The sequence below is a fragment of the Nicotiana sylvestris genome, chromosome 7 (genome assembly GCF_000393655.2).
Source record: "Nicotiana sylvestris chromosome 7, ASM39365v2, whole genome shotgun sequence".
NCBI classification, from domain to species: domain Eukaryota; kingdom Viridiplantae; phylum Streptophyta; class Magnoliopsida; order Solanales; family Solanaceae; genus Nicotiana; species Nicotiana sylvestris.
This window is the reverse complement of record NC_091063.1, coordinates 167,696,725-167,840,903: the sequence shown is the minus strand read 5'-3', so window position 1 is coordinate 167,840,903 and position 144,179 is coordinate 167,696,725. Positions and strand designations below refer to the sequence as shown.

Here is a 144,179-nt window from a genome sequence, read left to right as displayed (position 1 = left end):
ATAACCATATCACAACCCACCCCATTTTATTTTGTCCCCCATGCTTCAAATAAACAATTACAAAATGTACAATTCCTAAACTACCCCTCACGACCTTACTGAAATTACCAAACTACCCCTGAACGTACTACAAATTACCAAACTACCCATCAGCTATAACACATCATTTAATCAAACATAACCAAAATATAGACAATATGATTAATTTCTAACAATGTTCAAACAACAAATTTCATGAACATGATTTCTTCAACATTTCAACAACAAAGCACATGAACATGATTTCAACAACATTTCAACAACAAATCACATGAACACAAATTGAACAACAAAGAACAACTAAAATTTGATTGAACAATATTTTAGCAACAAACAATCCTATTTTCGGATTCAACAACAACAACAAACAAGTATATTTAGATTTCTAAATTCAATAATATTGAACTTAAAATCAACTACTCTAACAACATTACAACAAACAATTCCTATAAACAAGATTATGAGACAAATTCAAGAAATAATCATAAATGATAAACAAAAAATCAAACTATACACATTTCGGATTCAAGATCAAACAAACATAATATGAACATGAATTAAATCTAAAAATAAAAACGATGGATTCAAATGATTAAAACCAACATACTTCCCTTATTACAACTAAATTCTTTTAGGCAAATGACAAAACAAAACCTAAGAAGAAACAATTATGAACTTAAACTTGAACTTAACAATATTAACAATTTCCGAAAAATACATAAAATACATGAAACAAATTGAAGAAACAATTAATTAAACTTCAATTTGTATCTAACTAATATTAAACTAACAAATATTCACTTAAACAATAATACAAACGTGAAATAAACATGAAAAATAACTAATTAATCTTCTATTATGAAATCTGAAAATTAATTTAACAAACAACATGAACAAACTAGAAAATTATTTTAACGACGAACAAACCAAACAAGAATTAAATCACTTATTGATTTTGGATCCGAAAATAACGAACAAAAATTACGGACAATAAATGAGATTCAAAAACCAACTAACCGGAAATGAATCAACGACGAACTTCGATTGTAAACAAATCTGTCCAAGCCTCGACCAAAGCTCGAACGAAGGACGACGAAGACGAAGAAGAAGTAGAAGCAGTCATGCAACTACTGCCGCGACGAGCAGCAGCAGCAGTCCGTCCAACACCTGCTGTGACGAGCAGCAGCAGCACTACGTAGGAAGCAGAAGCAACGGCGGAGGAAGGAGGAGAAGCAACGGCGATAGGCATGTTTGGATGACGGCGTGTTTGCTGAAACGCAGTAGGGGAAGCCATGGATGAGCTCAAACTCGACGATGACGAAGCTTGACGGAGGAGGGCAACTATGGAGTTGTTGGTGCGTGTGTGCGTGAGTGACGGGGTGAGGGGGCGTTCGTGGGGGAGGCTGGTCGACGTTGCAGGCTGAGGTTTGTGGGGGGGGGGGGCAGCCATGGGAGCTTGAGAAACTTGGAGAAGAAGAAGAAGATAGGAAAGGGGGGTGGCGGATTGGTTAGGTCTTTTTAGGGGTTTCTTCTCTTTTTTTTTTTTTGTGTTGTTTGTAAGATAATAGGATGTTGGGTTATGGACTGGGTCGACCCAGTTCGAAATGGACTGGGTCGTAGGGAAGATTGGGCCATTTTTTGGGCCTATGGCTTGAAATCGAAGAAGAGGCCCAATTCCGACTTTCTTTATATTTTCGCTCTCTTTTCTTCTTTTATTTCTCTAAAACTAAATTATAAAAATACTTAAACTATTATTAAGAACTAAATTAAGTTATAAAAGTGCAAATTAACTCCAAATAACAATTAACGCACAATTAAGTAATAATTAAGCATAAAATTGTATATTTGGACATTAAATGCTAAAAATGCAAAAGATGCCTATTTTTGTAATTTTCATTTTTTGTAAACAAATTTAATTAGTAACAATTATAGAATTAAATCCTACATGCAAAATGCGACATATTTTTGTATTTTTTATTAATTTAGCAAATAAACACGCACAGACAAATACAAATAATTATTCAAAATATCACAAAATTGCACACCAAAGAAAAATCATTTTATTTTTGAATTTTTTGGGAGTAATTCTCATATTGGGCAAAAATCACGTGCTTACAGTTGGTCTCCGCATAACCAATACGTTGAAAGCACTTGATGGCATGTGAACAAGGCATGTGGTAGATTGATCATTTCCCACATGAGCATAACCTTGTAGATTCATTTACAGTATGTACATTATTACCCCGATTATTATGGATAGCGGTGCGAACTTCAAAAATACCCCGTTCGTTATCATATTGCAAAAGGAATGCCAATGTGCTCGCCGTCTGTATTTCTCTAATCTCTTCATAGGCACTGGCATAAATTCAACACCCCTTTCCATCAATTCCGTTGCAGCTGCAGACCGTTGCATAAACCTCTCCGCTATCTGCTTGAACGACATACGCACCATGGCTGTGACGGGCAATCCTCTTGCCGACTTTAATAACCCGTTGAAGGATTCTGACACGTTTGTAGTAAGAATTCCCCAGCGTCTGCCACCATCTGCATGCAACGTCCACTTTTCAGGATCATGTCGCATTAACCAACGATATGCTGCATCGTCTTCTTGCCTGATAGAATCCATATGCCTCCGGAATTTATGTTGTTGGTGGTCTGTTGCTGCCATCCACATCAAATCATGTAGATCTTTTTTGGGATGTGCCTTCTTGAAATTGGCCTTAAAGTGCCTCACACAGTAACGGTGGTATGCATAAGGTTCTTGCCAGGCAGGAAGGTTCTCCACAGAACTTAATATACCCCCGTGCCGATCAGATATTAGACAAATACCTGAACGTTGTTTGACAATGTGCTCTTTCAGGTGGTTCAAAAATATTGTCCACGTCTCTGTGCTTTCATTGGCACAAATAGCAAAGGCTAGAGGAAATATCTGTCCATTAGCATCCACTGCCACGACTATCAATAGCTTGATATCGTACTTTCCATAGACATGAGTTCCGTCTATGGATATTACGGGCCGACAATACGGAAACCCATCAATTGCTGGCTTAAACGCCCAGAACACGTAATTGAATATATATTCTGGTTTACCCGGACTCCGCTCAAGCTTCCATTCAACAACTGTTCCGGGGTTAAAGTGCTGCAGTGCAGCCATGTACCTAGGCAGATCCGCAAATGACTTATCCCAGTTACCATAGACTATTTCAAACGCTCTTTTGCGCCCAAGATATGCCTTTCTTTTAGTAACTGTGTGGCCATATTCCTGGTGGACTGCTGTAATGCACTATTTGATTTTATACCTTATGGATGCTTCGATGTGCGGAATAAGTACAAGAGATATCAAGTCAATATCCAAGTTGAAGTGATTCCCGTTGAAGGTGTCCATTTCGCATGTGTGGATGGGAATGTATTTACCCACTTTCCACATACCTGTCTTCTTCTTCGACGCACGCAACATCCAATTACATGGCCAAAACCACCTGCGGCAAATAGCCTTGTATACCGTCGGACTTGACTCCGATACCTGCATCTCACGACACTCTTTAACATTGTGCATTTTACAAGCCCTGCTTACGCGTGCTTTATCAGGAAAAAGCATCCCCTTTGCAAGCACCGTTGGTCTAGACTCATCCCACATTGCTGTCCGGATTTCATCAAAATCCCTTGTGAGAGCTTCCACATCCGGCACGGCTGGCAAGTTATCAATATAAGGAATCTCCCTTGAATGAAACGGCACTTCAGAATCGTACACTTTTCGTCTATGGGGGGCTCTCTTCAAATCGGGTCCTTCCTCCTCGTCCTCTTTATCACCATCCTCACGAGCAAATGGTGTCTCGTCTCCCGATTCATCGACATTGTTATCGTAATCGCTGTTCTCTTCCTCACTCTGTGCATCTGCCAGATCCTGATGTAATACGTCATTTTCGGGCAATTGAGTGAGTACGGGTAGTTCAACTTGCTCGTTTTCACTGCACATTTCAACAAAAATATAAGCTACTAAATTAATAAATGCTTTATATATGGCTATATCATTTCACTTACAAGTCGTAATGTGATGACATTCCATGATGGACGTTTTCAGTTAGGTGATGACTATCGGATGGGCTACTTGTAAAATTCATATTCGGCCGGTACCCCCTATTAAATAAATGAGCGTTAAAATTAATTCAATACGCCAAAAACATACATAATTAACACAAATGAAAATTGAAGTTTACCACTCTTCTTGTGAATTATGGAAAGCAGGGTATAAATTATTTTCTCGCTGCTCATTCGCCGACGGTGATAAATTTAAATCAAGAAAAAATCTTTCATCCGGAACATGTCCGGCAAAAACTGATCCAGAATAACCACCCGATGACTGGGGGTTATCTCTACTACGCACAACCTCGTTTTTTGGAACATCTTCGACCTTCACGTACATCTCCAACATTGTGATTACAAGAAATTCCCGGCATTCGTCCGGAGTCCTCAGGAAATCACTCAAAGTGTCATCATCGTCGATGTTAAACTCTGAGTAAAAAGCAACCCCTTGCGGCGTAACGGAATACGGATATCTTCCGGTTACTTTGAGTATCACTGAACGTTTTCTCACACTCATTTTTTTGCATAACAACGATATCAATGTTTCGTACTCCATTGAAAGTGGCAATTTAACATTACACTTAGCAGGTAAACTGTAGCCCACAGAGTTATTCTCCATCACAACCTCACCCCCCCCCCCCAATATAATGATACTCTTATTCTACGTTCTTCAGACATAATGAAAAAATGCTGGAGAATTTAACAACAATAGAAACCAACAAGAGTTAAAAAAAATTTGAATGAAGTTGTGGCGATTCTACGATGTTTATATAGGAAATGGCTAGCCGGGGATGTTTTTTTTTTTTTTGTATATAGCGCCACAAAAAGTGGCTTTATACGCTTTTGAATTATTGAACCCAAAAATTATTGGTGGGATCAGGTAATAAGGGGTATAGCGCCATTAATAGTGGCTCTATGTAAGATGTGTCAGTTTTACTATATATAACGCCACAAAAAGTGGCGCTATATAGTAACGGTGCAGTTACCGTTACTATATAGCGCCACTTTTTGTGGCGTTATATATAGTTTGGTAACTTTTTTTAACACTTATTTGCGTATTTTGAGTAAAAAAAAATCACATTTTGGTTCCGAACTCGATCTTTTAGTCTTAGGAATCTTAGGCGTTAGGTCTCCTGATTTTTAGGAGTTAGTATTATTTTACAAGGATAGGAATTATGTTACGTCAAATGGGAAATAGGTATGGGCTCAATGTTTTGGGCTTGAAGTGATTTGAGTCATGAATTTGTGCTAATTAACTCTGGGGTAGGAAAACTAAATCAAAACCTTTTTTTTCTTTGATTTTAAAATCTAATAAAATCCTAAATCAATCTAATTTGTAAAAATTAAAATTGTTTATCTATTAAAACAACTAATTAACTTAAAACTAAATAAAAACACTACTTTCTAAAGACTAAAAGCTAAATATGTAAAAATGATCATTTTTGTGATTTTTCTTAATAAAATTAATGCATGCATGCAAATTAGACCTAAGATGACATAGAATTAAAACGTGATATTTTTCTATGATTTTAAAATATTAAAAATACATAAAATGCAACTAAATAAAAAAAACTTTTAAAATCCCTTAAAATTATTTTTAATTTATTTTTAGAAGTTATTTTCATGTAGGACAAAAATTAGGTGCTCACGTCATATACTCTCTTATAGATCTTTAAGCAATACAATGGCAATAGAATATATTGATATTTAGCTAAACTACAGAGAATACCATCATTTACTAAGATTTTAACTTTCATTTTGGGCATACCACCAAATGCTTCAAGTTTTAGCCTCGTATAAGTTTACACTATTTGTTCAACCAACAACTATAAATTATCATTATAGTAAATCGTTGTAATTATATCTCCTACTAGAATACCGTGTGATTCTTTCTAACATAATTAATAAATTGGTTCCTATTATTTGCAATTCTAAATTTGAATTATGCTAATCAACTTTCATTATTTAATTGGAAATAGTCTCTCTACCTGCACAAAGTAAAGTAAGATCTATGTATATATTATCCTTCTCAGATTACATTTGTAGAATTATATCGAGTTTGTTATTATAAATTTCATTATTTATTGCCAACCTCGTAATAATATTTAATTTGAATACAGTTGGGATAATAAGTCAAAAATTAGATGTTTAAAATTATGGCACAAGTAATCTTTGTTCACTCCAATTTTTGTTCACTTCATGTTTGTCAAAACTTATACTCAAACTATGGACAATGTTTTGGAAAATATGTGTTAATTTGTTTTGAATCCACATATGTTACATGGAAGTATAGTGAATGTATAAGTCTTTTTTTGTTTTTAATTCCTTCCAAATATTTCTGTGTTTGATTAATTTATATATTTAATGAAAATACAATCATTGTACTTTAAAAAGAAGTTGGAATTTGTAAAAAGCGACAAAATTTAGATTTGGTAGTTCTCGTTTGGCAATAGATTTTGGCTATCTTTCAAAAAAAAAAAATATTGTGTGTTCGTGGAATATGATAAGTTTTTTTAAAAAAAATGAAAAAATATTTCAAGTTTCCAAAAATTGTTGAATTTTTTTCCCCCACTCATAAAACTTCAACTTTTTTTTTCCAAATAAAATGCATGTTCAAACCTCCATGAGAATTTTTTTCACAAAATGCATGTCCAAACATAACTTTAAAAACTCTTTTTTCAAATTTAAACCAAATCTCTATTCAAACGCTAGCTTAGCCCATAAAAATTTTATATTACAAATATTAGACACGCGTTTCCTTATATTACAATGATTCTGTAACACTTTAGCGATGCACTCATAAAATATTCACGATGATAAAATGAATAAAAAAACTTTAAAAATATTTCTACAACTTTGAAAGATTAAATAATAAATAAGTACAATTTAAAACGTGGGAAAAAAAGAATTGCAAAACTTAAAAATATTATAGCAGGTGTTATAAAATAAAAACTGTAAAGTAAAGACAAGTATAGAGAGAAACTGATATATTATTCGAATTCAAACTGATGTACATAATGAACGGAAATCTCTTCTATTTATAGAAGAAAGGAAGCTGTTGTGTAAGCTGCTACTACAAGCTGTTTTGTAAGCTGCTACTATACCAGATATGGATAATCTTCTATTGAGAATAATGTTTATCCATAACGGAGTACTGAAAGGATAAGCTCATTGTACTAGGTATAAATAATCTTCTACTGGGGGTAATGTTTATCCATAACGGAGTACTGAAAGGATAAGCTCATTGTACTAGGTATAAATAATCTTCTATTGGGGGTAATGTTTATCCATAATGGAGTACTGAAAGGATAAGCTCATTATACCCGATATGGATAATCTTCTACCGGGGGTAATGTTTATTCATAACCGAGTATCGAAAGGATAAGCTTATTATACCCGGTATGTATCTTCTACCGGGGATAATATTTATCCATAATCGGGTACCGAAGTGATAAGCTTCTTTAGGAGGCTTATTTCCAATAGAGTACTAAATAGATAAACATATTTACGGCGGAGTCTCATATGGATAAGCTTCTTCAGGAAGTTTATTTACAACGGAGTAGTAAATGAACATCCATAATATAATATATTTATAACACTCCCCCTTGGATGTTCATTAAAAGATAATGTGCCTCATTAAAACCTTACTAAGAAAAACTCCGTGGGAAAAAATCCTAGTGAAGGAAAAAGAGTACACATATTTGGTAATACGCATTGCGAGGTGCTTCATTAAAAACCTTATAAGGAAAACCCTGTGGGAAAAAACCTTAGTAAGAAAAAAGAGTTCATCGTGTATTTTACTCCCCCTGATGAAAACCTTGTTTCAAATATTTGAGTCTCTGCATTCCAATCTTGTATACCATCTTCTCAAAAGTTGAAGTTGGCAAAGATTTAGTGAATAAATCTGCTGGATTATCACTTGAACGGATTTGTTGCACATCAATGTCATCATTTTTCTGAAGGTCGTGTGCGTAGAATAATTTTGGTGAAATGTGCTTTGTTCTATTTCCTTTTATAAATCCTCCCTTCAATTGGGCTATGCATGCAGCATTGTTTTCGTATAAATTTTTGGGTCTTTTCTCACATTCCAAACCACATTTTTCTCGAATAAATTGAATTTTTTATCTCAACCATATGCATTCCCTACTTGTTTCATGAATAGCTATTATCTCAGCATGATTTGAAGAAGTAGCAACACTAGATTGTTTTGTGGAGCACCATGATATGACAGTACCTCCATATGTAAACACGTACCCGGTTTGAGATCGAGCTTTATGAGGATCAGATAAATAACCTGCATCTGTATAACCAACAAGATCTGCACTATCTTTGTTAGCATAAAACAAACTCATATCAAGAGTTCCCTTTAAATATCGCAATATATGCTTAATCATGTTCTAATGTCTTCGTGTAGGTGAAGAACTGTATCTTGCTAGTAAATTAACAGAAAATGCTATGTCAGGCCTTGTAGCATTATCAAGATACATTAGTACACCAATTGCACTGAGATAGGGTACTTCGGGACCAAGGAGTTCCTCATCTTCTTCTGGAGGTCGGAGCAAATCCTTATTCACTTCAAGTGATCGAACAACCATTGGTGTATTCAATGGGTGCGCTTTGTCCGTGTAAAAGTATTTTAAGACCCTTTCTGTATAGGCAGATTGATGGATAAAGATCCCGTTTGCTAAATGTTCAATTTGCAGACCAAGACAAAGTTTTGTCTTTCCAAGATCTTTCATCTCAAATTCTTTCTTAGGATATTCAATTGCCTTTTGGAGCTCTTCTAGAGTTCCAATAAGATTTATGTCATCAACATAAACAATAAGTATAACAAATTTTGATGCTATTTTCTTTATAAAAATACATGGACAAATAGCATCATTTATGTAACCTTCTTTCAGCAAATATTCATTAAGGCAATTATACCACATGCGCCCAGATTGATTTAAACTGTACAAAGATCTTTGTAATCTGATTGAATACATTTCTTGAGATTTTGAATTCGCTTCAGGCATTTTAAATCCTTCAGGGATTTTCATATAAATTTACATTCGATATAGTACAAAGCTCTGAACTGAGGACTTTCATTCAATTGAAAGTCAAAAATAGGTCCGGAGATCCAGCGGATGTGATTCTTGGGTGATCCGAATCTAAATGCAAAAATCTAAAAAAACAGGTCCGAGCAAAGAGATACGAAATTTTCTTCACGGGCTGAAAAAGATCCGGATCTACCCAAACAGGTGAGGAATTACCTTGCTAAATTGTAAAATTTCACAGGAGAAGAATGAAGATTAGGAGGAACATGGGTAAAACAGCCACGAGATTGCTTACAAAGATACCACACCTAACAACTGAAAAAGAAGAGATAACTGCGGGATGGAATAGACCACGAGGAAGGAAGGTTCATTAATAACTTTGGACAATTATACAAATATTTTCGGAAGCAATCATTGAACCGAAGGCATCAGAAGTCACGAGGTCAAATGTTGAAGAACTAGAAATTATCATTGACTTCCCAAATAGGAAGGTTAACGTTGGTCGAGACTCGACACCGAATTTAAAGGTAAGTTGATTAAACTTTTACGTGCTAATAAAAATTGCTTTGCTTGCCTCTATGCTAACATAGCAGGTGTACCACCGGAGGTAAAGGTTTATATACTCAATATTGACCCGCGGTATAATCTGGTCAAGCAAAAGAAGAAACTAGAGTCAAATAATAAGAGATAAAGTTACAGAACTTCGAAAGATCGGTTTAGTCCGAAAAGTCGAATCATTCGAACTTGCTAGCTAACAACAATGCATCATTACTTTCAAAATTCCGAGGAGAAAGATGATTGCTGGTACACCAAATTATCTCGAATGTCTCGGTAAATACAATTTTAATTCAAGAAGATAAAGGTACACATTCTCCTATCTATATTTTCACTACGCAATATTTTGCATAAACATAAACTGTCAGGAAGGCTAGCTAAATGAGTAGTCGAACTAAGTGAATATGATATTATTTATCAGCCACGTACGACTATAAAATCACAAATTTAGCACTTCTTATGATTAATCTTAGCTCGAACATGTTATTTCTAGGATAATTCTTTGGATCTGGACCTTCTACACAATTAGGTCCACAAGTACTAAACTTCCCAAGTTTGGGACAATGTTTAATGCCTATCAGAGAAAGTAGTTAGATAATTCATAAAAGTTATTTTATTACTAACAACAAAGCTGAGTATGAAGCATATGCTATAGGGCTTGAATTAGCTGGGGGACTTAGAGCAAAAATATTGATTTAACGATTGATCAAATTCATGAAAACTATGTAACCCAAGAAACTCGAGTCGGATTTGCTAGTCTCGGATCTACTGCTGATATCACTGACTCAGAAAGCAACTCCGGGCACTTATTGAGAAATATCGTTTCTGGATCAAACAGTCTCGGGATCGAGCCATCTCTTATTTAGGCGATCCTATATCTATCATCAATTAGAATGAAAATGAGGTAAGCCTGACTAATTTAATTTGGAATTGGTATAATAAATTCATTTATTACTTGCAGAATGGGACTTTACCCAAAGACAAGCATGCTCTCGATAACTCTGAGTGCGTCTCATCCCGTACTGCCTGCCTTGATGAAGGAGAATTATATTTGAGAATATTCAAGGCGCCCAAAAGCTAAAACGCCATATGGACCAAACAAACAAAATATATGATGCGAGAAATTTATAAAGAAAGAAGTGAAAATTACTCCGGTAATAAGGCTTTAAATCAAAAACTCATCAAAGTCAGTATGAATAGCTCAAATCAAGATATGGCATGATCCTCGACAACATTTTAGAACCTCCGTAGTTCCCCATCAGAATACAAAATATTTGATAAAAAGAGCTTCGGTACCATCCCTATGTTGAAACTGGACCATTTGAAAGTCCATCAATATCGAAACTAACTATCCTACTGGGGACTATTAGACCGCGGATTGTCAAATTATGATTCCAATGTTTGAGTTATCATACCTCAAAACTCAAACACTAGGGAGATTATTTATACTTGAAGATTAGTCAATTTGACCTGACATTATTTACCATCTCAACTCAGTTAATTGTATTACTCATATCAAGCATAAACACTTCAAACAATGTTGAATGAGTTCTTCAAAAATACATATACTACACGTACACAAAAAGAATCGAGAACTCCATGTCAGAGTCAAGAGTCCCACAATAAAAAACAAGAGTTTTACATCTAAGTCAAGATAAAGGTACGCAAATATGCCACCAGAATAAAGTTCACCTTGAACAAATACGTGACTTATATTCGGTCCAACAACGACCATTCAAGTTAAATATATAAGCCTTTCTTAATGGCTAATTGTATTATGACTCGGATCGATTATCCCGTATATAAAAATGAAAATCTCAAATATTGTTTCGGACATGTGTCCCTCTCTATGTTCATATACTCCAATTTAGATTCAAAATCCAATTAGATTAAATGTCTCTTCAGGACAAATCTATTAAGATATATATTTATTTGGGATCAATGCTCCCTCAAACTCAATGTCTTATCGGGATCAATACTCCCATAAATTTTAATGGGGTCAATACTCTTGTAAATCCTACCGGGATTAATAATCCCTCAGACAAAAATCTACTCGGATCAATCGATCCTGTTTTATGCCCGAATGAAAAGGAGACGTCCTATTCATAGCGTTTAAAGTATATAAAAGGGCGTTCTTTTATTTAAAAGTTAGACACCCAAAGGTGCAACTTTTAGATATCGTACAAGTAACGATGCATCCAAACATATATTTTAAGCCTAGAAGACTAAGTATGAGTACTCAAATAATTTACTAAAGTGCCAAGAAAAATTAGTACTCGGATAAATTCCTCAAAAATGCCAAATGATGATATTAGACCCGAAAGACACGCGGAACACTGTATTATTCCCGGTCTAGGTTACAACCCTTTTGATAAAAAAAGGGTTAAGCAGTCATCATCTAAATATATACCTCCGAGTCCTGATGTTTTTCCTTTTCAGGAAATGGACCACATGGAAGGAATAATCAAATGCTCGAGATTTCATTCTTCAAAGCTCTAACACTTGGGGGACTATATGTATGGAAGGCAAAGAAGACTAGAAAAATCAGAATTCAAGTCAAGCCTAAGGTATACCCAACAAATCAAAAGTTAAGAGCAAAGTTACGAGCCAAAAACGCAAGCCTGATTCAAAAACCTATAAAGAATACACTCGTAGATGTAAATTTCAAAATCTTACGAATGTTTAGGTTAAAGGCAATATTTAATCATGGGTTGCAAGATATACCCTTGAATTTTTTACGAATCTGTTGTAAAGAAAACAGTTACGAAAGAGTTATAGATGATACTTAAATACATGTAAACTATTATATAAGTCGAAAGGTAGAATGATACAAAACTTTCCTCAAAGTTGTTCAAAGAAACATGTGTGTTCCTATTTCTTCTTTCGTATGTTTACACCATTATGAAGTTGAGACGTCTTCTTCATTAAGTGTCGTTCGTAAAAGGGCCCTCTTTTATAATTCCTGCTTATTCAAAAAAGTCACGGAGCATTGAAGCTTTTTCAATACAAAGTTAAAGGGTGAAACAAAAACCCAAACATTAAAATAGGCAGAAAATAAAGCCGAAATTTATATATCAAATTTTGCAAACATAAGGCAAAAATTTGTCTTCAAACCCCGAAACAAGACAAGGGTAAACCAACCGATTATTGACGAAAGGAACATAAGCGGTGGAGTTATCATGTGAATCTCTAAGTTCTGCACTCTTTTTTCCTTCGTCCTATTTTTGTCTCTATTGGTTTTTTCTGGCAAGTTTTTTAATGAGGTAGAGGCAAGGATGAAAAGGATAAAGTCTTCCACTTCCGGGTCACATCATAGTGAGTAACCGAAAAGTGGGGGGACTATCTGTATTAGTAAAAATTAGACTCGTCATGTGGTTCTATTAACTGGCGACACGTGTCAGCAAAGTTTGAAGAAAAGTAAAGAATGACATGTAAAGATGATATGTGAAACACCTCTGGGACCGACCATACTCGTACCATGCATGTTAGCCTCGGAACTAATCATCATGAAATAACCCGGATCTGGTGCGGGAGAATATCTCATAATTACAAATGAGGAAGGAATCAATTAATCCCGGATTATATGGGATTTACCATCATTACACCATCAGTTACAAATCAATTATTAATAAATGCAATAAATGAATGTAACGGTCAGAACAAGGCAATCAATTACAAGATTGACTCAACAGGCACGAGATTGACTCAACAGGCACGGGATTGACACATCAGTTATGGAATTAACTCATCAGTTACAGAATTCCAGCATTTACACACCTGTTACAAGTCTTCCAAAAGTAATGGATAGATTGACTAAATGCTGATAATGGACCCATAATTCAAGGAGACTAGTTACTTAGATTTAGCCCTATAAATAGACATACTTTTACCACCATTAGGGGAATCTAATTTTCTTCTCTACAATTCTATACATTGTAATATATAGCTTATCGCACTCAAGTTAGCCATAGTTCGGCCATTTAAGCTCTGTTCGGCTCATTATCCTATCAAGGATCATTTAATAAGAATTCTTTCTTCTCTGCTTTATTTTTATTATATTATCTATCATTGAATTTATTTTCCACTTCTTTATCACGTTGTATTAACGAAATTTTATATCTTTCGGATTGAATCGGTTGCTTGTGGCCCGTCATATAAAATTATTGCTTTGACCTTGAAAACTATTTTTGTTTTAAACAATGGCCCCAAACAGTAGTGGACAATTTTGTTTTCATAAGTAGTGATCTTGCTATCAATTGCACGCGTTTAATAAATGACTCTACATGGCCATTTTGAGTATGAACATAAGCTACAGGTTGTTAAACCTTTATCCCAACTGATAGACAATAATCATCAAAAGATTGAGATGAGAATTCTCCAGCATTATCAAGGCGAATATGTGATGACCTGGACAATTGTCTCATGAATTATCGCTCTATTTTTTCCATTTTAGCTTCTTTACGCTTCGTTATCTGTGTTTTATGTGATCGGGTTGATTAATTTGAGTTCGGGGAGGATTCTGGTAAGAAATGAGACACTTAGTCTCTTTTAAGAAGGCTTAAGTTGGAAAAGTCTCTTTTAAGAAGGCGTATGCTGACTTATGTGTTATAGGGCTCGGATGTGAGTTCCGATGGTTCGGTTGGCTTCGGGAGGTGATTTGTGATTTAGGAGCGTGATCTGAATGGGTTTTGGAGTTGTAGAGAAGATTTAGGCTTGAATTGGCGAAATTGATATTTTGGCAAATTCCGGTTGATTGGCGAAATTTTGATATAGGGGTTGGAATGGAATTTCGAGAGTTGCAGTAACTTCGTTGTGTCATTTGGGATGTGTGTGCAAGATTTCAGGTCATTCGGACGAGATTTGATAGACTTTTTATTCGAAAGCATAATTTAAGAGTTTTTGGAGTTCTTAGGCTTGAATCATATGTTAAATTGGTGATTTGGTGTTGTTGTGAGTGTTCTGAAGTTTTGAGCAAGTTTGAACGTTGTCGTGGAATGTGTTGGTATGATTGGTTTTAAGTTCCGGGGGTTTCGGGATGTTTTAGTGCGAAAATCATAGCCATAGCAAGTTCAGAAGGGTTGTAGGCCCCGGAACTCACCCACGCGGTTTGCACAAAAATGAGTGCAACCGCGGTGAGTGTTGTGCGGACCACACAAAAGAGGGCGCAACCGCGGTAGGTGTCGCGCGGACCGCATAAAAGGGGCCGCGGCCGCGGTGAAGAACCTTCCCGCTGGTCCAACTTCGGAAGATCATATCTTTTGATTTACGAGGAATTTTGAGATGATTCAAAAATGAAAGTTGTAGCCCTTCGTGTCTAGTTTCCAAAAATGTAAAGATATTTCAATTTGGAGATCTGTAGAAAAAGGTTATTGCCAAAATACTAAAGCCAGTCACTGCAGAGGAAGGGCCTCTGCGGCCGCGGTTGTTTTTGCGCGGACCGCACTGGCTTGTGCGGCCCGCGGAGGCTGAAATCTGAGGGGTACTCTATAAATACGATGTTTTGGGTTTTATTTAATATTTTGACCTAGAGAGCTCGGATTTTGGCGATTTTTCGAAGGTTTTTCAAGAAATTCATCGGGGTATTTTAACTCAGATTTGGCTAGAATACATGAATCTATCACTGAATTCATCATTTAATTCGTGATTTGGGATGAAATTTGGGAAGAAATATTGTGAAACCTTGCAAAAATGTTAAATGATGATTTGAAGGACCAAATGGTATCAGAATTGGATAATTTTGGTATGGTTAGACTCGTGAGGGTATGAGGATTCTGAAAATGTAAATTTTACCTGATTTCGAGACATGGGCCCGGGGCTCCGGTTTTGCTAATTTCGAGATTTTTGATATTTTTCGAATGTTTTCGCTTGGGCTTTGTTCCCTTGGCATATTGTGACGTATTCGTTCTGATTTTGGATAGATTCGACGCACGTGGAGGCCAATTCGAGCGGCAAAGGCGTCGCGAGCTAGAGAATTAGCCGGTTCGAGGTGAGTAATGATTGTAAATGATGTCCTGAGGGTTTGAAACCCCGGATTTGCACATCATAGTGCTATAGTGAGGTGAGACATGCGATGGATGATGAGCGTGAGGTTTTTTACTACTGGGGATTGTGACTTGGTCTGTCCTGATTGATAATTTTACCGCGTATTTGACTGAAATTCATTTGTTATCATCATGAGTTGGGCTGATTGCCATATTTGGGTTTCGTGTCAACTATTTGAACCCTTTGGGGATTTTTATCACTATTTCCTCACTGCTTGACTTATTATTTGAACTCAGTCCTGTTGATATCTATTGTTTTACAAGCTCAGCCACTTTTACTCAGATTTGAAACTTAAATGATATTTCTACATCATGTTTTTGGCTGAGAACTACTATTTTAATAATGCCCAAGGGGCTTGTGATGATTTTTGGACTGAGTGAGGTTGAGGGCCATATGTGAGGATATGTTTAGTGATATGAGGTCGAGGGCCTGAGATACTTTATATGCCACGAGGTGGATTGAGTGATGTGAGGCCAAGTGCCGAGTGATGTGAGGCCGAGTGCCGAGTGATGATGCCACGAGGTGGCTTGATATAGCGTTTGGGCCGTAAGGGGCCACTCCGGAGTCTACACACCCACAGTGAGCGCAGATACCCATTGTTCTGAGTGATTGTGAGGTAGCCCGAGGGGCTGATATGAGTGATTGTGAGGTAGCCCGAGGGGCTGATACTATTCTGAGAGTGAGCCCGAGGGGCTAGCACTGTTCTGATATTGAGCCTGAGGGGTTGGTTCTGTTGATATTATGCCCGAGGGGCAGTTTGTTGTACATGTTTTGTCCGAGGGGCTGTTTACATTTATATCATTTTTGTTACTCACTTGTAAACTACTTGCTTTACTTGTTGAAAAAAGGGATTTTCACTTGATTTCTCACTGTTTTACTGTTTAAAGTGATTTTTACTGCTTCAGTATGGAATGCCTTGTGTTTTTACATGATTTCTTGCCTTCAGTCTTTATTTATTATTATTACTCACTGAGTCGGAGTACTCATATTACTCCATGCATCGTGTGTGCAGATTCAGGCATAGCAGAGTCCGCACTTGAGCGCTGATTCCTTCCAAGCTAGGCAGTGATTTGGAGTTACGAGGTAGTTGTTGACGTCCGCAGCCCTTTGTCTCTCTTATCCTCTATCATTTATGTTTTCTTCAGACTGTTGTATCGGATTTCGTACTTTGTAGACCTATAGCAGATTCTGTAGTAGCTCATGACTTGTGACAACCCGTTTTGGGCTGTGTCGGGATGGTTTCCACTGTTGTTATCATTAAAGGTTTCGCAATTTATGAATATTATATTATATGTTATTACTGTTTATGATGATTAACTGTTTAAAGGAGGTGTTTCGTTTTGGTCTGGCTGACCTTGTCTTCACGAGAGGCGCCATCATGACCGGGTTCGAGGATTGGGTCGTGACAGAATAGCCTTTATAGGATAATCTGGGAATTGTGCCCTTAATCGAATTATTTGGGATAATATCTTTGCAAACACCAGTTTGTGAGATGATAGTAGGCATACATGAGATCATCTTGAAGATGCATATATTAGGACCATAAAATATCTGAACAACTCACTTGGTGGGTGAATAGGTCCACATATATCCCCATGTATACGCTCTAAAAAGGCAGGGGATTCATTGCCAACCTTCATTAGTGATGGTCTAGTGATCCTTTTGCCTTGATAACAAGCATCATAAGAAAATTCGTCATTTGTAAGAATCTTCAGGTTCTTTAATGGATGCCCACTCGAATTTCAATAATTCGTCTCATCATTATTAATCCAGGATGGAATAAACGACCGTGCCAAAGTACAAAAGTATTTGAATCCGTAAACTTCTGGTTTACGATAGAGTGTGGTTCAGTTGTACTAATTTTTGAATAATATAAGCCAGAAGATAAAGTCGATAACTTTTCTCCAATGCATTTTTGGCCAGAAATATTCTTTGTAATGCAAAGATATTCCATGTTCATTTCATCTATTGTCTCAACATGATACCCATTTCGGCGGATATCTATAAAACTCAACAAGTTTCTTCGGGACTTGGAGGGGAACAATGCATTATCTATAATAAGTTTTGTTCTCTTAGACAGAAATATAATGACTCTTCCGGAGCCTTCAATTAAACTTATATTACTAGAAATTGTTGAAACATTTGCTTTTTCCTTATGCAAATAAGAAAAGTATTTCTGATCCTTGAATATGGCATGAGTTTCCACTATCAATAATACAAATATCTTCATGATTTGCCTTTGATCCAAACATAATTTGAGGATTATCCATATTCTCTAATACTTTCAAAGTATTTGCTCGAGATGGCAAAGTCTCGTGCTGATAACGTGTTATAAAATAAAGACTGTAAAGTAAAGACAAGTATATAGAGAAACTGATATATTATTCGAATTCAAACTGATATACATAATGAACTGAAATCTCTTCTATTTATAGAAGAAAGGAAGTTGTTGTGTAAGCTGCTACTACAAGCTGCTGTGTAAGCTGCTACTATACCAGATATGGATAATCTTCTACTGAGAATAATGTACAAGCTCATTATACCTGGTATGAATAATCTTCTACCGGGGGTAATATTTATCCATAACCGAGTATCGAAAGGATAAGCTTATTATATCCGGTATGGATAATCTTCTACCGGGGTAATGTTTATCCATAACCGGGTACCGAAGTGATAAGCTTCTTCAGGAGACTTATTTCCAATAGAGTACTAAACAAATAAACATATTTACAGCGGAGTCCCAAATGGACAAGCTTCTTCAGAAAGCTTATTTACAACGGAGTACTAAATGAACATCCATAATATAATATATTTATAACAGCAGGAAAATAGAATAATACATAAAAGACTCATACTCCAAGGGTGTGTTTGGTATGAAGGAAAATATTTTCCTATTTTCCCATGTTTGGTTGGCTTAAATATTTTGGAAAATATTTTCCTTATGAACTCATTTTCCTCCAATTGGAGGAAAACGTTTTCCTTATCAAAAGAAGGGAAAACATTTTCAAAAATTCCTTCCCAACCTTCCCCACCCTCACCAACTCACCCCACCCCCTCTCTCCAAAAAGGACTTTTCTTTTCAAATTTCAATTTTTCCTTTACCACCTACCCTATTACCCCTCCACCCCACCCCACCCACCCCCTTTATAACGATCCGATCAGTCATTTTGAACTTTTGCACTTTGCTCGCCAGTTCTCGGGCATGACTTGCCCTGTGTGATTTATGTAGATCATTGGTTTTGGTTTTCAGGGGAATCAGAATGAATTTGGAAGAACAGTTCTCAGTTTGAAGCTTGAAATTTGAAAGGTTTGACCAAGATTTGACTTATTTGTATATGATCTCGGATCAGAATTTTTATGATTTGGTTAGATCCTTTAGGTGATTTGGGACTTAGGAGCGTGATCGGAATGCATTTTGGAAGTCCGTGGAAGGTTTAAGCTTGAATTGACGAAATTGAGATTTTAGTGTTTTCCGGTTGATAGGCGAGATTTTGATATAGAGGTCGGAATGGAATTCCGAAAGTTGCAGTAGTTCCGTTCATTTGGGATGTGTGTACAAAATTTTAGGTCATACGGACATGGTTTGGTTGGGTTTTTGATCAAAAGTGGAATTCGGAAGATTTTGGAAACTTAGGCTTGAATCCCATGTATTTTGGTTGATTCGATGTTGTTTGAGGTATTTTGAAGATTGATACAAATTTGAATAAGGTTATGGGTTATGTTTGTGTTGTTGGTTGAGGTCCTGGGGGCCTCGGGGTGATTTCGGATGGTTGAAGGAAGAATTTGGAATTGAGTTTGTAGCTGAAATATTTGGTTCTGTCATAACCACACCTGCGGTTGGGAGGCCGCAGGTGCAATGATCGCAGAAGCATAAGGCAACCGCAGATGCGGCCAATGTGAAGTCCTTCAGGAATCGCAGAAGCGGTGTCGTGGGCTGCAAGTGCGAGTTTTTAACCGCAAATGCAGAGATTGTCATTTTAATGAAAACCGCAGATGCAGTGAAATAGTCGCAAAAGCGGGACTGCAGAAGCGGTAATACCTGGGTCAGAAAGTATATAATGTTCCTTCGCGAATTTTTGCTAAGTTATCCATTTTTGAAGACGAGAAACGAGTTATGGCAGTGAATTCAAGGGAAAATCGAAGAGAATTAGTTGGGTAAGTTCCCTAAGCCTCATTACTCATGTTTATGATCATTTTTTTTATTGTTTAATCATAGTATTAGTGGAAATTAAGGAAGAAAATTGAGGGATTGGGGCTTGAGAGTAAGAGACCTTTGAGTGGGGATTTGAGGGGCCATCGAGGTCCGATTTTGATGTTCTTGATATGTATAGACTCGTGGGAGGATGAGTATTCTATTGATGTCAATTTTGTTGGATTTCGAGACGTGGGCCCGGGGGCCGGGTTTGAGCAATTTTAGGATTTTTGATGTAAATTGGATATTTTCGAGTGGGCTTTGTTCCCTTAGCATATTTTAATGGTTATGTACTGATTGAGGCTAGATTTGGAGCATCCAGAGGTCGGTTTGTAAGGGCAAAGGCATCGCGGGCTAGAGTTTGAATCGGATTGAGGTGAGTAATGATTATAAATGATGTTTTGAGGGTTCGAAACCACGGATTGCACATCGTAGTGTTATATTGAGGTGACCCACACGCTTGATGACGAGCGTGGGGTCTTGCACTGTTAGGGATTGTGACTTAGTCCATCCCAAATGACTATTTTACCGCGTATTTAACTGAAATCTATTTGTTATCATCATGTTTTGGGTTGAATGCCATAATTGGGCCTCGTGCCAACTATTTGAACCCTTTGGGGATTTTTATTGATATTTCCTCACTTTTTGACTTCAAACTTGTACTCAGTCATGTTATATTCTACTATTTTCAAAACCCAACCATGTTTACTCTACTTTAATAGTTGAAATGATATTTTAAATAATATTTTGGGCTGAACATCATGTTTTACTATTGCCCGAGTGGCTTATGTGATTTTTGACTAAGTAAGGCCGATGGCCTGTGTTGTGAGGATACTTTTGGGTCAGGCTGCACGGCGCAACGGTGATACATTGATTATGATTATGAGGCCGAGGGCTTGAGATTTGTACGCCACAAGGTGGATTGTTTATATGAGGCCGAGAGCCTAGTGATGATGCCATGAGATGGCTTGATATAGCGCTTGGACCGTAAGGGGCCCCTCCAGGAGTCTGCACATCCCCAGTGAGCGCGGGTACCCATTGTGATTTGAGATATTGCCCGATAGGCTGGTATTGTTCTGAGACATTGCCCGAGGGATGGATTTGTTGACATTGTGCTCGAGGGGCGAACCTTTATGTGTTCATCTTTGGTACTTACCTGTCATTTACCTGTTTAACTGTGTATTTGTGCCCGAGGGGCGAATTTTCTGTGCTTATCTGTTCTAATTGCTTTGCATTCAATTGCTTAACTGATAAAAAGTCATTTTCAAAGAGGTTTAAATTGAGCTAAGGTGCTTAAGAGATTTCACAGCTTCATTTCTTTCTTACTCGTTTTGTACTACTCAATACAACATGTTGATGTATTTTTCATGATTTCCTATTACTCAATCTTTAGTTATGATTATTATGCACTGAGTCGGAGTACTCACTTTACTCCCTACACCTTGTGTGTAGATTCAGGTATTTCTGAACCCGGTAGCGGGTATTAATTGATCGGAGACAGAGTCATCGGAGTTTAGCAAGGTAGTTGCCGGCGTTCGCAGCACTGCTTTTCTTCCTCTTGATTTCATTAGACTGTATTTAGTACATTTCAGATTTTTTTATTGTATTTAGACCCTAGTAGATGCTCGTGATTTGTGACACCCCGATGTCGGGCTGTATTCATTTCCGCACTTGTTTTATTTCGCTAAATCTATACTTGTTAGGGATTTATCCTTATAAATAACTTAAATTGACCTATTAAACTATTAATACTGAATTTTGGGAATTTTGTCGGCTGGCCTTATCTTCACGAGAAGCGCCATCACGACCGGGTTCGGTTTGGGGTCATGACAAGTTGGTATCAAAGCCTAGGTTACATAGGTCTCACGAGTCATGAGCAGGTTTAGTAGAGTTTCGCGGATCAGTACAGAGACGTCTGTATTTATCCTCGAGAGGCTGCAGAACCTTTAGGAAAAACTTCACATTCTTATATTCTTATTGTGCGTCCTTGATTCAGCTTGAAATATAACTTATTCCTTCCAGGCGTTCGTATGCGCGCATGAGCGCTCAGTAGATATGCATCGATGGCTTGTGATTCCCTGATCGAGGGGCGAGACGTGATCTTTGTGTGTTGATGTTGGGCTAGTCTGGAAGACTTGACCGGATTTTTACCTATAGCTTGATCCCTGAGTCGTTGATTGCGTGAGCGCGTGTTTCTGAATCTATATGTGTTGTTGTGTCCCTATTAAGGGAAGTAATGACTGGATAGTTACATGATGAGTGTGTTGTGACTGCAAGATGTATTCATATGATTTAGAAGCGACAAGAAGGGTCTGGTAGAGGATAGAATAACTATTAGGTGTTTGAATTCCATCTTGATTCGAGGTATAGCCCCGAGTTATGGGTGTGTGAAGAATCTTTTCATGTTTCCTAGTTGGGAGTGAAGTAAATTTCATATTGCGGTATGAGTTCAGACTAAGTGACTGCGTAGTGTTTATAACGGTTGAAGGTATACATAAATGTTAGTTGGAGGCAAAACAGGTGGGTTATCTCTTGCGGAATGTTCTGAGGTTGTGTGATCCTTATGTGTCTATTAGAAGATCTCATTTACAAATGAAATATAAGTGTTGAAATTTTAATTTGGGTCACCTAAGAGGGTGGGCTTGACTGTTGCGAGGATGAATGCGAGATTTGCAGAAGATTTAATGTACCAAATGGTCGGTGTTTCACGAGCTTATGAAGGATTGAGTTTAATCTCACTATGGTATTATGACAGCAATAGAGTATATGCATTATGAGTTATTGTGTGTGTTTTGGTCTATAGCTTCGAGCCGAGTAGGGGAGTCTGCTATTGATTAGGTGATTACACGGTTAGATGCTATGTTGGTTCCAGTTTGAGGCGTACTGGTGAATCAGTTACGACCTACGGAGATTGAGACCGAGGATGGCTCGAGTAAAGAAAAATTCTTGACAAAAGTTGTAGTATGCTTCAAAGGTGTGTGAGAATCACGGAATGTCTTGATTTGTTGTGGTAAAGGATGCTCGGTGCATTGAGCAGGAAGTTGCTTGGTTGTATTGGGATGAGGTTGCATTCTGCAGTGTCAGAAGTGCTAATGAGGCACAGGTTGTTCGGTTCTTTTGATCGGGCTAATTGTGGTTTGAGATGACTCTAGGAAATGGTTCTATATGCTCAAGATTTTGCATGTAATAATTGGAGATTTTTCAGGTCTTATTTTTGGCCAGAAACTGAGGTTTGCATTTGGAGGGTGTCGAGATTCGTGGTATTTCTATATGAAATATGGGCTTCTATACGTCGGTATCAGGAAGGTAAAGGTAATGGCTTGGAATTCGTAGGAAGTCTCTTCAGGGTAACTATTTTGAACGTGGTGCTTTTGGGGATATCTAAAAAAGTATTCAGCGACTTATGAGCCTTAGACAATGTGGCTTTATGCTTGAGTCTCATGTGGCGAGTCTGGGTTGAAGAATGGTGGTGTTATAGCAAGAAAAAGTGTCTAGTTGAAGGTAAATCAGAAAGAACTTGGATAGATGGTATAGCTTGGTAGCAGGCTGGATCAATAGGGTAAGGATATGATTATTTCCTTGGGTGCTTACGAGGTAATGAGTTCTTATAGGTGTTTCGCGGCAATGCCCTTAGGTTTTAGTGGTCGACGTAGCTTGGTTGAGTTAGAAGGATTCAGTCATGTCAGGTTTGGTTTTGTGCAACAGGGAGTCAGAGAGTTCTTGATGATTTCTACCGCGGTTAAAGATGCGTATTTTCTGCGAGTGTGAGAAGAATGGGGATGTGTAGTGATTTTCTTCTAAACGAGATCAATAGAAAGTTCTTGGTTGGTTGAGTACATAGTTGCTTGTGGCTCGGAAGGAATATGAAGTTCTCATGTCATCCTAGGATGGTATGGTATATGCGGTATGTTGTGGAGGATTGAGATTGCATATGTAAGGTTACGATTTAGTCCCGAAAGGAAGGTTATAAAACTCTTAGGCAGCGGACAACTATAGACAATTAGAGAAATGAGCTTCAAATGATTAAGGAAGTGGCATTTCTAATTGAGGTTATTTGACGAGGGTATATGTTTCAGAAAAAGGCAATGTGATTAGGTTGATGGTACTTCGGTAGTATTGCGGCACTTTCATGTTAGATCGACTGCTGATATTCGAGTTTGCTTGGCGGCATAGATAAATTTTAGAGTATCTCTCGTGGAATGATTGGGTATTTGAGGTGTGGTATGTATTCGGACGGCGGAACTGGGATTAGGTATGGTGATTCGTGAGCTATATGGAGTTGGAGACTAGGGGTTCGCATGTTCAGGCTATGTTGTGGTTGTGGGTTGCATGTATCAGCACTATTTAGTGACTATCGCGGTTTGGAGACTCGAGCGGATCTTTTGTTGCTTGGTATGTTAGATTTTGGATGTGATATTGGGTACAGACTGGTTGTCTCTGTGTTGTGTTATTCTAGACTATTGCGCTAAGGCGGCACTGTTAGCTATGCCGGGAATGCCACGGATTGAGTGGCGAGGTTCGACGGATTATGTTCTAGTAGAGTGGTTTTATATTTCGAAGATCCAGCGGATAGTTGGGAAGGATCGTCTTTCTTACTTGGGTTTCGTGATAGATGTTAGTGTAGAGACTCCTACCATTGATTCAGTTCCGGTGTTGAAAGACTTTTCGGACGTGTTCTTATGGACGGGCATGTCACCAGGCAAGGTTGTTGATTTCGGTATTGATTTGATACCTGGCACCGTATCGTATGTCACCGGCAGAGTTAAAGGAGTTAAAGGATCAACTTCAGGAACTCCGTGATAAGGGTTCATTGGTAGACCTATATGGATGTATGTTCTGCATCGAGACAACTTTGTTGACTTCGAGTTGCCATGAGTGAGGGATGTGTTGATTCGGTTGTTGTTGAGCTATTAGCGTTCTGAGTTGACCTATGAGTTACTTTTCTGTGTTGCGAGGCGTTATGATTTGCTGGTTATAGGCACATGTGGTGCGGATTCCATTGGGGTTTCATGGTGGAAGTCGAGCGGGAAGAGTACTGGGTATTGTGCGGTGGATGGCGTATCGATTATGTCCTTTTGGGATTGTATAATGCTATGTCAATGGCTTCGCAGTGGTTTTGAGGATTTCTTTGGTCTTAGACATCATATTGCGCGTGTTTGTCGATTTTGAGCATAGTGACTTAAGGTGTTTCATATGGACCAGGGTTTGGATGAGGTCGCGCAGTGGAGTGAAGCTATGTGGAAGTATGATCCTTGCGGGTTAGATTCGTGTGTTCTATTTCTATTATGTGAGGCGGGTCCTCAGCCTTGTGTTGTGGTGGTACTGGTGAGCTTACTGTACATCTCTTTCATTTGAGTCATTTTCATGATTCGAGTATGTTCGAATTTTTGCTTATTGGTGCGCGGATTGCACAAGTTGCGGCTTTAGCATGTATTGATGTGTCATGTCACCAGAGTAGTTGTGTGGGATTAGATGAGATCGTTGGGATCTTTAATGAATACAAACAGATTCGATTTCAGCATGTTGGAAGGATAATATCGAGTTTCGACTCAGAAATTTGCTATGGTCTTTGCCAAAGGAGAAGTGGCTTCATGAATGGTTGATCTGAGAAATGGTTATGGCTTACTACGTGTTTTATTTATCCTTGGCAGTATATGAAAGTGTTGGAATAAGACTTTAGTTGATAAGAGGTTTCCTACCGGTATTCGGTTATTGGGTGCAACTGCAGTGATTTGAAGTTATCGCTACAAGTGTTGGAGTTATGTAGTATATCATGTAATTACACTCGAGGTTGCAGGTATGAGTTATTAAGCCTGGTTCGAACTTATTCAGAGTATAGATGTGAGATTCTGATCTTGTGGATGATTTCAGAAGTGGAAATGTGGTTCCAAGGTTAACGAGCTACATTGGATTGTAAAATTTTAGTCACATTGTATTATCGGACCTATATGAGATAGGGCGACATGGGATCACCCCAGGGTATATGCATGGTAAGGTTACTCAGCGATTGGTTGGCTTTTGGAACAACACTGGGCACGTTCGAGGACAAACGTATGTTTAAGTGAGGGGAGGATGTAACGACCCGACTGATCGTTTCGAGCTTTTAGACTTTACTCGCCAGTTATCGGGCATGACTTGCCCTATGTGATTTATGTAGATCGTTGGTTTTGGTTTTCAGGGGAATCAGAATGAATTTGGAAGAACAATTCTCAGTTTGAAGCTTGAAATTTGAAAGGTTTGACCAAGATTTGACTTGTTTGTATATGATCTCGGATCGGAATTTTTATGATTTGGTTAGATCTGTTAGGTGATTTGGGACTTAGGAGCGTGATCGGAATGCATTTTGGAAGTCCATAGAAGGTTTAGGCTTGAATTGGCGAAATTGAGATTTCGTCGTTTTCCAGTTGATAGGCGAGATTTTGATATAGAGGTTGGAATGGAATCCCGGAAGTTGCAGTAGTTCCGTTGTGTCATTTGGGATGTGTGTGCAAAATTTCAGGACATTCGGACGTGGTTTGGTTGGATTTTTGATCAAAAGCAGAATTCGGAAGATTTTGGAAACTTAGGCTTGAATCCGATGTGTTTTGGTTGATTCGATGTTGTTTGAGGTGTTTTGAAGATTGGTACAAGTTTGAATTAGGTTATGGGTTATGTTTGTGTTGTTGGTTAAGGTCCCGGGGGCCTCGGAGTGATTTCGGATGGTTGGCGGAAGAATTTGGAATTGAGTTTGCAGCTGAAGCATTTGGTTCTGTCATAACTGCACCTGCGGTTAGGAGGCCACAGGTGCGATGATCGCAGAAGCTAAGGCAGCCACAGATGCGGCCAACATGAAGTCCTTTAGGAACCGCAGAAACGGTGTCATGGGCGCACCTGTGCTACCGCAGGTACGAAGTTTTAACCGCAGATGCGGAGATTGTCATTTTAATGAAAACCGCAGATGCGGTGGAATAGTCGCAGAAGTGGTAATAGGACCACAAGTGCGAAAATACCTGGGTCAGAAAGTATATAATGTTCCTTCGCGAATTTTTGCTAAGTTCTCCATTTTTGAAGACGGGAAGCGAGTTAGGGCAGTGAATTCAAGGGAAAATCGAAGAGAATCAGTTGGGTAAGGAGCCTCATTACTCATGTTTATGATCATTTTTCCATTGTTTAATCATGGTATTAGTGGAAATTAAGGAAGAAAATTGAGGGATTAGGGCTTGAGATTAAGAGACTTTTGAGTGGGTATTTGAGGGGCCATTCGAGGTCCAATTTTGATGTTCTTGATATGTATAGACTCGTGGGAGGATGAGGATTCTATTGATGTCAATTTTGTCAGATTCGAGACGTGGGCCTGGGGGCCGGGTTTGAGCAATTTCAGGATTTTTGATGTAAATTGAATATTTTCGGGTTGCTTTGATGGTAAGCAACCCCCACTTCCAACCGAGAGGTTGTGAGTTCGAGTCTCCCCAAGAGCAAGGTGGGAAGTTCTTGGAGGGAAGGATGTCGGGGGTCTATTTGGAAACAGCCTCTCTACCCTAGGGTAGGGGTAAGGTCTGCGTACACACTATCCTTCCCAGACCCCACTAAGTGGGATTATACTGGGTTGTTGTTGTTGTTGTTGCTTTATTCCCTTAGCATATTTTAATGGTTATGTACTGATTGTGGCTAGATTTGGAGCATCCGGAGGTCGGTTCGTGAGGGCAAAGACATCGCGGGCTAGAGTTTGGACCAGATCGAGGTGAGTAATGATTGTAAATGATGTTCTGAGGGTTCGAAACTCCGAATTGCACATCGTAGTGCTATATTGAGGTGACACACACGCTTGATGACGAGCGTGGGGTCGTGCACTGTTGGGGATTGTGACTTAGTCTGTCCCAAATGACTATTTTATCGTGTATTTGACTGAAATCTATTTGTTATCATCATGTTTTGGGCTGCATACCATATTTGGGCCTCGTGCCAACTATTTGAACCCTTCGGGGATTTTTATTGATATTTTCTCACTGTTTGACTTCAAACTTGTACTCATTCATTCTATATTCTACTGTTTTCAAAACTCAGCCACGTTTACTCTGCTTTAACACTTGAAATGATATTTTAAATAATATTTTGGGCTGAGCATCATGTTTTACTGTTGCCCGAGTGACTTATGTGATTTTTGACTGAGTAAGGCCAATGGCCTGTGTTGTGAGGATACTTTTAGGACAGGTTGCACGGCGCAGTGGTGATACATTGATTATGATTATGAGGCCTTGACCTGAGATTTGTACGCCACGAGGTGGGTTGTTGATATGAGGCCGAGAGCCTAGTGATGATGCCACGAGATGGCTTGATATTGCGCTTGGGCCGTAAGGGGCTCCTCCAGGAGTCTGCACACCCCCAGTGAGCGCGGGTACCCATTGTGATGTGAGATATAGCCCGGGGGCTGGTATTGTTCTGATACATTGCTCGAGGGGTGGATTTATTGACATTGTCCTGAGGGGCGGACCTTTATGTGTTTATCTTTCTTACTTGCCTGTTATTTACCTGTTTAATTGTGTATTTGTGCCCGAGGGGCGGATTTTTTGTGCTTACATGTTCTAATTGCTTTGCATTCAATTGCTTAACTGATAAAAAGTCATTTTTAAAGAGGTTTAAACTGAGCTAAAGTGCTTAAGAGATTTCACAGCTTCATTGCTTTCTTACTGGTTTTGTACTATTCAACACAACATGTTGATGTATTTTTCGTGATTTCCTATCACTCAGTCTTTAGTTATGATTATTACTCACTGAGTCGGAGTACTCACTTTACTCCCTGCACCTTGTGTGCATATTCAGGTGTTTCTGAACCCAGTAGTGGGTATTGGTTGATCAGAGGCAGAGTCATCGGAGCAAGGTAGCTGCCGGTGTTCGCAGCACTGCTTTTCTCCCTTTTGATTTCATTATACTGTATTTAGTACATTTCAGATTTTTCCGTTGTATTTAGACTCTAGTAGATGCTCGTGACTTGTGACATCCCGATGTCGGGCTGTATTCATTTCCGCACTTATTTTATTTCGCTAAATCTATACTTGTTAGGGATTTATCCTTATAAATAACTTAAATTGACCTATTAAACTGTTAAAACTGAATTTTGGAAATTTTGTAGGCTGACCTTGTCTTCACGAGAGGCACCATCATGACCGGCTCCGATTTGGGGTCGTGACACCCTCCCCCGCAAAAAAATTAATTTTTTTTTGGCAATTTCAAATATCTATTTTTTCGTTTTTCTGCACCACCCACCCCAACCCCCTTCACCCCCACCCGCACAATTCCCCCCAAAAAAAATTTACTTTTTATTCGTAATTTCAAATTCTGTTTTTTCATTTTTCTGCCCCTCACCCACCACCCACCCCCCGAATTTTTTTTTAAATATATTTTTCAGTTTTAATTTTTTTATTTATCGGTTTAAAAGTTCAAAATTTTACAAGTTCCAAATTTGAGTTCGGAGGTTTATGTATTTGGAAGTTTACGGGTTTAGATATTATAAAGTTTACGGATTCGAAATTCCACGCTTTCGAAAGTTTAGCTGTTCGAAAGTTTATGAAATTTGTGGGTCCGGAAGGTTGTTGGTTTGAAAGTTTATGGCTTTATGTTTATTATATCTAAATTATTTATGAATACTCTTGAGAAGTTATTTTCCTTAATTTGGGTACCAAACACCGAAAAATATATAAAATTACTACTTGTTTTCCAAGAAAATATTTTCTTGAAAATTTTTTTTCACGAAAAACATTTTCCGTTATACCAAAGTCCAAACACACTCCAAGTCTGAACCTTGAATGTACTGAATTCTGAAAATGTTGGTCTATGCCTTCGCATAAATGTTTAAAAGAGAAAAGAATCCAGTTCTACAACTTTTGAATATAAAAAATCACAAAAATATTTGTAGATCGTGGAAAAATAATTTAATTCTGAATGTTGGTCTTTGCCTTCTCATAAATGAGTCAACTGTCAACATTGTGTCTGCTGCCAATTATTTTTTTATTTTATTTTTTCATAGCATATTTTTCTGTAAGCAGTTAAATGAGATCTGACAATTAAACATTTTCAATTATTACTGATGAATGTCCAAATCCAACTAGATTGTAGAGTCAAAATTACCTCCTTACTGTTTTGTACATGTCCTCGTGCCTATTGTTATCTGTCCTCTTAGACATCATATTTACATATCACAATATTTATCACTCAGCTCAAACTAGTTAGATCGGTTATACAAATCATTCATATCTAATTTTGCCGTTTCATTTCTTAACAAATTAATCATAATACTAAATAATGTATCTTTAATGTAATTAAGGGGTTGTATTATCTCGGGATTATTATCTCACCCTTCCATAGGGATAAAAATAATACTACAAACCCATGATAACTAATTCCGAGATTAGTTATACCGCAATTTTATCCCAATCAAACGTAAGATAAACTCATCTCAAATTTAATCCTGAAATTAATTATCTCTTATCTCTCGTATCAAACGAGCGCTAAGAGTTCTCTAAATAAACTAAGCTTACGTTTTCATTCACATATAGATCTCTATCAAACATAAAATGCTCTTCGCCAAGCAATTAATCACGAGAAACAAAGTCTTAGGGTTTATTGTTTGGTACGAGAGATAAGGGATAATAATCTCGGGAATAGGTGCGAGATTATTTATCGTGCGTTTGGTTGGACTTTTGAATCCGAAATAGCAATATCGGGATTAATTAATCCCCCAATTGGGTATTATTATATCCGACATTGACAGTGGAATAATAATTTTCGGATCAATTAATCCCGAGATAAATACTAAACTGACAAAGGTGCCCTTCTCCAAAGCTCTTCAGCAAAGTCTTTTGAATAATTTTAACTTATATTCTATTTTTAGTCCAATGAACCAAACATCTTTTAAAGAAAATATATTCAATAAATAATCTCGTTATTATTTAATCTCAATATTATAATTTCATCATTATAGTTTCGAGATAACTTATTTCCCTACCGACCGCTTGAAGCAAACAGTATTCCGCAAATCACTGATTCACAAAAAGAAAATGGACCCAAAAAAAAAAAAGAGAAAAAAGTTTCATTTACTTGTAAAATTAGAACTCAAATAATTTTGACCTTTTCCCATGTAAAAAGCGTGTGAACTACGCACTTATCTTTTGACATTGATCCCACTCGACTTACTCCATCTATCCCCAGTGCCTTGCTACTTCACTCAAGACTATTTAGTCCACTTTTATTTAATTCTTTTTATCCTTTTAAATTATATTTACAATAATAATAATAAATTCAGAGTAATATGTACTTAATTTTACCCTTATCTTACGTAGATAGAAAAATTATTTTCGATAGATATATTCTCGGCACAGTCCAATATAATCGTAGCATTAAAAGGAGCAGATATATATTAATGAAAAGAGTTATGGAAAAGCAACAACAACAACAAAATAGTAACTTTTAATTATTTTAATTTTCATTAATTAATCCTATCAGTTAAGACCAAATACAAATTAAGAAAAGAACAAAAATTTCTTTTCCCGAAAATACCCTTGTAACAACTCTCCAATTTAGCATGTACCACAAGCCCATTTTTGACAGTTCATTAGCGCCACCATTTGATTACTCACTTGCTTAAGCTTTCTGTCTTAAAAACACACACTATAACTGTTCAATGTTCCTGTATTTTCTATTTTCATATACTCACATAAACAAATAAACCAATAAAAAAAAGTTAAAATCCACTGCCTCTTCTCTCTCTTGAAAGCAGAAACCAAATAAGAGATTACTGTTCTTGTTCTTGTTCATCTATTTTGTTGAGAAAAATCCAGTCTTTTTATTGTTTCTCCGACTGGGTTGTACTTATATTTATATAATTTGTGTATTTTGATACATATTTTAGCTTTTTCTAAACCTGTATTTTCTTGATAAAAAAAATAAAAATCCATTTTTTTAATTGTTTCTTGAGCTGGGTTGTACTCATAATTATATAATTTGTGTATTTTGATACATATTTTAGCATTTTTAAGAACCTGTTTCTTATGGGATGCCGCATGAAATTCTTGAATATGGTGTTGGTGGTGGCGGCGGTGATGGCTGCTGCCGCCGCCGTGGCCGTCGGAGCTGAGAAACTGCCAGCGGGAGTGCTTAATTTGGAAAGGATTTTTCCTTTGAACGGGAAGGTGGAGCTGGAGGAGGTTAGAGCAAGGGACAGAGCTAGACATGCTCGAATGTTGCAGAGTTTTGCTGGTGGGATTGTTAATTTTCCTGTTGTCGGTTCATCTGACCCTTATCTTGTCGGGTAATTATTTTGTCACACCATTTTGATAGATTATGTTGTTATATTTGTGATGTTTTTAGTGTTTTCTTCCTTTGTCTAATGTGGAGTTATATTGCAATATTGGTATGATGATGATATGAGTTGAGCTTAAATGAAGAAGTGATGATTCGTATAGCCGACCCCCTCTTGTTTGGGACTGAAGTGTTGTTGAGTTTTGTTCGGTTAATTTAGTCACCTTTGGGGAAAGTTTGATTCTTTATGATGTTAAAACTTGGAACTTTTGGTGAATGTATGGAAGCTATGGAAAATTTGATGTGTTATTAATGTCTTATGAATTTGGTCTCACAGATTCTGAGGTAAATTTTGTGTTTTTTTAGTTTGAAGGTAATTGATTTTAGTTGGACTTGTGGGCTTGGGATTTTAGATTACATTCCCGTGAAGTCTCTTTTAAATATTGATTTTCAGTGTATTAAAGTAGTTGTAAGGCAATGAATTTTGATATGCTGTTTTCCTTTTCTAGGTGCTTTCTTGTTAATTATCGGTTGGTTGGTGATTTTGACGTTAGTGATAATTCTGTTTGCTTTAATTTGTATGGTTTCTTGTTCTGGTGCAAAATATTTAGGTAGGATCGAATGATGAGTTTCACGTTGCTCTAAAGATGACCATTTGCTATATCAGTTTGGCATTTGCTTTCTGTTGTTTGAGGATGACTGATATTCTTATTGATTTGAATATCGACTTTGTTGACCATTGTCTTTCTTTCTCTCTCTCTTTCTTCTATGCTTACTTTTGTAGCCTTTATTTTACAAAAGTAAGACTGGGAACTCCACCAAGAGAATACAATGTGCAGATTGACACGGGCAGTGATATCCTGTGGGTAACATGTAGTTCCTGCGATGATTGTCCTCGGACAAGTGGACTTGGGGTAACTCATCTTCCTTTCATCTTGTTATTGCTTTTTTAGTTTCTTGTATAAAGTGTTGTGAAGGAATAAACTTCTGTTGGAAGCTGCTGACACTGTTACGTGTGTGCAGGTTGAGCTCAACTTCTATGACGCTACCATCTCGTCAACTGCTTCTCCCATTTCTTGTGCAGACCAAGTGTGCGCTTCTATAGTTCAAACTTCCTCAGCTGAGTGCTCTACGGAAACCAATCAGTGTGGTTACTCCTTTCAGTATGGAGATGGGAGTGGCACAACTGGTCATTACGTAGCCGATTTATTATATTTCGACACAGTCCTGGGAACCTCATTGATTGCCAACTCTTCAGCACCGATTATTTTTGGGTGAGTTGTTATTTCTTAAATATCCTTACACCTTTACTTAAATTTTCATTAGAAACAGTTGTGGGTCATTTGAACCAGAAATATCTTTGGCCAAATTTATGAAAAAACCATGTTTGTTTACCCAAAGCTTATACTTGGATATGAATTAAAACAGGTGCAGCACCTCTCAGTCTGGGGACTTGACCAAAACGGACAGAGCAATTGATGGGATATTTGGGTTTGGTCAACAGGGTCTTTCAGTAATATCTCAACTGTCTTCTCATCGGATTACTCCTAAAGTATTTTCACATTGCTTGAAAGGAGAGGGAAATGGTGGAGGTATACTAGTCCTTGGTGAGATTTTGGATCCGAGAATCGTATATAGTCCCCTTGTTCCGTCACAGTACGTATTGTTACAGTACAACAAAGTTCCTTTTCTTGCTTATGACGAATATATAGATTTAATAGTTTTCATCTTTAGTGTGACTTGTGCTAATAGTTGCCATATGTCCATCAATTATAGCTTTTAATCCATGGGTATTTTTGCTTTGCACGTACATAATAAGCTGTACTGAATACATATCCTGGTTGTGTTTATTTTTTATGCTTTTCGACATTATTTGTTTTCCAACTATAAGCACGGGGATGAACTGGGCACTAGGGAAGAAAATGGTTTTTTAGCGAGCTTGATTATATCCGCTCTCCACTTTTGCAGGGCACATTACAATGTATATCTGCAGAGCATTGCTGTTAATGGACAGTTGGTGCCTGTTGATCCATCAGTGTTTGCGACATCTGGCAATCGAGGAACTATTGTGGATTCTGGTACAACTTTGGCTTATATTGCCGCAGAAGCTTATGATCCCTTTGTCAATGCTGTAAGTTCCTACATTTGGCCAATTTGTTGGCTCCCTCCGTCTCAACTTGAATGTCCAATTGCTCTCTTTGTCTGTACCAAAATTATATCCGCATCTTCTAAATATAAAAACTAACAACAACAACAACTACGCCCAAGTCCCAAGCAAGTTGGGGTTGGCGAAAAAGGGCAGATAACTGTTGATCAAAACCCCTGAAAATTGTTTTACCATTCATCTGCAGATAACTGCTGCTGTTTCACCATCAGTTAGGCCAATCATCTCACGAGGAAAACCGTGCTTTTTAGTCTCCTCAAGGTTCGTCCTTGTATAATTCAATAGATATTTAATTTGAGCTCTTAACGACAAAAATGTCTTTACCCAGCTGTTTTGGTGACTCAAATATGACACCCTGTTTCGTTCTGAAAACAGCATCGCAGAGATATTTCCCCCAGTTTCTCTGAACTTTGACGGCGGTGCATCGATGGCTTTAAGACCAGCAGACTACCTTGTGCATATGGGCTTTGTTGTGAGTACCGGAATCTCATTGTGTTTAAATGTCTTCTTGAAGTCTCATCTTAGACTATATAAGCAATGCTATATTCAGCCCTGTTGTCTTTTTGATGAACTACAAAGCTAAGCGACTCAATTGAATGTTTCTAACAGGAAGGTGCTGCTATGTGGTGCATCGGCTTTGAAAAACAGGATCAAGGTGTAACAATTTTAGGAGGTTGGTTCCTTGTTTACTAGACATGCCTCAACCCCAATTTTCTATTAGAATATTAGGTCATTGATTTGCAATTTGAAAATCGTAGCTTGAAGATTGCAGTCCCTTTGTCTTTTCTAATTTTGCATCCGTTCTTTTATTGTGATTGACCAGAGGATAGGTATACTTGTACTACCAGTAATTCGGTTAGATATGTTCCGGGGCGTGCCAAGAAATTTATATTTCCGATTTTGCCTAGTTTTTCAATGTTTGTCTTATATATCTTGTAGAGGCAGTAGTGATTGTTACTTTGATGTTGAAATACAGCGTAGGGTGGACTTCATAGAAAGTTAATCCGTGGTAAGTGGTGTTAGACTGGATACATGACTGCACTCCTAAATTAAGGTTGGAGCTGCATTTAATAGGTCTATTCCTTGCGTGTGTATGTGTAAAACCAAGCACAATGTTATGACCAACAGTAATCTTCCTTTTTGGGGGGTGGGTGGGTGGGTGGGGTGTGGGGAGGGGGGGGGGCAGTGTATTCTATGTGCATTGATGTGTGAGCACGTTGTACTTTTTTTATCCTAGTTATGGGTGAGTTAACCAGTACCATACATGGTGAGGTTTCAGGATGCATGCTAGTTGATGATAGTATTAATTAACGAAATTAATCAAAAGCTCCATGGGGAAACACTCTAGGGAGTAGGGAGCAAGGTTTTAGAATAAGTAGAAGCAAGACACTATCTAGGCAATGCAAGTTTACTCCGCCTAAAAAGTATTAAGGTGAAGCGATAGTAGATATAATTATGGTGCCTTGTAAGTAGTTTAAGGATTAATATCTTTCTGTAGTCTGTACCACCTTTTGTAATTATGGACGACTGCACTAGCTTTGGTGTAGTTAATATATATACAACAAATGTTACCTTCTCAAAAAAAAGAAGTATGGTGCCTAAATGCAGACAATCAAGTTATTTAAGCTCAAATCTTCCAGGAGAATAGAGAATGCCGTGGTAGATGAGGAAGAAACACAGAGAACTGAAATATGCCGGTTGTGACATGAAAGAGTGTTGCATGAGTGTTTTACGATAGAAAGATTCCAAGCAAATTGAAAAATAAGTTAGTATAATGGTAATGGGACCAACAACAATATGTAAGAGTTAACATTACATGTCCACTAACTGACAACAACAACAACAACCCAGTAAAATCCCACATAGTGGGGTCTGGGGAGGGTAATGTGTACGCAGACCTTACCCCTGCCCCTATAGGGGCCGAGAGGGTGTTTCCGATAGACCCTCGGCTCAGAATACATGTCCACTAACTGAATATCGTAAAAATGCGGATGTTAAGATAGTTGCGCAATTATACAAGATTGGACAAGATTAGAAACAATCACTTTTGTCAAAGGGTGCAAGGCACACATAAAGGATGAAAAAGAGGTCACATGAGATGGTTTGTCCATATCCTATGTAGACCGCCATATGAACCGGTTATTAAGTGCCGCAACATGGTGTTGAAAGTGCAACGGGAACAAGGTATAACTGATGAATACATTCAAGAACATTGTCCCAAATGACTTACAATTTCATGGAATCAATACGGCTTGGGTGCAAATTTATTTTAGTCATGCCTGTGCCCTCGGGCTCCTTCCTCTTCCCTCCTAAACATTCTAGCTATTCAATTAGTTCTGCTGGTTTTTGGTATACAATCCTGTGTTAGCTAAAGTTAAGAGATTTAACCTTTTAACACCACTAGCCCAAGGTGAATCATTTCCACGAATCAACTTTTATGGATAATTTGAAGTAGAAATGCTCAAAAATTGTCTGACTGTGCCCTCGGGCTCCTTCCTCTTCCCTCCTAAACATTCTAGCTATTCAATTAGTTCTGCTGGTTTTTGGTATACAATCCTGTGTTAGCTAAAGTTAAGAGATTTAACCTTTTAACACCACTAGCCCAAGGTGAATCATTTCCTCGAATCAACTTTTATGGATAATTTGAAGTAGAAATGCTCAAAAATTGTCTGACTATGATTTTGGCATTTGAACCATGTATTCCTTGTCAATTGATGCATCTTCATTTGTCGAGTAATCCAGATCCATAGATAAACAAGAATCTAGGTTGGTCTAACTGTATTTTTCTTGATTTTCAGATCTTGTTTTGAAAGATAAGATCTTTGTGTATGACTTGGCTCGGCAGAGGATTGGATGGGCAGATTATGATTGTAAGTACCTCTTTTTAGAAATGAAGTCAGCATTTGCTTTTATCTCCATTTTGCCCCTTTATTTTCTTATTTCTTTTTATTTTTTGGGTTTTTGGGGTGGGGGTGGGGGTGGGGGGTGGGTGGGGGGGTTTGTGACATGACTTGCTTCTTCCCTCCGATTTGGTTCTCTATTTTTAAAGGTTTTCATGATTAATGTTTTTGTTATAGGTTCATCATCTGTGAATGTGTCTATAACCTCTGGCAAGGATGAATTTATCAATGCTGGACAGTTGAGCGTGAACCATGCATCAAGCAGTTTGCTGTTCAATCTGTGGCACACTAGAACTATAATTCATCTGCTATCATTGGTTCTGATGATTGGTTCCCCATTTTTAACTTAATTCAGTTTTGACTTGCCATTTTTCGTTTGGAAATATGCTTTGCCGATTAATATTACTCTAGTTGACTAGCAATTGTGTCATTCTCATTCCCTTACTAGGTTTTCCACTGAGCTGATTGAGGCCTCTACCTTTCTTCTGACCTCGAAAAGATTTGTACTTAAATGTCTCTCTCGCACGTGACTAGGAGAGGCCTTTACCTTCCTTCTGACCTCGAAAAGATTTTCCCTTTGGATGTGTCTCTACAGTGACATGCCATGTAAATAACCTCTTAGTTAAGGATGGCGAAGTGAAGACGCGTAACTAGAGGCAAGATGAAAGCAATTTGTGCTCTTGTTTCGAGTTGGTCAAGCTGTTGTAGAAGGTAAAATTTTTGAAGGCCCGGGCTTCTTGTAAAGCACTAGTTTCTGTATGCACATTGCATCATTGTAAAAGCAATTAGCCGTTGTAAGCATTGCTGCTTGTTAAATTTTCATCCTTATTTCTTGTCAGATTCTTTTCCTGTCTGTCTTATTGGCAGTGTAACACATTTTACAATGTTTCAGTATAATGAAAAGTGTGTACTATATGAATGTCCTCTCTCCACCCCCACAAACATGAATAGATACTTTTTCATTAAACTATTAGTTGATCTGGTACATGTTCTTATGAGGATCCCAATCTTATATAACTTAAGTGACTCTTAACTGATATCTTTTTTCTTCTTGAAACACTTCTTCCGATCCAATCTTTCTGCAGATTCCCCTCAACGGTGTCTGTGTATATATACATTTAGGTTGGGTGGGTGTATGTGTGCATATTTTTATTTGCATTACTCGCTTGTAACTTATAGTACTTTTTGTATATGCATGGCCCTCTGGCTAGGTATTGTTTGTGGAAATTCGGCTTCTTCATTAGCTTCTGTTGGTGTCTTTTGAAAGCTACCGTTGTCCATCTTGATGCTCATCAAGTAGAGGCGTATCCATGATTTTAATACCATGGGTGCACTATTATCTTTAATATAGATGGTTGGTTCCATTATATAAAATTTTATGATGGCGGCAAATTAACGAGCAAACTGCTTTAAGATAGATGTTTGGTTCCATTATATAAAATTTTATGATGGTGGCAAGTTAACAGGCAAATTATATTAATACTATATTCGCAAAAAATATCATTCACTTTACAATTGTCCTCGACGAGTTTTTATTGAAAACAGTCAATAATAACATCATTACTTACAGTTTTAAATATCTCACACTCTATATAATAAATTAAACAATCATTCAAAAAAGTTTTTAAAAGCGACGCTTAATATTGAGCAGGGTTTTCCTGCTTTGAATCTGTTGAGAGCCTCAGAGCCGAGAGAGACGAGTCATGAGTACTTTGCTATTAGGGATTTCAAAGTGTTTGTACTCAAAAGAATGATTAGGAGAAGAAAATAAAAAAGACGTAGACAAAAAGGAATTTTTTTTAAAAAGTAAAAAAATGTATTTGTTTGTTAATTGAAATGAAAGAAAGGACGTAGGGATAAGTTATTAATTGAAAAGGGTGTGGAAAATTGGGAATTTATTTATTGTAATTAATTATACAAGGAATTAATCAAAAAGAATTGTATGGGGATCGATCATATGACCTTGGGGACAAAAAGGAGATAAGAGGGGGCACTTAGTCACCAATGCACCAAACCAATTACTTGAGCATGGGTGGCCACAAATATATTTAATCACATAATTAAAAAAATTAGTATTTTATACATAGCCTAGGGAGGGGAGCATGGGTGCATGTACCCCACCCCCTCCACGTAAATCCGTCTCTGTCATCAAGTGAATAATGACTAGGGAAAGAAGAAGGAAAGTTGGGGCAAAAATAAAGAAGGAAAGTTAAAAGACCAAGATGTGATGACCTGCCATGTCATCATGCCACATAGGTGCCATTTTGCATATATTAATGCCATGTGGAAGCTTACATAAGAAGAAGACTAGCATTTAATTCTAGAGAGGTATGGGCATTTCCTTAGGAAGAACCTAGATCCTTATGGATTTGCTAGGAAAGTCCTTGGAATCTTTTAGACTTGTAGAGAATTCTAGAAAAAGCCCTTATCTTGTAAATATCAAGGACTTGTATAATAATTAATATTTATACACTAGCCCCTAGGAGACTAGTATATAAAGGGGGTCATTCATTTGTAATTCACCAAGCAAACAATTCAAGTTCTCTCTAATACAATGTTTCCTTTAACAATTCTCTTGTGTTCTTTCTTCCATTCTCTTAGCGATCTTGAGTGTAGTAAGGCTGACTTGACATAACAAGAACGTGAGCAAGTTGTGCAAGATCGTGAGCGAGTTGTCAAGTGCCGCACGTGTACTTAGTTAACAACTAAGGACGTGACAACGTGGTATTAGAGCGAAGGTTTCAACTAAGGGAATGACGAACGACAGAGAAATTAACGCTGCCAACACCCAAGCCAACTTCATCCAGGATGCTGCTGGCAAAAGCAGCCGTAGCAAAAAGAGGAATGTCACCAACAAGAGCCAGGAGGTGCCACCTGAGGTTGTGTCAAACGAAGGGCTTATATCCCAAGAACCATCTGCCACTAAGGCGAGCGAGGATGAAGTGGAGGTCCTTCCAGAGGACGTCTCGCTCGGTAAAGAGTGGGTGATGAAGATGAACGTGGGGATGGACACCGTGGAGATCTTTGGCCAATGCTTGGGGAAGGTGGAAGACACCCTTAACGTTCTTGAGGGGCACACTCTTGAAGAGATTGAGAGTATCCGAAATGAATTGGAGGGACGTACACAGACTGAGATGGAACTAAGGAAAACCATCACTGCCTTAGAGTGCAGACTCATGGAGGCTTTGAGTACTATAGATGCTATGAAGGCAGAGATAGAGTCACTCGAGGAGCATGTCAATGCTGGCGTAACCGAGGTATCCAGCAATGTTGTGGTGACGAGGGAGGCCAAGATCGAGGCTCCCAAACCCCCGGTGTTCAAAGGTGTTCGTGATGCACAAGAAGTGGAAAACTTCTTTTGGTACTTGGAGAACTACTTAAGGCACGGGAAAATGAGGAACGACGAGGCGAAGATCAACACTGCAGTATTGTACCTCTCAGAGACTGCCATGCTATGGTGGAGAAGGAAAATGACCGACGTGGATAAAGGTCTATGTACTATTAGCACATGAGATCAGTTCAAAGCGGAGTTCAAGCGACAGTTCTTTCCAAACAATGTCTTGTACACGGCAAGGCGCAAGCTTAGGGAATTGAAGCAAACAGGGAGCATACGTAACTATGTCAAGGAGTTCACTACCCTTATGCTTCAAATCCCCAACCTGACCAATGATGACTTGTTGTTCCACTTCATGGACAGGTTGCAAAATTGGGCTAAGCAGGAGTTGCAACGCCGACAAGTCACTGATATAGCCAAGCCATAGTGGAGGCCGAATCATTAATGGATATTAGGCATGACAAGCACGACAAAGGCAATGTCAAGGAGTCAAAAATTAACAATACCAAAGGTGGGGGAGACCATGAAAAAGTCAAGGAGATACAACAACAATACTCCAAGACTCAAGATTTCAAAAAGTCGAGTGGTCGTCAGGGCTACGCCGAGAAGAAGGCGCAGGTCGAGAAGAAGGGATGCTATATATGTGGAGGGCCACATGGCTTCAGGAATTGTCCTGACCTCAAGAGCCTTAATGCCATGGTACATGAGCGAAAGGAGCAGCCACAAGGAGAGAGTCCGGGAACCGCACAGTTGAGTATGATCGGATTATGTGGTGCTGTCACGAAGCAAGCTATCCAACCTACCGAGAATGGCAATCAGTTTGTGGATCTCACCATCAACAACAAGCCCGCTCATGCAATGGTGGATACTGGAGCAACTCATAATTTTGTGACTTAGGCAGCCGCAAAGAGACTAGAATTGAAGCTTGCTCCAACCAACTCTCACGTCAAGACTGTGAATGCCGAGATACAGAATGCTCGTGGGGTAGCTAATGGAGTTGGTGTCAAATTGGTAACTTGGAAAGGTATGACAAACTTTACCGTAACCGCTATGGATATCTTTGACATCATACTGGGGCAAGAGTTCTTTAGACATTGTCATACTTTAATCGACCCCTACCTCCAACGTCTCTTGGTTATGGAGCGAGAAAGAGCTTGCATGGTACCTACAGTGACTATGCCACACGGACAGATCCAAGCACAACTCTCAGCTATGCAGGTTTTCAAGGGGATCAAGAAGGGGGAGCCGACGTTCGTGGCAACCATTGCAAGTCTAGAGGAAGACAAAAATTTTCAAGAGATAGTGCCGCCTTGCATAGAGAAGTTGCTTAAGGAAAACAAAGATGTCATGCCCGAGGAGTTGCCTAAGCACTTGCCGCCCAGGCGAGAGGTGGATCACAAGATTGAGTTGGAGCGAGGGGCTAAGCCACCCGCATTTGCCCCATATCGTATGGCACCTCCCGAGCTAGAGGAGCTCAGGAAACAATTGAAGGAGTTGCTAGATGTTGGTCATATTCGCCCATCAAATGCACCTTTTGGCGCACCAGTATTGTTCCAGAAGAAGAAGGAAGGATCGTTGCATTTGTGCATAGACTACTGAGCACTTAATAAGGTCACCATGAAAAATAAGTACCCGATCTCGCTCATTGCTGACTTGTTTGATAGACTTGGGCAAGTCAAGTACTTTACCAAGGTGGATCTTCGAAAGGGCTACTACCAGGTTCGCATTGCGGAAGGGGATGAGCCAAAGACAGCATGTGTGATGAGATATGGAGCCTTTGAGTGGTTGGTGATGCCCTTCGGCTTAACCAATACACCGGCCAAATTTTGTACCCTTATGAACAAGATTTTTCATCCCTACCTTGATCAGTTCGCGGTAGTCTACCTAGATGACATAGTCATCTACAGCAACACCTTGGAGGAACACATGGAGCACTTAAGGAAGGTTTTCCAAGTCTTGCGGGAGAACGAGCTATACATCAAGAGAGAGAAGTGTGAGTTTGCACAATCAAAGGTGCACTTCTTGGGCCATGTCATTAGCAATGGCGAGCTACGCATAGACGAGGTTAAGGTACGTGCTATCCAGGAGTGGGAGGCACCCATAAAGGTAAATGAGTTGAGATCCTTCCTTGGCCTTGTTAACTACTATCGTCGATTCATCAGTGGATACTCAGCAAAGGTCGTACCATTGACTGAGTTGCTAAAGACAAACAAGCCATGGGTTTGGACGAAGCATTGTCAAAAGGCGTTTGAAGGCCTCAAGGCAGCTATAATAGAGGAGTCAGTCTTGGCATTACCTGACTTTGCCAAGACTTTTGAAGTGCACACAGATGCCTCAGACTTTTCCATTGGGGGTGTCCTGATGCAGGATAATCATCCCATAGCATTTGAGTGCCGCAAGTTAAATGAGACAGAGCGGCGTTACACGGTATAAGAGAAGGAAATGACTGCCATTGTGCATTGCCTTCGTACATGGAGACATTATCTACTCGGGTCAAGGTTCGTGGTCAAGACTAATAATGTGGCTACTAGCTACTTTCAGACATAGAAGAAGATCACACCAAAGCAAGCTAGGTGGCAAGATTTCTTGGCTGAGTTTGATTATGCGCTGGACGTATAAGCATAGCCGATGCCTTGAGCCGGAAAGTCGAGCTTGCTGCAATCACTTCAGCGAGATGGGATATTCAAGAGGCTATAAAAGAAGGCATGCAACATGATCCAGCAGCCAAACAACTTATCGAGTTAGCCAACCAGGGCAAAACGAGACATTTTTGGGTAGAAGACGACATATTGCTTACCACGGGTCGGCGGGTCTACGTGCCTAAGTTTGGAGACATTAGACGGCGGATCATAAGGGAGAGTCATGATACAATGCGGGCTGGTCATCCAGGCCAACGCTGCACCAGGGCCTTGGTTGAGTTAGTCTACTATTGGCCACACATGCGAGATGATATAGAATGTTATGTGCAGACTTGTCTTGTATGTCATCAGGACAAGGTTGAGCAACAACAGCCCGGAGGACTTTTGGAGCCACTAGCAGTTGCAGAGCGTCCATAGGAGAGCGTGACTGTGGACTTTATCACTTGCCTACCAAGGTCCGACGGTTATGGTACTATTATGGTGGTCGTGATAGATTTTCCAAATATGCCAACTTCATGCCCGCCTTACCAGGTTGCACAGCTAAGGAAGCCGCCAAGCTATTCTTTAAGAACGTGGTGAAGTATTAGGGCTTACCAAGGCATATAATCAGTGATCGATACCCCTGTTTTACTGGAAACTTTTGGAGAGAGTTGTTTGACATACTTGGTACGGAGCTGCACTTTTCTACTAGTTTCCACCCACAGACGGATGGACAAACGGAATGAGTCAATGCCTTACTAGAATGCTACTTGAGGAATTATGTAAGCGCGCATCAGAAAGATTGGGCAAGGCTCATAGACATCGCCCAATTCTCTTATAACTTGCAACGGAGTGAGTCCACGGGACAAACACCATTTGAGCTAGCCACAGGCCAACAACCACAAACTCCACATTCCTTACCAGCCGTGTTCGAGGGAAAGAGTTTGGGGGCTTATCATATGGCCAAAGGATGGGAGGAGCAGCTCGACACTGCTAAGTCCTACTTGGATAAGGCAGCTAAGAAGATGAAGAAGTTTGCGGACCGTAAGCGGCGTCCCACATACTATAGAGTTGGGGACATGGTCATGGTGAAGTTTAACCCAAGATAGTTCAAGGCACTACAAGGCATGCATCAGAATCTGATTCGTAAGTATGAGGGGCCATTCAAGATCGTCGCCAAGGCAGGCAAGATCTCAAACAAGCTTGACATGCCATCGTATCTTAAGATCTACCCTGTCTTCCATGCCAGCATGCTTAAGCCATATCATGAAGATAAGGATAATCCGAGTAGGGGCTAATCAAGTCGGGCGCCAATTACTATCACCGCCTCGCATGATCGGGAGATTGAGGCTATCATAGATTACCAGGTCAGGCGAAAACAAGGGCAAAAAGCCACCGCTATGCTCCTCGTCCATTGGAAAGGGCAATCACTGTAGGAGGCCACGTGGGAACGATATGAAGACTTGTGGATATTCAAAGATAAGATCCGAGAGTTTATGCAGCAGCATTGCACCACAGTCGTCGCAATATTGGGTGGGGGAGAGGGTGATGACCCGTCATGTCATCATGCCACATAGGCGCCATTTGGCATATATTAATGCCATATGGAAGCTTACAAAAGAAGAAGGCTAGCATTTGTGAGAAGATTCTAGAGAGATATGGACATTTCCTTAGGAAGAACCTAGATCCTTATGGATTTGCTAGGAAAGTCCTTGGAATCTTCTAGGCTTGTAGAGAATTCTAGAAAAAGCCCTTATCTTGTAAATATCAAGGACTTGTGTAATAATTAATATTTATACACTAACCCCTAGGAGACTAGTATATAAAGGGGGTCATTCATTTGTAATTCACCAAGCAAACAATTCAAGTTCTCTCTAATACAAAGCTTTCTTTAACAATTCTCTTGTGTTCTTTCTTCCATTCTCTTAGCGATCTTGAGTGTAGTAAGGCTGGCTTGACATAACAAGAACGTGAGCAAATTGTGCAAGATCGTGAGCGAGTTGTCAAGTGTCGCACGTGTACTTAGTTAACAATTAAAGACGTGACAAAGAGCTTTATATTAATAATCTAAATCCTAAACTTTCTCATCCTCCCTTTACTATTCCCTCCATCTATTTTTACTTGTCTGCTATATTTAAAAAAAATTACTTTTACTTGTCCAGTTCGAAAAAATAAGAAATAATTTATCATTTTACATATTTCACTCTTATTATTAAGTACTACTACTAATCATTTTCAATTTATTTAATTAGAGGTGATTGTAAAGTTATCATTTTATTAATTGTTTCTTAAGACGTATGCCTTGTCAAACATGAATAAGTAAAAATAGACTGAGGGAGTATTTCAAAGTTTTGTTTGTTATAGATACATGGAAGTCAAGTTGCGGGAATCGAAGCTGTGATGGTTTGGGCATGTGAAGAGGAGACGTAGATGCCCCTGTCTGGAGGTGTGAGAGGTTAACCATGGCGGGCTTAAGGAAAGGCAGGGGTAGGCCAATAAAGTATTGGGAAAGGTGATTAGGCAAGACATGTTGGTGCTTCACCTAACCAATGACATGACTAGCGATAGGAAGGTATCTATGATTAAGGTGATGAGTTGATAGGTAGTTGTGAATTTCTCCTAGGTTTACCAGTAGTACTAGTAATATTCTTGTTGTGGGTTGAAAGTTACTTCCTTCTAGTTTGTTATTGTATATCTGGTACTTAGCAACCACGTCCATTGTTTTTGAAAATTGCTACTGGAATTGTTGCTTCCTGATTATTATTATTCGATGCTACTCCCCCCCCCCCCCACTGGATATTGTTGCTCCCTGATGGTTACTGTTTAATGCTACTTTTTCTCCTCTTTTCTTATCGTCTTTTGTCTCTTCCTTCTTTCTCCCCCCTCTTTCCTCTTCTTTTTCTACCCTATTCTTCCTTTCCACCTTTTCTTGAGCCGAGGGTCTATCGGAAACAGCCTCCCTACCTCTCCAGGTAGGGGTAAAGTCTGCGTACACACTACCCTCCCCAGACCCCACCCATGAGATTATACTGAGTATATTGTTGTTGTTGTTAGTTACAGATACTAATCTTCAGATTATGTGTATATACCGGCCATGCTTTCTTTTACATTAGGTGCATTGCTTCGATTTGAAGATTAAAATATAGCTTCGAACATAAAAATTGAAAGAAGGCAAGCCTAGAAGTGACTTTTGAGTTTCTCATCTGGTAAATATGAGACGGAACATATACCCAAAGATAGCAACTACAGAAAAATCAACGTTTTGGCGTGAAATAAGGATTTTGCAAGTTTGAATGAGTGCGATCAGGGAATTCATTCCAACGTCAATTCTGCCCTTTGTCCATAGAAAACCATGAATCTTAGGTTCCAATAAAATGAGCATTACATTGGAAAAAGTTTACCGAGAATATAGCATGACGGAAAGCCCTATATTTTTTACCATTCAAAAAAAAGGGGGGGGGGGGGGGTGAAGAAGAAAAACGAAGCAGCAGCATGATGGAAAGCCCAAAAAGGGCATTGGTTACATTTTTGACAACCTAATGGTACTGTTGGCAACCTAATTATGTGTATCCCTTGCCATCAGAATGAATATCAATTAACAAACTTTCTTCCCCCGGTTGAAAAAACTATACGAGGGCAGTATTACAAAATTACTAAAAATACAGCTCAGCCTAACTTCCTAATCTAAAAGGAGAAGTTTGAGTGACAAAAAGTGGTGAGTACTAAAACAATAAAACGATAAACGGAAGTGTAATGGATTTCGACGACTCCACTTTTATGGTTGAAAGACTCACCTCCACTTCTCCTGCAACTCTTTCCTCTCCGACCAAATCCACGTTACAAAGATTGCTATAACTAGGGCAACTATGGTAAGCAGAAGCAAAGCATAATTGAAATCCTCAGTAAGAGAGTCATACGTCTTTGAAGGGGCAAGCCGAGTGAAAAAGAGATCCACTCCATGAGCAAAGACAAGGGTGGTTGACTCTAGCTTTGCCGGTATAGTTATTATGCTTTTAAGGCCTTCCACTTTAAGAGCATGTGTAACATAAGCCTGCGAGAGCAACCATCAAATCAATATGATAACCAAGGGTTAATTGTCACCCATATGGAAAACAAGGCTCAGGTGATAATTTATGATATTCCTTTATGCTTAACAGTTAGCTATTTTGAATTCTGCAAGTATGCAATTAGAAATTAGAATATCTTGAGGGCCAAATCAGTTTCCCTGACCAACATATGATGTAAGATAGGTATCTACTTGCCATGTCAAAGCTCAATCAAGTAGGATGCATTTCTTTGCCAACATCATAAAGGAGATAACTATTGTTTTGAACCCATATTCCTATTTTAAAAATTGTAAGACGCATGTATAAAACATTATCATGAAATAATTTAGAGATATGGAAAGAACAGCACAAGTTCTGAACAAAGACATGGAAGTGTGTCTCTCTATTTGATCAAAGAACTTTTTCGGCACATAAGATCTCCCATCTAAACTAGTCTTAGTATGAGAGCTTCACCAAGAACAAAGACATGCATAAAAATCTCTTTTGGATCAAAGAACTTCCATATTTTCAGCATATAAGATCTCCCATCTACACTATGACGACTTGTAAACATGTGATCCAATCTACCCTTAATCCTAGACAAAAAGCCAAGACAGGAGTAATTGTGTGACCCAATCTAACATTTCAAAATGGTAGCGAGAGCTTCACCAAGACCAAAGAAGTCCCAAGATCTACCGTGATAAAGATACCAGATGCCATTCAAATGATATGATTAATTCTCTCTGAAAAGAAACCAACTCTTACTAGACTCCTACACGTTCTTGATGTGCAATACAGTACTAAACATCAGTATTCCTAGTCTAGTGGTAGATTTAATATCAAATGCTTCAAAACACTTAATTCATATACTCTAGGTTATGATGCAAAAATGCTCATTTTTGCTCATAGCGCAGAACACTACTAACTAGGATTGTTATGATGACTAAGACCTCTTGTGACTATGGCGTTCAATCTATTAAAACTCATCCTCAATGTAAAGAACTATTTCTTTATTCTTTTTTCTTTTGATAACAAGGTAGGCAAATTTTAGCAATTAAGTACCAAGATGGTACAAATCAAAAGTATGTAAAGGACAGTCTCTTTGATCAACAATGCAATGTGTTTTTTCCTCTGCAGCAAGCTTAAAAAGGAAGCTCTCACCTGTGGCATGATTGGCAATGAGTCAGTAAGAGGTATAATCCCTTCCTCTTTTTCAGCTTGAGTAGGGTTTAAAGTTCGTCGAGGATCGAGAAAACGCTTATCAAGTGCTAAAACCTGCATTATACCAACATATAGAGCATAAGAAGTCTACGATAAAAGGAAGGAATGTCACAACCGTCCCTGAATAAATATAAAGAACGCATTTTCTTGCAATGGCACTCCTACCGGCTACCACAAAAGAGATACACGCTAAAAGTGTTTGGACAAGTGATTAGCAAATCTAACCTGATCACCAATTGTGCCAATAAGCAACTGCTTGGAAGTAATGCCTTTCGCTGTTGAGGTAACTGCTATTGTTTTCACAGTATGCGTAAAAAAGTAAGATTGAGACTTAGTCATCACTTCAGGACGCGAGTAGGAAGAGACAGGTGCACTAAGGTTATGCTTTCCAAGAACAAGCTTCAGGACATCTTTGTTGTCCTAAAATATTACAAAAATTCAAATATGGTAAACAAGAGCCACAGAGAACAAATGAAAAGAAGAAATCTGGTAGCAAAATGTACCGCGCGAGATTGATCGTAGATCTCAACAACAGACATTTCATATCTGTGTGCACGTAGGTTGAAGTAGTGATAGACAACCCAATTTTCACTAAAGACCTTCACAGAGAGAGACGTGTCACAATACTTGGTAACTTATTAGTAGAAAGGAACATCAGATAGCTATTATTTTCTCAAATAGAAAATGAATTAGTACTACAAGGTTTGGGCCAAGGAAAACATACTGCATGTACAGGTCCCTGACAGCCATGATGAGACATGCGGTGCAGCACTCGGCCAGTTATTGTGTCAACAAGATAAACAAAAAGCCAGGAATCTTCAGGGATCACTGATCCAATGTCACCTATTGCTTTAGGTGTAACAGTCGCCAGAAATAGCACATTCTTAGATATATATTTATACAACACATCCTCTGCAACAACCTTAGCTTGTGTATGAACAACCTGAAAAGAACAAGACACAAAAAAGAAGATGATAAAATTACAATCTGCAGGTTCAGCAACACAAGCTTAAAAGAATGCATGGTAAGAAACTATACATAAGCTTCTGGGTCTTTCATAATACTTGTATGGTTCAACAATAACTATGCACGAAGAGGGACTCTGTAACCAGCTAAAAAGGGAAAAAGTATGAATCATATGTCAGTGTGTTTGAAGATATTTGCTGTTTTTGCAGGAGGGGTTTAGTAATTCGGACTTGAGTGAACTAGTCAGCTGTCAAAAGCGGACTCATTCATGTCATTCTTCATCTAACTGGGTGCTTATGTGCATTCAATTTACCAAGATCTAGTAAAAAGAGAAAACAGATTAAAAAGAGAACAGCAGAAAGGAATGTGGCTAAACTGGCAGCCTAAATCCCAAGTTTGGTTGAACACCAAAGCATTTTTTACTCTTCAGCTCCTATATTAGACAAGTGTTGCATCTGTCTGTGGCGTGTCCTCCATTGGTCTCTTCACTATACTACACCACATTCTCACTTTTAAGGCCATTAAATCATGTTTCAAGATTTATTTATTTTGCTTAAATGCTTCTTTAGAGAGTTGACATAAATTTAAGAGTTCAAATTTGTAGTCAATAATAAAAAAAAATATTTAATCTCTTGAGCTACCGCACAGCTAAAGGAGAAGAATTGGCTAAGAGAAGGCAGTGAATTTCTACAGTGGAAAGACAGCAAAGGAGTCTCCTCAGTGAAATCTAGGTACATGGAAACTAATTTGAAAAATGACAGCTACTCCAAGAGATAACTTGAATTGTGTGGACAGCTATAACTGGAGCTTGTTCAGCCAGATACTTTGATGGAGTTAAAAGTTGATTCAAGCTACATATATTTGATAATTGAAGAGTTTATACTATAGGCTGCTAGATTGTATTACACTGATCAGTTTAGATGTAAGTCCAATCCAAAGGATAAAGGTCAAAGCAACATCTTTTACAGGTGAAAATAGGAACACAAAAAGTCCTTGGGGGATAAGTAGGGTCATATTATATACTCTCAAGGTATCCCTACCCACCAACTAAATAATAGGAAAACAATACCACACCTTATAGACAAATCTCCAGCCATAACTTAGTCATTAGCAGCCAAAAAATTTCAATTGACATTATTTTTCTGATAAGTGAGAAAGAAGATTAAATAAGAGACCTTGCTTAATTTTTTTTGCTTAAGTTGCAATGATCTTTTAAAGAAAGAAGCAAAAGATTACCTCACTCAATTTTCTGGTTGAAGTTGCAATGATCTTTTCCGAATCTGAGGGGAATATAACAGACCAAAGGTCACTGGATTCAAAACAATAGTCATCGGCTATCTCCGGTTTGCAGTTTTTCTTCACCACATGCCCCTTTAAGAGATTATTGTTTACGTCAACTGAATACCAGTATATATTTCCCAACTCCTTTTGGAAAATACCAACTGCTTCAAGAGTTCTAGGGTAAAGGTGTCCATACCCCTCTGCATCTATTATTAGATGTAAACGCTGCTCTGTTGAATCGGTAAATGGAAGAGGAATAATTTGTGTAATTGAATGAACAGGTGCAAAGTAATTAAGCTCCTCTCCTCTGTATGCATCAACAAAGGAGAGAATACCAGATGCATCTGAATTATGTCCACATGTACCAACTACAAGGACAGATGGGTTCTCATCTAATGCATGATGATGTGGCACCTGCCACGGATGTAACTTGAGGCCCCTTGGACTTTCACAAGTTTCTGATTTACGGAGAGCATTCAGTAGTCGAGACCAAACAATTCGACCATCTCCTGTGTGAAGTGCAAAAAGTTTCCCTGCTCGTGTAAGTACAATGAGTAGCTTCCTAAATCCATTGTGGTCTCGGGTCATCTTGCTTTTCTCAGCACTTTGTAACCTCATTCTCTGAACCACTGCTACATCATCAGGGGTTGCAAGCATTAAAGTCGCTTTTAGTTTCAGCAAATGTCCCTTCCAACAAAAGAGCACAGAAGTAAAACAAATAATCAGGTACTTAATAAAAAGAAAAAAAAATCATGTACTGAACAAAATAGAAAGATAAGAATACCAAAGTAATCATCAAATCAAACAACACAAGTTCACACTTCAATGGTTATGTTTTCTATCTCCACGACAAGCAAGCACACCAAAAAATTTATACTAGATATTATCACCTCAAGTAAACAGACTGATCAAATAAACTTTTCCCGAACTCAACTCATAACAAAATTATGTTTTTTTCCCAGAGAAAAATAATAAGGAGAACTGTGTAAATTACAAGATAGATTATAAGCTTGGGCAAATTCTGATTCTTCTGCGATATATTTAATCTTAAACCTTTTTACAGGCTTCATACCTTAAGCCATTCAAAGAGGCTGTGCTCCACTTTTGCAACAGAAACACCAGCCTTTTCTACGGGCAACTCTGAAGTTGTTACATCTATAATAGATGCAAGCCCATCTTCTCTATACCAGACAACGGCACCTTGTTGTAATAACAGCAATGAATGGTCTTCCATGACAATCAAAGCCCTAAATCCATAAGTTCGATCTGTTCGGATATAGTTGTTGATGAAGACCTTGTGCACAAGTCCCCTCTGTTGGTCGACTTCAACACTTTCCTTGAGAAAATGGGTCTTCCAATCATCACTAGACTTCACAGTGAGATGAACTTTACCACCATCTTGCTGAATCAGCCCAAAAGCGGTTTGGCCTTCAGCAAAAGACAAAGAATCACTTACGGCTTCAACATGAGGGACTGTGTCAACTACCTCCAGTGTGCCTTCATCTTTCACTTTCACAAATAACAAAGATCTATTGATTTTCACGGCAACCATTCCTGCAAGTTTGGAAGGTAATAATACTGCTACTCCTGAAAACCCCTGAAGAAGATCGGAAATATGGACCTCCTGAAATTTAATTTCTCCACCAACAAAGCTTATAGTGACTAAGATTGACCCAGAGGAATCAAGCGCCACTGCTTTGTCACTTGTAGATAATGACAAATCACCAGAAAATCCACCAGGAAATTCCGTGCTACTATGCTTCAGCAGTTTACCATTCCCAACATTGATTACATATGCTTCAAATTGGGACCGATCACCAACTCCTAATGCATATAACATGCCACTTTCTTCGGGATGAACCAAATGATGAACGTTGATGCTGCAGTTAAGAAACTACAGATTAGATGACCTTTTTCATAAATCTAGAGTCAAAAGAACAGTAAACTAGTCTAGTGAAGTTTCCAAACCCTTTCTGTGCTAAATCCTTCTTCCAGAGAATGTCACCGTCAATGCATGAAACAGCATGCAGGTAACCATTTCCATAAACCAGAATCGCATTGTCCTTGTCAGCACCAAAATTTGCCTGAGCAAAGAAAATAAAAGATTTGTATATGGATCTTACTGACTTCTCAGCCTCTTACTCAACATGGCAATAACATTTTCTCCAAGCATCTTACGTGAAATTACTAAACTTAAATTCAACTATAAGTTGCAAAATGCAAAGGGTAGGATTTGGTTGCTAATACACATTTCACAAATATTTGGTTTTTTAACAAGAAAGGTCAGAACATTTTATTTGTAATAGGAATAAATAGTATATCAGAATTCCTTTTTTTTGGGGTAAGGTAAGGTATAATAGTATATCAGAATTCTTTGCACTTACTGGAGTCAACAACAATGATCTCGAGGGACTTGATCCAAGAAGGAATGACTCCCACACCATCTGGCCATCAGGAAGGTTCCATGCTCTTAAGATACTTCCTCCTGATGATAGCGTGACAACATCTGAAAAGAAATAAGAAGTCTGGTAGCTATTAGCACTCAAATCCTGTACCAAATAATATAATAATATTAAAACATTAGCTTTTATTGTGAACATTTCTTCCACCAACAGAATTAAGCTGCACGTCCTGTCCTCCAAAGACTAAGGTGCATCAAGCTAGGAAAAATTTCATAAGATACTAAATTAAAGTTTTAGGATGGATGACTCAAATCAAGTTAAAAATGAGCCCACCCTTCAAAAAGTAACTATAAAATAAATTACTGAAGGGAAAAAAATGACAATCCAATGCACTAAGATCCCTCTATGTGTGGGGTCCAGGGAAGAGCTGGCGCTGGAGGCTATTTTCACGGCTTTACCAGGTGTCTTCGAGGTCACACAACGACAATGTTTACCATAGCACTGAGGCTCCCCCTTCAAACTACTGATGGAAAAAGGAGAATATTTTCAATCTTTTCCAGTGAATCCAAGATATCAAGCCTGTGTTCCTTAAACTCGGAAAAGAGAACTGAACTATTCAGGCGAGCTATCTACTAAAGAGAATTAGCCAGTGCCCAGTGGCAAAGATAATCTATGTGCTTCTTTCCTCGCAGCAGGGACGCTAACGAGATTAATGATGTTTACTTCTGTCTAGTAAAGTAACAGATATAGAGAGTCCAACCAACTTGAAATATTATAGATGTAATTCTTCTTCTAAGTTCTAACTTTATCTAAAGAAAAAGTCTTTGACATGGTCCATCATTAATAATTCAGAGGCATCATATTCCACTATCTTAAGTTGTTTTTTACCATTATCCCATCGAAAAATAAATATGGAGACAAACTAATACTAAGCTAGTCATTTTCCTTTTGTACAGTCCTAAATAAAACCACTTAGATTACCATATAAGAATAGCATATACTTGTCTATAAAAAAAATTAATTTTCCAATAACTAAAACAAGCAAGAGAAACAAAAAAAATACATTTTCCGAGGGTGATATCGATTTCATCAATGACATCATTGACTCCCAAAACCTGCCTCCAAACTGCAAAAAACAATACGCGATTGAACAAAATAAGCAACAATTTCAACTAATAAGCATTTAATTCAATAAAAATAATTATTTTTAAAAAGAAGCTCACAAATCTCGCCGTGACGAAGATCGAGGGCGGCGATTACATTCTCTTCAGTAGATACCACAACACGTTTTCTACCAGCCTTTTGTGTCTGGAACACTGTCTTTTTCACTTTTCCAATATACTGTTGATGCCTACACAATCACAAATTATGCAAATTACTTATCTAAGCATATAGTAATTGAATATTAGCAATTTTGTTTAAGTATAGTGATTGAAATTGCAAAATTTACCAGTCCATGAGGCCAACTTGATCTTCATAAAGAGCAAAAGTCGTGGACGAAACGAATAAGATGAGAAACAGAAGAAAAGCCCTAATCGCCATAGCTAGTGGCGACTAGTTGTTGAATTCAAGCTGGAGAAGAATAACAGATCTGCGATAAGTTTTGTGAAGTACTTGTGTTGTTTGCAGCTCGGGGTGGGGTGGGGGGGTGGGTGTAAGAGAGTTCACAACGGGTTTAACTTAGCCGGCCTTCAGTAGTGCTCTTTTTTTTTTTTTTTTCTAATTTCCTAACAAGCTATAACCGGTAAAATAAGAAATAGTTACGGTAAAGTACAACAACAAAGTATAATCCCATTAGTGGAGTGTCGGGTCTCCAAGAACTTCCAACCTTGCTCTTGGGTTGATTCGAACTCATAACCTCTTGGTTAGAAGTGAAGGTTGCTTACCATCAGAGCAACCCATCTTATCTAAGTTACGGTAAAATGTGTAATTAATTTTCACGGACAAGTTTAAGAGTAAAGGCACATGCTTTGAACATGGTATGGATATTTGGTCAACTAATAATTACTCCCTCCGATCCACAATAAGTGATCAATTTACTTTTTTATTTTGGTCCAAAATAAGTGTCCATTTATATAATCAAGAAAGAATTGAATTTGTTTTTACAAAATTACTCTTATATATATATCCTTAAGAAGTTTTCTTACTCCTCACATTAAATATTTAATTAAGGATAGTTTAGTCATACTAGGTATTTTTGTATAAAATTTAGTATTTTTTTAATGTGCGTGCCAAAAACAAATTGGTCACTTATTCTGGACCGGAGGGAGATTGAATTCTTTCTTGATTACATAATTGGACACTTATTTTAAACCAAAATAAAAAGGTAAATTGGTCACTTATTATGAACCGGAGGGAGTATTTTTTTAGTAGTCACACTAAATATATATGATTCAACTATCGAAAAAAAATAAGTTACGCCCAAAATTAGATGCATAACCCCTTTTATGATAAAATCTTATACAAATGCTTATAAAAATTTTTTATAAATATTAATTTGTGTAGAACTTATACAATACATAGGAAGTTAGTGATTTTGAAATACTAATGATGTATCGAAACTAAGTAAAAATATATTGAAGTGAAACGATCAAAAGATAAATTAAAATTAAAAATGGAAATTCATATAAAGTCCTAGTTGGCAATCCTATAAAGGTCAAGCAGCCTAATAGCATATTTGATCAAGCTTTTAAAATTAGTTTATCTTGATAAGTCTTTTTCAAAAAGACAAAATTATATAATAATGCATTTCATAAGTTGACTTTGCACTATTTTAGCCCAATTATAAGTTTGTAAATGTGTAACCAAATATCAATATATTTTCAAAGATTCCTCATTACAATAAGGTGTCAAGACAGTATGAGTTAGATTTTAGAGATAGAGGAAGAGCAGGACTCAGAATCCAGAGCTCAGTTAAGAACTTTCAGCTGACAATGGAGAAGAACGGAAGGCAGACAATTCTACAACTTGGTAGAGTGGGGAAAGCTAAGTGTGTGATGGACTACAGGTATCCATTGACAGGTTATCAAGCGTTTTGCATATGTTTGGCTTCTATTGATTCAAAGCTGTGCTGCACGCTGTAGATGGAATTTCTGGAGCCTTTTGTTGTTCAACCTCTGAACAGCAAGTCATTTAATTGACTAAGTGTTACTGTTCTGCAATTTTTTCTCTAAGACATCACCTGAAGTGGAATATAGGAATGTTGTGAACGCGATAGAAGTATCATTATTCGTTTACGGATTAGTTACCTCTTATAACAAAGGTTGATACCTTATTTATTTTAAATAAATATTCTTTTAAAAAATTATATTTCATAGCTACTTTTTGATTTTTTATAGCCAAATATCTATTTTTGGCACATCCTGCCCTTAAGCCATAAAATAACAACAACAACAACAACAACAACCCAGTGAGATCCCACATGTGGGGTCTGTGGAGGGTAGTGTGTACGCAGACCTTACCCCTACTCCGGAGGAGTAGAGAGGCTGTTTCCGGTAGACCCTCAGCACAAGAAGGAAAGAGACAATGTAACAGTAGCAGCAAAGGAATCCTAACATATAACACCAGCAACGCAATAACCAGAAAATAGAGAGCAAAATATTAACACTAAGCATCAAGAAAGGCACAATACTACATACGCAATGGAATAATATGTACACACAAGGCCGCTAGACATACTATAGCCTAACTTTCGACCCTAAAGAAGTATTAAGAACACAACTGGAGCCCCTAGCAGCCTAAAACAAGACACTATCACACTAGCCTCATGTCTCCTAACCTACAACTCTAGTGCTTGACCTCCACAACTTCTTATCAAGGGCCATGTCCTCGGAAATCTACATCTGCACCATGTCCTGCCTGATCATCTCTCCCCAATATTTCTTAGGTCGTCATCTACCTCTCCTCATACCCGTCAAGGCCAGTCGTTCACACATCATCACCGGTGCATTCAGGCTTCTTTTCTTCACGTGCCCGAATCATCTAAGCCTAGCTTCCCGCATCTTGTCTTCCATGGAAGTCATGCCCACCTTCCCCCAAATATCGTCATTCCTAATCTTATCTAGCTTAGTGTGTCCGCACATCCATCTCAACATCCTCATCTCTGCAACTTTCATCTTCTAGATATGAGAATTCTTCACTGGCCAACACTTTGCACCATACAACATGGTCGGCCTAACCACCGTTCTATAGAACTTTCCTTTAAGTTCCGGAGGTACCTTCCTGTCACACAGACCACCAGACGCTAGCCTCTATTTCATCCACCTCACTCTTATATGGTGCGTGACATCCTCGTCAATATCCTCATTCCCCTGTATAATCGACCCCAGGAACTTGAAGCTCACTTTCTTGGGGATGACTTGTGAGTCAAGCCTCACGTCCATGTCCACTTCACCCCGCACGCTGCTGAACTTGAACTCCACGTATTCAGTCTTAGTCCTGCTCAGCCTGAAACCTTTAGACTCAAGGGTTTGTCTCTAAACCTCCAACCTTCGTTAACACCGCTTCGCGTCTCATAAATCAGTACTATATCATCAGCGAATAACATACACCATAGCACATCCCCTTGGTATGGTGTGTCAGTGCGTCTATCGTCAGGGCAAATAAGAACGGGCTGATCGTAAATCCTTGGTGTAGCCCCATAACAATCGAAAAATGCTCCGAGTCTCCCCCTACTGTCCTAACCCGAGTCTTAGCTCCATCATACATATCCTTAATCACCCTAATATAAGCCACCGGAACACCTTTCACCTCCAGACATCTCCAAAGAACTTCCATAGGTACCTTATCATAAGCTTTCTCTAGGTCAATAAACACCATGTGCAAATCACTCCTCCTATCCCTGTACAGTTCCACCAACCTCCGAATAAGATGGATCGCTCCAAACTGATTCTCGAATATCGACACCAGCCTCCTCAACCTCGCTTTCACTACCCTCTCCCACACTTTCATGGTATGACTCAATAGCTTGATGCCCCTATAGTTGCTACAGTTCTGGATATCGCCTTTGTTCTTGTACAGTGGAATCATCGTACTCCACCTCCATTCCTCTGGCATCTTCTATTGGAATTTCATCTGGCCCTATCGCTCTGCCCCTGCTCATCTTACGCATAGCCCCGACAACCTCCTCGACTCTAATGCGCCTATAGTAGCTAAAATCTCGGTGACACTCGGAGTGCTCCAATTCCCCTAGCACAATGTCTCTCTTCCCTTCATCATTTAGCAGCTTATGGAAGTACGTCTGCCACCTCCGCTTAATTTGTGCGTCCTCTATTAACAATTGGCCTTCCTCGTCCTTGATGTACCTCACTTGGTCTAGATCCCGAGTCGTCTTCTCCCTTGCCTTGGCCAGCCGGAACAACTTCTTATCTCCGCCTTTTCCCCCTAATTCTTCGTATATGAGACCATATGTTGTACTCTTTGCTTCCATGACCGCTAACTTTGCCACCTTCTTAGTTTCCTTATAACTTACTATGTTCCTCTGCCTATCCTCCTCGTCCGTACTTTCCACTAACCGTCAATACACCGCTTTCTTTTCCTCCACCTTACCCTGGACCTCGGCGTTCCACCACCAGTCACCCTTATGCCCGCCCGAGTAACCCTTCGAAACCCCTAGTACCTCTTGTGCCGCCTTCTTAATATTGTTCGCCGTTATCGTCCACATACCGCTAGCTTCCCCACTACTTCTCCAGGCCCCCATAGCCAATAGCCTCCTCCCCAGCTCGTGAGCTTTCACCTTCGTCAAGGCACCCCACCTAATCATCGGGCTACCCCAAACCACCCTCCTCTTCCTCCTTATCGGGATGCTGACGTCCACCACCAAGAGCCAATGTTGGGTTGCGAGTGACTCACTCGGGATAACCTTACAATCCTTGCACAACCATCTATCAAACTTCCTTAGGATCAGATAATCAATCTAAGTCTTAGCCAGCGTACTCTGAAAAGTAACCAAATGCTCCTCCCTCTTCAGGAACATAAAGTTCGCAATCACCAACTCAAAAGCCTTAGCAAAATCCAATAGAGAAGTTCCACCTCCATTCCTAACCCCAAAGCCACAACCGCCATGCACCTCGCCATAACTACTGGCAAACGCGCTAAATGCCCGTTGAAATCCCCTCCTATAAATAACTTCTTCGTGGGTGGAATACCACGCACCACTTCATCCAAACCCTCCTAAAAATACCTTTTAACCTCTTCATCCAAACCCGCTTGGGACGCGTATGCGTTAATGACATTTTGAGTGAGCCCTTCAAACACTAACTTAATAAACATTAATCTATCACTCACCCGCCTAACCTCAGCCATCGACTCCCTAAGATCCATGTCTACCAGAATACCCACTCCGTTCTTACCCTTCGAGCGTCCAGAGTACCACAGTTTAAACCCATCTACATTCCTCGCCTTCGATCCTTTCCACTTAGTCTCCTGAACACATGCTATAAACTAAGTTTTGTATTATTTTCTCTCTCATATCCCCTCAAATTTATCCTATCCTCTACCTCATATCTCTCTATTTGCATTGACTTTCTGTTACACGCCCTAAAAGGCAGATGCAAAAAATGTATTCATCTGCGTATCTTCATAGGATTGTTTTTTGGGGATTGCACTATATATTTGGCCTTGACTGCATTACTGGTTCTTGAGAGCAGACTGAAGGAATGAAAAAGTATTGATGAAGCCAACACCATATTCTTTATGGTCAAGATGTGAGATCAATTTTCCGCTGGGACTTGGTGTGATATGTAAACAATTGGGTGCTATTATATTCATATGTTTTTTAATGGTTGAAAATTTTGTAGCTAATATTATTTTTTTATTGAACAAAGACGACGGAGTTCGGGGCTGAGCAACTTGAATTTTCTGTTAATATATTCAATGTACCTCGCTGTATTTCATTATCTTTATTTATCATTGTATTTCAATGTATCTCGTTGTATTCTATGTATTTTATTATATTCATTGTCTTTTTTTATTGTATTTCAATGTATCCCGTTGTATTCTATGTGTTTCATTGTATTCACTGTCTCGCTATATTCCATGAATATATTCATATATTTTTTTTAATTAATATAATTTATGTATTCAGATGTATTATATAATTACTCTGAAGATTGCTATGTTTTTGGGTATTTTTTGGTTGAGAATCTTTTTTATAACTAGAAATACAAAATTTGTGTGTTATAATTGAGTTTGTTGAGTTATATTAGGAGTCTATTATGTTAATTGATTCACTTTCCATTTAAAAACAGTGTAATCCCCTGTTTCACGCCGTGAATACAGTCGATACAATAATTTGTCTAGCTGTAATCCCATATTTCACACCATGAATACAATCAAATACACTCGAATACAAAAATCTGTCTAGCTGTAATCTCCTAATTTACGCCTAGAAATGTTGTTGTATTCATGAATACAATAGCTTAAATACATCGGATACATTTTAAAAAATCTAAAAACATAACTATAGAAAATAATATATGTCACACCTCCTTTTTCCTATACCCGAAAGGGTATAAGGGAGTTTTTTCCAATTTAAGTGACAATCGAAACAAGATTATTTATTTAAGATTAAGAGTCACCACTTGGGATAGTTTATGGTGTCCCAAGTCACCAGTTTTAAATCCCGAATCGAGGAAAGATTGACTCTGTTTTACAGTCCGCGAACACAAAAATTCGGGTAAGGAATTCTGTTAACCCGGGAGAAGGTGTTAGACATTTTCGGGTTCCGCGGTTTTAGAACGGTCGCTCAACTATTATTATTGGCCTATTTATCTAATTTTAAAACATCTTTGAAACATATGTGCATTTTTATTCCTTTTAAACTGCTTTTAATAATTCAATTATTATACAACTAATTATTTGATTACACATTGCGAATCATGTCACGAGAACCGTACCCACGATCCACAATGTATTTATTTATTTAACAAGATCGAATTTTGGTCGGGTCACATAAATGTACCCCCGAATTATAGAAATTAAAGCATCACAACTACGTCACGGGAACCGTACCCGTAGCTATGACAATTATTCAATTAAACGCGCCTAAAGCAAACAACAAGAGTGCAAAGTATTTTCTAAACTAATTTTGTATTTATGTAAGGGCCATATGTTATGGATTTTATTTGTGTATAGCACACCTCAAATTATCTTAAAGAAAAGGTTTGTATATTTTTTTTGAAGGCAAACTAAAGATATTCCTATTTATATCTGATTTAAAAAATCAAGTATCACAACCACGTCACGGGAACCGTACCCATAGTTGTAATAGTTTAAATACGTGCCTAAAACAAACTACGAGATTCATTTTTTTTTATCCAAGTTATAAATATGAGGGCCATAGGTTATATGATTCAAATGTATGAATGGCACACCTCAAAATTAAATGAACTACAGATATTCTTATTAAAACTAATTTGAAATTATGTGTCACAACTACGTCACGGGAACCGTACCTGTAGCTATGACAATTTATTACAGTACGCCTAAAGCAAGCTATGATATTTATGAATTATTTTCTTACTTTGAGATAATTGCCAGCCATCAGTAGGATACTTCTTGATAAGCGCATATTCCATAAACCCCAAATATAGTTCAAGCCTTTTGCATCAGCAGTATTCTCCTTCCTTAACAGTTATTTCAACACAAAAGGAAAAATGTTCACAAAGTTGCATCAACACAGAAAAAGTGAGTTGGCCAATGGGGAGGAGGGTACGAAAAGGAGGACTTATCAGATAGAAAAGAAAATAAAGTTAACATTGAATTGTACAAGTAGCCTACAAGAAACATAAATAATATTTATGAATATAAGCCCTGCACATGCCCTTCACTTCCTAAGTTTCAACCAAGTTCCAAAATGTTCCACTATTTCAAAAGTATAATTTGAAAAATAAGGAGAAACATATAACTCATTAAGTATACAGACCAGCTAAAAACTCATTAAAAATTTCAACATATTCGCAGCTATCATAAATTTAGCGATACAACATGAACTCTTGACAATCACCAATAGATGCACCAGTTATTAAATTCCAACTAACAGTAGTAAGTTTAAACGAGCCTCTGTCTAACTTATCGAGGACCAAACGAAACAGAACTCAAAGGGAGATCACAGAACATCTATCGCAGCCATGAATGAACTCATTAACAGCTTACACATCCAAAACAAACGATCAGAATGGAAAGCTCTTCTCAAAGTTCATAGAAATAAGGTAGTTCAAACCTGGGCATTCCTTGTCCACCACATCCCAAAGAAACATGTGAAAGTTATCAAGCAGTTTGTAACACAAGAAAATGAGTGTGATTTCTAAAGGATGAAACTAGCTAAATATTGTTGTCGACCAACTAACAAAGCAGAATAGGACACACGATCATGTTGCCAATTAACTATGATTTCTAAGCTTAAGATATGCACCCCAAACCTTTACAATCTCAAAGGAGAAAGAAAACAGAATGCCAAAGAACTAGTGACAAAAGCAGCAAATTTACCATTCCTAAACATGGAGGTCACAATGCAGAGTTTGGCTCCCTCAAACTGTACAATAACTCCCTAGCCAGTACAGAACTTCTAACCCAGCTAATGCTACCACAACAGATGCAAAACTATAACTCAAGCTAGCATAAATCGCAATTGAAACTAATCAGAAATGCAGCAAACTGGACAGAAACATGTACAAATTAAAGGAACTGAACTTGCAAAATTTCCTTAATACACTTTAGGTCATAGCCCATCGAATCAACTTCATACAATTCTCAGTCAACAACACTCCAAATCAGTCCCCATTTGAATTCACATTTCCATAAAAAACCTAACCACTCAAACAACCATGTTCAAACTCATAAAATCAACTTAAAGCTCAACCAAGCTTCCCAAAATTGTCAATGATGTTAATTTTTTCTTCTTAGGTATCCAGAAATTGATTCATACAAACAAAACATTTCAGCTCCCACGAAATAGAAAAATAGAAGAGTTTGGAGATGAACCTAAAAATGAATTTTCGATTAATGCTATTTAATGATTACAACGATTCTCAGAGGAAGCGAGTCCAAACAGAAATTACACGAACTCACGAACTAACAGCTAAACGAACAGCGTTGGAGAAGCTCAAAACCAACAGCACTCAGTTGACTTCCCTTAACTCAAAATGAAATCCAGAAAACGAACTCAGCCTTCGAGCTCAATCCAAACTCATCATGAAAGTGAAAATTTCTGAACTTCAAGATGAAGAGAACAAAAGGGCTAAGATTAAACAAAACGAAAACGATTTTTTTTTTGTATTTTTCTATTGTAACTGGAATTAAACCAAGATGGTTTCAGATGAATAAAATAGAAAAGAGGCTTTCTTAAAACCCTAATTTCCAAGTGACCTCTGCTTCTCCCGAAAATTCCTTAGAATCTCCCCCTTTACAAAATCGGATCCGACCCTTTTTGAAAATGAGCACATGATGAATGTGGGGCTCAGATTGAATGAAATCAATCCAACTCCTCACACTCATCCAAATCGTCCTCCAGAACCTTCCAATTGCATGATATAACTCAAAATCTGGCGAGTGAGGGGGGGGAATCTTTGGTGTCAGAAATCGTTACACCTATGTGGCAAGATGAGAGAAGGGGGGAGCGCATGAGGTGAGTTAGGGGTGAACTCGAGCGAGTTTAGGGTGAGGCAGAGGTGAGATTTGGGTGAAAGAGAAGATGAACAGTGAGGGCGCCGCTTTGGGTCTGTTATGATTTAGGGTTTCTTTTGTTTTGTGTTATAAGTGTTTGGGGATGGTTCGGGTTTGGGCCAGACCGGGCGGGTGAGTGTATTTGGGCTGGGGACGTTTGGACGACTGGGGTGGGATTTGGGCTCAACAATCAGTTGGCTCGATTGGGTTTAAAACAACCCTTTCACTTTCCCCTTTTCTTTTTTTTCTTTAATTAATTAAAACCTAAATTAGATTCCTAAATTAATCTAAACTATAAAATTGAGATAATTATCTAACTATAATAATTAAAAAAATACTTAGTCCAAAATTAAAAAGAAAAATCAATAGACTAAAATTAAAAGGTGTAAAATGAGCTATTTTTGTGATTTTCGTGTTTTAATAAAAGAAATAATTACTAATTAATTCCAAAAAGTATAAAATCAAACCTAAATTCAATGCATGGTGTTTTTTGTATTTTTATTTATTTTTAATGGAAATTAAATATGCACAAAAATGCAAATAATTAATAAAATTCTACAAAAAGTCCTATAAAATTGCAAAAATTGGAAAAAAAATTATTTTCTTATATTTTATAGGAGTAATTCATAGAGGGCAAAAATCACGTGCTCACAGCTGCCCCTCTTTGCTTGGAAACACGAAGAGTTTTTGTGGAAAGATAAAGTGAGCAGATACGAGCGATTTTTGCCCGTTTGAATACTCTGTGGGAAGCATTTTTGAAAGATTTGATCGCACCTTGATTCCGAGGTTGTCTACATATCCTTGGCTATAAAGGAATTAGGTTATTGTAGTTCAGGAAGTTTTGGTAGCTGGGACTACCGGAAAGCTGTGATTTCATTGTTGTTGCTGCTGCTACTGCTTGCTAAACTCCTTATTATACCAAGACAAAATAAAAGAAGCTAGACTAAACTATGATATATGAATTACAAGAATCCTATCTATATCTTCAAACTTGATCTCGCATTTTCTACCACTCTGCCGCCTTGTACTCTTCAGGTGAGCTTCCTTTGTTGCTGACTTGAATTGCATTCTGAAGTGAATTCCCTTATTCTCTAGGTGGCGCCTGATTGCCAACATTTGAACGGTATTCCCTTGTTCTCCAGGCGGGCGCCTGATTACCAAAACTTGAATTGTATTCCCTTTGTTACCTTAAACTGTTTTCCCTTGAAACCTTTGTTGTCTTCCTTTAAACCTTGAACTGTATTCCCTTGCTCTCCAAGTGGGCGCCTGATTGCCAAAACTTTAACTGTATTCCCTTGCTCTCCAGGTGGGCGCCTGATTGCCAAAACTTTAACTGTATTCCCTTGCTCTCCAGGTGGGCGCCTGATTTCCAACACTTGCATTGTTTTTTCCTTGAGACTTCAACTGCTTCACCTTGTTCTCCAGGTGGGTGTCTGATTTCCAACGCTTGCCCTGCTTTTCCCTTGAAACTTGACTTGTTTCCCTTGTTCTCCAGGTGGGCTCCTGATTACTGACCTTGAACCATCTTCCTTTGAACATTGCCGCTTTCCCCTTTGTTATCTAGGTGGGTGCCTGATTTCCAATACTTGAATTGTATTCCTTTCCTCTAAAACATGAATTGTTTTCCCTTGTTTTTCAGGTAGGCTCTTAATTGCAGACACTCGAACCATCTTCTCTTGATACTTGGGACTGTTTTCCTTAGAACTTGCACCATTTTCCCTTGCTCTCTAGGTGGGCGCCTGATTGTTGAACGCACACCATTCTCCTTTGAGATTGGAGTTGTTCTCCCTTGTTCTCCAGGTGGGTGCCTGATTTCTGAGCCTGACCCGCTTTCCTTTGAACTTGTGCCATCCTCCCTTTGTTCTCCAGGTGGGTGCCTGATTGTTGAACCTGAATTGTCCTTTCTTGAAACTGCTTTTCTTTGAACTATCCCTTATTTCTCCAGGTGGGTGCCTGATTGCTTGAACATGAACTGCTTTCTATTCTTGAAACTCGTGTTGTCTTCCCTTGTTCTCCAGGTGGGCACCTGATTCAACAAAACAGACAAAACAAACGAAATTTTTCTGCCCCAGTTTGGCAGCTGGGCACATCTGGGAGTGTTAATTGAATCATGTTACCCAATATCTCTAAGAATTTAAAACTAAATTCTATTATCCAGGAGGCTCCTGAAAATTGAAATCAAATCTCATCTTAAGAGCGAAAACTTCAGAGCTAAATCCAACTTCTTAAAGGTGAGACTTATGCTAAATCTTGTTATCTAATGGAGGTCTTAAAACTAAGTCCCATTATTCAGGAGGGTCCTGAGAATTTCCAATAGAAACTCATCCTAAGAATTAACTTCAAAACCAACTTATATTTCCTCAAAGTAGAGCTTATGCTAGATCCTGTTACTCATGAATGTTTTGAATTTTAACTAAGTCCCATTGTCCAGGAGGGTCCTGAGAACTTCAAAGTAAATCCCATTATCCAGGCAGGTCCTGAGAATTTACGGTCAAAACTGTCTGATACATGCTTTCCTTACGAAGGATTTCTCCGGAACAAACGAGATTTCCTACCACTGTTTTAATCAAAGAAAACTTTGTCAGTTTGCAAAACGTGGTGGTTAGTTTGTGGCATTCTTGCTGAAGGTGGCCTTTCACTACCATGTTTGCTTTGACCGGCTGCCTTGAACTGGCCAAGAATTGTTTGCCTTTTTGACTGAATTTCAACCACAGGACTCTGAATGACCCGAATGCTCTGCACCCAACCCATTGTTTTACATTTTTGTCCTTCCAATTTGAACCTCCGTGTCTTCCACAAAATTCACAAATCACTCAATCGCTTGAACTTTCATTAACACCTTATTTCCACTTTTGCATCCTGCTATTTCTGGTATGCTTTGGCCGCACTTTGCTTTGTGCAATTTGGAAGTTGGTAGTAAGCTTTAAAATCCTTTCTCACTTGCTTAAACAAGGCTGATATTGGACAAACCTCAAATAAATAACCCCAAAAGAAATAAAATGCAATGACTTTGAGAGTTAGGAATTAAAAAAAATCCAAAAATTGGATGACTGTTTGAGGGAGAAAAGGAAATGAGACTTATCTGAGTGAAGCAGCTGGCACCAATGATCATGACATGCATTTTGGATTAATCAACCCAACCTATTCTACCAATCACCTTTCAGTTGTCATACTTTATGCCCCAGGATCTCCATAACCTAATTTCTTCGCCAAATCACTAACCTTGTTTGGCCTGCGGTGCCCTGAAGGGTTTTCACCAATAAACCTCTCTCATTTGTTCATCTCTCAACTCACCGTCACCTTACAGTGCCCATGAGGGTTTTCACTAATAAGACTCTCTCATTTTTTTAATTTCTCTCCGCTTTCCATCGCCTTGCGGTGCCCGTGAGGGTTTCACCAATAAGACTCTCTCATTTTTTATTTTTCCTGCTTAGACTGAAGTGTTGCCCCTGATATGAATCACACCTCTACTTGCTCGACTTGGCATCTCTCGAAGACTAATCAGAAGGTCTTTTTTTGGACCATAATGTGCGCTTTTGGATAGGGTTAGAAAGAAAGGGTGTCACAAAGGCTCAAAACAGCTTGAATGGGTTCAAAATTACAACTTTTGGAATCAGCTCTCTAACAACCACAACTTATGTCCTAGTTTCTTTGCTTGGGGACTTTTGCATTTTTATTTTGATGAGACCGAACCGTGAGGATGTATCCTTAAAAGGAATCAGGTCAAACGTAGTTCATGACATATGAATTGCTTTGTGTGATGACCCGGCCAGTCATCTCATGATTTACCGCTCTGTTTCCCCCATTTCAGCTTCTTTATGCTTCATTATCCGTGTTTTTGTGGTATCGGGTTGGGCGGATTGAGTCCGGAATGAGTTTGGTGAAATTTGAGACACTTAGTCTCTTTTAAGAAGGCTTAAGTTGAAAAAGTCAATCGGATATTGACTTATGTGTTAGAAAGCTCGGAAGTGAGTTTCGATGGTTCGGTTAGCTTCGGGAGGTGATTTGTAACTTAGGAGCGCGATCGGAATGGGTTTTGGAGTTGTAGAGAAGATTTAGACTTAAATTGGCGAAATTGATATTTTGGCGGTTCCGGTTGATAGGCGGAATTTGATATAGGGGTTGGAATGGAATTCCGAGAGTGACAGTAGCTTCGTTGTGTCATTTGGGATGTGTATGCAAAATTTTAGGTCATTCGGATGAGATTTGATAGACCTTTTGATTGAAAGCATAATTTAAGAGTTCTTAGAGTTCTTAGGCTTGAATCCTATGTTAAATTGGTGATTGATGTTGTTGTGAGCGTTCTGAAGTTTTAAACAAGTTTGAACGATGTCATGGGGTGTGTTGGTAAAATTGGTTTGATGTTCTGGGAGTTCCGGGTAGGTTCCAGGATGTTTTAGGCCGAAAATCATAGCTGTAGCAGGTCCATAAGGGTTGCAGGCCTCGGAACCCACTCGCGTGGTCCGCACAAAAAGAAGTGCGGCCGCGGTATGTGTTGTGCGGACTGCACAAAATGAAGTGCGGCCGCAGTAGGTGTTGTGCGGACCGTACAAAATGCAGTGCGGCCGCGGTGGGGAACATTTCACTGGTCCTACTTCAGAAGTTCATATCTTTTGATCTACAAGGAATTTTGAGATGATTCAAAAATAAAAGTTGTATACATTTGTGTCTATTTTCCAGAACAGTAAAGATATCACAGTTTGGACATCTGTAGCAAAATTTCTAGCCAAAATACTAAAGCCTATCACTGTAGAGGTAAACCTGTGCGGCCGCGGTCATTTTTGTGCGGACCGCACTAGTTTTGTGCGGACCGCGGTCGATTTTGTGTGGTCCGTGGAGGTGAAAATCTGTGGGGTACTCTATAAATATAAGGTTTTGAGTTTTATTTGATATTTTGACCTAAAGAGCTCGGATTTTGGCGATATTTCGAAGGTTTTTCAAAAAATTCATCGGGGTAAGTGATTCTAACTCAGATTTGGCTAAAGTACATGAATCTATCATTGAATTCATCATTTAATTCATGATTTGGGATGAAATTTGGGAAGAAAATTGTGAAATCATTCAAAAATGTAAAATGATGATTTGAAGGACCAAATGGTATCAGAATTGAATAATTTTCGTATGGTTAGACTCGTGAGAGTATAAGGATTCTAGTTTTGTAAATTTTGTCAAATTCCAAAATGTGGGCCCGGGGGTCGGGTTTGACCAATTTCTGGAATTTTGTGGTAATTCAATTGTTCTCTCTTGGGCTTTGTTCCCTTAGCATATTGTGACGTATTCGTTCTGATTTTGGATAGATTTGACGTGTGTGGAGGCCGATTCGAGGGGCAAAGGCATCGCAAGTTAGAGATTTAGCCGGTTCGAGGTGAGTAATGATTGTAAATGATGTCCTGGGGGTTTGAAACCCCGGATTTGCACATCGTAGTGCTATATTGAGGTGAGACACACACTTGATGACGAGCGTGGGGTCATGCACTATTGGGGATTGTGACTTGGTCCATCCCGATTGATGATTTTACCGCGTATTTGACTGAAACTTATTTGTTATCATCATGATTTGGGTTGATTGCCATATTTGGGCGTTGTGCCAACTATTTGAACCCTTCGGGAATTTTCATTACTATTTCCTCATTGTTTTGACTTATTACTTGAACTCAGTCATGTTATTTTCCACTGTTTTACTACTCAGCCATTTTACTCAGTTTTGAAACGTAAATGATAATTTTAAATGATGTTTTGGGCTGAGAAATATTGTTTTACTATTGCCCGAGGGGCTTGTGATGATTTTTGGACTGAGTAAGGCCGAGGGCCTAGTTGTGAGGATACATTGATACTGATATGAGGCCGAGGGCCTGAGATACATAAATATGCCACGAGATGTCTTGATTGATATGACGCTGAGGGCCTAGATTTGATGCCACGAGATGGTTTGATATTGCGCTTGGGTCGTAAGGGTCCCCTCCCAGAGTTTGCACACCCCCAGTGAGCGCGGGTACCCATTGTGATGTGAGATTGAGCCCGAGGGGCGAAAATTGTTGATGTTGTGCCCGAGGGGCGAACTTATATGTGTTTACTTTATCATAATTGTCTGTCAATTACATGTTTATTTGTTGTAGAAGTACTCTATTTTGCTTTTCATTGGTTTACTGCTTACAAATTACCTATTTAATTGCTTCATTATAGAATACCCTATGTATACGTATTTTCTTACTTTCAGTCATTATTTATCTTTATTACTCACTGAGTTGGAGTACTAACTTTACTCCTTGCACCCTGTGTGCAGATTCAGGCGTCGCAGTACCGCTCTTGAGTGCTGATTCCTCTAGTTCCAGGCGGTTTTTCGGAGACTACAAGGTAGCTATTGACGTCCGCAGCCCTGTGTCTCTACTTCTCTATCATATCTGTTTCCTTTCAAACACTTTTAGTAGTTTATGACTTTAGCAAACTAGTATTATGGTTTAGAGATGCTCGTGACTTGTGACACCCCGGTTAGGGCTGTGTCGGGTTGGACTTTTCGCATTGTTATCGATATTTCCGCTATTTAGTATTGTTTAAATCATGTTTAGACTATCTTTATGCTGATTAACTGCTTTAAAGTTGAGTTGGGTTGAACTGACTAGCCTTGTTTTCACGAGAGGCGTCATTACGACCGAGTTCGGGGTTAGGGTCGTGACACTTTGTTGTTGTTACTTTTCTCTTTTTCTTTTCTTTCTCTATTTTTCCTTTTCTTTTCTTTTTTTTTCTTTTCTTTTTTTTTTCCTTTTTCTTTTTTTTTTCTTTTTTTTCATTCTTTTCTTTTCTTTTATCTTCTTCTCCCTTTTTTTAAATTACCTTGTGTGTTCTTGTTTCTGAATTTTGCTACTGATTCCGAAAGAGGGGTATGAAAGGAAATAAATAAGGCTCAGAGGGATAACAAAGGGTAAAGTGTTTAGATAGTAGAATAAAATGCCTTCGTCATTCCAATCTTCAAAACATGCCAAGTACAAACAAACACAATTTAAACCAAAGAAATCATATATAATATCTTTTGACTGCATCAGAATTGATAGCCATATCTACACATTTGCCTTCTATATCTGTAAAATACAAAGCACCATTGGACAACACTCTCATTACGATGAACGGCCCTTGCCAATTTGGGGCGAACTTGCCTTTCGCTTCAGCCTAATGTGGAAGGATGCATTTCAATACTTGTTGACCTACTTCAAATTTTCGCGGACGCACCTTCTTGTTGTGCTCTTGCCATTCTCTTTTGATACAACTGGTCATGACACACTGCTGTCAATCTTTTCTCATCAATCAAACTCAATTGCTCCAAACAGGTTTTTACCTACTCATCATCATCAATTTCGGCCTCAGCAATAATCCGAAGGGATGGGATTTCAACTTCCGCGGGTATCACTGCCTCAGTGCCATATACCAACAAATAAGGAGTTGCACACACTGAAGCGCAAACAGTAGTGCGATAACCCAACAGAGCAAAGGGCAACTTCTCATGCCATTGCCTGGAACCTTGCACCATTTTCCGCAATATCTTTTTTATGTTCTTGTTGGCTACCTCGACTGCTCTATTCGCCTTGGGGCGGTATGGGGTGGAATGGCGATGCGTAATCTTGAACTGTTGACATACCTCTTTCATCAGATGACTGATAAGATTAGCACTGTTATCTGTGATGATCACCTTTGGGATTCCGAACCGACAAATGATATTTGCATGCACAAAATTGACCACTGCCTTTTTGGTCACAGATTTGAAAGTTTTAGCTTCAACACATGTAGTGAAATAATCAATGGCCACCAGAATGAACCTATGCCCATTGGATGCTGCTGGATCAATTGGTTTAATAACATCCATGCCCCAGGCAACAAAGGACCATGGTGCGGACATTTTGTGCAATTCAGATGGTGGAGAATGAATCAAGTTTGCGTGTACTTGGCAATGATGACATTTGCGCACAAAATTGATGCAATCTCGCTCTATGATTAGCCAGTAATAACCTGCTCGGATAATTTTTTTTCTATACCATATCCGCTCATATGCGACCCGCAAATTCCGAAATGTACCTCAGTCATGATAGTCGTGTCTTGCTTAGCATCGATGCATCTTAACAACCCAAGATCTGGAGTTCTTTTATACAAGACTGCCCCCTCAAGAAAAATCCACTAGCCAAACGCCGAATTGTACTCTTTTGATCACCTGTGGCTTGTACCGAATATACCCTCATTCTGATATTCTCCCTAATGTCATGGAACCACGGTTCACCATCGAGTTCTTCCTCAACCATATTATAGTAGGCATGCTGATCACGAACTTGAATATGTAGAGGGTCAACATAAGCTTTGTCCGGATAGTGCAACATTGATGACAAAGTGGCCAAAGCATCGGCAACCTCATTATGAATCCTTGGAATATGCCTGAATTCTATTGATCGAAATCGTTGATAAAGATCACACAGACATTGTCGATACGGTATATGCTTTAAATCCAGTGTCTCCCATTCTCCTTGAATCTGGCGCACCAGAAGGTCCGAGTCTCCCAAGACCAAGACTTCCTTTCTGGATTCCCATATCTACAGCTAGCCTTAAACCCAAGATGCATGCCTCGTACTCAACCATGTTGTTGGTATAATAGAAACGAAGTTGAGCCGTAATAAGGTAGTGATTCCCTGTTTTAGAAATAAGCACTGCCCCTATCCCGACTCCTTTCATGTTAGCAGCTCTATCAAAGAAAAGTTTCCAACCTGCTCTATCTCATTGATATGCATCACCTCCTCATCGGAAAAATAAGTTCTCAATGGTTCATATTCTTCATCGACTGGGTTCTCTGCCAAATGATCAGCCAATGCTTAGGCTTTCATCGTGATCCGAGTCACATATACGATGTCAAACTCTGTAAGTAAGATCTGCCACTTTGCGAGCCTTCTTGTGGGCATGTGCTTCTGAAAGATATACTTCAAAGGATCCATGCGAGAAATGAGGTAAGTGGTGTAGGACGACAAATAATGCTTCAACTTCTGTGCTACCCAAGTGAGGGCGCAACATGTCCTCTCAAGGGGAGTATACTTAACCTCATAAGATGTAAAATTCTTGTTGAGATAGTAAATGGCTTGCTCTTTCCTGCTAGTGATGTCATGTTGACCCAACACATAACCAAATGAATTATCCAAGACTGTTAAATACAGAATTAAAGGCCTCACAGGTTCCAGCGGGACCAACACAGGTGGGTTCAATAAATACTCTTTGATCCTATCGAATGCTTCCTGGCACTCATCGGTCCATTTGACCGTAACATCTCTTTAGCAGCTTAAAGATGGGCTCACAAGTTGTCGTGAGCTAAGCAATAAACATGTTGATGTAGTTCAGCCTCCCTAGCAGACTCATCACCTCAGTCTTGTTCTTTGGCGGTGGTAACTCCTGGATAGCATTGATCTTTGACGGATCCAATTCAATTCCCCTTCGACTGACTATGAATCCCAACAATTTCCCCGATGGAACACCAAACACACACTTTGCAGGGTTGAGTTTGAGATTGTACCTGCGGAGCCTCTGAAAAAACTTTCTCAAATCTCGGACGTGGTCAGACTGCTTCCTGGACTTTATGATCACATCATCCACGTAAACCTCGATATCCTTGTGTATCATATCATGGAATATGGTTGTCATTGCCCTCATGTAAGTTTCCCAAGTATTTTTCAAACCAAAAGGCATGACCCGATAGCAGTATGCTCCCCACGGCATGATGAATGTCGTCTTCTCTGCATCTTCCTCATCCATTAAAATCTGATGATACCCCGTATAGCATTCCACAAAAGACCCAATCTCATGCTTGGCACAATTATCAATCAAAATATGGATATTTGGCAGTGGGAAATTGTCCTTTTGACTTGCCTTGTTGAGATCACCGTAATCAACACACACTCTGGTCTTACCGTCTTTCTTTGGCATAGGCACGACGTCGGCTAACCATGTGGGATACCGCATGACTCGAATGACCTTTGCATCAAGCTGCTTTGTGACTTCTTCTTTAATCTTCACACTCATGTCAGTTTTGTACTTTCTCAACTTCTACTTAACGGGGGGAAATGCTGGATCAATAGGCAATTTGTGGACCACCAAATCGGTAGTCAAGCCTGGCATGTCATCATACGACTATGCAAAAATATCCTTATACTCAAACAATGCTTTAATTATTTCTTCCCTGATTTACGGTTCAAGATGGACACTTATCTTAGTTTCTATGACATTATCTAGATCCCCTAGATTGATTACTTCCATTTCATTTAGATTAGGATTGGGTTTTTCTTCAAAATGACTTAGTTCCTTACTAATTTCTTCAAAGGCCTCATCCTCATCATATTATGATTCATCATCGCACTCTATCTTTTGGATTATTATTTTAGAATTAGATTGACTTTTAAGACTGGGCTGAAGAATCCTCATGCATGTCATGTCATTGAAACCAGCATAAAAAGAACTATATAGAAAAGAAAAGAAAAGAAAAATAAAACTATCAGGAATGATGGAAAAATGGAGATTGCATTTCATTGAAAATAAAGGACAACAAGGTTTGTACATCAACAAGCGAAAAAATAAAAATCTGGGTCACAACCCTGGAATGATCCAAATAGAAAGGAAAACAAAACAAACTACCAAGACTCCTTTCGAGTAGGGAGAGGAGTAGCCTTCCAATTGTTAAGCTTTACATTCGGCCCGACAAACTGCCTCTCTACTTTGCTAGAACCTTCTCCAACTTCTACCATATTCACATCATCAAACAACCTATGGAACCTTTCCATTAACTCCTCATCAATATCAACCACAAAACTTGGAACTGTCGTCACTGGGCGTTTCCTGGCACCTGGCTTGACAAAAGACTTGGAAAAACGTGGGACATGCTTCGGAAGTGCCCACGCCTTCTGTTTCAACCTTTTAGCCCTTTTCACATCTGCCGTTGTGGGTTTGAATCCAAGACCGAACGTGCCCAAGTTTTCAGGGAGGGACACTGGCTGTATGATACCCTGCAAGGATGCACCCAGACCTTTACCTGGCACAAAGCCATTTTTCAGCATTTTAGAAGCCACCATGACGGATGTAGAGGCTATCTTTGGAGTTGGAACACATTTCCCTTCTGGAACCTTCTCGACTGGCACTGTTTCAAAAACTTGATAGACCCAAGTCCCTTTGTCATCTTCAGCCTCAATAAACGGGACGGAGGCATCACTATGAGCACACAAATTCTCATCACTATGCACGACAATCTCCTGTCTATCCCACTTAAACTTGACCATCTGGTGCAAAGTAGACGGGACCGCTTTGGCGGCATGAATCCAAGGTCAACCTAACAGCAAATTGTAAGAGACGGCTACGTCCAGTACCTGGAATTCCATGGTGAATTCCACTGGTCCTATTGTCAAATCAAGCAATATATCACCAACCGAGTCTTTCCCTCCACCATCAAAACCTCGAACGCAGATGTTGTTCTTGTGAATCCTCTCATCATTAACTTTCAAATTGTTCAGAGTAGAGATAGGGCAAATGTTTGTACTGGAACCATTGTCGACTAACACCCTGGTGACCACAGAATCTTCATATTCTACGGTAAGATAAAGAGCTTTGTTGTGTTCAGTACCTTCCACTGGCAACTCGTCATCAGAGAAGGTGACCCTGTTCACCTCAAATATTTTGTTGGCGATTTTCTCTAGATGGTTCACTGAAATTTTGTCGGGGACATGAGCTTCGTTCAGAATTTTCATCAGGGCCCGACAATGCTTGTCTGAATGGATCAGCAATGATAGCAAGGAAATCTAAGCAGGCGTCTTTCTCAGCTGCTCCACGATGGAATAATCTTGTACCTTCATTTTTCTCAGAAACTCCTCCGCCTCTTCTCCAGTGACTGCTTTTTTTACTAGAACTGGGTTATCTCTGGACGTTTTAGCTTTCCTTAACTCTTCCGAGGCAAAGCATCTCCCCGAACGAGTTAATCCTTGGGCTCATTGACTTCTTATTTCACTTAATTTCCCTTATAGGTCACTATCACCCATCCATAGTTCCATGGGATAGCCTTGGAGTTGACTACCAGCAACTGGGTTACAGGTTTGATGATGACAGGGTCTGTACGGGCACCCTCTACAATTATGATAGGCTTGTTTGCCACTCCTGGCGCGACCACTTTTGACTTTTCTTGCTTTGATACAACATCACTTGGAGATCTTTTCTTAACTACCACAGATGTCTCACCGTTTGTCATGCTCAACTTGTTCACTAATCCTTCAACTGTTGGTTTTTTGACTGGCTTGACCTCACTGGACCGAATCATCATGACGAGTTGTGAAGGCTTCTTGGGCTCCCCTCCCTTGTGTACTATATCGATCATGTTTGTTCCCTCATGGGTTGGCAATGGGTTCTGGTTGATGTTGGGTGTCTCTAAAGTTTGGACTTCAATCCGGTTGGTGTCGATGAGCTCCTAGATGGCATTTTTCAAGTGCCAGTGCTTCTCCGTATCATGTCCTGGAGTACTAGAACAATACTCACAGCTCACAGAGTAATCAAGATTCTTTGGAGGAGGGTTTGGCAATTTCGACTCAATTGGCCTCAGCATATCCAACTGCCTCAATCTATGGAATAAACTGGTATAAGACTCCCCCAACGGGGTGAAAGTTTTCTTTCACTGTAACCTCTCATTTTTGAACGCTGGATTGGGTCGGAAACTTAGGCCGGCAAGGTTTCGGTAGGCTCGTGGGGGTAGGCAAGCATTTTGTGGAGTTGGATAGGTATTTTGTAGGGCTGGAGCAAGCCATTGTGAGTAGGCAGGGGGTTGAGCATATGCCTGGGCGTAGTGGACAGAAATATGAGGGTCTGGTGATGGGAAGTAGTGCTAGGGTGGATTATATGGGGGTTGGGTGTAGGTTCGGTGATGGGGTCGAGGCTGGGTATAATGGTGTGACGGGCCCCTAGGTCCAAACCATGATCCTGATTCAACTGTTTCCATATCTTCTTTCTTCTTCTTTCCGATCACTCCTCCAGTACCGTTTTGAATGGCTTGGGTAGTTGCCTTGATAGCCGAGTAACTCATGATTTTACTTTATTTAAGCCCTTCTTCTACCATGCCACCCATCTCCACTGCCTCGTTGAAAGACTTGCATATGGCTGATATCAGATGGCCAAAATAGGTAGGCTCCAGAGCCTGCAGAAAGTACTCCACCATTTTGCTCTCCTCTATCCGGGGGTTAACTCTTGCCGCTTGTTCTTTCCAGTGAAAACCGTATTCTTTGAAACTTTTACTAGGCTTCTTCTCGATCTTAGTCAAAGACAAATGATCCGGGACAATCTCGATATTGTATTGGAAATAGCGAGCAAATGCTTGGGCCAAATCATCCCAGGTATACCATCTGTCGTGATCCTGACGAGTGTACCACTCCAATGCCGCGCCACTCAGACTCTAGCTAAAGTACGCCATCAACAGCTCATCTTTCCCACCAGCTCCTCTCATTTTACTACAGAATCCGCTCAAATGGGCCACCAGGTCTCCGTGCCCGTCATATAGATCAAATTTAGGCATCTTGAGTCCCACCGACAACTGAATATCGGGAAATAGACACAAATCCTTGTAGGCTATGCTCACCTGGCCTCCCAATCCCTGCATGTTTCTGAATGACTATTCCAGGATTCTAACCTTGCTGAACATCTCCTCATGTTATGGGTTTTTAGGTGGTTTCTCAGTCTCAATTGGGAGATCGAAATGAGGAGTGTGGGAGTAATGCTTTGGGGCCTTGAAAGTAGGCTCTGGGGGATAGTATTGGTTATCTTGGATCTAGAATAAGGTCTCACTAGAGGATCGATGGAGTGTAGCGGGTGGTGGTTCCACGAAAATAAGGGTGGCTGGTGGAAGGGGGGTATAAGATTGGTTTGGGTGGTGGTTCTTGTGGGGTTTGGGAAATGTGCCTTGGTAGTGGTGGTAAATGGGGAAGCCTGGAGATAAATCAAAAGTGGGAGGTTCTTGGGATTGAGCCAGCGGCGGGATGAAAGCAGGGTTGGCGGGGTATGATAGTGGTGGATGCCCTTTCACTCATGCCTCATACATCTCTGCCATCTTATGTTTTAACTTATGTATCTCCTCTTTCAGATTAATATCAGATTCATCCCCCTTCTTTGACGGATCAATAACACTTGCATCTAGTTCTTGGCCAGCCATGATCAACTTATTTTTGGACCTGGTGTTGTACGGGTGAGTTGCCAGAATGCCAAACAAACCAACCACCTACCTGTAGTTGATGACAACAAACAAACTTGTTAGCGATTAAGGGCTTAACAGATAGGCAACCGCACATTGGGGATGCAATGTACCTAAGCAGTTAACCATTTCTATTATGCATTTGAACGGCTTCTTGCGTCATCCCGACTTTTACTAATTTCCAATTGCAATTTCTTTCTCTCTCTTTTCCATTCATGTTTTTCTTTTCTTGGTTCTTGTTTTTTCTCACTTTTCTCTCTTGTTTTTCCATTATTTCTTTCCCACAATTTTTCTTGTTTTCTCTCTTTTTTTTATTTTCACGGTTATGATCGAATCCTATGGGGATTGCCTACATATCATGACGCCGCATGAATCAGACCAAGCGTAGTTCTGGGGCATGTGCGAGATAAAATAATAAAAAATACATTTTTGGGGTTTTCAAATTTTCAAAGAATAAAATAAAATAAAACATCTTGATTACGACAACTTCCCCTACATAATTAAACATAAAGACTGACAGACTCGATGACTGGACTGACAACTTCAAAAGAAAACTGAAAATACAAACTCGCAAATGAACTAACAAACTAAAAATACAGACTCGAAAAATAAACTAACAAAATACAGACTCGAACAAACAAAGTCAAGAATACATAAGTGCCTCAATTGCTGCTCCAGTTGGCCTTGTTGTGGGCCTTTGCACCATATCTTCTTGGAGGCGAAACAAGTCATCCATGATCTGTCGAACAAAAATCATAACTGAAGCAAAGAACATGGATCTGGTCATGACTTCACACTCGTTGCACTTCATCACTGTCACACCTCCTTTTTCCGCACCCGAGTGGGTGCAAGGGAGTTTTTCCCAATTAAAGGACAATCGAAACGGGATTGGTTTATTTATTTCAGAGTCGCCACTTGGGAGATTTAGGGTGTCCCAAGTCACCAATTTTAATCCCGAATCGAGGAAAAGAATGACTCCATATTACAGTCTGCGTACCAGAAATCTAGATAAGGAATTCTGTTAACCCGGGAGAAGGTGTTAGGCATTCCCGAGTTCCGTGGTTCTAGCACGGTCGCTCAACTGTTATATTCGGCTTGATTATCTGATTTTATACAAGTATGAACTTATGTGCAAATTTTAACTTTTAACCGCTTTATTATTATTGTTTTACGAGAATTGCAACGTCGTGAAAATATATCCCGAACCACGTAACATCAATGCTCCCGTGGTTATTGACATATCTCGACCCGGTTGAGATTTGGATTTGGGTCACATAAATGTGCACCCGAATTAGGAAAAATAAATTATTAAGACGCGCCTAAAGCAACTAACGTATTGTTATTTTGGGGAAGGCCGTAAAATTTGCTAAACGGCATGTCCCGAATTCTAAGTATTTTTAATATATATACATTTAGAGGGCCCCGCAGCTTCTACATTTTTTGTTTGTCGAGGCTCGTCTCATTTGTTATTAAAAGAAATTTACAACATCATGGAAATGCATCTCGGGCCACGCCACAATCAATGTGCCCGTGATTAGAGACGTATTTCGATCCCGTTGAGATTTGGATTTGGGTCACATAAATGTGCACCCAAGTTTTAGGGAGATAACATTATTAAAGGCGCGCCTAAAGCAACTAGCGCATTATTATTTTTGGGTAGGGCCGTGAAATTTGCTAAAAGGCCCGTCCCGGAATCTAAGTATTTAATACATACATTTTGTGAGGGCTCCGCAATCTGTACATTTTTATTTGGCGAAGCTAGTCTCGTTTTTTTTTATTTACTTATTTATTTATTATTTATTATTTTATTTTTAAAAGGATGCCATTTTTACGCCTTTAACAACACTAAACCTTATGGCTTCTTTACAACTAAAATCTCATAACTTGTCAAAAAATTAATAAAATGAGTCTAGTGAACGAGTGTTTCGGAAGTAGTAACAACAAGTACTAATGCTAATTTTGTACGAATGAACTAAGCAAAGGGCCCCGAACAAATTAACGTCAAACTTGTGTCATAGAACAACATAGCCAAACTTAATTAAATGACATCAAATAAACGAGAATAACATAGCGCAAAATGAGCAAAAATGCATACGGTGAGAACATGAGCTGTACATTATCATACCAATTTACATATTGCATATTCAAACATTTAAACATAACATTTCCTTATCTAATACTTGAGGTTTACTAACCTTTGAACCTCAGCAAACTCAGGACGACAAATGCGACCCCGACGGAATTCAAGCCAGACCTCACTGGACGAGGAACAACGACGAAACCTCGGAACAAACTCGACGTACCGGACCCCGACGAACCAAAGACGACCTCGATGAAATAGAAAGCTCGGACCAAAGTCGACCTCGACGGAAAAACAGAAGGCTTCGGCAAGGCAGAATCGCAGCCACCAACAGCTGCTCACGATAAGATGAACAAATGTCGACAGTAGTAAGGTCGACGCAAGGAGGCTGCTGACGGGCTTGTTTTGGCAGTGGTCGAGGGCTGTTTGTTGGTGGTTTCACGATGGGGGAGCAGCTGTGGGGGGTCGTTTGAGCAGTTGACGGAGTGGTGCGACTGGGTTTTTCGTCGAAGGTTGGTGGTTATGGCGTTTTGACGTAGGGTCGACTGCTGCAGCGATGGTTGCTGCTGGACTGGTTGGGATGATAGTTTGATATGAGGTCGTCGGAGGGAGCTGGATGGAGGTGGGCGATAGAACTGGTGGTTTTGCTGGACGTGAGGAGGAGGGGGTTTGACGGGAGGTTAGGTTGTTGCTGTTGGTCGTGGTGCTGGGGGAAGGTGACGGGCCTGTTTGGTTGTGACAGTAGGTCGACGGAGGGAAGGGAGACTGGTGGTTGACGGTGGTTTTGGTGGTGGGAAGGGTCTGTTTGGTGTAGGGTTTGGTTGCGACAATAGGGGTGCCGGGGAAGGTGACGGAGTGGTGTTTGGACGGTAGGGAAGGTGACGCAGCAGCAGCAGCAATAGCTGCTGCTCGACGGGGCAGGTGGTTGACGACGAGGGGTCAGCTGGGGAAGGTGACGGAGTGGTAACAATGGTGGGTTTTTTGGTTTTTCGGGGTCGGGTTCTAGGGCTTTTTCTTCTTCTTCTTTAGGAAGAAGAAGGGCTACAGTACCCCGCAAAATATTTTCCAAGTCTGTCCGTTTTCGAATTTTTCAAAAGTCCCCCCTTCAAAATGTTTTTGACCGTGCCTTTGTAATGGTTTTGCCCAGGGAAATGAGTCCCACGCGTGGTGGGGTTCGAGACTTGTGTCCCCCACGCGTGGTGGGGTTCCCCATGTGTCATGGACTCGGTTTATTATGGGCTAAGTCCAAAAATTAGGCCTAAAACCGGGTAGTTTGAACCCGAATATTATTCTTTTGCCCGGACCCGAGAAATAGGAACACGACGTTGCTCAACTAGTCCTACGTAAGCAAAATAACTAACAAAAATAAGACTAATATTTAAACAAAACTATATCTTTTTTAAGTATATTTTCAAGATTTAAAATAGCTACAAAGTATTAATAAAACTATTTTTTGTAATTTTCGTTTTTTTTATATAAAGATAAAATATAAAGTAATATTTTTGCATTTTTTCCAAATTAAAATGACTACAAAACCTTAATAGAATTATATTTTTTTGTAATTTTCGAAATTATATAAAGTACAAAAATAAAGTGCAATTTTTGTATTTTTTCAAGTTTATGAGAGATACATAAACTAAAATTTATATATATATTTTTGTAATTTTTCTTTTTGTAACGAAATAAAGCAAAAATAGTCAAAATAGGTATATTAGACCTAAATTACATATTTATGCTAAAAAATGTGAAAATTCTCGGGGAGGGTCAAAAATCCGGTGTCTACAGCTGCCCTCTTTGACTGGAAACACGAAGAGTTTTCCGACAAAGAACGACTAGACATGTTTTTGACCCGACCATTACTTGGAGGGACTAGGAAGGGAATGTGACCGAGCCCTGGTATCTGAGCTGCCTACATATCCTTGGTTATACAGGAATCAGGCCACGTGTAGTTCGGAAATGAGAGAGATAGTGAAGTGTACCGAGGTGAAGAGCCGATCGAGGTGCCGTTCCGTTGAGGTTCCGGTCCGCGGTCCTGTCATTACAACAAAAATGAAAACTGAAAAAGACTAACTAAGCCTATCAGCTACTAGTTACAAGGATTCCTATCTTTAAGTCTTCTGAAACTTGGTCTTGAGTCTTGAATGGTGCTTCATACAGACTTTGGATTTGAACCTTGATACTTGCTAGTTGTAGGCGCTAGTTCTTGAGCAGATCACATTTGTTCTCCTCATCCGTGCTTCGGATTCATTCATTTTTCTCTTTTTCCTTTTTCTTCTTTTTTTTCTTTTTGTCCAGCCTTTTGTGAATGCTGGGGATTTTTTGCTGTAGCCTTCTGCTTCTCGGTGTTGGGGATTTTTATTGCTTCCTGCTGGGGATTCATGTTGTATTCCTCTGCTTTATTAATTCTAAGTGCGCTCCTTTCTCATATGAGCGGGCTTTTGACTTCAATACTTCAATTGTATTCCCTTATTCTCCAGGTGGGTGCCTGATTTCTATTTCTTTCCTTTGTCCTTGTTTTCCAGGTGGACGCCTGATTTCTTTTTTTCTTTGTCCTCGTTCTCCAGGTGGACGCCTAATTACTTCCTTTCTTTGTCCTTGTTCTCCAGGTGGACGCCTGATTACTTCTTTTCTTTGTCCTTGTTCTCCAGGTGGACGCCTGATTTCTTTTTTTTCTTTATCCTTGTTCTCCAGGTGGACGCCTGATTACTTCTTTTCTTTGACATACAACAACCTCCGTTCTATAGGCGGGTCCCTGACAACCAAAACAAACAAAACAAACAAAATTTCCTAACCCAGTTTGTGCTGGGAAGATTTGTGAGTCGTTAGCAAAATTGTAACTCATTTACACTACTGATGCAATGATGAGTAAATTAAAGACTAGTCTAGGATGTGCATCTCCTACGAGTAAAACCAAAAACTTTTGCTAGCAAATGCGTCTGCTAAAAATAAAACCTCAACGACTCAAACTAGGAAGTGTGTCTCCTATGGTCGAACTTAAAATGAATCAAACTAGGAAGTGCATCTCCTAAGGATGAAATCTCCATTCCGGAAGTGCGTCTCCTGCAATAAAATATAACCTGAAAAAGCCAAACTAGGAAGTGCGTCTCCTAATGGTAAGATTAAACTTAGGAAGTGCGTCTCCTATGGTGAAACTAAACTAAGGAAGTGCGTCTCCTATTGGTAATGACATGCCTGCATTTATACTTGTGGGCGACCTAGAATATGGAATGAACAGACAAAATGTATTCCCGCATTATACTGGTAGGCGACCTAGAACTGAAATGTATTCCCGCATTATACTGGTGGGCGACCTAGAACTTAAATGTATTCCCGCATTATACTGGTGGGTGACCTAGAACTGAAATGTATTCCCGCATTTTACTGGTGGGCGACCTAGAACTGAAATGTATTCCCGCATTTTACTGGTGGGCGACCTAGAACTTAAATGTATTCCCGCATTTTACTGGTGGGCGACCTAGAACTTAAATGTATTCCCGCATTTTACTGGTGGGCGACCTAGAACTTAAATATATTCCCGCATTTTACTGGTGGGCGACCTAGAACTTAAATGTATTCCCGCATTTTACTGGTGGGCGACCTAGAACTTAAATGTATTCCCGCATTTTACTGGTGGGTGACCTAGAACTTAAATGTATTCCCGCATTTTACTGGTGGGCGACCTAGAACTTAAATGTATTCCCGCATTTTACTGGTGGGCGACCTAGAACTTAAATGTATTCCCGCATTTTACTGGTGGGCGACCTAGAACTTAAATGTATTCCCGCATTTTACTGGTGGGCGACCTAGAACTTAAATGTATTCCCGCATTTTACTGGTGGGCGACCTAGAACTTAAATGTATTCCCGTATTTTACTGGTGGGCGACCTAGAACTTAAATGTATTCCCGCATTTTACTGGTGGGCGACCTAGAACTTAAATGTATTCCCGCATTTTACTGGTGGGCGACCTAGAACTGAAATGTATTCCCGCATTTTACTGGTGGGCGACCTAGAACTTAAATGTATTCCCGCATTTTACTGGTGGGCGACCTAGAACTTAAATGTATTCCCGCATTATACTGGTGGGCGACCTAGAACTGAAATGTATTCCCGCATTATACTGGTGGGCGACCTAGAACTTAAATGTATTCCCGCATTATACTGGTGGGCGACCTAGAACTTAAATGTATTCCCGCATTATACTGGTGGGCGACCTAGAACTTAAATGTATTCCCGCATTTTACTGGTGGGCGACCTAGAACTTAAATGTATTCCCGCATTTTACTGGTGGGCGACCTAGAACTTAAATGTATTCCCGCATTTTACTGGTGGGCGACCTAGAACTTAAATGTATTCCCGCATTTTACTGGTGGGCGACCTAGAACTTAAATGTATTCCCGCATTATACTGGTGGGCGACCTAGAACTGAAATGTATTCCCGCATTTTACTGGTGGGCGACCTAGAACTGAAATGTATTCCCGCATTTTACTGGTGGGCGACCTAGAACTTAAATGTATTCCCGCATTTTACTGGTGGGCGACCTAGAACTTAAATGTATTCCCGCATTTTACTGGTGGGCGACCTAGAACTGAAATGTATTCCCGCATTTTACTGGTGGGCGACCTAGAACTGAAATGTATTCCCGCATTTTACTGGTGGGCGACCTAGAACTTAAATGTATTCCTGCATTTTACTGGTGGGCGACCTAGAACTTAAATGTATTCCCGCATTATACTGGTGGGCGACCTAGAACTGAAATGTATTCCCGCATTTTACTGGTGTGCGACCTAGAACTTAAATGTATTCCCGCATTTTACTGGTGGGCGACCTAGAACTTAAATGTATTCCCGCATTTTACTGGTGGGCAACCTAGAACTGAAATGTATTCCCGTATTTTACTGGTGGGCGACCTAGAACTTAAATGTATTCCCGCATTTTACTGGTGGGCGACCTAGAACTTAAATGTATTCCCGCATTTTACTGGTGGGCGACCTAGAACTTAAATGTATTCCCGCATTATACTGGTGGGCGACCTAGAACTGAAATGTATTCCCGCATTTTACTGGTGGGCGACCTAGAACTTAAATGTATTCCCGCATTTTACTGGTGGACGACCTAGAACTTAAATGTATTCCCGCATTATACTGGTGGGCGACCTAGAACTTAAATGTATTCCTGCATTATACTGGTGGGCGACCTAGAACTGAAATGTATTGACAAAAAAGTGTTCCTCTCGTTATTCAGGTGGGCGCCTGTCTAAACTAAGACATAAAAGTATTCCTCTCATTATTCAGGTGGGCACCTGTTATGAAATTTAAAGACTGAAATGTGTTCCTCTCATTATTCAGGTGGGCGCCTGGTTTCAACAAAAACTTTGAAAAAATAAAATCCTATTTGAGGGTGGATGAACCCAACATATCCTATTCAAGGGCGGATGAACCCGACATATCCTATTCGAGGGCGGATGAACCCGACATATCCTATTCGAGGGCGGATGAACCCGGCATACCATATTCGAGGGCGGATGGACCCGACATATCCTATTCGAGGGCGGATGAACCCGACATATCCTATTCGAGGGCGGATGAACCCAACATATCCTATTTGAGGGCGGATGAACCCAAAGTATCCTATTTGAGGGCGGATGAACCCAACATATCCTATTTGAGGGCGGATGAACCCGACATATCCTATTTGAGGGTGGATGAACCCGATATATCCTGTTTGAGGGCGGATGAACCCGACATATCCTGTTTGAAGGCGGATGAACCCGACATATCCTGTTTGAGGGCGGATGAACCCGACATATCCTGTTTGAGGGCGGATGAACCCGACATATCCTGTTTGAGGGCGGATGAACCTGACATATCCTGTTTGAGGGCGGATGAACCCGACATATCCTGTTTGAGGGCGGATGAACCCGACATATCCTGTTTGAGGGCGGATGAACCCGACATATCCTGTTTGAGGGCGGATGAACCCGACATATCCTATTTGAGGGCGGATGAACCCGACATATCCTATTTGAGGGCGGATGAACCCGACATATCCTATTTGAGGGCGGATGAACCCGACATATCCTGTTTGAGGGCGGATGAACCCAAAATATCCTATTTGAGGGCGGATGAACCCAACATATCCTATTTGAGGGCGGATTAACCCGACATATCCTATTTGAGGGCGGATTAACCCGACATATCCTATTCGAGGGCGGATGAACCCGACATATCCTATTCGAGGGCAGATGAACCCGATGTATCCTATTTGAGGGCGGATGAACCCAAAATATCCTATTTGAGGGCGGATGAACCCAACATATCCTATTTGAGGGCGGATGAACCCAACATATCCTGTTTGAGGGCGGATGAACCCAAAATATCCTATTTGAGGGCGGATTGAACCCGACATATCCTATTTGAGGGCGGATGAACCCGACATATCCTGTTTGAGGGCGGATGAACCCAAAATATCCTATTTGAGGGCGGATGAACCCAACATATCCTATTTGAGGGCGGATGAACCCAACATATCCTATTTGAGGGCGGATGAACCCGACATATCCTATTCGAGGGCGGATGAACCCGACATATCCTATTCAAGGGCGGATGAACCCGACGTATCCTGTTTGAGGGCAGATGAACCCAAAATATCCTATTTGAGGGCGGATGAACCCAACATATCCTATTTGAGGGCGGATGAACCCAACATATCCTGTTTGATGGCGGATGAACCCAAAATATCCTATTTGAGGGCGGATGAACCCAACATATCCTGTTTGAGGGCGGATGAACCCAACATATCCTGTTTGAGGGCGGATTAACCCAACATATCCTGTTTGAGGGCGGATTAACCCAACATATACTATTTGAGGGCGGATGAACCCAAAATATCCTTAAGACTTGACGATGTTTTACCTTGAATACTTGTTGGGGATTGGGATGAATTTTCCCTTTCTACCTTCCCCATTTATTTTTTTATTTTTTTTTATTATTATTCTTCTTTTTTATCATTATTATTATTAGCTTCTTCCTTTGAAGACTAACTCCTTTGAGACTTGTTTTGCCTTAACCTGAAAGGAACCGCTGAGGATACCGATTTTCACCAAACTTGTGTTGGACTCCTCAAACCTGCTAGGGATAACACTGTTGGGATTATTTACTTACCTGCTGGGGGGTAAAACGTTATCAGCTGGGGATAACGCTGTCGTGGATAATACTGCTGGGGAATTTTGATTCCTTCAGAACCAGTGTTTCATTGAGCTCAAGTTTCATCCATTTGCTGTTGGGGGCAACACTGGTTCTAAGACCATTTCCCTTGAGGCTGTCGTTATCTTTATTCCTCCCCGAATGGGTATCTGACTTTCAGAAAATTTTCTGCCCCAGTTTGATAATCCCTTGTGGCATGCATTTCTGTCATCAATGCCACTTCATTTACCTGTTAGTTTAAAACACGGGGGTTGGTTGTGATACTCCCACTGGGATGGTTTTCCCTTTCTCCTTTCTTGCTCTGCGTTCCACAACTTGTTGGGGATGATATTGTGTGCTGGGGATAATCCCTTCCTATTGGGGATATCCCTCTTCTTTTGTGGCATAGCTCGGAAACTGGCATTTTCCCGACCTTTTAGTCTAGTATGGATTTCGCCAAATCATGCTCACTGCTCTCCTTGCTCTGTTCATGGGCCTTGGCCTTTGAGGTTTATAACCTTGGTTTTGGCAAGGATATCTCTCTTGACGCTCGTCAATCCTTTTGTCAATTCCCTTTGCTGGGGATATCTTTTTTGACACTGGCCTCGCGCTTGTTCCTCTCTGACTATACCATTTGGATATACTAGTCAGATCTCATCTTGGAAAGCTGATGACATATTTTGCAGTCATTTCATACTTGTTCTGACCGGACAGACTCTATTGGGGAATTTTTTATGAAAGGAGAAAGATAAAATAAACAAAATAAAAGACAAAGGAAACGATGACTCTTTTACAAAAGAAACTATAAACAAAAATATATCAAATGCAGATAACGACTCTAATGGACATGACATGCGTATGTGGCCTATCCTTTACCGTCAATCATCTTTCAAGATCTTCAATTGGTGATTCCCCATCTGATTCTTAATCTTATTCGACTTGTAGTGCCCGAAGGGTTTTCACTATCAAGTCTCTCTCATTTTTGGTTCTTCTCTCAGCTTTCATCGCCTTATGGTGCCTGTGAAGGTTTTCACCGATAAGACTCTCTCATTTGCATCACTTTCCGGCTGGGGATTTGGAGTGTTGCCGGTATGACTCTCTCTGCTGGAGATTAGAGTCCTTTCTGCTGTGGAACAGAATGTTATGTTCGCCAGTAAGACTCTCATTTGTCTGACTTGGCATCTTTTGAAGACTGGTCAGAAGGTCTTTCTTTGGACCGTAATGTGGGTTTTGGATAGGGCTAGAAAAAAAGGGTATTAAAGGCTCAAAAAATGCATTAATTTTAGGTTATTAATTACAACCTTCGGAATTAGATTTATTTACAACAAACGCAATCTTTGCCCCAGTTTCTTGCTTGGGGATATTTTAATTGATTTTTTTTATTTTTCAAAACTATGACCGAGCCGTGAAGCGCCTACGTATCCTCTTTGAGGAATCAGGTCAAACGTAGTTCCCAATTCCTCTTTTTCATTTGACTTTCTTTTTCTTTTTTTTCTTTTGTTTACCTGCCGCGCTTGCGTATTCTATTCGTTGCTACTAATTCCGTACGAGGGGTATGAAAGGAAAATAAATAAGGCTCAAAAGGGGTTAACGAAGGATAAAGTGTTTGGGTAGCAGAACAAAATGTCTTCGTCATTCCAGTCTTCAAAACATGCCAAGTGCAAACAATACAGTTTAAATTCGTAGTCTCTTCTGGTGGTGCTGGACTTGACAATTATATTCAACATTTGTTTGTTCATTTGTCACTTCTAAAGCACCGTTGGGCGACTCTCATGCCAATTTGGTGAACCTTGCTTTTAACGGTTTTTCTTTGTGTTTCACTTGCCCCAGTTCCATATGACTCGAGCTCTGAATAATCTCAACCGTCTTTATTTCCTTTAAATGGTTTGATCGCCTTTCCAGGGTTTTATGATTAGCTTTTAAGATTAGGCCCAAACTGGGTGCGCATGTCATGTCCCTAGAATCGGCATTGAACGAAATGATAAAAGGACTAAACAAAAAGACGACTGGAACTAACAAAAGACCGGCTTTGTATTAGACTACCGGCGAAATGGTTTGAATAATAAAACAAACAAAACAACCAGAATAAAATCCTGGACAAAATTTAAACAAACTGCTATGACAAAATGGAAAGATAAGAAGGTTTGACACAGGACAAAATCCAAATTACAACCTTAATAATCCGGACAACAGAAATGACAACAAAATAAGCCACCACAAGCTTCTCTCTTGCTAACCAAGGAACGGAGCGTCCTCCCCTTTATCAAAACTGGCATCTTAGCCACTGAACTTCGCATCAATACTGCCAAGACCATTACCAGCTTCAATATCATCAACCTCCGTCAGCAAGTCCCCAATAGGATTCGAGTGCTTCTGTTATCAGGCCTGATCCCAGCAGAGTGTGTATCATGAGATGCAAGTAAAGGATTCTGAGTGTCATTGTCTGGCTTACCACAAACCAACCACCTTAACTTTCTTTGCAAAACAAACAGGTTAGAATGGACTCAGTCGGTCCCCATTATTAACAACATCCTTTCTCTTTTTTTTCTTTCTTTTTCTTTCTTTTTCGATTTTTTCCTTTTCTCTTTTTTTCATTTTTCTTCGGGTTTTTTTTTCTCATTTTTTTTCTTTTCTTTTTCCTTTTTTTTCATTCTCTTTTTTTCATTCTTTTTTTTTTTGCTTTTCTTTTTGTTGTGGTCGAATCTTATGGAGATTGCCTACGTATCATGACCCCGCATGAATCAGACCTTGCATAGTTCGGACCAATAAAAGATAAACAATAATGAACATTTTTTCTTTTCACTTTTCATATTAAAACAAACTGGGTTTCAAAGGTTTAAAGATGACCTACAAACTTGAAAATCAAACAACCCGCCTATTTTAATCAAAAGGTTTACAAACTTCAAAACAAATGGCCAACTTCCTTCTTCCATTTGCTAATTTTAACCAAATGGTTGTTTTTTGCAAACGTGGCCCTTTCCAACTCTCACATGAATTTTGAGGCCGAGGAGGATTATTTTATGACGCTTTACAAACTTGTCCATTCTTTTACGAAAATAACCTTTCGACAACTGAAAGATACTCTAAGGCTATTTCGGCAAGAACGGTTTAAGACGCGGTCGAAGCTGGCTCGGCTTATTATGACAAAATTTGAATGGTATTCACCTGACCGCCGATTCTTTGTTTTTTTTTTCAAATTATAATAAAAACCTGGTGTTGCAAACACGGCCCTTCAGCGCCTCGGGGACGAAGATTTTTAAGGCTGTGTGGGTCCATATCTCAAAATGACCCAAAGGTAGCTGTTTATGCCAGGTCAGCCTTCCGGCGCCCCTTTCGGGAACATTTGGCTATTTATGACAAAACAGCGTCACCTGACTTATTTATAACTCTTTTTTATCGTTTTTCAAATTAGAAAAGTCAATATTGCAAACACGACCTTTCAACGTCTCGGGGACAAAGATTTTATGGCTGTGGGGGTCAACTGGACCAAGTCTTAAAAATGACCCAAAAGTGGCTGTTTATGCAAAGTCAGCCTTCCGGCGTCCCTTTCGGGAACATTCGGCTATGTCTTGATAAAACAGCGTCACCCGACTTCTTTATGAAATTTGACATATATATTTTGCTATTTTTTTTTTGTAAAAGGGGAAGTTGGACATCACCCGACTTATTTATGAAAAAATCTTGACATGTTTTTTTTTATTATTATTATTTGTTTTTGGCTTTTTAGCAAAAGGGGGTTGGACCCGATGAGGGTTGCCTACGTATCTCACATCCGGTGAGAATCAAACCCGCGTAGTTCGGGCAATCAGGAATAAGTAGATGAACTAACTCCTTTTTTTTTGTGAATTTGTGAAAGAACTACTTTAAAAGAAGAGCTGAAGTGTTTTTTTTTATTTTTGATTGATCTTCTTTTTGAAAGAAATACTTCTAAGATATATTTTTTTGAATTTCATTTGCTTTTTTTTATTCTAAAGAAGAAGAAGAAAATATTTTTCGGAATTTTACTTTTAATAAAAGAAATGCTTCTCAAAATGTTTTTGAATTTTGAATTTTCTTTTCAATTTTGAAAGAAGAATCAAAATATTTTCGGATTTTTTATATTATTATATATATATATATTTGTTTTTAAAACAATTAGAAAGACTTTCTAAAGAAGTCAATAATGAAAAATATTTTTGGATTATTTTAATTTCGGCATTTTCATAAACAAATAAATAAACCTATTTTAAAAACAAGACTTTTTTTATTTAGAAAAACAAGACAAAACAATGATGATTTTTTCTACTTTTCCTTTGCTTTTAATAAAACAAACTAATAAGACATTTTTTTTTATTTTCTCAAAATTCCGGCAGAGTTTCGACACTACTTGGACATTTGCTTTTTTCCTAACAATAAGTAGTCACATCTCTACACTGTTATTTTCTCCTCTTTTCCACTATTTTCTAATTTGTGGATGATGATGAAAACATACACAATCTTTCTTTTGAATTTTCAATGTTTTTTTTATATACATATATATTTTATTTTTTATATTTATTATATTTTCAAAAATGTGGCATGGGGGACATAGGGAATTTCAAGACTTCTTGGATTCCGTAAATGTTCCCCATGTGCTTTTCCCAAAAATGAAGCGTGTGGGACATAGGGAATTCCAAGACTTCTTGGATTCCCCAAATGTTCCCCATGTGCTTTTCCCAAAAATGCAGCGTGGGGGACATAGGGAATTCCAAGAATTCTTGGATTCCACAAATGTTCCCTAGGTGCTTTTCCCAAAAATGAAGCGTGGGGGACATAGGAAATTCCAAGGCTTCTTGGATTCCACAAATGTTCCCCATGCTTTGATTAAAATAACACCATGCTGGAAATGACCAAATGACCCATTCGCCCTTGACTAAATACAACATGTAGCACATAGGATGCCGAAAGATGGTCTATTATTTTCAGGTTGCTTGTCCTAGACGGACCCAACCCCTGTGTTGAGTCCCCTAAATCAAATGCACATGATGCAAATAAACGCTCTTACTAGGGATCCGGCATGAAGTTGAGTTATTCTAGGTAAAAACCTGAGGCATATTGTTCTAAACCTGGCTTACCCAAACGGACAGTTTGAGCCGAAGTGGGGGCAACGTACCGGGAGCACGAAAGTCTACCAGGCCTAGTTACTTGTCCCAACTTCGTCTTATTTGGTATGACTTTAACAGAAAGGTGGGTCACGCGCACGTGTACACCATAAATTCAGAAGACTCAGAAAGAAGGGTTTCGTAGCAGTTTTATATACACAATTCAGATAATATTAAAGCGGTAAAAGCATCATTTAGCACATTAAGCATATATCATGTAAAAATCAGATAATGAATAAAGCCAACTATAACAGTTATTTTAAGCTCGAATTCTTGAACCCTGAACCAGAGATTCTGGGTTCCATTAATCCCCAGCAGAGTCGCCAGAGCTGTCACACCTCCTTTTTCCGCACCCGAGTGGGTGCAAGGGAGTTTTTCCCAATTAAAGGACAATCGAAACGGGATTGGTTTATTTATTTCAGAGTCGCCACTTGGGAGATTTAGGGTGTCCCAAGTCACCAATTTTAATCCCGAATCGAGGAAAAGAATGACTCCATATTACAGTCTGCGTACCAGAAATCTAGATAAGGAATTCTGTTAACCCGGGAGAAGATGTTAGGCACTCCCGAGTTCCGTGGTTCTAGCACGGTCGCTCAACTGTTATATTCGGCTTATTTATCTGATTTTATACATGTTAAACCTATGTGCAAGTTTTAAACTCTTGACCGCTTTTATTATTATTTTTTACGAGAATTGCAACGTCGTGAAAATATATCCCGAACCACGTAACATCAATGCTCCTGTGGTTATTGACATATCTCGACCCGGTTGAGATTTGGATTTGGGTCACATAAATGTGCACCCGAATTAGGAAAAATAAATTATTAAGACGCGCCTAAAGCAATTAACGTATTGTTATTTTGGGGAAGGCCATAAAATTTGATAAACGGCATGTCCCGAATTCTAAGTATTTTTAATATATATACATTTAGAGGGCCCCGCAGCTTCTACATTTTTTGTTTGTTGAGGCTCTTCTCATTTGTTATTAAAAGAAATTTACAACGTCATGGAAATGCATCTCGGGCCACGCCACAATCAATGTGTCCGTGATTAGAGACGTATTTCGATCCCGTTGAGATTTGGATTTGGGTCACATAAATGTGCACCCGAGTTTTAGGGAGATAACATTATTAAAGGCGCGCCTAAAGCAACTAGCGCATTATTATTTTTGGGTAGGGCCGTGAAATTTGCTAAACGGACCGTCCCAGAATCTAAGTATTTAATACATACATTTTGTGAGGGCTCCGCAATCTGTACATTTTTATTTGGCGAAGCTAGTCTCGTTTTTTTATTTACTTATTTATTTATTATTTATTATTTTATTTTTAAAAGGATGCCATTTTTACGCCTTTAACAACACTAAACCTTATGGCTTCTTTACAACTAAAATCTCATAACTTGTCAAAAAATTAATAAAATGAGTCTAGTGAACGAGTGTTTCGGAAGTAGTAACAACAAGTACTAATGCTAATTTTGTCCGAATGAACTAAGCAAAGGGACCCGAACAAATTAACGTCAAACTTGTGTCATAGAACAACATAGCCAAACTTAATTAAATGACATCAAATAAACGAGAATAACATAGCGCAAAATGAGCAAAAATGCATACGGTGAGAACATGAGCAGTACATTATCATACCAATTTACATATTGCATATTCGAACATTTAAACATAACATTTCCTTATCTAATACTTGAGGTTTACTAACCTTTGAACCTCAGCAAACTCAGGACGACAAACGCGACCCCGACGGAATTCAAGCCAGACCTCACTGGACGAGGAACAACGACGAAACCTCGGAACAAACTCGACGTACCGGACCCCGACGAACCAAAGACGACCTCGATGAAATAGAAAGCTCGGACCAAAGTCGACCTCGACGGAAAAACAGAAGGCTTCGGCAAGGCAGAATCGCAGCCACCAACAGCTGCTCACGATAAGATGAACAAATGTCGACAGTAGTAAGGTCGACGCAAGGAGGCTGCTGACGGGCTTGTTTTGGCAGTGGTCGAGGGCTGTTTGTTGGTGGTTTCACGATGGGGGAGCAGCTGTGGGGGGTCGTTTGAGCAGTTGACGGAGTGGTGCGACTGGGTTTTTCGTCGAAGGTTGGTGGTTATGGCGTTTTGACGTAGGGTCGACTGCTGCAGCGATGGTTGCTGCTGGACTGGTTGGGATGATAGTTTGATATGAGGTCGTCGGAGGGAGCTGGATGGAGGTGGGCGATAGAACTGGTGGTTTTGCTGGACGTGAGGAGGAGGGGGTTTGACGGGAGGTTAGGTTGTTGTTGTTGGTCGTGGTGCTGGGGGAAGGTGACGTGCCTGTTTGGTTGTGACAGTAGGTCGACGGAGGGAAGGGAGACTGGTGGTTGACGGTGGTTTTGGTGGTGGGAAGGGTCTGTTTGGTGTAGGGTTTGGTTGCGACAATAGGGGTGCCGGGGAAGGTGACGGAGTGGTGTTTGGACGGTAGGGAAGGTGACGCAGCAGCAGCAGCAACAACTGCTGCTCGACGGGGCTGGTGGTTGACGACGAGGGGTCAGCTGGGGAAGGTGATGGATTGGTAACAATGGTGGGTTTTTTGGTTTTTCGGGGTCGGGTTCTAGGGCTTTTTTCTTCTTCTTCTTTAGGAAGAAGAAGGGCTACAGTACCCCGCAAAATATTTTCCAAGTCTGTCCGTTTTCGAATTTTTCAAAAGTCCCCCATTCAAAATGTTTTTGATCGTGCCTTTGTAATGGTTTTGCCCAGGGAAATGAGCCCCACGCGTGGTGGGGTTCGAGACTTGTGTCCCCCACGCGTGGTGGGGTTCCCCATGTGTCATGGACTCGGTTTATTATGGGCTAAGTCCAAAAATTAGGCCTAAAACCGGGTAGTTTGAACCCGAATATTATTCTTTTGCCCGGACCCGAGAAATAGGAACACGACGTTGCTCAACTAGTCCTACGTAAGCAAAATAACTAACAAAAATAAGACTAATATTTAAACAAAACTATATCTTTTTTAAGTATATTTTCAAGATTTAAAATAGCTACAAAATATTAATAAAACTATTTTTTGTAATTTTCGTTTTTTTATATAAAGATAAAATATAAAGTAATATTTTTGCATTTTTTCCAAATTAAAATGACTACAAAACCTTAATAGAATTATATTTTTTTGTAATTTTCGAAATTATATAAAGTACAAAAATAAAGTGCAATTTTTGTATTTTTTCAAGTTTATGAGAGATACATAAACTAAAATTTATATATATATTTTTGTAATTTTTCTTTTTGTAACGAAATAAAGCAAAAATAGTCAAAATAGGTATATTAGACCTAAATTACATATTTATGCTAAAAAATGTGAAAATTCTCGGGGAGGGTCAAAAATCCGGTGTCTACAGCTGCCCCTCTTTGACTGGAAACACGAAGAGTTTTCTTGTAGCAACCGTCCAATCTGCTGAGATCTGGCCCCCAAAACTTGTTCAGCTGTATGATTCTGCTCTTGAAGCTGGTGCAGGTCTTTTTCTAGCTACGACATTAGGGCATAGCAGTGTTCTCTTTCTGCTTTGAAATCTTTTGCCAGCTTGGTCATTTTGTTCTCAAGGACGGTGATCTTTTTCTTCAACCCCGCGACTTCATTGTCATATTTCTCTTTTAACTGTTGAACCAAGCATGTTCGTTCCTATGCATTCTTAGCCAATTTTGTTTGAGCTCTTGCCAGTTCGCCCTCGACCTTGTTCAGATCAAAACCATATTCACCCACTTTCTGTCTAAGGTTATTTATAAGCTTTTCATCTTTTGCACTTCTAGCGGGGTTTTCCGCTGCTATTTTCATTTCCTGAATTTGGGCTCGGAGGGCGTCATTTTCTTTGCTATCTATTTCTTTTCACCCTCATCCGCAACGACTTGCAAACCATTCTCAAATTGAAGATCTCTAACTTGCTTTTCCAGCTTGCTTATGGTGGCCCTATACTCATTTTCTTTGGCCAACCAATCCCATTGTTCCTGTGATGCCTCAACAAATTCTTGAAGATGGGGTCTTTTGGCTGGTCTTCCAAACTCAACACTTCTTTTGTACCAGGCGAGGTAACCGGGCGAGACTTCACCCTTGGATAGATCACGCATTTGGGTGTTTGCTATCAAGTACTGACACTCACTCCAAATCTGGCGAACTGCCGCTTCATGAAACTGACCATCAGAACCGATCTCGACTACCTAAGTGCTAAGGTCTTCATCCTTTGGAACTATTTGACATCACCCCAGCTGTCTCAAAACTCGGTACAGAGCATAAGGTTGTATACTTCTGAGACCCATCAAGAGGAAGTGAGGACTGGCAGCCGACATGTATATGATTTCATCAACAAGAAGCCAACCCAACTTCCATTCTATTTGATTGGCAGACGGAGCAGAGGCAAGATATCCATTCTGCTACCCCTTCAAGCATGTTGAACCCGTCAACCCTTGTATAAAACTCCTTTATATAGCTCTCTCCCGTTGACCCATGGTTTATGTACTGGGGATGATGACATAGATGCTTAGTCATCCACATTTGTAGCAACAAGTTACACCATACGAAAAAGTATACTCCGGCTTTGCAGGCTGTGAGAGCTCGGAATATTTCAGAACCTATCATGGGTGCGAGGGTGCTTTTGGCCTGGATAAGCAAAGTGTTGACGACCCCGGCTACCTGTACATCGATATTTCCATCCTTCTTGGGAAACACTAAAAGACCCAAAAATACTACCATGAAGGCGAAACATCTATGCTCTTCCCATTTTAGTCGATTCCCTTTGCTGCAAATTTTGCTCTCCGGGTTTTCGAATCCCCCTATGTGTTCTTACCACTGGTATATGAACTATGGAGTAGAAAACCCAACCGCTAAATCTGCATATTGGACCCCCTACTTATTTTTAGCAAATTAAAAAACTTGTGAGGGGTGACGGCTCTCGGGGCAACCCGATATTTATGTCTCAAAGCTTTGGTACTCCCAATATAACCGGCTATCTCTTCTAAAGTGGGTGTGAGTTCAAAGTACGAGAAATGAAACACGTTGTGGGCTGGATCCCAAAATGTAACCAATACTTTTATTATGTCTCCTCTAGGCCTGATCTTCAATATCCCGGTGAGACCCCCCAAGTACTGGTTGACCACATCTCGTCCTGATTTTCCTAAATCTTCCTACCACATGTACAGTTCCAAAGGAATCTTGGTCATGACTTTTATTGGCAAGTATTGACTCGTGCTCATTCTGCACATTTAGATTAGGGTGATTGGTTTACACACAAAGTGAATCTCGTTAAAAAAACTGACAAAAAGGGTTATTTTTGCAAAAATCAAGAAAACAGAGCTACTTTTGCGAATACGGCCCTTCAACACTTGAAATGGAAGTTTTAGGGTTGTGCTCGCTATGTGGCCAAAATTTGACAAAAATACAGTCAGCGGCTATTCTTGGAAAAACAGCCCTCAGGCGTCCCGTCTGGACATTCGGCTATTTAGACAAGAACGGCATGAACCACTTTATTTACGACAAAATGACGACGCCTCATATATTTTTTCCAAATTTCAAAAAGCAGGGCTGGACCCGATGAGGGTTGCCTACATATCCCACATCCTGTGAGAATCAAACTCGCGTAGTTCGGCCAATTTTGACACAACTAAAAAAATAAAAACACTTTGAAATGATTTTTCTACTCTTTTTCTCTCTTTTTTTTTTCAAAATTTTCGGCAGAGTTTCGGGATGTTTTGGATATCGGATTTTGGGCAACGGGTGAAATTTTCTCTCATTCTCTGTACTTGGTCTCTTTTTTTTCTATCAATTTTTTTTGGTTTTCCTCACTTAATCTAGAAGTCGATCAACATGCAATCCGAAACAAATTAAATGCACAAGTAGCACATAGAAATGCATCAGGTTGGTCTTTTATTTTCGGGTACGTCTGTCCTAGACGGACTCAACCCCTGTGTTGAGTCCCTAAAATTAAATGCATATGATGCAAACAAGCATTCCTACTAGGGATCTGTCATGAGGCTGAGTTATTCTAATTTCAAAACCTGGGTATGCTGTTCTAGACTTGTGTACCCGAGCGGACAACTCGAGCTGATGGGGGCTACGTACCGGGAACCAAAAGGTCATTCGGCTTTGTAACTTGTCCGAGCCTCTTCCTAAATTAAGGTATAACACTAACAGAAAAGGAGTCACGCCAGCGTGCACATCGCCGAAGATGAGAAGAGAAGGGTTTCGTAGCAGTTTATATACAGTTTAGATAATATCAAAACGGTAAAAAGCAACATTTAGCATATTAGGCCCAAACATGTAATTAAAACCAGATAATAAATAAAATCCAAATATAACAATTATTTTGAGCTCGAATTCTTGAACCCTGAACCAGAGATTCTGGGTTCGGTCCCCAGCAGAGTCGCCAGAGCTGTCACACCTCCTTTTTCCTACACCTAGAATGGTATAAGGGAATTTTTTCCAATTTAGGTGACAATCGAAACAGGATTATTTATTTAAGATTCAGAATTGCCACTTGGGATAGTTTATGGTGTTCTAAGTCACCGGTTTTAAATCTCGAATCGAAGAAAGATTGACTCTGTTTTACAGTCCGCGAACACAGAAATCCGAGTAAGGAATTCTGTAAACCCGGGAGAAGGTGTTAGGCATTCCCAGGTTCCGTGGTTTTAGAACGGTCGCTCAACTTTTATTATTGGCCTATTTATCTAATTTTAAAACATCTTTGAAACATATGTGCATTTTTATTCCTTTTAAACCGCTTTTAATAATTCAATTGTTATACAACTAATTATTTGATTACACATTGCGAATCATGTCACGGGAATCGTACCCACGATCCACAACGCGTTTATTTATTTAACAAGATCAAATTGTGGCCGGGTCACATAAATGTACCCCCAAATTTTAGAAATTAAAGCATCACAACTACGTCACAGGAATCGTACCGTAGCTATGACAATTATTCAATAAAATGCGCCTAAAGCAAACTACGAGAGTGCAAAGCATTTTCTAAACTAATTTTGTATTTATGTGAGAGCCATATGTTATGGATTTTATTTGTGTATAGCGCACCTCAAATTATCTTAAAGAAAAGGTTTGTATATTTTTTTTTGAAGGAAAACTAAAGATATTCCTACTTATATCTGATTTAAAAAATTAAGTATCACAACCACGTCACGGGAACCGTACCCGTAGTTGTAATAGTTTAAATACGTGCCTAAAGCAAACTACGAGATTTTTTTATCCAAGTTATAAATATGAGGGCCATAGGTTATATGATTCAAATGTATGAATGGCACTCCTCAAAATTAAATGAACCACGGATATTCTTATGAAAACTAATTTGAATTAGGTGTCACAACTACGTCACAGGAACCGTACCCGTAGCTATGATAACTTATTATAGCGCGCCTAAAGCAAGCTACGATATTTATGAATTATTTTCCTACTTTGAGATTATTGCCAGCCATAAGTAGGATACTTCTTGATAAGCGCATATTCCATAAAGCCCAAATATAGTTCAAGCCTTTTGCATCAGAAGTATTCTCCTTCCTTAACAATTATTTCAACACAAAAGAAAAGATGTTCATAATGTTGCATCAACACAGAAAAGGTGAGTTGGCAAATGGGGAGGAGGGTACGAAAAGGAGGACTTATCAGATAGAAAAGAAAATAAAGTTAACATTGAATTGTACAAGCAGCCTACAAGAAACAGAAATAATATTTGTGAATATAAGCCCTACACATGCCCTTCACTTCCTAGTTCCAAAATGTTCCACTATTTCAAAAGTATAATTTGAAAAATAAGGAGAAACATATAACTCATTAAGTATACAGACCAACTAAAAACTCATTCAAAATTTCAACATATTTGCAGCTACCATAAATTTAGCGATACAACAAGAACTCTTGACAATGACCAATGGATGCACCAGCTATGGAATTCCAACTAACAGTAGTAAGTTTAAACGAGCCTCTGTCTAACTTATCGACGACCAAATGAAACAGAACTCAAAGGGAGATCACAGAACATCTATCGCAGCCATGAATGAACTCATTAACAGCTTACACATCCAAGACAAACGATCAGAATGGAAAGCTCTTCTCAAAGTTCATAGAAATGAGGTAGTTCAAACCTGGGCATTCCTTGTCCACCACATCCCAAAGAAACATGTGAAAGTTATCAAACAGTTTGTAACACAAAAAAATGAGCGTGATTTCTAAAGGATGAAGCTAGCTAAATGTTGTTGTCGACCAACTAACAAAGCAGAATAGGACACACGATCATGTTGCCAATTAACTATGATTTCTAAGCTTAATATATGCACCCCAAACCTTTACAATCTCAAAGGATAAAGAAAATAGAATGCCAAAGAACTAGTGACAAAAGCAGCAAATTTACCATTCCTAAACATGAAGGTCACAGTGCAGAGTTTGGCTCCCTCAAATTGTACAATAACTCCCTAGCTAGTACAGAACTTCTAGCGCAGCTAATACTACCACAACAGATGCAAAACTATAACCCAAGCTAGCATAAATCGCAACTGAAACTAATTAGAAATGCAGCAAACTGGACAGAAACATGTACAAGTTAAAGGAACTGCACTTGCAAGATTTCCTTAATACACTTTAAGGCACAGCCCATCGAATCAACTTCATACAATTCTCAGTCAACAACACTCCAAATCAGTCCCCTTTTGAATTTACATTTCCATAAAAAAAAAACATAACCACTCAAACAACCATGTTCAAACTCAGAAAATTAACTCAAAGCTCAACCAAGCTTCCCAAAATTGTTCAGTGATGTTAATTTCTTCTTCTTTTGTATCCAGAAATTGATTCATACAAACAAAATATTTCAGCTCACACGAAATAGAAAAATAGAAGAGTTTGGAAATGAACCTGAAAATGAACTGTCGATTAATGCTATTTAATGATTACAACGATTCTCAGAGGAAGCGAGTCCAAACAGAGATTGCACGAACTCACAAACCAGCAGCTAAACAAATAGCGCTGGAGAAGCTCGAAACCAACAGCACTCAGTCGACTTCCCTTAACTCAAAATGAAATCCAGAAAACGAACTCAGCCTTCGAGCTCAATCCAAACTAATCATGAAAGTGAAAATTTTGAACTTCAAGATGAAGAGAACAAAGGGGCCAAGATTAAACAAAACAATTTTTTTTTTGTTTTGTATTTTTCTATTGTAACTGGAATTAAACCAAGATGGTTTCAGATGAATAAAATAGAAAAGAAGCTTTCTTAGAAACCTAATTTCCAAGTGACCTTTTGTTGATACCCAAATTTTTCCTATATATTTTTCAATATACAAAATACCTTTAAAATAGCATATGTATGCATATATAAGTATGTCCAAATGTTTTATTATTTTTCCTTAATTTGTAAAGGTTTTTAAATTAATTTATTTCTCTATTTTATCCATAAACCCTAATAATTATTCTCAAAATTATTATTTTTGGTAATTCATTTATTGGAATTTCACATTTATGATAATATAATTTTCACATATTATTACAAATTTATTTAGTATTTTTAAAGCTAAATTGCTTATAATTGCAATATTAGCCTCTTTTAGGATTTAATTGCGTTTATATTCATGAAAATTAAGTCCAATATTTTAAAATTGATAATTATATGTTTTAAATCATTTTAATACTTTCAATTTATTTCCAAAAGTTAATTTACTATTTTTATAAAATAAATAGGGGAAATGGCTATTTAAAAATCTAGCCAGATTGGCTTGCAATTTCAGCCTAACATTAAGCCCAAATGAGACCCAATTGCAAATCAAACCCGACCCCTAACCCATTTAAAAGACCCAACCCGGACTCCCCACCTAACCCCTTTAATCCTAGTTGTTGATCATTTAGATCAATGGCCCCTATACGCCCTTTCCTTTTTAACCTTTAGCGACCCCTAAACCTACCTCATTTCTCACCTACCGCCACCCTTGAATCCCTCTTCTCTTTCAACTCTCTTTGAAACTCTTACGAACCCTAGCCACCGCCATCAAACTACACCCTAACCCACCCTAATACCTTCCTAATCCATGGCCCCTCGTGGTCATTTGAGACATGTATCAACCTCTCATGACTCTTGGGTATTTGTTTCTGTGTGTTTCATGGTCAGTCCTCAAAGGAATCTGGTCCAGTCCTTGCTCGACAGTTGTTCATGGTTTTTCTCTGGCCATCCATGACCTTTATCCGGCCATCAACGACCTTTCTCCAGCCATTCATGGCCTTTCAAGGCAGATCCTTGACTTTCCTGGTTAGATCGGAAACTTTCAAGGCCTTCTCACCTTTTCTGGGTTTTTCGAAACCCTCATCTTTAAGATCTTTTGATTTTCTTTCAAATCTACTTTAGATATGTACTTGTTATGAATGGTTTGAAGTGTTTTCTCGAAAGTTCTTCAACTTTTCTTCAAAACAACCCTTCATTTTCTCCGATTAGGGTTTCTGTTAACCTCTCTTTTAAAAAATCTCTTCTCTGATTTTAACATGTTTGTGACTTTGCTATGTGTCGCTCATGTCATTCTTCTATCTGTTTCAGCATGTTAAAACCTTAGTTCCTTTTTGGGTCTCATTCGAGTTCTGAAGTTGTTTGTTAAATGTGTACTTGTTTGAGTAAGTTCTTGTTTGACTTATTTGTTTTACCGTCTTTTAAACTCGATTATTGTTGAAAACCCTAGGTCTTTGGGTCTGAAACTGTTTGTTTGAATGTATACTTGACTCGATTGAAAGTTTCTTGCTTCAGACTCTCTTTTCTTTATGTGACTTATATGGTTTTTACCATCTTTCAACTCGACTATGGTTGAAACCCTAACTTCTCGAAAGGTTTCCTCACCTGTTAGTGTGAGACCTTTACTTGTTTTAACTCTTTTCATTCACTTTGGCTATACGTGTGAGCCCTGACTATCTAACTTTATTCACTGCTGAATCATATGCTTATTTCTGCTACTATTGTATGTTGTTTCTTTTGCTAATGTGCTTGGTCTCGCATGTCTGATGCTTCTGTTCACTCTATTTATATGCTGAATTTTCTTCCTTAATTGATCATGATCTTGTGACTGATTTCAAGAGCTTTTCTTATATGAGCCCTTATTTCACTCGCCTGTTTAAAATTAATTAATTCCTTTCCCTTTACTGTGATGTTTTACCTTGCTAAATCCTTTCACAAATAAGCATATTTTTATACTCATACTTGATTGTTCACTGCATGTTTTTACTACCCTTATATGACAATAATCAATCTATTCCCAAACTGATTTCTTCCCTTATTTGAACCTGTTACTGCTCGTTAAACAGTGATTCCTTAATTAAAGGGAATCACTTGTGTAATTGATTCTGACTTGTGATTATTTCCATGTTTGTATCAAGACTTTACTTATTACCTCTCCTTCACTTGTTTTTAAAAAAACTATAAATACCCTGCACCCCTCTTCTTTCAAAAACACGAACGAACCATCTAAGTTCAGAACACACACTTCACTCAAAACTCTCTCTCTTTTCTCTGTTACTACTTGTGTTACTGCTTTATCTAGCCGGTTGAAAGCCAAAGCTAGGCTGTGGAAAATTGTTTACTTTTCCTTTCTGCACTATGCTGTTTACTGGTATGTCCTAGTTAATCTTCAAGCATCAACAACAACATGTTTCTTTAACTGATTACTTCACTCTTGCCTATTTCTGCTTATGTTTATGCAATCAAGTTTCATTACTAAGCATGTTGTAAATTAATGTGTTCTCTTTTGTATGTACTCTGTTAGTCATTTGATTATGTGATTTGCTGACTTATGAATCCCAAACCCCATATCCCTTATGTGTTTGTGTTCTCTGGCTGGTTTGTGGGCATGTCAGCATCATCTATTATTGTGCATGTCCAAACCTGACCCCTCCTAGGGTCATATGCTTCATGCAATGTATTCCCAAACCCCTGACCCCTTTGTGAAATTGTTGTTCCTGTGTAGTTTAAGTTTCACTACTACTATTTTCAAATTACCCTTACCCCTTACTATTCTCAACCTAATTTTAAATAAATCTCTGTTTCTGCACTTCCACTACACTCTTAGAACCTAGGTTCTGCCCCTCTTGTGTGAACCTTGCCTTGGGACCCATGAGCTCCCTCTGAACTTGGACACATAAGGGTTGGCCCTTCCATACTGCACTCATCTCTATCTGGTAATGCAAACCTGGGTGTAAGCACTGCTCGGGGTCCCGTGAGACCCTTAGGGAGCTTTGACATACCCAGGTCTGAGAAAGGCTTTGAAACAAGTGTGTTTGAGGTGGTTTGTTCCATAACTCAGAGAGGAAGTCAAGAATCAGGCTTCCTCTGGTTGTAACTTCTTCTTTTACACTTTTCTGATATAATTCAATATTTGTTCTGTAATAATTTGTAACAGATATTGGGGTTGGCTAGTGAAAAGGGGATGGGTAATTATGCATGTTTAGCTATTAGAAGAGTAGAGAACATGTCTATATGATATGTTTCTTTAAATTCTTCATGTTTTGATTCTACATTTAGATAACATGCCTATTGGACTTGTTTTAAATTCCGCATGTTTTAATTCTACATTTAGATAACATGCCTATATGACCTGTTTTAAATTCTGCATGTTTTATTATCACACTTAGACACCATGCCTATAGGATCTAAACGGCTATAATTAGACATCGTGTTCATAAGGTTAAAATCAGTATTTTCATAGAAATCATGCCTATATGAACTTCAACTAAATCCTACCTGCTTCGTTTCACGTTCAACTAGATATCATGTCTATAGGAATTAAAAAATCAGTGATAATAGAGATCATGCCTATAGGATCTGAAACCAGTCTAGTTTAAAATCAGTTTAACTCGTACTGTTGTGAACTTGTTTTTAACAACCTACTCCCCTTTTATTAATACGGTTTAGAAAGCATGCCTATAGGATCCTAAATCGCTCGTTTAAAATTGTCACTGCTTTGCTACACTCTAAATCAGTAATAGATATCATGTTTACAGGATTTCACCAAACACACTTAGGCAAGCCTTAGGTGAAAACAGCAAAACTGAATCCGCCTTTGTTAATTAGCAACTGCTACAATCAGCGGGTAGGCTTGATTCGGACTTCTTATCTGAGTTATGTAATAAAATGGTCTACTTCAACAACTAAAACTCCCCTTAGTACTTTAAATTCTGACCATAAATGTGTTTAAGTCATGCTATGTATGTGTTTTACTTGAGGAGGTATATATGAGCCTCTTAGTTGCTTACATGTTTAAGTTCTGACCATAAATGTGTTTAAGTCATGCTATGTATGTGCTTTACTTGAGGAGGTATATATGAGACTCTTAGTTGTTTACATGTTTCCCCAATATGCAGTCCTATGTGTTTTGAATGTCACCATAGTCTTTTTACCTTTAAACCTAAGAACCAGCCTAAAATCCTCCCTTTTATAGTAATAGTAGTCCTAAATTCCTCTGGGACTGATAGGAATGGGACGGGTAATAGCATGCGATAGAGATCGAGACCAATCTGCGCTTTAATACCTTAATGGGGTGGGAACGGTAGATATGAATATGATGACCGGTGTGCTAATACCATGTGTATCCCTATTCTGAGGGTGTCATACCGGGTATCGCATTGATGTGATCCATATTATAAATAAACCTAGGACCCCCCCCCCTCCACACCTTTCTTTTTCTTTTTTCATGTATTTGTAGAACCATGACTTCTCTTCAAAAAAAAATTTGTCTTTTATAATTGTTCTTTCAAACTCTTACGTGTTTAAACTCAAATCCCCTACTATTTGAGCCTATACTTGTCTATTTTCTAATTGTACAAATTCACAAAACTGTCTGGCCGGGAACCATACTAGTGGATCCTGAGGGGTGCCTAACACCTTCCCCTCAGGATAATTTCAAGTCCTTACCTTATCTGTGGTTATCAAACAAACTTAGAAGTGAACCTTGTAGGTGTCCTAATGCACCTTAAATCATTAGGTGGTGACTCTTCAAATGCAAAACCCAGTTCCCAAAAGGAATGAGTTGTCCTATACCCAAAATGTCATAAACCCGATTTTCTGATGCAAAGAGGGAAAAAGGGGGCGCAACAACATGGCGACTCTGCTGGGGATGTTAGGCTTTTACCACTTCAGATTGTTCTTATGAATTTATACCCTCCCTTATGTGCAATTACTTGTTTAATTCCTTTAAGCATTTAATTTCTTTTCAAAAAAAAAAAGCAAAACTAACTTATCTTCTTCGTTTCTTTCCTTTATTACTGCTTTAAATTATGAAACTGTTGTATTTATCGTTTTTTAAAATGTTCAAATACGTGCCAACGTGCTTTTAATTATTGCATAATCATGCTTAACATCATACTCTACTCGTGCCAAACAAACACCATAGCAACACTTATAATGAGTGGTTGCGTTCTTCCTATATTATTACCCCCTAAATTTGGAAAGGCATATTTGCGGTAAACCCAGTCGATCAGCAGTGCAGTCAACAGTTCCGTGCCTTCCCCCTTGAGTTGTCCGCTCAAGGGTACCAGTCTAAAACCCCATAGAAACCTTACTCCGTTCAAATTGTGCATGCATCATGGTCAAACCTAGTCGGATCAGTTATGTTGTCCACATAATGATCTTTTAAGATAGCCTTGTCCAAAGTCCACTGGGTTTCCCTAAACCCAAACGGATATTACCACATTCTGTGCATTTATTTGGAGAACTAAATGCTTCATGCTAATTGTTGGTATTAAATAGTCGAGTCTGGTGGGGGTAAGGGTCTAACCTTATTTGTCTTGCAGAAATATGAGGCATGAAGTCCCTAGATTTGGCATGGTCTCCAACATCCACCCAAGACTGCTAAGCTAGTGGAAAGATCTTCACTCTAGTGATCAAACTCTTGTCCGAAAATATCTGGGAAATCTACCATCCCTCCTGGAGATCCAACCTAATAACAAGATCATAGAAGCTGCCACACTGTTTTGGGATTGTGGAAGGGCTGTATTCCGCTTTGGGGACATTGAAATGACACCCTTGCTAGAGAAGATAGGAGGATTGGCCGGTCTAGTATGGAAAACTCTGGGTTTGTTAATGCCTGAAAACCGCAAAGGCAGGGGTTTCCTCAAAATGATGGGTTTAAAGAAGAATCTAGAATTGACATGTCTAAAGGAATCCTACATCCCTTTTGACTATTTGTATGAAAGGTATGATCATAGCAAATCCTACCGTACCTACCCTAACGAGTTTGCAATCACATCCTTGGGGCACATCCATCGAAGGGTCTTCGTCTTCATGTTTTGTTTCCTGGGGCTGATTGTATTTCCGATGAAGAAAGTAAGAATCCACACTAGGCTAGCTATGCTAACTAAGACCCTAATGAAAGGGATTGGTGGGCATCCATTCAGCATCGTGCCTATGATCATTGCCGACATATATCGAGCCTTGGAGAAGTGTCAACAAGGAGCAAAACACTTCGAAGGCTGCAATTTATTACTTCAACTCTGGCTCATGGAACATCTCCAAAGGGGCGAATACCGACATAAGATTCAGCGAAGGGACTGGGATGATCACATTGCTTTCCATCATCCAAAGCGAATGAAGTACATACCCAATATGTTCGCTCAGCCAGAAGATGCCAAAGGATGGGTAGAGCTATTTGATAATCAAACTGAAGAACAGATCCAATAGATGTTCGAGTGGTTTCCGACTGAGGAGTTCATCGCTCGATCCCGAGATGCACCTTTCCTGATACTGATCGGTCTGAGAGGAACATATCCTTACGTCCCTCTCCGAGTTATGCGGTAAGTTGGTAGGAAGCAGGTTATACCCAGGGTCGATGAGATGAGTCATTTCCGAGCTGACTTCCAGAATGATGATAGTCCTTACAAGTGCCAAGCTCAACATATGTGGCACTGCAAGATCATAATGGGGAGAGATACCATCGAACCAGACAAGTATCATGCTGGTTGTGCTCCTGTATACTCAGGTTGGTTGGAAGACATCCATGATGGTCTGGGCCAGCCAGGGTTTGCTCAAGGTCACAGGATTATAGATGAAAGGGCCAAGGCACAAGTCAAATACAATCAACTGCGCAAAAGAATCCGGGAGTACGAAAGCAAACACCGCGAGATACAAGAGTCCAACCAGAAGCTAATTGAAGAATGGAAGGACATGGCTGTCAGTGCCAACAAGCGACTGGGATACTTGGAGCGAGGCACAGTGGGATTGGAGGAAAGTTTCTCAAAAGGGTCGAAGACTGTCAAAATGCTGAAGGGGCCGAAGGCGGACATCTAGCCAGAGCCTACCTGTTGCTGGGACTTTGCGAGTTGGGAAAGTTGTTCGACTGAGCCAAAGATGCCGAATCTGGGGGAAGGTCCTTCTGGGACCAAATAGATAGGAGTTTATCTTTTCGTTTTATAAAATGGAATAAGGCCAAGGGCCATTAGTGACTTTTTTATTACCTGTTTATTTAGTGTCAATTTGGGATTCGCCTAATTTTTATCAATAAAATGAGGCATTTAGCATCCTAAGTTCTCCAAATCAATTTGTCGCTAGGCCCACCTCAGGCATAAAGAGGTCCCCAAATTAGGGCGCGCTTTACATTCCCGCACTATGTGTTTAAATACTACAATACTTTTTATGATCCTCACTAACTTAGTTATCTTTTTGTTTTTACTTTTTGTTTTTATTATCCCCCTCCCCAAAGGTTAGTTCGTGCACTTTGGCAACATCATCCTATTCCACGAGATCCAGGGGCCCTCCACCCACTCCTCCTCTTAGTCCTATCAAAAACAAGAACAAAGGCAAAATGGAAGATTTGAACAATGTTAGAAAGGAAAATTCAACTGAACGGGTAGAGGCCACCAATGGCCATGGTACTCAGGTTCCTAAGGAGAATGTATCCCAACTTGAACAAAAACTGTTGAAATTCCAAGAAGAGCTCGATCAGGTTTGGAATCTGGTAAGCCTTTCATTTTCCCTCAGCACCCTAGATATCAACTTTCCCAATACTCAAGACCCTACACCTCCTCAAAATATCCCAAAGCAACAGAATCATCCCCCTCCTCACACTATTCCACCAAAGACCCAATACAACACCTGCCATACCCCAAACAACACTCTACTACTCATCCCAGAACTCCAAAACTCCACAAATGACCACTTTCACACCCACCATAACACCCCCATCTACGTGGAGACCATGCCACACTCCACCCAACCTATCTCAAGCACACCCGAGTCTGATGAAAAAGACCTACTCATCAGGAACCTGGTTGAGGAACTTAAGAAATTGACTAGCCGGATTTAAGGCGTTAAAGGAAACAAGGGAATTGAGGGACTGAACTATGAAGATCTTTCCATACAGCCCGATGTCGAACAGCCCGAGGGGGTACAAACCTCTGAAGTTCGAAATGTTTGACGGTACAGGTGATCCAAGGGTCCATTTGAGGACGTATTGTGACAAGCTGATTGGAGTAGGGAAAGACAAGAGAATCTGCATGAAGCTGTTCATGAGGAGATTGAAAGGAGATGCGTTGTCTTGGTACATCAGCCAAGATCCAAAGAAGTGGTCGATCTGGGTAGACAAGGCGTCCGACTTTATGGACAGGTTCAGGTTTAACACAGAAAATGCGCCGGATGTGTTCTATATTCAGAATCTGAAGAAGAAGCCTACAGAAATGTTTCGTGAGTATGCTACTCGTTGGAGGTCTGAAGCTGCTTAGGTCAGACTCGCCTTAGAGGAGGAGCAGATGAACAAATTCTTTGTTCGGGCCCAAGACCCGCAATATTATGAACGGCTAATAATGATTGAAAGCCACAAATTTTCTGACATTATCAAACCGGGTAAAAGAATTGAAGAGGGTATCAAAAGCGGTATGGTTACGAACTTCGAGGCCTTGTAAGCTACAAATAAAGCCTTACAGTCTGGTGGCGTGTCCAATAAAAGGGACGTAGGGGCCGTGATGGTTGCATAAAGGACCAAATCTCCTATCAAATACCAAACTTACCCAACACCTCCACTAATATATCATCCCACTCCGAACTACCAAGCACCATCACCCTCCTATCAAGCTCCACCATCCACTTATCAATCATATCCACCTCCCACATATCAACCTACTTCACCCAGATACTACCAACCCGCTCATGTATACTAAACCTATAATACTCAACTATCCCACTATCAATCACCTCCTGCACGACAAAACTTCCCTAGGCTTCGGCCAAATTTTGATCGCAGACCTCCAAAACAATATACAGCCATTGCTGAACCTATTGACCAGTTGTATGAGAGACTCAAAACTGCTGGTTATGTCACCCTTCATCCCTACTGCAACCCCTGAGAACCCTTCTTAGTGGGTTAACCCAAACAAATCCTGTGCATACCACTCCGTCATGAAAGGGCACACCATAGATGAATGTCGTTCCTTGAAAGACAAGATCCAGACTTTAATTGATAACAAGATTATTATGGTAAAGGAACTCGCTCCAAATGTCTACAATAACCCTATGCCCGACCATAAGGTTAGAGGCATTCACATGATTGAAATAAAGGATGATTGGGATCCCGAGGGATCAATCGGGTTGATCGCAGAAGGCGATGACCCAAAGAAGTCAATAGTTACTCTTAATCCAATCATAGTACAGATTCAACCATCTGGGGATGCTGAGGTAAATATGTCTGTGCCACTTGAGTTTGAAGCAACGTCATCTACAAAGACACCAGCGCCAATTGAGGTCGAATTCGTGTCTCCGGCAAATGCACCCACACCGTTTGAAGTTGCAGTTTTACCACCCATGGCACATGCTCCATTCGGAGTAAGGATAGCCACGCCGATCCCAGTGGCGATGTTGACCGTGACACCATTCCATACAAAGGCTATACCCTGGGACTATACAGCCGAGGCAAAAAGAAAAGGCAAGGTTAGGTTCGAAGAGACTGTTGCAGCACAGGGTATGACAAGAACTGGTAGAGTTTATACCCTTGAACATCTAGCTGAGTCAAGCAAGTAGGCCTCCAACCAACCACCCATCATTGAGATAGGTCCGGACGATCTTTGGAGAAAGATACAGGCTAAGGAATACTCGGCCATCGACCAGTTGAACAAAATAGCAATGCAAATCTCCATTCTTGCTTTGCTACAAAATTCTGAGGCACACAAGAATGCTCTGCTAAGGGTACTGAGTGAGGCATACATACTAAGCAACATCACTGGCGGGGAAATGGCTAACATGGTAGGACAAGTGTTGGAGAGCCATAAGATCACCTTTCATGAGGACGAGCTTCCACCTGAAGGCTTGGGGCACAACAAGGCACTGCACATCACCGTGCAATACGAGGACTATTTTATCACCAAAATCCCGATCGATGGAGGGTCCAGTCTCGACATCTGTCCATTGGTAAGGGACTGCACGAGATAAAGGATGGGGCAATCAATGTGAAAGCTTTCGATGGTTCTCAAAGGTCCACAATTGGTGAGATTGTCCTATGCTTGCAAATGGGACCAACATGGTTCGATGTCGATTTACAGGTAATAGACGTGCCAGCATCATACAACCTGTTGTTGGGACTGTCACACCTCCTTTTTACCTACACCCCCGGAAAGGAGTATATAAGGGAGTTTTTTCCAACTTAAAGTGACAATCGAAACGGGATTATTTTATTAAAAATTCAGAGTCGCCACTTGGGATAATTTATGGTGTCCCAAGTCACCGGTTCAAATCCCGAATCGAGGAAAAGATTGACTCTGTATTACAGTCCGCGAACCAGAAATCCGGGTAAGGAATTCTGTTAACCCGGGAGAAGGTGTTAGGCATTCCCGGGATCCGTGGTTCTAGCATGGTCGCTCAACTGTCATAAATGGCCTAATTATCTGATTTTAATATATGTTTTAGCCTACTGTGCAATTTTAAACTTTATAACCGCTTTTATTTAAATATTTTTTTAGGAAGATTCAACATCACATAAAGCGCGTCTTGGACCACGCCACATAAATGCACCCGTAGTCTGCAACATACTTTATCTAACATTGTTAAGATTTGGATTTGGGTCACATAAATGCGCACCCGAGTTTAGGAAGGTGAATTTATTAAAATGGCGCGCCTAAAGCAACTACGCGTTTGCAACTTCGCGAGGGCCATGAAAATTCACTAAATGGCACGCCTCGATTTCTAATTTCAAAGGATTTTATTATTCGAAGTTGTTATAATCGGGTTACATGAAATGCACCCTGAATTGAAATTCACATATCGTAACCATGCCACGGGAATAGTACCCACAGCCACTAACCAATCATGCCACTTTCAACCTATTGAAAGTCCAAACCAAACAAATCTAATTCACTCCAATTTAAACAGAATCTATGTTGTGCCAATTCAGAAAGACCCAGAAGTTCTTGTTTCGACCACATCATTTTTCTTGTATCCACTTTCCAAATTATGTGCCAACCAGAAAATTTGAATAGCCCATTTGGGTACTCAACGTCAATAAACACAATAACACCATAAAATAAGTAAACATGCCAATTCATAAGATAAGTAACCAAATCAACGTTAATCTCTCTAAGTCAGACATAAAAGAAGCCATATTGGTTTACGTACATAAAAGTAGTATGCCGAATCTTTATTGTTTTCAAGGTGCCTGAATCTAAATAAAGGAAAGATGCATTTTGTCTTACTGTTGCTATTTCCATTCCAACTGGTATTAGGCTCAACATGCTACAAAGATGGATGACCAACAAGAATCCTTTGATCAAACAACTTGCAGGCTCTTAACTATGGCCAGTAAAGAAATGCCCCATCTCAAGATTTTTATTATTTTTTAAAGGCATCCCCCACCTTCCTAAACTTATTCACTTGTAAAATTGGTTTTCTCTGTCACAAGTGGGATTCAACAAGTGCAACCATGTATTCAACTAGAAGTTAATCAACTCAAGCACGTCTTTAAATAAAATCACAAATCATTCACATAATAGCTATTAAAACATGTTAGGTAAACACACATCTCGATCAACTACACAATGCCATTTAAACTATGTAAAAAATCAGAGAAGAGAGTGAACCTTACACAGCAGATTTGAAGGTCGACTTATACAAAAATCGAGCCTAAAATTCGACGGAACAAGCTACAACAAAATTGGTCCAAGAAACCGTGAACTTCAACTTCGAATAGTCACCTTCGAACCCCGAAGCAGAAACAAAACTCAAACAAACTCCATGATCGGAATCAAATCAACTTCCGTTGAAATCAGAAGAAGCAAAACTTTGACATTTAAATGAACTCCATCAGATTCTATGGCTTTTAAATTCGAAAACAGGCGAACAAGAGAAACTATGGGATAAAAATGGCTGCTGTTGCAGCTTCAAAGATGTTGGTAGTTTTTTTTTTTGGTTAAGAAACAACCATCGAAAATGGTTGCTTCCTCATTTTGTGTGCAAAACGGCTATAGCTTAGGGTCCCCTTAGGTCTGTTAGTTTTGTGTCAACGAAGAAGGTAGAGAGGCGTATGGTTGGGTCTGTTTTTGTTAATCCAAACCATGGAAATGGGTGCTTTTGTCTTCTATTGCGTATGGTTAGATTTTTTAAGCATTGCTTTATAGGTAGAGTCTAGGTTTAGGTGTATTTTTGTGTATTTTACCCATTAGTCCCTAGGTCCTTTTGTGTTAAGTCCTTAGGGTCCTTTTTATTTGTTTTTATTCCAGAGAAGAGTCTAGAAGGGTCCCTAGGCTTAATGGACTAATTCGAATTGGGTCAAGAATTTGGCTCCAAAAACTCTTAAAATTGGGATCCAGCACCTTAATTGACTCATTTTAAAATAAGATAAAAATACTACACAATGAAAAAGCTAACATGAAACTATTATATATTTTTTGTATTTTCAAAATTATATAAAGATAAAAATAAGGTACTATTTATTATTTTATATTTATTTTTTTAAGAATTATGAAGGATACATACTAAAGTATTTTTTTGTAATTTTCCATTTTTATAACGAAAATAAAGTAAAGAAGTCAAAAATAGTTGAAATAGCTATATTGGGCCTAAATTAAATATTTACGTGCTAAAATATGAAAAATCTTGGGGAGGGTCAAAAATCACATGTCTACAGGGACGACCATGGATTCATGCTGCTGGGGCCGTAGCGTCAACACTACATCAGGTAGTAAAATTTGAATGGAATCACCAAGAGGTGATCATTCACAGCGACGGTAGCAACCTTATATACAGTCGCCAGACCATTCCGTCAATCGAAGGAAGAAGGAAGCTAGGTGGAGAGACTTACCACCACATTGAACGGGTAAATGTTGTTGACAAAGATAAATGGTGGGATAATAAAATCGAGAGTATACTGAATTGGAGTGGGTACGAACCTGGCAAGGGGCTCGGTAAGAACTTCCAAGGAATCTCTAAACCCATAAAACTCAAGAAGCATGGCACTACTTTCGGTCTGGGATATGATTACACCTGGGAGGAGTTCAACAACTGGTCACCACTATGGCGCGGTCCTTAATATCCACTGGAGCAGCCAATACCGCATTTGGAGCAGACTTTCCAATAGGCTGACATTGTTTATGGGTCATATGAAGAAGAAGCACTTGCAGCGGTGAAGAACTTGTTCCTAGAAGGCAATGACATGGACTGTTGTGTTGTTCTCGAGGAGGAGGGAGAGGAAGGCCTTTCCATACAGGCTGCGAGCAGAGAGGCACGCCTCAATAACTGGACCATCAGGACAACCAAAGCCCGATGAGCCTTGGGGTAGCAAGTCTAAAATAAGCATCATGCACTGTTTTATTTACTAAATGATTTTCTTCTCGCATTTTAATTCCCGCAATAATATCTTCAATATTCAAAACAGTTATGAAATTCATCAAAGCATTTTGACTTTTCTTATGAATCAATACTCATTATTATTTTTCTCTCATTACTTTACTTATACAGCATTACTATTACTTATCTTAATGAAACAATGATTGTGACATGCAATGAGACAACGCAACAAACGGATATTAATTTAGAGAAAGATGACATACTAGATGAGATTGTCAAAGAAGTTGAGAACTTTGAGAGCAGACCTAAGTCAAACCTGGACGAGACAGAAATTGTTAACCTAGGAGATGCAGAAAACGTCAAGGAAACACAAATCAGCGTTCACTTATCGCCATCAGAAAAGAAGGAATACACAAAATTTCTAAGGGAATATGAGGGCATATTCACCTAGTCGTATGATGACATAACTGGTCTGAGTACGTCTATTGCGGCTCACAAACTGCCAACCGATCCAACATGCTCGCCGGTAAAGCAAAAGCTGAGAAAGTTCAAGCATGATATGAGTTTGAAAATCAAGGAAGAAGTCACTAAGCAAGTCAAAACTAAGGTTCTCAGGGTAGTAGAATACCCGACATGGTTAGCCAACATCGTGCTAGTACCAAATAAGGATGGGAAGGTCCGAGTTTGTGTCGACTACCGGGATCTCAACCGAGCCAGTCCGAAAGACGACTTCCCTTTGTCGAACATACACATCCTGATTGACAATTGCACCAAGCATGAACTGCAGTCATTTGCAGATTGTTTTGCTATTTATCACCAGATCTGGATGGATGAAGAAGATGCTGAGAAAACGGCTTTCATTACACTGTGTTATGTACTGTTACAAGATGATGCCGTTCGGCCTGAAGAATGCAGGGGTCACCTACATGAGGGCCATGACTACCATTTTTCATGATATGATACACAAGGAGATTGAGGTATATGTAGATGATATCATCGTCAAGTCCAAGAAGTCTACTGATTACATGGAAGATTTGAGGAAGTTCTTCAATAGATTGCGAAGGTACAACCTAAAACTGAATCCCGCGAAGTGCGCATTTGGGGTTCCTGTTGGAAAATTGATTGGGTTTATTGTGAGTCGCCGAGGAATAGAACTGGATCCATCAAAAGTCAAAGCTATCCAAGAATTGCCACCGCCAAGGAACAAGAAGGATGTGATGAGTTTCTTGGGAATGCTTAACTACATCAACCGATTCATAGCACAATCTACAGTTATCTGTGAGTCAATCTTTAAGATGTTGAAGAAGCACGCCGCTACCAAATGGACCAATGACTGCCAAAAAACCTTCGATATAATCAAGGAGTACTTGTCAACACCACCAGTCTTGGTCCCGCCTGAGCTAGGTAGACCATTATTACTCTACCTTGCAGTATTGGATGGAGCTTTCGGTTGCGTTCTGGGGCAGCGTGATGAAACAGGGAGGAAAGAGCAGGCCATCTATTATCTCAGTAAGAAGTTCACCCCGTACGAGTCTCGGTATTCTTTGTTAGAGCGCACCTATTGTGCTTTGACTTGGGTAGCTCAGAAGCTGAGGCATTATTTCTGTGTCTATACTACATATCTCATATCAAGGATGGATCCTTTGAAGTACATATTTCAGAAGCCCATGCCCACTGACAAGCTAGCCAAGTGGCAGATCCTATTGAGTGAGTTCGACATTGTGTACGTAACTCAGAAAGCGGTCAAGGGACAAGCACTAGCAGACCACCTTGCGAAGAGTCCTGTGGATGGAGAATACGAACCCCTGAAAACGTATTTTTCTGACGAAAAGGTATCATTCATAGGAGAAGACATTGCAGAATCCTATGATAGTTAGAGAATGTTTTTTGATGGAGCGGCAAACTTCAAAGGAGTTAGCATAGGAGTTGTCTTAGTATCATAAATCGGTCAGCATTATCCGGTGTTTGCCAAACTCAGGTTCCCCTATACCGACAACATGGCCGAGTACGAAGCCTACATCTTAGGGCTCAAGATGCCCATTGACGTGAACGTTCAAGAGTTGCTAGTGATTGGAGATTCAGACCTACTCATACATCAGGTGCGTGAAGAATGGGCAACCAAGAACTCCAAGATACTCCCGTATTTGCATCATGTACAAGAATTAAGAAAGAGGTTCATAAGGACGGAGTTCCAGCATGTTCCCATAGTCCAAAATGAGTTCGCCGATGCATTGGCTACCCTGTCATCTATGATGCAGAATCCAGAAAAGAATTTCATTGATCTCATTCTAGTAAAGATCCATGATCAGACAGCTTACTGTGCCCATGTTAAACAAAAAGCAGATGGAAAGCCTTGGTTTCAGGATATCCAGGAATATTTGGCAAAAGTAGAGTACCCAGAGCTTGTAAATCCTACTCAGAAACACACACTTCGGAGATTGTCCAACAATTTCTTTCATAATGGAGGAATCCCGTATAGGAGGACTCCTGATTTGGGACTATTAAGGTGTATCGACGCAAAGTAAGCATCTAGGCTACTAGAGGAAATTCATGTCAGGACCTGCGGTCCACATATGAACAGTTTTGTCTTAGCAAAGAAGATACTTCGGGTCGGTTACTTTTGGATGACTATGGAAACGGACTGCATCCAGTATGTCCGAAAATGCCACCGCTGTCAGATGCATGCAAACATAATAAAAGTACCTCCAAATGATCTTAATGCAACAAGCTCACCATGGCGGTTCGCCACTTGGGGAATGGATGTTATTGGGCCAATCGAGCCTGCCGCTTCCAACGGACACAGGTTTATCCTGGTAGCCATAGACTATTTCACCAAATGGGTTGAAGCAGCATCTTACAGAGCAGTAACTAAGAAAGTCATGGCAGACTTTGCCCGCGATCGCATTGTTTGTCGATTCGGGATTCTAGAGTCGATCATTACTGATAATGGCTCCAACCTCAACAGTGACTTGATGAAAGCTATGTGTGAAACCTTCAAGATCAAACATAAGAATTACACAGCCTATAGGCCTCAGATGAATGGAGCTAGAGGCCGCCAACAAGAATATCAAGAAGATATTGAGAAAAATGATAGAGAGGCATAAACAGTGGCACGAAAAGTTATCATTTTCTCTATTGGGATACCGCACCACAGTCTGCACATCAACCGGGGCAACCCCCTATATGCTAGTTTACGGCACAGAGGCTGTCATTCCTGCTGAGGTAGAAATTCCTTCCCTAAGGATCATACGAGAAGCTGAGCTCGACGACGCGAAATGGGTGAAAAGTCATTATGAGCAACTAGCCCTTATCGATGGAAAGAGAATGAATATAGTCTGCCATGGTCAACTCTATCAGAACAAAATGTCCAAAGCCTTCAACAAAAGAGTCAAGCCGAGACAGTTCACACCGGGGCAGCTGGTGTTAAAGAAACTTTTTTCGTATCAGGATGAAGCCAAAGGGAAATTCTCTCCCAACTGGCAGGGTCCATATATGGTTCACCGGGTTTGACAAGAGGAGCCCTCATACTTGCAGAAATGGACGGAGAAGTCTGGCCAAAGCCGATTAATTCAGATGCAGTCAAGCGTTACTATGTGTAATTTCCATGCTTCCCTTATATGATATAATTTGAACTACGCCTGACCTGATTCCCGTTTAAGAGGGGATACGTAGGCAGCCCTATGGGTTCGGTCACAATTCAATAAAATTTCATTCCCCCCCCCCCCCCCCCCCCGAAACTAGGGCATAATTTTAAGGAGGACCCTCAAAATTCCGAAGTAATTTCAGCCGATCGTCGCAAGCAACAGCCAGAAGCATCAACTCATTAAACTGGGGCAAAATTTTAAGAAGGACCCTCAAAATTCCGTAGCAAGAGAGGTTGCAATGTCTCGAACCACGTCACAGTCATCGATTCATCTAAAAAAATTATTATTATGTCATATTTTTTTACAAAATCATGCATATTATTAAAATTGCTTTGTTTAGCAACGCTACCCCAATGATACATACAATATCACCAGATCAGAGCTGAGTAGATCAAGCAAAGCCATCAGGGATACGAACTAACCTCCCATTTACAAAATTCACGATTTTTCTTTGGATGCAGGCACTTGGATTGCAAAATCATCAAACATACTATACACCCGTGGGACAAACATTATTCAGTAATACAACTCTCGGAACCATTGCCACTTACCAACATTTGCTATCCACACACATCGGTGATATTCCGTATGTCACAATGTCCCCAGCAATCACAATGTCGCAACCTGCTATCAGCTAAGAAAGCTCTACAACCATCTACCATTTTATTTCTTGCATAAGGCTACCATTCTGCCTCCCGAGACTAAATGTTGTCTCCATCTACATTTTTGCATTGCATAAGGCTACCATTCTGCCTTTCGAGACTAAATGTTGTCTCCATCTGTATTTTTTGCATTGTATAAGGCTACCATTCTGCCTTCCGAGACTAAAAGTTGTCTCCATCTACATTTTTTGCATTGCATAAGGCTACCATTCTGCCTTCCGAGACTAAATGTTGTCTCCATCTACATTTTTGCATTGCATAAGGCTACCATTCTGCCTTCCGAGACTAAAAGATGTCTCTATCTACATTTTTTGCATCGCATAAGGCTACCATTCTGCCTTTCGAGACTAAACGTTGTCTCCATCTGCCATTTTATTTCTTGCATAAGGCTACCATTCTACCTTCTAAGACTAAACGCGGTCTCCATCTACATTTTTACATTGCATAAGGCTACCATTCTGCCTTCCAAGACTAAATGTTGTCTCCATCTACATTTTTGCATTCCATAAGGCTAACATTCTGCCTTCCGAGACTAAACACTATCTCCATCTGCATTTTTTGCATTGCATAAGGCTACCATTCTGCCTTCCGAGACTAAATGCTATCTCCATCTGCATTTTTTGCATTGCATAAGGCTACCATTCTGCCTTCCAAGGTTAAGCTCTACCTCCATCTGCATTTGCATTGCATAAGGCTAAACACTGCCTTCATCCTTGTATAAGGCTAAACACTGCCTCATATTGCATCTGCATGGGCTGAAAGATCGCCTCATATTGCATCTACATGGCTGAAAGATTGCCTCATACTGCATCTGCATGGGCAGAAAGATCGCCTCATACTGCATCTGTATGGGCTGAAAGATCGCCACATACCACATCTCATAGGCTGAAAGATTGCCTCATACTGCATCTGCATGGGCAGAAAGATCGCCTCATACTGCATCTGCATGGGCTGAAAGATCGCCACATACTGCATCTCATGGGGTGAAAGATCGTCAAATTATCCAAAGGCATCATCGTTCGGAGGCACCATCTTCATAGCCCGAGAACACCATGTCATGGCCTGAGGATCCCTTTTAATCTTTTGCATATCATTATTCAAAGGCATCATGGTTCGGAGGTACCATCCTCACAGCCCAAGAGCATTATTTCATGGCCTGCGAATCCTTTATTGTACGCTTCATGGCCTAGGACGTCATGGTTTAAAGGAAGTCATCCTAATCGTCCAAAGACAACATTCATGGTCCGACGAGAATCTGCATCATGTTTAAATTTATGCACAGTATACGCGTGTGTTGTTTCTAATTGCAGGTAAACAGGATAGCAACGGCCATCCCGGCAGGAGAAAACCCTCTCCCGTTCCTGCAACCATATCAAGCCTTAACCATTCTCACAAGCCACCCACTCGCCCCGTCCTGGATATTGCGTCTGTTCTTGGAAAGTCTCCATCGGCATACTCCGTCGACGGATCCTAAACTACATATGGTCTGATTCCTGTAAAACCAAGGATATGTAGGTATCTCAAAAGCTAGGACATGGACTAACTTCTTCGAACCGTTTCGTTCGGTCAAAATTGACCATCATATCTTTACCCGACAACTCTTTCATCCTACCCGGGTAAAGATGGGCAGCTGTTAATACCCAATTTTTCCCTATATATTTTTCAATATACAAAATACCTTCAAAATAACATATATATATGCATATATAAGTATGTCCAAATGTTTTATTATTTTTCCTTAATTTTTAAAGGTTTTTAAATCAATTTATTTCCCTATTTTATTTATAAAAACCCAATAATTATTTCCAAAATTATTATTTTTGGTAATTCATTTATTGAAATTTCACATTTATGCTAAAATATAGCTAATATAATTTTCACATATTTTTACAAATTTATTTAGTATTTTTAAAGCTAAATTGCATATAATTGCAATATTAGCCTCTTTTAGGATTTAATTGCGTTTATATTCATGAAAATTACGTATGGTATTTTTAAATTGATAATTATATGTTATAAATCATTTTCATGCTTTCAATTTATTTTTAGAAATTAATTTACTATTTTTATTAAATAAATAGGGAAATGACTATTTAAAATCTACCCAGATTGGCTTGCAATTTCAGCCTAAATATGAGCCCAAATCGGACCCAATTTCCCAACCCAATTGCAACCCGGACTCCCCACCCATTTAAACTACCCAACCCGGACTCCCCACCTAACCCCTTTAATCATAGTCGTTGATCATTTAGATCAACGGCCGCAATACGCCCTTTCCTTTTTTAACCTTGAACAACCCCTAAACCTACCTCATTTCTCACCTACTGTCGCCCTTGAATACCTCTTCTCTATCAACTCTCTCGGAAACTCTTACGAACCTTAGCCGCCGCCATCAAACTACACCCTAACCCACCCTAATACCTTCCTAATCCATGGCCCCTCGTGGTCATTTGAGACATGTATCAGCCTCCCATGACTCTTGGGTGTTTGTTTCTGTGGTTTCATGGCTAGTCCTCGAAGGAATATGGTCCAGTCCTTGCTCGACAGTTCTTCATGGCTTTTCCCCGGCCATCCATGACCTTTCTCCGGCCATCCACGACCTTTCTCCGGCCATTTATGGCCTTTCAAGGCAAATCCTTGACTTTCCTGGTTAGATCGGAAACTTTCAAGGCCTTTCTCACCTTTTTTGGGTTTTTCGAAACCCTAATCTTTAATATCTTTTGATTTCTTTGAGATCTACTTTAGATCGGTACTTGCTATGAATGGTTTTAAGTGTTTTCTCGAAAGTTCTTCAACTTTTCTTCAAAACGACCCTTCATTTTCTCCGATTAGGGTTTTTGTTAACCTCTATTTTAACAAATCTCTTCTCTGATTTTAACATGTTTGTGACTTTGCTATGTGTCGCTCATGTCATTCTTCTATCTGTTTCAGCATGTTAAAACCTTAGTTCCTTTTTGGGTCTCATCCGAGTTCTGAAGTTGTTTGTTAAATGTGTACTTGTTTGAGTAAGTTCTTGTTTGACTTATTTGTTTTTATCATCTTTTAAACTCGATTATTGTTGAAAACCCTAGGTCTTTGGGTCTGAAACTGTTTGTTTGAATGTATACTTGACTCGATTGAAAGTTTCTTGCTTCAAACTCTCTTTTCTTTACGTGACTTATCTGGTTTTTACCATCTTTCAACTCTACTATGGTTGAAACCCTAACTTCTCGAAAGATTTCCTCACCTGTTACTGTGAGACCTTTACTTGTTTTAACTCTCTTCTTCACTTTGGCTATACGTGTGAGCCCTGACTATCTAACTTTATTCACTGCTGAATCATATGCTTATTTCTGCTACTATTGTATGTTGTTTCTTTTGCTAATGTGCTTGGCCTCGCGTGTCTGATGCTCATGTTCACTCTATTTATATGCTGAAGTTTCTTCCTTGATTGATCTTGATCTTGTGACTGATTTCAAGAGCTTTTCTTATATGAGCCCTGATTTCACTCGCCTGTTTAAAATTAATTGATTCCTTTCCCTTTACTGTGATGTTTTACCTTGCTGAATCCTTTCCAAAAATGAGCATATTTTTGTATTCAAACTTGATTGTTCACTGCATGTTTTTACTAACCCTTATATGGCAATAATCAATCTATTCTCAAACTGATTTCTTCTGTTATTTGAACCTGTTACTACCCATTAAATAGTGATTCCTTAATTAAAGGGAATCACTTGTGTAATTGATTCTGACTTGTGATTGTTTCCATGTTTATATCAAGACTTTACTTATTACCTCTCCTTCACTCGTTTTCAAAAAAACTATAAATACTCTGCACCCCTCTTCTTTCAAAAACACGAATGAACCATCTGAGTTCAGAACACATACTTCACTCAAAACTCTCTCTTTTCTCTGTTACTACTTTGTCTAGCCGGCTGAAAGCCAAAGCTTGGCTGTGAAAATTTGTTTACTTTTCCTTTCTACACTTTGCTGCTTACCGATATGTCCTAGTTAATCTTCAAGCATCAACAACAATATGTTTCTTTAACTATTTCCTTCACTCTTGTCTGTTTTTGCTTATGTTTATGCAATCAAGTTTCATTACTAAGCATGTTGTAAATAATGTATTCTCTTATGTATGAACTCTATCAGTCACTTGATTATGTGATTTGCTGACTTATGAATCCCAAACCCCATATCCCTTATGTGTTTGTGTTCTCTGGCTGGTTTGTGGGCATGCCAACATCATCTATTGATGTGCATGTCCAAACCTGACCCCTCCTAGGGTCATATGCTTCATGCAATGTATTCCCAAACCCCTGACCCCTTTGTGCAACTGTTGTTCCTGTGTAGTTTAAGTTTCACTACTACTGTTTTCAAATTACCCTTACCCTTTACCATTCTCAACCCAATTTTAAATAAATCTATGTTTCTGCACTTCCACTACACTCTTAGAACCTAGGTTCTGCCTCTCTTGTGTGAGCTTTTCTTGGGACCCATGAGCTCCCTCTGAACTTGGACACATAAGGACTGGCCTTTTCACAATGCACTCATCTCTATCTGGTTATGCAAACCTGGGTGTAAGCACTGCCCGGGGTCCCTTGAGACCCTTAGGGAACTTTGACATACCCAGGTCTGAGAAAGGCTTTGAAACAAGTGATGTTTGAGGTGGTTTGTTCCATAACTCAGACAGGAAGTCAAGAATCAGGTTTCCTCTGGTTGTAACTTCTTGTTTTACACTTTTCTGATGTTGTAGACATATGATTTTTGACTCTCCCCAAGATTTTATATATTTTAGTATATAAATATTTAGTTTAGGTCTAATATAGTTATTTCAACTAATTTTTACTCTTTTATTTTATTTCGTCACAAAATAAAAATTACAAAAAAGTATTTCCTCTTTTTAGTTGCTCTTAGTTTATATAACTTTCATAAAACATAAAACTCAAAAATATAAAAATAGTCACACTTCTTGTATATTCTCTTAGGTTTAACTATTCTTGATCTTTCTACACTTTTTGTTGTTGTTTTATTTAAGCTAAGCATTTTATTAGTTTTTAAAAAAAAAAAAAAAAATTTAAGAAAATGAAGAATGAGCAAAATCATTTGCCTTGTGCCTACTCACGGCAGAAAGAAGTTTGGTAACAAACTTCTGATTTCAAAAGCAATTTTGAATGCACATGCACATATTTTCCTCACTTTTAAATTTTTATTGCACTTTGCTCACATTTTGATTTTTTTATAACTACCTCCCACGTGACACACACATAGCTGGCACATTGGATTCTCCTATAAAGGAATAATTTTGGTTTTGGCTTATCTGAAAAATACCTTTCTTGCTCTCCAATCCTTTTGGACCTCACCCCATGCCTAACCATATTTTTCTACATATAGAAAGAAAGAGCAATGAAAAAGAGGGAGAACACGGTGAAAATACAGAAGAAATAGAGAGCAACAATTATTTTTGAACATATTTGAAAAGGAGGAGGAACGAAAAGATACACAAAAAAGGGACGAAAAAAGAGGCTGCGGCACTTTTTCTTCTCAAGAACACATCTGTGCATTCAAAAACCATCCCTAGACTTCCTTATCAACATCACCATTTACACTAAAAGGACAGCCAAGTAAATCTCAAAAACTGCAGAAATTTTCAAATTTGGAACACCCAAATACATCAGCCATGTGAGGCAGTCAAAAACAACTCATCTTCCTCCATTTTTTTCTTTCTTCTATCTTTGCCACGTAAAATTGCATTAAAATGCATCATGGCAAAGCTCCAAAATCAGTTGCTATTTTCTCCATAGATCTGCACCTTAGAACTTAGCGTTTCAACCCATTCTTGAAGGAATAACGCAACAGCAAAGTTAGCAAAATTCATCAGCTATAGTTTCTCTGTTTCACTCCCAATACAGTCCCAAAACTCCAGTAGTAAACCAGCTTCTTTCACCGCCAAAAATTTCAGTCGAACAACCTCCAAAACATCACTATTTCAGTCAAAAATCTGGCGCAAAAATAGCCAAAAACGAACTCAAAATCAGCCGGAGTTTAGTCGAGTGTTTCGGAGTCGACCTCGAGTTTTTTCCGGCATCCGGCGAGTTTCCCGTTTAGCTTCGCTTAATGTGTTGACGATCTTATTTCCAGATCGTGTTGTTTGTTTTAAAGGTCTGTTTTCTTATCTCTATTCTTTGAGATCCAGTATTGATTATTGTTATTTTAGTTTTGCCTCTTTACTTAAGGTTGATCTATGACTAATTTATAATTTTACTTTGTTTTTTTATGAATACTTTAATATAGCTGGGTATTTCATTTAGTTTTTTTTTTAATAGAAATGATGTTGGTGTACTTTGGAATCTGTAGATATTCCCTTGTATTAAAGATGTGAGTTTTATTTTGTTTTATTCTCCTTTTTCATTGTCTTTGTTACTCTTTGGAATGATCGTTGATGTCAAATATGGGTTTGGAGTTTAATCAATAAATGAGATACTACTAAAATTTCTAGTTTGCATACGTGACCAAAAGGCTTAATTGATTTTGTCTACATAAATCTATGCTTGCTCGTTTGCGTTCAACACGGGCAATTAATTTTGGTGACACATTACTATGTTAACGGTTGATATATTTTTCCCATACGATGCTTCAATTCTCACCATTGCAAATTTTATTGTTAAAGTGACTTTAGTGAACATTAGGAAATAATTGATTGATGAAGTGCGTAGTTGCTTTAGGCGCGCTATTTTAAAAATTACCTTCCTAAACTCGGGTGTGCATTTATGTGACCCAAATCCAAATCTCAACAACATTAGATAAAATGTGTCATGGATCACGGGTGCATTTATGTGATGTGGTTCAAGATGTGTTTCAGATGGCGTTGAATCTTTCTAAAAAAATATTTAAATAAAAGCGATTATAAAGTTAAAATTGTACTATAGGTTAAATCATGTATTAAAATCAGATAATAGGTCAATTATAACAGTTGAGCGACCGTGCTAGAACCACAAAACTCAGGAATGCCTAACACCTTCTCCCGGGTTAACAGAATTCCTTACTCGGATTTCTGTGTTCGCGAACTGTAATACAGAGTCAATCTTTTCCTCGATTCGGGATTTGAACCGGTGACTTGGGACACCATAAAATTATCCCAAGTGGTGACTCTGAATTTAATAAATAAATAATCTCATTTCGATTGTCACTTAAATTACAAAAAACTCCCTTATGCCTTTGTGGGTGTAGGAAAAAGGAGGTGTGACAGATGTAATTCAGTATTTGGTTTGTAATAATTTGTAACAAATATTGGGGTTGGCTAGTGAAAAGGGGATGGGTAATTATGCATGTTTAGCTATTAGAAGAGTAGAGAACATGTTTATAGGATCTGTTTCTTTAAATTCTGCATGTTTTGATTCTACATTTAGATATGATGGGTAATTATGCATGTTTAGCTATTAGAAGAGTACAGAACATATCTATAGGATCTTTTTCTTTAAATTCTGCATGTTTTGATTCTACATTTAGATAGCATGCCTATAGGACCTATTTTAAATCCTGCATGTTTTAATTCTATATTTAGATAACATGCCTATAGGGCCGGTTTTAAATTCTGCATGTTTTATTACCACACTTAGACACCATGCCTATAGGATCTAAACGGCTATAATCAGAAATTGTGTTCATAAGGTTAAAATCAGTATTTTCATAGAAATCATGCCTATAGGAACTTCAACTAAATCCTGCCTGCTTCGTTTCACGTTCAACTAGATATCATGTCTATAGGAATTAAAAAATCAGTGATAATAGAGATCATGCTATAGGATGTGAAACCAGTCTAGTTTAAAATCAGTTTAACTCTACTGTTGTGAACTAGTTTTAAACAACCTACTCCCCTTTTATTAATACGGTTTAGAAAGCATGCCTATAGGATCCCAAATCGCTCGTTTAAAATTGTCACTGCTTTGCTACACTCTGAATGAGTAATAGATATCATGTTTATAGGATTTCACCAAACACACTTAGGCAAGCCTTAGGTGACAACAACAAAACTGAATCCGCCTTTGTTAATTAGTAACTGCTACAACCAGCAAGCAGGCCTGATTCGGACTTCTTATCTGAGTTATGTAATAAACTGATCTACTTCAACAACTAAAACTCCCCTGCCTTAGTACTTTAAATTCTGACCATAAATGTGTTTAAGTCATGCTATGTATATGCTTTACTTGAGGAGGTATATATGAGCCTCTTAGTTGCTTACATGTTTCCCCTAATATGCAGTCCTATGTGTTTTGAATGTCGCCTTAGTCTTTTTACCTTTAAACCTAAGAGTCAACCTAAAATCCTCCCTCTTATAGGAATAGTAGTTCTAAATTCCTCCGGGACTGATAGGAATGGGACGGGTAATATCATGCAATAGAGGTAGAGACCAATCCGCGCTTTAATACTTTAACGGGGTGGTAAGGATAGATATAGATATGATGACCGATGAGCTAATACCACATGTATCCCCTCTTCTGAGGAGTGTCATATCTGGTATCGCATTGATGTGATTCATATTATAAATAAACCTAGGATTCCCCCTCTTTCCTTTTCTTTTTTCAAGTATTTGTAGAACCATGACTTCTATTCAAAAAAGATTCGTCTTTTAATAATTGTTCTTTCAAACTCTTACGTATTTAAACTCAAATCCCCAACTATTTGAGCCTATACTTGTATACTTGCTAATTATAAAAATTCACAAAACTGTCTGGTCGGGAACCACACTAGTGGATCCTGAGGGGTGCCTAACACCTTCTGGATAATTTCAAACCATTACCCTATCTCTGGTTATCAAACAAACTTAGAAGTGAACCTTGTAGGTGTCCTAATACACCTTAAATCATTAGGTGGTGACTCTTCAAATACAAAACTCAGTTCCCAAAAGGAATGAGTTTCCCTATACCTAAAATGTCATAAACCTGATTTTCCGATACAAAAAGGGAAATATGGGGTGCGACACCTCTGTTTCTCCCGAAAAATCCCTCAGAATCTCCCCCTTTACAAAATCGGATCCGGTCCTTTCTGAAAACGAGCACCTGATGAATGTGGGGCTTGGATTGAATGAAATCAATCCAACTCCTCACACTCATCTAACGATCGTCCTCCAAAACCTTCCAATCGCGTGATATAGCTCAAAATCGGGCGGGTGAGGGAGGGGAGGGAATCTTTGGTGTCAGAAATCGTTACACCTATGTGGCAAGAGGAGAGAAGGGGGGAGCACGTGAGGTGAGTTAGGGGTGAACTCGGGCGAGTTTGGGGCGAGACAGAGGTGAGTTTTGGGTGAAAGAGAAGATGAACAGTGAAGGCACCGCTTTGGGTCTGTTATGATTTAGGGTTTCTTTTGTTTTGTGTTATAAGTGTTTGGGGACGGGGTCGGTTTGGGCCAGACCAGGAGGGTGAGTGTATTTGGGTTGTAGATGTTTGGGCGACTGAGGTGGGATTTGGGCTCAACAATCAGTTGGCCCGATTGGGTTTAAAACAACCCTTTTCACTTTCCCCTTTTTTTTGTTTTTCTTTTCTTTCTTTAATTAATTAAAACCTAAATTAGATTCCTAAATTAATCTAAACTGTAAAATTGAGCTAATTATCTAACTATAATAATTACAAAATTACTTAGTCCAAAATTAAAAGGAAAAATCAATAGACTAAAATTAAAAGGTGTAAAATGAGCTATTTTGTAATTTTCGTGTTTTAATAAAAGAAATAATTACTAATTAATTCCAAAAAGTGAAAAATCAAACCTAAATTCAATGCATGGTGTTTTTGGTATTTTTGTGTTTTTTAATGGAAATTAAATATGCACAAAAATGTAAATAATTAATAAAATTCTACAAAAAGTCCTATAAAATTGCAAAAATTGGAAAAATTTATTTTCTTATATTTTATGGGAGTAATTTATATAAGGCAAAAATTACGTGCTCACAATATTATAAATGGTAGCTACAACTAGCTAATAACTACTAAAATATAGTAGTTTATGAATATTTCTCTTCATTTACTCTGCTAGTTTAAGTTTCCTTAATTCATATGATGGAAAATTTGTACATTAATATGCCTGGTTAAGCATCTAACTTTATCAAAAAAAATAATAACATCTTTTTTTTCATTCCCTCTAATTATAACAATCTTATTTATTCCTACCTACCCTTATTGTAGCTCTCTCCTCATTTTTCACCCATAAATATTTAATTTAATTAATGAAAAAGAATCATATGCAAACAAAACTGAAAACAAAAATCAGTTCCCCATTCAGCCAACACCCATTCGTGCCTTCTTCCATAACCAATACTTCTCTGAATTATTTTTTTAAAAATTTTGTGTATCTTCAGGTTTATACATAGATATCACAATTGCAAAACGCAAAAAAACACGCATAAACCAAAAATCTCATCTCTTTTAATACGAATCTTGTTAAATTTCGATTATGATTTTGTGAGAAATTTGGAGTGGGTATTGTTTGAACTTATTAGAAATAGTCTAAGTAGGTTGTATACAAAGTTTGAAGTTATTTGCTGGAGATTTGGACTAGTTTTATACATGAATTGCAAGTGAAAATCGTACAAAAATTTCGCCAGCGATGCTTATACATTTTTATACAATGTTATACACTTTTATACAAATAGGTATATTATGTATATAATTGTATAAAAGTGTATAAAGATGTATAATCACAGAGTGAAATATTCTTGATACACGATGTATATAGAAGAAGAAGAAGAAGAAGAAGAAGAAGAAGAAGAAGAAGAAGAAGAAGAAGAAGAAGAAGAAGAAGAAGAAGAAGAAGAAGAAGAAGAAGAAAGAAGAAGAAGAAGAAGAAGAAGAAGAAGAAGAAGAAGAAGAAGAAGAAGAAGTTCACCAAATATATGTAAATAATGTATCAACCTTATATATAATAGTGTATAAGTTGTGTTTATACACTATTATATATTATTTACACATTATTATACAAATGAATCCTATCAATTGAGCTTCAGGTGTTCTTCTTCTTCCTTGGGCATCCTCTGAAAGTTAACTCAAATATAACCTAAATATACTCCAAATAACTTGAAATTTAAGTTTTGAACTCATCTTGATGATGCCAATCAATTGAGACAACACACATTCCAAACAACTAACAAATCGGAAAACCCAATTTCTGAAATCGAATCTTCGAACCACCTGTAATGGTGAATTTTATTTTTCAAATCCTTAGTTTATCATTGGAATCCAGAAAAGAATTAAAGGAGAATAACATTAGTAAAGAAATTTTATGGTGCAAAGGCTGACATGGGAAGGAGAAGAAGAACGAAGAAAAAAGGGAAACGAAGAAATAAGGGGTGGGCTAACCGGTGAAAAATAATTTTCAGGTTATGTACAACCCGGGCTACACTGGGTAAAGGCTTCAAACGTGGGTCATTTTTTGATGGGTTGTTGGGCCAAGTGACAAGGGATGTAATTCTCCCAAATAAGTAACAATTAGGTGTGAAATAGAAGGTCAAGAGATAGAGAGTCGAAAACTACTTTGCACTTTGGTTGCTAACCGAGTGCTCTCTCCCTTCACTTTTACTTGTCCGGTATTTTAAAATTAGATTTTCAATTTTACTTGTCATTTTTAGCATATCGAGAAAAGATAATTTCTTTTTTTTTGTTATGCCCACAATATTAATTGCTCGTTTCAAATCATTTTCTCAAATCTATTTGAAATATATATCAATTAATATGAGTATCATGGTAAATTACGTACCTCATTTATTATTTGTTAAGTGATATGCAAAGTCCATAATAAATAAGTAAATATGAACAGAGGGAGTTCAATATTACAGAAAAGACATATGCTTACTCCAATATAGTGATCCTTATCATTCTCAAGGCCATATCAATCTATCTATGTTTAATTCACATTTGGGATATAAATTTTATTTTTTCCTTTCTTTAATAATATCTACACTTTTTTGTCGTTAAAATACTATAAAGTAAAGGAAAATTTCACATAAGAACAACTGGGATTCCTACTTTTCAATTTTATAGCTCATATTTCAATTTATAATTAACTAGCCCAAAAATAATAGGCTAAGATTCAACATCCAACTCCAATAAATTCTCGAAATTACTATTTAATTTTTAAAAAAGATTGCTCAAGCTTTTAAGTTAATTTTCGAATCAGCAACTATAACTCAAATATTAGTTCAACAAACCAAATTCATTTGAATGGTGAAAATTAAATTTTTAACAAGCTTAAATATATGAATTTAGATTCCGAATTTGATTTTGTGAGAAATTGGAGTGGGTATTATTTAGAATTATTAAAAATAGTATAAGGAGGTTGTAAATACAATTTGAAGTTATTTAATGGAGATTTGGACTGGTTTTGAACAAGAATTGCAACTGAAAATCGTGGAAGAAGTTCGTCTGCAGACGTTTGTATAAAGGTGTATAAAAGTGTATAATAGTGTATAAGATGTGTTTATACACCAATGTACACTATTATACAAGATTATACATAATTATACAAAAAACTAATTGCGTCTTCTTCCTTGCGTCTTTTCTCAAATCTTGTTCAAATCTACTCAAAATCACTTCAAATTGAAATTTTGAACTCTTTTTGATATTTTCAATCAATTGGAACTACACCCAATCCAAACAACTAACAAACTCAAAAGATTCTATTTTCGAAAGCAAAGCTTTGAATAGACTTTAATGGTGAAGTTCTACTCTTCAATTTTCTTACATTGCAACCAGGGGACACAGGGGGAGAAGCAGTAATGGCGGATGGCCCCTTGAAGCATATGTAGAAAATGTGAGGAGAAAAGAGAGTGAATGCAATGATTGTGAGAACACAAATTTAACTTCATATATTTTGAATTTGCTAGTGCTTTCAAAATATGTACAATATAGGCTAAATAGAGTAAAATTTAAAAATATGGGTCATTTTTTGTTATGGTGTGATGTCAAGTGTATTTTCTTGTAATTCTTTCTAAAGTAAGCTATTTAAAGAGTTGGAAAGTGAAGATAATTTCATGTGTGAGTTGTTCATGTTCCCATTGAGTTGAGAAGTTCAGAATGTAATGAGAATTTACTATATACGCTATGTCTATTGATGTTTGGTTTGGTAGTATGGGCGTAAATTATAGTAAATTTTATAATAAATTTGAAAAATTATCTATTTATACTTAACATGAACTTTTATTAAAATTTAGAAAAAATATAGTAATGAGAATCAAAACTCAAAAATTTATATTCACATAGAAAATAATGAAAATAGTGGAACTTAAAATCATACACACACAACGACATTTATTATATTCATTTTAAATATATATATATATATATATATATATATATATATATATATATATATATATATATATATATATATATATATATATATATATATATATATATATATAATAGTATTATAATAGTAAAATTAAAGTAGTAATATATTCGTAATAAATTCATAATATAATTATTTTATTTATAATGTTAGTGAACTTAGATTAAATTATATAATAAGATACAATATTTTTAACTTATGAATAAGTACTTGCATTCAAAAATATCTAAATTAAAAAAAAAAGTATTACATATATGGAGAGTTGAAAATGTCAAGGGTAAAATAGACATTGCAAAAGATAAAAGGATGAAAATGATAATTGTTCAAAATTGAAGGATAAGTTTGATTTTTAGAATAAACTTGGGGGATGTAAATGAGATTCACCCTTTGGAAAACACTATGCATGTTTATTTTTTTTGGAGTTGGTATTACTAGTGATTTATTATTTATATGTTGGCACCCAAACTTTGAAGAATTAACAGTAAATTTCAAGGACATTATAGAGGCTTTTACATGATAAAAGTAATTGCAAGAAAAATAAACATATTTGTTCCTTGGTAAGCTAACTAAAAAGTAGGAAAAAAAATAAAAAGTGAAAATTTTAACCAGCCAAAGACACAAATAATATATACATTTAATATTTACAAATAAATCCAATAATGAGAGATTAAAAATATTTGTCTGTACTTAGTGTTTAATCGAACCAAACAATTTAATCATGAGAATTGTAATTAAGAATTAAAACTATATATAACAGTCGATCAATCAAAAATAATAAATTTGCATTTCCCTTCACTTTCCTCTTATTCATTTAAAAATCTCTAATATATAAAGTACGAATTTCCACTCCACTCACTCTTTCTCTCTCTACAGACGCTTTTTCTCTCTCTACAGTAGTTATTCAGTTGCTTCTGCTGCACTCTGTTGTAAACGTAACAGAATTCTCCGACGCATTAACGCTACCGTGACAATGGCGGTTTCTCCTCCTCCGACGGCGTCGCTGTACGTCGGCGACCTTCATCACGACGTCACCGATGGCCAACTCTTCGACGCATTCTCGGAGTTCGAAAGCTTGGCTTCCGTTCGCGTCTGTCGTGACTTAACGACCAGCCGTTCCCTCTGTTACGGCTATGTTAACTTCATTTCTCCTCACGATGGTACAGTTTATACTATTTCTTCCTATTTCTTTTTCTTTTTTCATTTTCGCTCAACATGCATGTATTTTGTTGTAGTGTTACTTCTTCTTTTCGGTTTTCTTCATGTGTAATTTAGTGCCAATTCAATCAGTTGATTTTTATTTGCTTCGCGAGTTCTGATCAGAATTTCATGTTTTGAATTAGTAGAGAAGTACTACGGAGTAAATAAATATTAATAGGTCAGCTAGTTCTTCGTGTTTTTTTCAATTGTGTTTTTCGTGATTTTATCTCGGCCAATATGTATCCTGTATTTGTGATAAATGAATTTTCTTGATGTATGAAATATGAAGGAAAATAAAGGGATTGATTTCTAGTCATATGCAAGGAAAGTTAGATATCTTTGTCCCTTGATAGCTAAAGTATGAGCTAACCTTTTTTAAATTGTACAGGTTGTATTATCGGTTTTTTTATTGCTTGAGGAGGCAGTGGTTTTTTTGCTCTGTGAGTGGAACAGATGAGCTCATGCATGCTATTTCTTCAAGATATTCTTCTAGTAGTATATGATAGTTCTATCTTGCGTTCGAGGGAATTTAGATATTCAGTAATTGAAAGACTTGGAGGATTTTATGATGTTGATTAGTGTCACACCTCCTTTTTTACGCCCCGCCCCCGAGGGGTAAGATGCGCGGGTGGAGTTTTTCCAATTTAAGTGACAATATTCAAAATGGGATTATTTATTTAATTCAGAGTCGCCACTTGGGAAAGGTTTGGTTTTTGGTGTCCCAAGTCACCGGTTTATCTTGAATCCCAAATCGAGGAAATTTTCGACTTTTCCAAATGAAGTCTGCGAACCAGAAATTCTAAGTAAGGAATTCTGTTGACCCGAGGGAAGGTGTTAGGCATCCTCGAATCCCGTGGTTCTAGCACGGTCGCTTAAATTGTTATAATGGCTAAGTATCTGATTTAAATACAGGTTGTGACTTATGTGCTTTTATTAAGTTTAAACCGCTTTTATTATTATCATTTGTTTTATAGAATTGCAACGTCGTGAAAATGCACCTCAAACCACGTCACAGTCAATGCGCCCGTAGTTGTTAACACATTTCGACTCCATCGAGATTTGGATTCGGGTCACATCAATGTGCACCCAAGTTTAACAGTGTAATTTATTAAGGGCGCCTAAGGGGGTCTAGTGCGTTATTATTTGTGGAAGGCCATGAAATTTATTAAATGGCCTATCCTGAATTCTAGATAATTATCAAGGTTATTTATTGAGGACCCCGCGATTTTCATCTCATTTGGCGAGGCTCGTCTCATTTTTTTAGAAGGAACATCCTAAAGCGATTACATTTCTAATGTGTTTATCTCTTAAAAAAATAGAAGAAAAGATGCGTGCTATTTTTACTATGTGTTTGGCCCAAATCCAGATTTTTAGCTAATCATCCAATTAATTATTTACGGGATGAAGAAACATTGTACCTCATGTAAACATGCTTTGAACTTGATAAAAGAAACGTATATGGGATTGATGAAATGCTATGACTGTTACAAGAGCTCCTTAACTTTAACTTATTCAAACAAGATTAATTAAGATTGCTTGTTAAGAAATGCGACTAATGGTATTTTACTCATCCTATAAACTGCTTCACGCAAACTGAAACTCAAGAGTTTGAAACTGTATTGTCTTTAGCTAAATCTTAAACAATCATTTGCCCCTACATATTCAAAACATGCTGAAATGGCGATTTTGAGTTAGCAATTGTATTAAAATGGCTGCACATTTCATGGATTGTATTTACATCTTATGTACTACCAAACGAATAAAATGTCACAGCTCCAGATGGGCATAAACTTTAATTAAGTACAACCTTACTAATGTGTCTCTATTAGGCTAACAGACCAAGAAACTGCATATCTTAACAACATTAAAAAAGGCAATTCGTAAGCAATACAACAGGTGATTATAACTCCTTCAAATCTTTTGATTCATGCTTTCATTGTTACATCAAATGCGAGTCTTAGTATGTACCTGGATATTGGATACAACAGGAGAAGCAAGGGGTCAGTAGGGCAATAGAAGCGATACCAAACAACAGCAGTAACAGCAGGTGCCAAATAGAACAGAAATCCCAGTGCAAGAGGCCAATAAAGCCAATGGAGGAGAGGCAGAATGAGACAAATTCCCAGTAGTAATGGAGTCAGAGAATCAAGCAATCCAATTCCAGGGGAAGCCAACAAACAAATCCAAACAATAGACTTAACTGACACTTGAAGGAAAACAGGACTAACTTGGACAGTTTGAACAAAATGAGAATCGACAAACAGTAGGGAGAAGACAATTCCTGATTTTTGTGATATCTCTTTCCCTATCTCCTTTCTTTTCAAGTTCTAATATCAGTCCTCAATTTGAAATCTATTTGGTTTATCAAAGAGAAAACTTTTCCAGTTTCTGTTTTCAGAATTTGAAACTTTCAGATGTTCCCTCTCATTGCCTCTCTCTATCTCTGTATGCTTTTTCTGTGTATCTCTATCAACTCTCTCTTTCAAAACTCCTCCCAGTGTGTGTGTGTTTTCTTTTCAGCCCTCAAGGTCCAGTCCCCATCTATCTATTCTGTATATCTCCCCCTTTTATAAGTCCCTATCCTACTCTTTTTTAAACAGCCTGTTTTCAGAAATCCAGTACCCTTCCCATGTGCCTTCTATTTTCAATTCCAAACTTTAGCTAATTAAATATTAAACCCCATCAACATTCCCTGGCAGATTTTACTTTTAAAAGGTTTAAACACTTCTTTAAACTAAAGCCAAGTATGGGCAGTAGGATAGCATATGCTGTCAAAACATTTTAAAATCAAACAAGGACCTTTATGCAGGCCACAGGTTGTGCACAAAGCACATGAGGAGCACCAATGCACATGAGGTGCACCAATGCAAATGTTGTGCAGGAGTGCACATGCCATCCAATTCAGCATTTTAACCAAACATCCCTTTTACATTACTGATCTAAATCAACAGCTATAAGTAAACAAAATTGTTTCTCAATTGATTCAAAAAAAAAAAAAAAAATGTTCGACAGAAACAAATCGCTTTGCTATGCTCAGATAGTTGAAACTAATTGACGACTCATGTCGACTCGACTATATTAGCATTATCGTACACAATCGTAGCCGAAAATCAAACATTCAGAAGTATGGGACACATGACTCGACTTATACTGATTAAAATAGAATGGTGCATCCGAGGAATCAGTTAGTTAGTACAAATTGGAATACAACCAATACGCATGCCGTATCAGAATAGGAGGAGAAGGATTCAGACAAACACAGATGTTCAAACAGAGTGGACGAACAAAAGTTGATAAAAATTCAAAACACAAATTGACACAAAACATGAACAGACATCTAATCCCTCACATGGACCAAACAAATAAGGGAAGAAGGCAGACTCACCTCAAATCCTGAAAAATCGGAAACCTTGAACCGGACTTGGACAGACTTTCTTAAGGCTGAACGGACTTTAATCGAAGTGTTTCTCAGATGAGAAACACTTCGATTAAGGTCCCTTGGACCTTAATTTCTTGGCTCGAACGGGTATGAACTAGTGACGAGGAACTACAAAGTTCCAAAACTCAGATCCGGGATTCATGTTTCCCTGGTTAGATTCGGACCAAACCAAGTATGGTTCGGTCACGAGGGGGGTCTGGGGAGTATCTGGTACAAAACTGGGGTTGGTTGGGTCAGATCGAGTTTTGACTCGAATCTTCGAATGAAGATTCGAGGACCTGGGGGGTGATTCGAAACATGGGGTTGGTAGATTTGGGTTCAGGATGGCCTGGGGGTCCTATGGTGTTCAAGGGAAGGTCACCGGCATCCATGCCGCCGGCTTTCATGGCGGAAGTATGCAGAGGCGGCTAGGGTTTTAGGGCTGTTCGTTTGGGGAGACGAAGCAGCCGGGGTATTGGATAGGGGGGGTAGGGTAGTGTTATGTACTTATATAGTTAGTGGGCAAGTGGATCCTGGCCGTTGGATGAGACGAGATGAAGGGCCAGGATCCTTCGGCTAACAGGGAACGACGTCGTTCCAAGGGTGAAGGGTTAGGGTCGGTCCGGGTGAGACGGGTCGGGTTTATTGGTGGGTTATGGGGATTGATCTTGGACCGTTGGATCGGCTCGGTTTAAACGGTTATGATGGGTTGGCATCGAAACGACGTAGCTTTGATGTTAAACTACGTCGTTTCATGGCCTGGGGGTGGGCTGTTTGGACTGGTGGCTTGGGCTGTCCGCTTGGGCTGAGTTCGTTGGGCCAATTTTAACAAATTGGCCCAAGTCCGGAAGGGCCTTTTCTTTCTCTCTTTTTTTTTTATTTTTTTTTTATTTTTTATTTCTTTTCTTATTTGTTTTAAAACAAAACTAAAAAAAAATCAAATTAAAATTAAATACACACTCAAATATAATTATTTGCGCACATACTAAAGTATTTCAAAACCGGTAAAGTCAAACCAAACAAAATCACGGACGAAAAATGCCTATTCACGATTTTCTATTTAATGACCGAATTACGGTTTGAATTACGCAGGACACATATATATTTTTTGAACTTTATTTTAATAAAGTAAATAAATAAGAATGGGCCAAAATCACAAATAAATCCACAAGGTGCCGCACAGAAATCCGAAATTGTACAGCGGGGCCAATTATATATTTTTTATTTCTTTTTGGAGCGATTGTCGTGTGAAGCAAAAATCACGTGCTCACAGCTGCCCCTCTTTGTTCGGAAACACGAAGGGTTTTCGTGCAAAGATCAAGTGAGCGTGTATGAGCGATTTTTGCCTATAGACCACTCCGTATGAAGCATTTTTTTTGAAAGATCTGACCGAATCTTGCTTCAAAGATTTCCTACATATCCTGGGCTAAACAGGAATCAGGTCAATGTAGTTCGGGAGGTTTTGGTAGCTGGGACTAACATGGGATTGCAATGCTTGCTGCTACTGCTGCTGCTGTTGCCACTGCTACGTTACTGACCGCCTTATTACAACCAAATGGAAATTGGAAACTGAGCTAACTACTTATATGCATGTCAACTGCTAGTTACAAGATTCCTATCTATGATTCTTTTACGACTTGATCTTGGGTCTTAGCTGATTCTGCTTGTAGACTCCGATCTGAATCTTGATGCTTGCGAGTTGCAGCGACTTGTTTAACCTCTGGGATACTGAGTGAGACGCGATTGGCAGGGTTCAAGCCCTTAATTAAACGTTGGAGTCAATCCTCCTTGCATTTACTCCGATATCTCGGGACATCTTTTTTTTTTTTTTTTTTTTTTTCTTTGATTCCGAACTGGGATTCATCTCGTGGGTCATTTCGATTCATGTGGCTCGAGGTCAGACCTGCGGGAGAAAACAAACGAACGAAATTTTCTGCCCCAGTTTCACTAGGAAAATTTCGTTAATTAATCACCAGGAAGTTCATAAAATTGATGAAAGAGGATATGCGTGCTCAGTTCGGGGTTGGAGCCCTAATATCGACTAGCTGGGGAAAGGTTCAGTGTAGGGTTTAAAACCCTAACGCCGAACAAAGGAAGAATTCAGTTTAGGGTTTAAAACCCTAATGCTGACTAAAAGGAAAATTCAGTTTAGGGTTTAAAACCCTAATGCTGATTGCATTAAAAAGCTCAGTTTAGAGTTCAAAACTCTAATGCTGGCTAAAAGGAAAAAGTTCAGTTTAGGGTTTAAAACCCTAATGCTGACTAAAAGGAAAATTCAGTTTAGGGTTTAAAACCCTAATGCTGATTGCATGAAAAAGCTCAGTTTAGAGTTTAAAACTCTAATGCTGGCTGAAAGGAAAAAGTTCAGTTTAGGGTTTTAAAACCCTAATGCTGACTAAAAGGAAAATTCAGTTTAGGGTTTAAAACCCTAATGCTGATTGCATGAAAGAGCTCAGTTTAGAGCTTAAAACTCCAATGCTGGCTGAAAGGAAAAAGTTCAGTTTAGAGTTTAAAACCCTAATGCTGACTAAAAAGGAAAATTCAGTTTAGGGTTTTGAAACCCTAATGCTGATTGCATGAAAGAGCTCAGTTTAGAGTTTAGAACTCTAATGCTGGCTAAAAGGAAAAAGTTCAGTTTAGGGTTTAAAACCCTAATGCTGACTAAAAGGAAAATTCAGTTTAGGGTTTAAAACCCTAATGCTGATTGCATTGGAAAAGCTCAGTTTAGAGTTTAAAACTCTAATGCTGGCTGAAAGGAAAAAGTTCAGTTTAGGGTTTAAAACCCTAATGCTGACTAAAGGAAAATTCAGTTTAGGGTTTAAAGCCCTAATGCTGATTGCATGGAAAAGCTCAGTTTAGAGTTTAAAACTCTAATGCTGGCTAAAAGGAAAAAGTTCAGTTTAGGGTTTAAAACCCTAATGCTGACTAAAAGGAAAATTCAGTTTAGGGTTTAAAACCCTAATGCTGATTGCATTGGAAAAGCTCAGTTTAGAGTTTAAAACTCTAATGCTGGCTGAAAGGAAAAAGTTCAGTTTAGGGTTTAAAACCCTAATGCTGACTAAAGGAAAATTCAGTTTAGGGTTTAAAGCCCTAATGCTGATTGCATGGAAAAGCTCAGTTTAGAGTTTAAAACTCTAATGCTGGCTAAAAGGAAAAAGTTCAGTTTAGGGTTTAAAACCCTAATGCTGACTAAAGGAAAATTCAGTTTAGGGTTTAAAACCCTAATGCTGATTGCATTGGAAAAGCTCAGTTTAGAGTTTAAAACTCTAATGCTGGCTAAAAGGAAAAAGTTCAGTTTAGGGTTTAAAACCCTAATGCTGACTAAAGGAAAATTCAGTTTAGGGTTTAAAACCCTAATGCTGATTGCATGGAAAAGCTCAGTTTAGAGTTTAAAACTCTAATGCTGGCTGAAAGGGAAAAGTTCAGTTTAGGGTTTTAAAACCCTAATGCTGACTAAAGGAAAATTCAGTTTAGGGTTTAAAACCCTAATGCTGATTGCATGGAAAAGCTCAGTTTAGAGTTTAAAACTCTAATGCTGGCTGAAAGGGAAAAGTTCAGTTTAGGGTTTAAAACCCTAATGCTGACTAAAAGGAAAATTCAGTTTAGGGTTTAAAACCCTAATGCTGATTGCATTGGAAAAGCTCAGTTTAGAGTTTAAAACTCTAATGCTGGCTAAAAGGAAAAAGTTCAGTTTAGGGTTTAAAACCCTAATGCTGACTGGCTGGGGATAAAGCTCGAGAATACTACACGATCTATTTTTGAGTTTTCTTGTTTTAGATAAAAGGGAGTTTCGTGGAAGCTTACCTTTCGAGTGAATTCCTTATTGCCAAAATGTTTCTTGTACCTTCCTCTTTGGGCGACACCTGCTTCTTGCACGGTTGTCTTGGATTATACCTGTTTCAACTTTTCAGATAAAGAACAATTGTTAGTTCGGAAATGACGGTTGGTTCGGTGACCTTGATCGTTCCCAATTGCTTTGTTGCATCTCATATTTCTGTTGCGAAATCGCGCCATTGATTTGATTCGAATGGCGAAACCTTTAGACCGCTTAGGCTTGTATTTCCAGATTCTGTGATGATTTGCCTCGTAAGGCTCTTTTTTTTTTGTTGTCCCGTTTTGCTTGGAGGTCCTCAACGGGGATTTTATTGGAGGTATTTTGTGGGGATTTGTACAAAAGGGAAGCTTTGTGGGGAATATTTACAAAGTGGATTCTTTGTGGGGAATTTTGTACAATGGGCATGCTGGGGATTTATTTCAAAGTGGGATTTCTAGGATTTGTTGGGGTAAGCTTGTTGGGGATGTCTACAAAAGGACCCGCTGGGATGTGCTGGGGAGGTTCCATTTTTTCCCTTTTTTTTTTTTTTTTTTTTATAATTTTATAATTTGGGGGGATTCTGTGGGAGATTGTACAAGACTCTGTTGGGATTTGTACAGGGGGGAGACTCTGTGGGGATTCGTCCGAAGGTGGACTTGCTGGGGAAGATTTCAAGATTTCTCTCTTTTCCTTTTCTCCGGAACACCATCAAACGTCATGATTCATCATGCTTGGGTAATCATATCAACGAGATGAGGTGCTTTCCTTCATGAGACGGGATTCCGTGTAAACAAACCATGCCACCTACCCTTTCCGGTGTGTCCTGAACTCGGGGTTAAAATGCAAAAGGGATTCGAAAAGAAACAAAGCAGGGGAAAACAAATCAGAAAAGAAATACCCTTTTCGGGGAGAGAAAGACTTATCTGAGGAAGATAACGTTGGCTTTAAATGACATGACATGCCCTTTGGACTGGACGTCTGACCTTCTAAGAGCTTGCGTTTTCCTGAACCAGAAACGGACCTGTGATTCCAAACTGGTGGCATTCTGCCGAGACTTTCTTGGGGTGGCGTCATCCTTTTCGGCCGACAGCGCCCTTTGCGGGTTTTCGCTGGCTGACCTCTCTCATTTCTCTCCCTGTCGTTGCTCGATAGCACTCTTTGCGAGTTTTTACTAAACAAGCTCTCTCATTTTGGTTTCTCTTCTCCCGTCGCCTCGTGGTGCCCGAAGGTTTTCACCGCCGAGACTCTCTCATTTTATTTCTCTCAACTCAGGGTGTGCTGGTTTCCTTTGGTGATGCTTATTGGTTTCCCACCATCTTTGGTAATTGATTTGAAGGCTTGTGCCTGGTGAAGAGAGGTAGCTGATACTAAACTTCTCAAGTGTCTGACATGCCCCGGTTTTCAATTTCAGGGTGAATGGGATTTTGTTGTTGGTGTGACTGAACCTCAGGGAGAGGCTGCCTACGTATCCTTTCGGAATCAAGTCAAACGTAGTTCAGGCCTCAATCAATGTTTTGTTTTTTTTTTTTTTTTTTTTTTTTTGAGAGGATTGGGTAGTGTTTAGGGAGCAGTGGGGAATAAAACCTTTGCCATTTTCGAATGTGTCAGGACCACCGGAGTATGATTTAGACGTAGTACCTCTTGACTGCATCTGCATTTACTGCTGTGTCGGGGTCATTTCCTTCGATATCACCTAAATACAATGCTCCCCGCGGCAGTATCTTCCTCACAATGTATGGGCCTTTCCAATTTGGGGCAAACTTTCCTCTTGCTTCTTCATGATGCGGCAGAATACGCCTCAGTACCAATTGTCCTACTTCGAAATTCCGAGGTCGGACTTTCTTGTTGTAAGCACGGGCCATCCTTCGTTGGTATAACTGTCCGTGACAAACTGCAGCCATCCGCTTTTCATCAATCAACGTCAATTGCTCCAGTCGAGTCTTAACCCACTCGCTGTCCTCGATTTCTGCTTCGACAATGATTCGAAGTGAAGGAATCTCTATCTCTGCCGGTATTACGGCCTCGGTTCCATAAACCAAAAGATAAGGAGTCGCTCCCACCGATGTGCGCACCGTAGTGCGATACCCCAATAACGCAAAAGGTAACTGCTCATGCCACTGTCGGGAACTTTGTATTGTTTTCCTCAAAATCTTCTTGATGTTTTTATTTGCAGCTTCTACAGCACCATTGGCTTTTGGCCGATAAGGAGTGGAATTCCTGTGTGTTATCTTGAATTGCTCGCACACATCTCCCATCAAGTGACTGTTCAAGTTTGCTGCATTATCTGTAATGATAGTCGCAGGAATACCGAAGCGACAGATAAGATTTGAGTGTACAAAATCCACTACAGCTTTCTTGGTGACCGACTTGAGAGTGACAGCCTCTACCCACTTTGTGAAGTAATCGATGGCAACCAGTATAAACCTGTGTCCATTCGAAGCCTTTGGTTCAATTGGTCCAATGACGTCCATGCCCCAAGCGACAAATGGCCAAGGTGCGGACATGGGATGCAGTTCTGTGGGAGGTGCATGAATCAAATTACCGTGCACCTGACACTGATGACACTTCCGGACAAAGCTAAAGCAATCCTTTTCCATGGTCATCCAGTAATAACCTGCTCTAAGGATCTTCTTCGCTAAGACATACCCGTTCATGTGAGGTCCACATACACCTGCGTGTACTTCGTGCATGATCTTTCTTGCTTCCTCGATATCGACACATCTTAAGAGATTGAGGTCCGGAGTCCTCTTATATAACAATTCACTGCTCAAAAAGAAACCACTTGCATGTCGCCTAATGGTCCTCTTTTGATCTCCAGTTGCATGCTCGGGGTATTCTTGTGTCTTCAAGAATTTCTTGATGTCATGGTACCAAGGCTGCGTATTTGATCCCGCCTCGATTACACAGCAGTAACCGTGTCTTTCCTTGATTTGGATTTCCAA

The 144,179-nt window shown here is 38.9% G+C and overlaps 5 protein-coding genes across 5 annotated transcripts; 2 read left to right on the top strand and 3 right to left on the bottom strand.

The window, feature by feature from the left end:
* Positions 1 to 31,596: 31,596 nt before the first annotated feature.
* LOC104234053 (aspartic proteinase 36-like) lies at positions 31,597 to 38,203 on the top strand. Its single transcript, XM_009787542.2, has 10 exons — positions 31,597 to 32,230; positions 33,005 to 33,134; positions 33,244 to 33,494; positions 33,649 to 33,876; positions 34,189 to 34,351; positions 34,572 to 34,645; positions 34,760 to 34,856; positions 34,994 to 35,057; positions 37,183 to 37,254; positions 37,462 to 38,203. Exons 1-10 carry the CDS (start codon positions 31,971 to 31,973, stop codon positions 37,632 to 37,634), a joined length of 1,512 nt encoding a protein of 503 aa, XP_009785844.1. The 5' UTR covers positions 31,597 to 31,970; the 3' UTR covers positions 37,635 to 38,203.
* Positions 38,204 to 46,729: 8,526 nt separating this feature from the next.
* Positions 46,730 to 54,792, bottom strand: LOC104234051 (uncharacterized). The gene is made up of 12 exons (XM_009787541.2): positions 54,603 to 54,792; positions 54,376 to 54,503; positions 54,216 to 54,278; positions 53,135 to 53,256; positions 52,719 to 52,834; positions 51,823 to 52,630; positions 50,706 to 51,437; positions 49,228 to 49,446; positions 49,007 to 49,102; positions 48,729 to 48,923; positions 48,444 to 48,557; positions 46,730 to 47,287 (listed from the first exon to the last, which is right to left on the bottom strand). The coding sequence occupies exons 1-12, from the start codon at positions 54,692 to 54,694 to the stop codon at positions 47,027 to 47,029; spliced, it is 2,946 nt and encodes a 981-aa protein (XP_009785843.1). The 5' UTR covers positions 54,695 to 54,792; the 3' UTR covers positions 46,730 to 47,026.
* Positions 54,793 to 58,136: 3,344 nt separating this feature from the next.
* LOC138874103 (uncharacterized) lies at positions 58,137 to 58,580 on the bottom strand. Its single transcript, XM_070152607.1, has one exon. The coding sequence runs from the start codon at positions 58,578 to 58,580 to the stop codon at positions 58,137 to 58,139; it is 444 nt and encodes a 147-aa protein (XP_070008708.1).
* A 13,339-nt stretch (positions 58,581 to 71,919) lies between these two features.
* LOC138874102 (uncharacterized) lies at positions 71,920 to 73,855 on the bottom strand. The gene is made up of 2 exons (XM_070152606.1): positions 73,744 to 73,855; positions 71,920 to 72,236 (listed from the first exon to the last, which is right to left on the bottom strand). Exons 1-2 carry the CDS (start codon positions 73,853 to 73,855, stop codon positions 71,920 to 71,922), a joined length of 429 nt encoding a protein of 142 aa, XP_070008707.1.
* Positions 73,856 to 117,184: 43,329 nt separating this feature from the next.
* LOC138874101 (uncharacterized) lies at positions 117,185 to 117,712 on the top strand. The gene has a single exon (XM_070152604.1). The coding sequence runs from the start codon at positions 117,185 to 117,187 to the stop codon at positions 117,710 to 117,712; it is 528 nt and encodes a 175-aa protein (XP_070008705.1).
* The last annotated feature ends 26,467 nt before the right edge of the window (positions 117,713 to 144,179 follow it).

Coding starts and splice junctions, on each gene's coding strand:
- LOC104234053 (XM_009787542.2), top strand. CDS start 31,971: ATGGGATGCCGCATGAAATTCTTGAATATGGTGTTGGTGGTGGCGGCG. Junction 32,231..33,004: donor TCTGACCCTTATCTTGTCGG/GTAATTATTTTG, acceptor TTACTTTTGTAG/CCTTTATTTTACAAAAGTAA. Junction 34,352..34,571: donor ATGATCCCTTTGTCAATGCT/GTAAGTTCCTAC, acceptor ATTCATCTGCAG/ATAACTGCTGCTGTTTCACC.
- LOC104234051 (XM_009787541.2), bottom strand. CDS start 54,694: ATGGCGATTAGGGCTTTTCTTCTGTTTCTCATCTTATTCGTTTCGTCC. Junction 53,257..54,215: donor CGATATCACCCTCGGAAAAT/GTATTTTTTTTG, acceptor ATTTCTTTTCAG/ATGTTGTCACGCTATCATCA. Junction 48,924..49,006: donor TCTACGATCAATCTCGCGCG/GTACATTTTGCT, acceptor GTAATATTTTAG/GACAACAAAGATGTCCTGAA.
- LOC138874103 (XM_070152607.1), bottom strand. CDS start 58,580: ATGGAAGCAAAGAGTACAACATATGGTCTCATATACGAAGAATTAGGG.
- LOC138874102 (XM_070152606.1), bottom strand. CDS start 73,855: ATGAGTGTGAAGATTAAAGAAGAAGTCACAAAGCAGCTTGATGCAAAG. Junction 72,237..73,743: donor GCCTATGCCAAAGAAAGACG/GTAAGACCAGAG, acceptor TTCGATCAATAG/AATTCAGGCATATTCCAAGG.
- LOC138874101 (XM_070152604.1), top strand. CDS start 117,185: ATGGCCGAGTACGAAGCCTACATCTTAGGGCTCAAGATGCCCATTGAC.